The following is a 144,179-nucleotide window of genomic DNA, read 5'->3' as shown; positions in this document are numbered from 1 at the left end:
AATCCAAAACACTGTCTAGTAATCCAAAGCACTGTCTAGTAATCCAAAACACTGTCTAGTAATCCAAAGCACTGTCTAGTAATCCAAAGCACTGTCTAGTAATCCAAAGCACTGTCTAGTAATCCAAAACTCTGCCTGGCAATCCAAAGCACTGTCTAGTAATCCAGAAATCTGCCTGGCAATCCAAAGCACTGTCTAGTAATCCAGAAATCTGCCTGGCAATCCAAAGCACTGTCTAGTAATCCAGAAATCTGCCTGGCAATCCAAAGCACTGTCTAGTAATCCAGAAATCTGCCTGGCAATCCAAAGCACTGTCTAGTAATCCAAAGCACTGTCTAGTAATCCAAAGCACTGTCTAGTAATCCAAAGCACTGTCTAGTAATCCAAAGCACTGTCTAGTAATCCACAGCACTGTCTAGTAATCCAAAGCACTGTCTAGTAATCCACAGCACTGTCTAGTAATCCAAAGCACTGCAGTCTGAGCTGACTCAGCAGTTGTCAGGAGTGTGTGAGGGAAGTGGGGAGCTGGCCAGTAAAAGCACTGAGAGCAGCTAGCATCACATTGCTGTAGGAGGAGATATCTGCTTTCAGCAGTTCCCAGTGGCTGCTGTCAGTCAGTGTAAGTGGTTCTTTATGAACACACTCTATTCAGTGTGATGATCTGAAAAGCTCAGGCTTTAGCTCGGGGTTGTTGCTTTGTTATTCTTAGCCCATGCTTCAGATTCACTCCAATTCAACGTCAACCCTTATTTGCTATAATTATACTTCCTAGGGGTGGGAATCACTAGAGGCCCCACAAAACCATACTTAGGTCAGGATACAATATTGTTGAGATTTAAAAATATTGCGATATATTACCTTTTTTTTACTGTAAATGATGTCCCCAAAGGAAGAAAAAAAAGTCAACATGTTTGATCTAATGAGATCAAGTTTCCACTGTCTGTTCAGACTTTACAGCGGGGAGAATGGACAAGTAGCAGCATGCGTACATGAGAGAGAGCCGCCCAGCCTAACGTAATTACCCTAGTTAAAGTGTAAATCGATTTTACGATTTCATTCGATTACGATTCAAAATCGATTTATCGTGCAGCCCTACTGTCTTTGGTGACAAGCTGGAGAGACAGTTGACGGTCGGAGAGACGGCATCCGGTACGGGATGGGTTTTAGCACCCCAGCCTGGCTCTCTCGTGAGGGAGAAATCCACAAACGCTACGGATCAGCCTCCTGAAAATCTGCGTAAACATCGGCGCGGCCTGTGGTCCTTCAGGCTAGAGCAAGGTGCTCGCCGCAGGTGAATGACGTGCAGCGCACAGGCCTCCTTGAGGCATCCTCCCTGCCCATGGTACGGCATGGTAGGATTGCCTTTTTCCGCGGGAGGTTCTGGTGAGACGAAGGAGGTGCCTGGCCTGGAATCACCCCACAGAGCCTTAGACCTCCATGCACCGAAGGTCTTGCAATACTGCGGTGTAGCACTAACTCTATTGCAGCGGATTGGGCGTGATCAACCCTTCCGCGGGCAACGCTGCCTAGTAATCCAAAGCACTGTCTAGTAATCCAAAGCACTGTCTAGTAATCCACAGCACTGTCTAGTAATCCAAAGCACTGTCTAGTAATCCACAGCACTGTCTAGTAATCCAAAGCACTGCAGTCTGAGCTGACTCAGCAGTTGTCAGGAGTGTGTGAGGGAAGTGGGGAGCTGGCCAGTAAAAGCACTGAGAGCAGCTAGCATCACATTGCTGTAGGAGGAGATATCTGCTTTCAGCAGTTCCCAGTGGCTGCTGTCAGTCAGTGTAAGTGGTTCTTTATGAACACACTCTATTCAGTGTGATGATCTGAAAAGCTCAGGCTTTAGCTCGGGGTTGTTGCTTTGTTATTCTTAGCCCATGCTTCAGATTCACTCCAATTCAACGTCAACCCTTATTTGCTATAATTATACTTCCTAGGGGTGGGAATCACTAGAGGCCCCACAAAACCATACTTAGGTCAGGATACAATATTGTTGAGATTTAAAAATATTGCGATATATTACCTTTTTTTTACTGTAAATGATGTCCCCAAAGGAAGAAAAAAAAGTCAACATGTTTGATCTAATGAGATCAAGTTTCCACTGTCTGTTCAGACTTTACAGCGGGGAGAATGGACAAGTAGCAGCATGCGTACATGAGAGAGAGCCGCCCAGCCTAACGTAATTACCCTAGTTAAAGTGTAAATCGATTTTACGATTTCATTCGATTACGATTCAAAATCGATTTATCGTGCAGCCCTACTGTCTTTGGTGACAAGCTGGAGAGACAGTTGATAAATAAATATGGCATGCACCTGGCAATTTACTTGTGTATCGATATAATATTGCCACACAAAATATTGCGATACTATGCTGTATCGATCCCCCCACCCCACCCCCGAATAATTTAAATTGTCAACTCAGTTTTGTCACTGATGGCTGAACATCTGTCCAAGGAGGCAACATGTGGCTTGGAAATAGAAGGGTCATGTGCTTTACCCGCATTCTTTGTATGTTTTGGTCTGAGTGAAATGTTATGTGGTCTCTCCAGTTTCTAAATATAGCTGAACCGTTGGGTTTGAACAAGTACAACTATTTTTATAAGCATTTAACGAAATGTCTATGGGAAAATAAATGTGTGGTACAGTGCAGAAGCAGGAAGTGACGTTCCACTTTGACTCTCTATTTGTGTCCTCAGAGTTGCGTCTCCTCACAGCTGTGCTGTGGTTCTTCATGAGCTCCTCTGAAGGCGTGTCCACAGGCCTGCTGGTGTTTAGTAGACGGGGAGCACTTTTTCCATGTGGGTGTCAGACAGTCACAGGCTTGCTGTCTGGCTGTCAGCTGTGGGACCAGACCCAAGGCTAGCTGCCCACAACTTTAGCTTGAGCTAATCTGAATTTCACCAGGTACTACTTTGAATCGTGGTGTGAACAGTAACTTAAAGCAGGTCTAAACCCCAGCTTTTAACCAATGGGGGTGGTGTGTGAAGAATTCTGGTCAAAATTTCCACATTTGAGACCAAACTGTTACCATTGTACCATTTGTATAATTTTCAGCAGCATAAGTTCCCTCTATGGGTTGCCGTTGAACACTGCTTTTTTTTGTGCCCTCAAATGAATGGGATATTTGGTACATCGTGACGTCACGGTGAGTTTAGCACGCGCCCCACTCATGTGAAAAATTGTTTTTTTCCCCATTGATTACTGTAGTTCACGCGGAGCGAGCCCTTTAACACATTCAGTGCCAAGGACGTCTGTGCACGTCCTAAAAAAAAGTAACGTTCAGTGCCAAGGACGTCTGTGGACGTCCTAAAATCATAATTCATATTATTCCATAATTCTGCTGTTTAAGGTCGTACCCAGCCAGTGAGCATGAATCCCTTCAAGGGATCACACGGCGCCACCTTAAACATCGTCACAGGAGCTGCTCCACCCACCTCAGATCCTTTACTTTGTACAGGAGACAGCGGAGAAAGCCGTGGAAACCGATGCATGCTTTCTGCCAGAGCCGTATATATTGCTCCGTCTACAGCGAGAGTGGGCTCGGCTGCATCCGCGCTCACAACTGAGCTCTTATGCTTCTATCTATCTCCACACGATTTCCTAGAAAGCCAGCATCCGAAGCCGAACGGGCCAAGCCTTTTTGTTCAGTCGCGTTTGCCAGCGCGCATCATTTCCTTGATGCCCATCAAGGAAATGATGCGCGCAGCAAAGCTGGGATCTGTCCGGGGCAAAAACAGAGTCGAGAAAGCAAACTCTGTGCGTGTGGGAGGAGCCCGCAGCTCAGAGGTGGAGAGGGGAGGGGGGGGGGGGGGGGGGGGGGGAGAGAGGGGTGTGTGGCTGCACAGAAACCACACCACACGCCACCACATCAGAAAACACCAGCCAGAGTCAGTGAATGTGCTCGAAATTAGGGTGCAAAAGGTATTCATAAAAGGGGCTATATCTTGGAAAGAAAAAAAAAACGACAGAAAACCCTTGAAAGTGCACTTTTTTGAGAGGCTGTAATTTCATAATGGAACTGTCTAGAAACAAAATTTCTTCTTTGGAAGAAGCAGGAGTGTTCAATGTTTCATTAAAGTCCAGCCCCGTTAATATAGCCATAATAGAAAAAATTCTATAGCTGTTTTCAACTGAATGGAAGTGAATCTGGCACAGGCTCCAGACAATTTTACTGAAGCGCTGTGGCACTGAATGTGTTAAGACCAATGCATCCCTGGGTAATGCCTACTGTGGCTAATATTAGCCGCTAGTTAGTTATGTTACATGGCAGTAAAATGCCACTGAATGACCAAATTGATATAACTTTTAACCATTTCGAGTAACACTGTTTCCATACGGATCACCAGCGTTAGTTTGTTGTTTATAACGTGGCTATTTTCATAACGTTTTCTATCTCGGATGCGTTATTTCGAATCCCACATAGGTTACGCTGGCGCAAAGCGTGTGGGTTTCAGGACGAAACAGTCTCGAGCCACTAACGTCATCTTTAGAGCACAATATTCCTGGAATGCAAGTTTAACTAAACAGTTACATGTCCTCTACATTCTACATAAAATTAAGATATTACGGGTTGTTTTATTTTGTATGTTACTTATTGGCCAAGATATGTTAGTTTATGGGGGAGGAATTCTGCCAGCTAAAGAGGGGAGTGTAGGCGGCCATCTTGCCTGCAGAGTTTTCAAATCAAGTAGAATACAGTTTTGCAAGAAATCCAAAGGAAACGGCTAATTGTTAGCACATCGTAGCCTCTATCAAACAGCAACCTTGGAGCTTACCCCTTACCTGTGTCAATATTGACAAAAAACTAGCCAGCAGCAGTTGTCCAGTCATCCCAAGACCTGATGTTTGGCTATGTGCTGATACAAAAACTGTTCCAAAACAACACTGTCCTAACTCTGCCTCAGAACAACACTGTCCTAACTCTGCCTCAGAACAACACTGTCCTAACTCTGCCTCAAAACAACACTGTCCTAACTGTCTCAAAACAACACTGTCCTAACTCTGCCTCAGAACAACACTGTCCTAACTCTGCCTCAAAACAACACTGTCCTATAACTCTGCCTCAAAACAACACTGTCCTAACTCTGCCTCAAAACAACACTGTCCTATAACTCTGCCTCAAAACAACACTGTCCTAACTCTGCCTCAAAACAACACTGTCCTAACTCTGCCTCAAAACAACACTGTCTTAACTCTGCCTCAAAACAACACTGTCCTATAACTCTGCCTCAAAACAACACTGTCCTAACTCTGCCTCAAAACAACACTGTCTTAACTCTGCCTCAAAACAACACTGTCCTATAACTCTGCCTCAAAACAACACTGTCTTAACTCTGCCTCAAAACAACACTGTCCTAACTCTGCCTCAAAACAACACTGTCTTAACTCTGCCTCAAAACAACACTGTCTTAACTCTGCCTCAAAACAACACTGTCCTAACTCTGCCTCAAAACAACACTGTCTTAACTCTGCCTCAAAACAACACTGTCCTATAACTCTGCCTCAAAACAACACTGTCCTAACTCTGCCTCAAAACAACACTGTCCTATAACTCTGCCTCAAAACAACACTGTCCTAACTCTGCCTCAAAACAACACTGTCCTAACTCTGCCTCAAAACAACACTGTCCTATAACTCTGCCTCAAAACAACACTGTCCTAACTCTGCCTCAAAACAACACTGTCCTAACTCTGCCTCAAAACAACACTGTCCTAACTCTGCCTCAAAACAACACTGTCCTAACTCTGCCTCAAAACAACACTGTCTTAACTCTGCCTCAAAACAACACTGTCCTATAACTCTGCTTCAAAACAACACTGTCCTAACTCTGCCTCAAAACAACACTGTCTTAACTCTGCCTCAAAACAACACTGTCCTAACTCTGCCTCAAAACAACACTGTCCTAACTCTGCCTCAAAACAACACTGTCCTAACTCTGCCTCAAAACAACACTGTCCTAACTCTGCCTCAAAACAACACTGTCTTAACTCTGCCTCAAAACAACACTGTCCTAACTCTGCCTCAAAACAACACTGTCCTAACTCTGCCTCGTTAAGAGCTGAGATCACTCACCTAATTAACGCCAGGAAAATGCCCTAATCGCTATGAGGGCGGCTTTGTGCCAACGCGGCGAGTGTGTGTGTGTGTGTGTGTGTGTGTGTGTGTGTGTGTGTGTGTGTGGTCCCTGTGTGCCCGTGCTGGGTGGTCCGGGGACAGATGGTGAGCTTGTTGTCCTCTTCCTGTCCTGCTGAGAGGATCAGGACCAGCCCCCATCAGCCTGTCCACACTCATTAGGCAGCCGGGCCACAAACACACCCAAGCCCTGTATTTGCCTCGGTGTGTGTGTGTGTGCTCGCACGTGTATGTATGGGTGTGTGTGTGTGCTCGCACATGTGTGTATGTTTGGGTGGGTGTGTGTGTGTGCTCGCACGTGTGTGTGTGTGTTTGGGTGTGTGTGTGTGCTCGCACGTGTGTGTATGTTTGGGTGTGTGTGTGTGCTCGCACATGTGTGTATGTTTGGGTGTGTGTGTGTGTGTGTGTGTGCTCGCACGTGTGTGTGTGTGTGTTTGGGTGTGTGTGTGTGCTCGCACGTGTGTGTATGTTTGGGTGTGTGTGTGTGTGTGTAGGGCATGCAGGGCATGCATGCCTGTGTTCTCATTTGGTCTAGTTTGAGCATCAGCGCTGAGTCCCCAGCCCCCAGTGTGCTCCCCTGAACCTGGTGTGGTGTTCCCATGAGCCTGGTGGAGCTCTTACCTGAGCCTGGTGGGGATCTTACCTGAGCCTGGTGTGGTGTTCCCATGAGCCTGGTGGAGCTCTTACCTGAGCCTGGTGGAGCTCTTACCTGAGCCTGGTGGGGATCTTACCTGAGCCTGGTGGGGCTCTTACCTGAGCCTGGTGGGGCTCTTACCTGAGCCTGGTGGGGCTCTTACCTGAGCCTGGTGGGGTTCTTACCTGAGCCTGGTGGAGCTCTTACCTGAGCCTGGTGGGGCTCTTACCTGAGCCTGGTGGGGCTCTTACCTGAGCCTGGTGGAGCTCTTACCTGAGCCTGGTGGGGCTCTTACCTGAGCCTGGTGGTGCTCTTACCTGAGCCTGGTGGGGCTCTTACCTGAGCCTGGTGGGGCTCTTACCTGAGCCTGGTGGGGCTCTTACCTGAGCCTGGTGGAGCTCTTACCTGAGCCTGGTGGGGCTCTTACCTGAGCCTGGTGGAGCTCTTACCTGAGCCTGGTGGGGCTCTTACCTGAGCCTGGTGGGGCTCTTACCTGAGCCTGGTGGGGCTCTTACCTGAGCCTGGTGGGGCTTACCTGAGCCTGGTGGGGCTCTTACCTGAGCCTGGTGGGGCTTACCTGAGCCTGGTGGGGCTCTTACCTGAGCCTGGTGGGGCTCTTACCTGAGCCTGGTGGGGCTCTTACCTGAGCCTGGTGGGGCTCTTACCTGAGCCTGGTGGGGCTTACCTGAGCCTGGTGGGGCTCTTACCTGAGCCTGGTGGGGCTTACCTGAGCCTGGTGGGGCTCTTACCTGAGCCTGGTGGGGCTCTTACCTGAGCCTGGTGGGGCTCTTACCTGAGCCTGGTGGGGCTTACCTGAGCCTGGTGGGGCTCTTACCTGAGCCTGGTGGGGCTCTTACCTGAGCCTGGTGGGGCTCTTACCTGAGCCTGGTGGGGCTCTTACCTGAGCCTGGTGGGGCTCTTACCTGAGCCTGGTGGGGCTTACCTGAGCCTGGTGGGGCTCTTACCTGAGCCTGGTGGGGCTCTTACCTGAGCCTGGTGGGGCTCTTACCTGAGCCTGGGGGGGCTCTTACCTGAGCCTGGTGGGGCTCTTACCTGAGCCTGGTGGTGCTCTTACCTGAGCGGCCCACTAGGGGATATAATTGGCACATAATGTTTAATTTAATCCTCCCGGCTCGAAGCTTCCTCATAAACACCCATAAAGCTGAAATAAACGGTTGGGTGTGGCTCTTCTTAGTCATGTAAAAAGCAGCCAGCCTCTGGGGGCGGGGCAGACAGAATGTGCTTAGAAGTCTCCTGTGTGGCTCCTCCCCCAGGCCCTCCTCATTAGCGAGCAGATGGACTCCATCCCTTTGAACTTCCTGGAGCAGTTTTTTTTCTTCAAAAGTCTGAAACTGTGGGCCTCCCCTCCCCCCCCCCCCCCCCCGTTTTATATAAATAATCGTTTTATCATGGCATCGTAGACCTCTGAATCAGAATCAAATTGAACCGTGAGGTGCCTAGAGGTTCCCACCCCTACCGCAAAAATACCATACTGTATATACTGTGATATTTTGGGTAGATACCATAACCGCACCATGCTGTGACATTTCATATTGGTACATCCCTAGTCTGTAATTCCTGTACTTGTGAGGACCTTGTACAGAAGGAAATACATTTCCGCACACTTGGAAATTGCCTGAAGGAGATCCTCCATCACAGGAAACAAGGGGCCTTAATTGGGTTTAGTCAGAGTCTCTGTTCCATCGTTATGTTATTGTGCCGAGTTGAGTGAGTTTCATGTCAATGCACACATTTTGCATGACACACACAAAATTAATTGACAACTATTTTGATAATCGATTAATCGTTTTGAGTAAAAATGTAAGAGAAAAGGTCTAAATTCTCTGATTCCAGCTTCTTAAATGTGAATATTTTCTGGTTTCTTTACTCCTGTGTGACAGTAAACTGATATTATCTTTGAGTTGTTGATGATGAGTTGCCCTCAAGACATTTGAGGGCGCCATCTTGGGCTTTGGGAAACACTGATCGTCATTTGCTACCATTTTCTGACATTTCATAGACCAAACAACTAATCGATTAATCGAGAAAATAATCGACAGATGAATCGATTATGAGAATAATCGTTAGTGGCAGCCCTACTTTCAAGCCAGGTTTGCCACTGTAAAAATGACCCCCCAAAAAAAGTAAATGGTACGTAATGTGCAACTTGAATGGGAGTAACATAAACTAGACACAGTAGTGATTGGACTATAACTCTCAATCATCGGTATTCTCATTTAACCCAAAACCCAAGTACTAACCCTAACCCTCTTTGTGCACACATGCACACACAGGGGCCGGGGGGGGGGGGGGGGTTGGGGGGTCAGATTTTTTTTTTTTTGTGTAACAAAATAATAAAAAGCCAGTCATCATTGATGCTTTTGATCTCACCTCTGCATTTCGTCTCCTCTCTCCTCTCCTCTGCCTCTCTCTCTCCTCTGCCTCTCTCCTCTCTCTCCTCTCTCTCTCTCTCTCCTCTCCTCTCTCTCTCCCCTCTCTTTCTCTCTCTCTCTCTCTCCTCTCTCTCTCTCTCTCTCTCTCTCTCCTTCAGTCACGGCCCTGCTGAGGAAGCTGAAGCAGCAGTCCAGGGAGACTGTGGAGGACAAGAGGCCCAAGCTGCTGAGAGCCCTGAAAGAAGTGTGTCCTCCTCTACTACTGTCTGTCTGCTCTCTGCTGCACTCCTCTACTACTGTCTGTCTGCTCTCTGCTGCACTGCTCTATTGACTATTACTGTCTGTCTGCTCTCTGGCTATGCCACGCGAGGTGGCTGCCACCTCGCTAATAAGGTCATACAGTACGGCTTGAACTGCTCCATGTTTACGTTAGCACACGATGCTAACCTTGAGCTAGCGTTATTATCTTACAAACAGGCATGAGCATCACTCAAACAGTCCAACATAGCACAGCACCAAGTGCTCGATCAAATCCACCACAGTTTACAATGAGTTTACCCATAGCAGTTTACCATGTGCAGGCTATTTAGGTCAGTGCAGCTAGCAGGCTGGAGGCTCCCCGGACCATCCCCGACATAGTCTCACATCGACAATTGTGATGTCATCAGTGATGTCACTCAAGCAGCTGTGATGTCATCAGTGAGAGAGGCTATATAAGTGGTGGGAGTATACAGGACAAGGGTGAGTTAAGGGTAAAGGGTAGTTTCTCCAGGGTCTCTCCACCCTAGGAATCGATCTAGTAACATAAAAGCGGCAAGAACATTCGTTGTGTGTTTTAAAGAGGCCACTGAAAAAATGTCACATATTTCCAGTGCCCTGAGGCCTGGCCAGCTGAGATGTCTGAGATAGATTTTTCTCTGCGTTGTCATCATCATCTCCTCTCAGGGATTAGGATCTATAGATCTGAGAAGCCATGATGCTCTTCCAGCATGACACCATCATCACCACTGAAAGAGGGATTGAGACGACCAGTGATGATGAGATTATAATAATCTCACTATAAATGTGCACATTGACAGAATCATGTGTTGGCGTTGCGGCCATCAGTGTGGATTTGTGGATGGACTAGATGGTTGCAAATGCTGCATCAGGTATCAATGGGTTAATCAGGTCATTTTATGTTCAGGATGGAAATTATGAATGCATCTATGCTTTTTTTTTTCTTTTTCTTTGTGCTGCTTGCCACCAGGCTGTCCATACACTTAGTTTACCCTGATAATAACATATAGACCCATATGCATTGGTACACTATTTTTTTTCTTCTACCATATTGTTTGTAGAATAACCCGTTTCTCTTTCTTTGTTCCACATACAAGTCATTACCAGGTGTCATTCAAATTTTCTCTTTCCCAAAGAGCTTTGAAATATGAGCATGTTATTATAGACCTCTGCATGTCTTCTATTCTTTTCTCCATCTTATTCCCATTTATGAAATATTTACTTGCGATTGACTTTGATTTCTCTTCGTTTGCAGCTCGGAGACTTTTACTTGGAGCTTCACTGGGACTTCCAAAGCTGGGGTGAGTCAGGTTGACCCTTCTGCTGTCCCACAGTCCAGAGGTGGACACACACAAAACACTTCCACACTGCCTATTTCACACCCATGATCCTCACCGGAAAGTAGCCTGAGTGTTACCTCAATAAGAAAGTAGCCTGAGTGTCACCTCGATAAGAAAGTAGCCTGAGTGTCACCTCAATAAGAAAGTAGCCTGAGTGTCACCTCGATACGAAAGTAGCCTGAGTGTTACCTCAATAAGAAAGTAGCCTGAGTGTCACCTCAATAAGAAAGTAGCCTGAGTGTCACCTCGATAAGAAAGTAGCCTGAGTGTTACCTCAATAAGAAAGTAGCCTGAGTGTCACCTCAATAAGAAAGTAGTCTGAGGGTCACCTCGATAAGAAAGTAGCCTGAGTGTTACCTCAATAAGAAAGTAGCCTGAGTGTCACCTCAATAAGAAAGTAGTCTGAGGGTCACCTCGATAAGAAAGTAGCCTGAGTGTCACCTCGATAAGAAAGTAGCCTGAGTGTCACCTCGATAAGAAAGTAGCCTGAGTGTCACCTCGATACGAAAGTAGTCTGAGGGTCACCTCGATAAGAAAGTAGCCTGAGTGTTACCTCAATAAGAAAGTAGCCTGAGTGTCACCTCGATAAGAAAGTAGCCTGAGTGTCACCTCGATACGAAAGTAGCCTGAGTGTCACCTCGATAAGAAAGTAGCCTGAGTGTCACCTCGATAAGAAAGTAGCCTGGTGGCACCTCGATAAGAAAGTAGCCTGAGTGTCACCTCGATAAGAAAGTAGCCTGAGTGTCACCTCGATAAGAAAGTAGCCTGAGTGTCACCTCAATAAGAAAGTAGCCTGAGTGTTACCTCAATAAGAAAGTAGCCTGAGTGTCACCTCGATAAGAAAGTAGCCTGAGTGTTACCTCGATAAGAAAGTAGCCTGAGTGTCACCTCGATAAGAAAGTAGCCTGAGTGTTACCTCAATAAGAAAGTAGCCTGAGTGTCACCTCAATAAGAAAGTAGCCTGAGTGTTACCTCAATAAGAAAGTAGCCTGAGTGTTACCTCGATCAGAAAGTAGCCTGAGTGTCACCTCAATAAGAAAGTAGCCTGAGTGTTACCTCAATAAGAAAGTAGCCTGAGTGTCACCTGGATAAGAAAGTAGCCTGAGTGTCACCTCGATCAGAAAGTAGCCTGAGTGTCACCTCGATAAGAAAGTAGCCTGAGTGTTACCTCAATAAGAAAGTAGCCTGAGTGTTACCTCGATAAGAAAGTAGCCTGAGTGTTACCTCGATCAGAAAGTAGCCTGAGTGTCACCTCGATAAGAAAGTAGCCTGAGTGTCACCTCGATACGAAAGTAGCCTGAGTGCCACCTCGATAAGAAAGTAGCCTGAGTGTTACCTCGATCAGAAAGTAGCCTGAGTGTTACCTCGATCAGAAAGTAGCCTGAGTGTTACCTCGATCAGAAAGTAGCCTGAGTGTCACCTGGATAAGGAGTTTAGTCTGAAAAGCCAGACTGTGTTGAAGAGGAAAATGTGATGGAACATGCTAAAGTCCACGAGTGCTGTTGGTGTCAGAAGGCCGTCTGGTTAGTAAGGGTCCTTGAAACCATGAGTGCATTCTAAATAGCTGCGACCGCATTATGCAAATTGTATATATCTCCCTTGTATAAATAAAGGTTAATGAATTAAATTCATTATTAAGTGGAATTTCTAAATGTGTTTTCAGGCTGCTTCTCACATGTCCCCTTTTCATGTTGCAGTGCCTTTGCTGTCCAGAATCCTGCCTTCAGACGCCTGTAAGATCTACAAGCAGGGCCTCAACATCAGGCAAGTCAACTCCATCTTTCCACTCTTTGCTCCATCTGTTGTACTTTCAGATTGGAGAAATGCACCTTTTTTTATTTACTGACAGGTCATGTTTTAAAGTTTCATTTAATTATCAGAGGCATTGAAATCAAAAGTGGGTAGTGCAAAAAAAAAAAAAATGCAAATTGCTTCCTGGTCACAAACTAATGCACTCCATCTAGTTTAACAATTCATCATTTTGCTGGGGCCCATCTGGAACCACGTCAAGGACCCCTGGTGGCCCCCGGACCCCAGGTTGAGAACCACTGACTTAAATTAACTTACAAATTAACTACATTTGAACATGACAATCCTTAGGTAACTCTTACATTAGACTGATTAGAGCATCCAAACCTGTGTGTGTGTGTGTGTGTGTGTGTGTGTGTGTGTGTGTGTGTGTGTGTGTGTGTGTGTTTCTGCATGCTGACACAAACACCTGTGCCTGTTAGCTTGTCATCATTCTTCAGAAGTGCTCCTGGCTGTCTCATTTGGCATTCAAAATGTCCTCTTCTGGTCCCGGAGCTGCAGGGAGACAGACAGACAGAAACTGTCACCGCTAGTTCATTTCCATCCTAGCGGTACACTGTGTCACCCTGCTCACACTTACCCTGTGTCACCCCGGTCACACTTAGCACTTTGTGTCTGGTGGTCACAGAGCTAAGTTATACTTACCCTGTGTCACCCCGGTCACACTTAGCACTTTGTGTCTGGTGGTCACAGAGCTAAGTTATACTTACCCTGTGTCACCCCGGTCACACTTAGCACTTTGTGTCTGGTGGTCACAGAGCTAAGTTATACTTACCCTGTGTCACCCCGGTCACACTTAGCACTTTGTGTCTGGTGGTCACAGAGCTAAGTTATACTTACCCTGTGTCACCCCGGTCACACTTAGCACTTTGTGTCTGGTGGTCACAGAGCTAAGTTATACTTACCCTGTGTCACCCCGGTCACACTTAGCACTTTGTGTCTGGTGGTCACAGAGCTAAGTTATACTTACCCTGTGTCACCCCGGTCACACTTAGCACTTTGTGTCTGGTGGTCACAGAGCTAAGTTATACTTACCCTGTGTCACCCCGGTCACACTTAGCACTTTGTGTCTGGTGGTCACAGAGCTAAGTTATACTTACCCTGTGTCACCCCGGTCACACTTAGCACTTTGTGTCTGGTGGTCACAGAGCTAAGTTATACTTACCCTGTGTCACCCCGGTCACACTTAACACTTTGTGTCTGGTGGTCGTCACACAGAGCTAAGTTATACTTACCCTGTGTCACCCCGGTCACACTTAGCACTTTGTGTCTGGTGGTCGTCACACAGAGCTAAGTTATACTTACCCTGTGTCACCCCGGTCACACTTAGCACTTTGTGTCTGGTGGTCACAGAGCTAAGTTATACTTACCCTGTGTCACCCCGGTCACACTTAGCACTTTGTGTCTGGTGGTCACAGAGCTAAGTTATACTTACCCTGTGTCACCCCGGTCACACTTAGCACTTTGTGTCTGGTGGTCACAGAGCTAAGTTATACTTACCCTGTGTCACCCCGGTCACACTTAGCACTTTGTGTCTGGTGGTCACAGAGCTAAGTTATACTTACCCTGTGTCACCCCGGTCACACTTAACACTTTGTGTCTGGTGGTCACAGAGCTAAGTTATACTTACCCTGTGTCACCCCGGTCACACTTAGCACTTTGTGTCTGGTGGTCGTCACACAGAGCTAAGTTATACTTACCCTGTGTCACCCCGGTCACACTTAGCACTTTGTGTCTGGTGGTCACAGAGCTAAGTTATACTTACCCTGTGTCACCCCGGTCACACTTAGCACTTTGTGTCTGGTGGTCACAGAGCTAAGTTATACTTACCCTGTGTCACCCCGGTCACACTTAGCACTTTGTGTCTGGTGGTCACAGAGCTAAGTTATACTTACCCTGTGTCACCCCGGTCACACTTAGCACTTTGTGTCTGGTGGTCGTCACACAGAGCTAAGTTATACTTACCCTGTGTCACCCTGGTCACACTTAGCACTTTGTGTCTGGTGGTCGTCACACAGAGCTAAGTTATACTTACCCTGTGTCACCCCGGTCACACTTAGCACTTTGTGTCTGGTGGTCGTCACACAGAGCTAAGTTATTCTCTCGGCTGTCACATCTCCTTCCACAACCACCCACTTTGACAAAGTAAAAAAAGGGTCTCTTGTTGAAAACGGAAATAACTTGGTAGAAAAGCAGGTAATGGGCAACCTTAGAACTGATTTTCCTACTTGTGTGTGTGTGTGTGTGTGTGTGTGTGTGTGTGTGTGTGTGTGCGTGCGTGCGTGTAGACTGGACACCACCCTGATAGACTTCACAGATATGAAGTGTCAGCGCGGTGACCTCAGCTTCATCTTCAGCGGCGACGCCCTCCCAGAGGAGTCATTTGTGGTGCTGGACAATGAACAGAAGGTCTACCAGAGGATACACCATGAGGTACACACACACACACAAAATCAACTCTCAATAACTGTCAAACTATTCATCATTCATCTAGTTTGACAACCCTATTGAGTTAATTTGAGTTAATTTGAGTGAGAATTATTTGAGTTAATGAGTTATTAATTTGAGTTAGTGTGGACCAGTGATGTCACTGGTCCACACTTTAACACTCAATAACTGTCAAATTAAATGACAGACTTCAAAACCGTTTACAGTTTTCTGATATACTACTGATGTTCTAATGATACAAAGCTGGTTGAAAATGGGTGGAGTGTTCCTTTAACGTAACTGCTTGGTGGATTATATGGATCCTGAATTGAAGCACGGCGCCTGGTAATCCATTTTATGGTGTAGCTCCGAGCTGCCTGTAAGACAACTGCACATATCTGCTATGGCTGCACGCTAGGAGGAAAAGCTGCGATGTGCGATAACACTGTTCAATATTGCGATGACGATATGACCTGAGATAAATAAAAAAAAGCTATAAACAAAAATATTAATGGGTAGGGGTGCTCCGATCCGGCTAAGCCACGATCCGATCCGATTCCGATTCCTGCGGTCACGATCCGATTCCAGAATCGATCCTCGATTCCAACGATTCTCGATTCCAGAATCTAGAATCGATTCTCAATTATGTAGTTTTATATTGCAATAACACACAAAGGTAAATCTAAGACAAAAAATGAGAAATGTATTAATGCTGAACTTCAAATTCAACTTCTGAAGTATTACAGTGAGGGCCTAAATTCATTTTGCAATACGAGTGTGTTAATTTAAGCATACGTATCAGTAAGTGGCACGGGATTCTCAAAGCCTGTGTTGAGGGTCATACGAACAAAAATGCACTCTTGAAGCTAAAAAAAATCCAAAACCAACAAGTTAATTATTTACATTTTTACTTCAATGTAGAATACCGTAAATTCCGGACTATAAGCCGCGGCTTTTTTCCAGTTTTTTGGCCTTTTTTGCCCCCTGCGGCTTATATAACGGTGCGTCTTATCTATGGATTTTTTCCAAAAAAAAAAAAAAATCTCTCTTTTTTTAGCACTCTTTCTAACTATAAATCCACTTCTGTTTTAATTTCCTCTCTTGCCCTCTTTTAACAACATAACATAACATAACATAACACAACACAGGTAAGCAGAAAGAAAAAGACGAAGCAATCACGCCATGAATGAGGAAATGACTCACCTGCTGGAGGCTGGAGATACACGCTTGGGCTAAACTTTTACTCCGTGAAACACTATCGATTAAGTCCGACATCGCTCAGAGGTTTTGAGCAGCTTGAAAACAAGTTTGAAAACGTGCAGAAGTCCATCCACTCACTCACTAAAGAAACTAAGGCAACCGTGAACAGAGTTTATAATAGTAAAAGAAATAACATTCGCCTGATCAATGTAAAAGAGGAGCTGAGATCGGTGACATGGACGCTTTCGTGGCAAAATCCTGTGTTACATCCTGGACCTGAAGGAAGGCGAGAAACCACCAGAGGTGGACAGGGCACACCGGGCGCCTCGGCCACGTCCAGACCCCGGCCTGCCACCGAGGGCCATCTTCATCTGCCTACTCCGCTGGCCCGACCGTCAACTCATCCTCCAGGCTGCGGGGAAGAAGCCCCTCACCTGGGAGGGTACGCGCTTTTTCGTCCGGGCAGGACCTCTCCGCGTTGGTGCAACAGAAACGCGCAACATACAACAGCATCATCGAGTCAATGGATATCGCTTTGGCGTACTGTACCCAGCGAGACTCGTCATAACCAGACCGGACTATCTTTAGCACTCTTTCTAACTATAAATCCACTTCTGTTTTAATTTCCTCTCTTGCCCTCTTTTCACCACACCGCGGACACTGTGTGCCCAGCGGCGGAACAAGAGCTCAAAGTGAAACTGCCGAATATCTTTTGAGTTGGACTGGTCAATAGTACTGTGAGTAACTAAAATAAAAAAATAAAAAACGGAATTCTCTCTTCTTTAGCACTCTTTCTAACTATAAATCCACTTCTGTTTTAATTTCCTCTCTTGCCCTCTTTTCACCACACCGCGGACACTGTGTGCACTGTAAAAAAAACAAAAAATACCACAATGTGTGATTTTGTCTGGGGATTAGTGACCTGACTTTTGTTTTGTTGAAATGTTAATAAATGGGAGCTTCCCCAAACAGCGATCTCTTTCCCGACATTCCTCTCTGTGCACGAACCCTTTCATATGGTAATTAAACATCAAAACACCCGCGGCTTATAGACCGGTGCGGCTTATAGAAGAAAAAAATAGTCACCTTTGAAGGTGCGGCTTATAGACCGGTGCGTCTTATAGTCCGGAATTTACGGTAGTCATTTCTTACACATGAGATTACTTTTAGCCTTTTAGTCATAACAATTATTGAAAGATATTCCATATTCCAGACTGAAATGTTATAACAGAAGTGGAGTATTGGCCAGAATGACATGAACATTTGGACACTTACTCAGCCGGTATCTTGCATGTTGCGTTCAGGTGCACTGTAAAAAAAAAAAAAAAATTGCGATAACACGTGACTTTTGTGATGTGTTCATCGCGCATGATGATGACGATGAAAATGCGATTAATCGTGCAGCCCTAATATCTGCCACACGTCTGCCTGCAAGACACATAACTCTTAATATTCACATCATAGCAGTGGATGGAAACGTGCATAATTTCACATTTTCGTTGCCGATTTTCTGAAAATTTGAGAGACATTTGAATGGCGAAACCCAACTACTGACATTTTGAATGTTAGTTATCTTTTCTCCACCACTTTCTGCCACGTTTCTATTTTTGCCCTTAAGGTTCCCTGATGGCTTGTTAGTACTGATAGCATTCCTCATGGAAACCAGGGGGGTGCCGCTAGATTTTTCTTTGCACAACCTAACGAGTGTCCAGGGGAAAAACGTGACCAACTCAAACTGATCAAGTATTATGAAATTGTTGTTTTATATGTTGTGTCGTTGTCAGTTGTGTGGACGCCTCCAGACTTTCCTAACTCCAACCCGACTTTCAGGAGTCCGAGATGGAGACCGAGGAGGAGGTGGACATCCTAATGAGCAGTGATGTTTACTCTGCCACTCTCTCCACCAAGTCCATCACGTTCTCCAGAGCACAGACTGGCTGGCTGTTCAGAGAGGACAAGACGGTTGGTGCCACTAGTTGTTGCTGTTCTATTGTTGTTACTATTACTACCACCACCACTGCTAGTGCTGCTAGTACAAACACTACTCCTGCTCTCACGGATTTCTCTGGGAATTCTCGGAATCGCTAAATTCTCCGGGGAAGTGAAAGAATATCATGGAATTTTGCAAATGACTTTGACTTGATTCATTCATCATTGCTTGCAGTAGAGTATAGTGAAAAAGCAGCAGAATTTTACATCGGTGACATTAGGATAATAAAAACATAGGGCCTAAAGAAGGACACGTGCTCATACATACACATTTACATACATACACATACACATACATACACATTTACATTGACATTTACATTACATCATCAGGAATGTAGACATTCTTTAAATGTAAATGGTACAGCTGCCTACCCCCGTTCAGCCACCAAGAATACACATTCTAACATTATGTACAGTCTATGATTCTAACAGCGCCAGAAACACTCACATGTACATCAACCATAGAAACACTCACATGTACATCAACCATAGAAACACTCACATGTACATCAACCATAGAAACACTCACATGTACATCAACCATAGAAACACTCACATGTACATCAACCATAGAAACACTCACATGTACATCAACCATAGAAACACTCACATGTACATCAACCATAGAAACACTCACATGTACATCAACCATAGAAACACTCACATGTACATCAACCATAGAAACACTCACATGTACATCAACCATAGAAACACTCACATGTACATCAACCATAGAAACACTCACATGTACATCAACCATAGAAACACTCACATGTACATCAACCATAGAAACACTCACATGTACATCAACCATAGAAACACTCACATGTACATCAACCATCAACTTTTGTTTGTCTTATTTTAAGCATTTAAGTGAAATCTCCGTTCTAAAACCCCTGAAGCTCCAACATGTCCACGACTTCTGCCTTCTGACTACAAAAATATATCATCCCTGTCGTGGTGATAAGATCTGACCTACATATGAGTGTTCTCCCACTTCCTGCTTCTTCCATTCTGATGAAGGTCCTCGGATCGAAATGTTAACAAATAAAATGGTGTGTCTTCAGGAGCGCGTGGGGAACTTCCTGGCCGACTTCTACTCGGTGAACGGGCTGGTGCTGGAGTCCAGGAAGAGACGGGAGCACCTGAGCGAGGAGGACATCCTGAGGAACAAAGCCATCATGGAGAGCCTGAGCAAAGGAGGAAACCTCGTCGAGCAGAACTTTGAGGTGAGTCGACCTTAAAGGTTGAACAAAAGGCCCGACGGTACAGATGAGGGAGCTCCAATTTGCTTACAGGTCAGGGCGGGAGTGTTGACGATGCAACGGGGGACTCTATTAAAGAGGATTCTGGCACCCCCTAGAGGGTGCAAAGACTTTAGTGTGACTACGGTAGTTTTGATTGATTTCTCCCCAGCTTTAATTGTATCCAGCCTCACAAAGGTTAAAGAGCACCGACACAACACTGATCCTGGCCTGATTATGTTGACTGAAGGACTTCTTCACCTAAAGGTCGCAATGTGTGACGGTTAATGGCGTTTTGTCAGATCTTCCTTTTCCCCCATGGCGCAGCTGAGGGCATCACAAGCCTCAGTAAGTCAATTAGGTAACGCTTAATGAGGTTAAGTAGGTTGGCTCCTCCCCCTGCCACCCACCAGGCCTGTACAGGATCTGTGCTGGTCCCTCTCGTGTTTGTCTTGTACACCAACACGTGCCAAAGCCAGTATGTGAGGCATCATATCAAGAAGTTCACTGACGATCTGTCGTTGTGTCTCTTCTCTGCAGACATGAGCCTGGTCATGGCATCATGTAGGGGCAGAAGGTCGTGCTTTCTTGGACATCACTGTGTCCAAAACCAAAGAGACGACAATAGATTTGAGAGAGAATTCTCTGGCCGTCTCTCCTGTGTTGCGTTTGTGTGCAGCAGTTAAATATCTTGTCACTGTAATTGATAACGAGCTGACCTCCAAGCGTCATGTGGATGCTGTGTGTGTGTGTGTGTGTGTGTGTGTGTGTGTGTGGAAAAGCCCATCAGTACTTTCCTCCTAAGCTTTAAGAACGTTTGAACAAAACCTCAATGAAAATGTTTTCTTCCTGTTTTATTGAATCAGTCGTCAGAGTCTCCTGTGTCAGCTGGTGCACGTCACTTCCCCTGTACAGGGGAAGCAGCAGGCAAAATGACAGGCTCTGCCTTGACCTTCCTCATCTGGACAAGGTCAGGACTTTGAAGAAGGAACTATTGTTTGCCTGATGGTCACATGGTAACTGCTGGCTGGACAACAAATTGCCCCTCGGATAATAAAGATAACCTTGAACCTTCTGTTGTGCCTTTTATAGTGACAACGTGTCACCTGTGTGACTCACTGGTAGGAAGATATTGAGTCAGATTAGGATGATCTCTGCTCTAGAGTAGGCATGGGTCGATTTCCGGTTTTACCGGTTCGGTTCGGTGTACGAGAACCAAACCGGTTTGATCACGGGTGAACTGAAAAAAACGAGATTATTATTTTTTATAAATAAAAGAAATAGTGCCAAATCCGTTCTGATTGCACTATTGTTCGTATTAGCCTCTTCTCAAGTTGCACTAGTAGGCAAAAGTCTTATTTTGTTTATTATGTTGATGTTTGAAGAAAAGTTAAGCTGAATAGTTATGAGAAATAAAAACAGTGTGTTGTTACAGTTAGATGGTTTATTCAGTGTTAGTGCTGGTTGGCATACCAGCTTAGAGGTGCATTATCGCCACCAACTGCAGTCGCATTACAGTCATTTATGGGATACACTAATATTTTTTGAATACATATATATATATATATATATATATATATATATATATATATATATATATATATATATATATCTACCGTATATATATATTTTTTTTTGTAAAATTCGATACGGTTTGAGACGGTTTTTTGGGGAATATCGAACCGGTTTCAAAATGTTCAAACCAACCCATGCCTACTCTAGAGTGGATCATGTGTCGATGGTGTTCAAAGAGTCATGTTGCTCGGGAGCAGTTTGGAACCTAGTTGATGTCCTGTACAGTTATTGTACTCGCAAAGACTGTAACAGGAAGTAAGCTGTTGGCAATTTAGAATGTTTATGTTGTCGAATTGAAACCGTCTATAGAGACGTGTGTAACATCTGTTGACTTGCACCTGCAGCATAACCGCCCTGTGGCGCTGGGCTGGAGGTAGGTAGGGTCTATCTGTAGTGAGATGAAAGCTGGACTTGATCTCCACCTTCAGCACCAGACTCTTTTAATCAACTTGGCGCGGTTTATTAAAAAATACCTCCGTCTGGTCCGACTCCCTGCTGCTGTTTTTCTTTCAAGTTGTTCTTTGTTTGGGACATAGCTTTGAAATGAAAAGCTGTGGACGCCTCCCATCCACTCTGCATGGACTTTGAGGCACAGCGTCGCCACCTAGTGTTGAAAGTGGCACAGCTGTTCACGCTCCCACACCCAGCAGCCGTTCACAGTGCCGTATGTTCCAGAGTTTGCGTCTGCCTTGTCTAAACATTATGTGCATAAAGCCAGTCACACAAAGCAACGCAGCACAACACTCAATGGAAGTGTGTGAACTGCTTGGTCGTTTTCCTTGTTGTGTGCCAGGCTTTGTCTCATCAATGTGTTCTGTTGTCTGTCTGGCTCTATTTCAATCATTGGCTAATGTTTTACCGGCAGGGTAGAAAACGCTGATTATGCCTTTAGCCCGTGTGTGTGTGTGTTAGGGCTGTCACTTTTTATTCGAAATTCGAAATTAACTTCGAATGTGGGGGAGGGGCATGTTCGAATGTAATTTGCCATGTTCGAATTATTATTATTTTTTTTTAATTAAAAAATAAATAAATAATAATAATTGTCTCCAGGGTCTGAAAAGTTGTCTCGAGTTGGATGCAGCCAAGTTTGTGAGGCAGTGTTGTGACTGTGAGCGTCCAAGCTAACACAGCAGCGGAGAGGAGCTGACTGACTGGACCATGAGGACAGCTGAGGATTTTTTTTAAATATTCTTTTAATATTTTATATTATATTATATATATTTATACGATGTAACCGGCAGGCGCGGACTGCATAATCGGGCACGTCGGGCTGATGCCCGGTGGCCTGGCCTGCAAAAAAAAAACTTTAAATATATTCGAACATTTTGCGGGCAATTCGAAGTTCGTTCGAACTTTATTTTGGGAAAAAGTGACAGCCCTAGTGTGTGTGTGTGTGTGTGTGTGTGTGTGTGGGCTTTAGCGTTGTTGATGCCTTGTTGGTTGTTTCTTCCACCCTCGATGGAACTCGATGGAAAATGATGGAAGCAGTGTTGTAGTCAAGTCACTATATCTCGAGTCCGAGTTGAGTCTTGAGTCCCCAGTGTTTGAGTCTGAGTGCCCGAGTGCCGAGTGACCAAAGAAGAGTCAGAGTCGACTCGTCAGTCCTCCATTACCTGAGTCCAAGCCCGGGTCCGGGGTTACTGAACGTGAGCGTGAATCTGCATGTAGGTGGAACACACGCGTCTGCCCTAGTGCCTTTGCACGAAATTGAATAATGTCTGTGTGTTAATATAGCTGTGATGCTATCAATATCGGCTTATGCCAAATTAGGGCCTATTACAAAAAAAAGGGGGGGGGGCTGTCTTTATCAATTAACAAGTCAGACACCTCCTCTCCAACTTCCGAGTCTGAATGCATGGATGCGAGGGGTGTCCAAATTAATCGTTTTATAAGAGCATCAAATCATTGACAGACGAATTAATCAAATCGTTGACAGAATCGTTGATGTTTAAAATGTACGTCGACAGTCAGATTTGAAAGCACTTTCTAAATAAAAAGAGGAGTTGATATTTATCTGACTACTTGTATTAATTGATGAAAAAGTAGCCATGTGCAGTAATAATATAATAAGTTGAGGATGTGATACTGTGAGATGCATGGAGATGCATGGTGGAGTGGAGAATGGAAACGTTGACAGATGAATGGGAATCAAATGGAATGGTGAGGCCAGTGAAGATCCACAGCTCCAGTCAAGATCATTATTGGAATTTGGAAACCCTCATTAGTGTTTTGCTTGCACCTGTGTTTATTCTTAACCTGACATTTGCCAGATGGGGGCGGTATTTTTTGTTTTCACAAACCAAACCGCACCGCAAATCTCGCGAGGGAATCCATCTTGCTTTGCAAGGTTAGTTTATTCTGCCTTTTCGACACAAAATGGCCCCCGTGAAAAGGGTCTATTGTTGCTCCGGTTGCACAAGTACACTTCTGTGAAACTCTGAGGACGGGAGGCTCCACAGGACATCAAATATAGGCACAAAAAAAGCAACACGTGATAAATATGAAACGTAGCATAAAAGAACCGAAATACACAAGAGCAATAATAATAATAATAAGAACAGTTGCAATGGCAGTGCAAGGTGCTAGTCTGGTCCAAGTCCGAGTCATCATCAGTGCTCAAAGTCCTGAAAATGAGTCCAGGACTTTGGGACTTGAGGCCGAGTCCCGAGTCCGACTTGACTCGACTACAACACAATGGATGGAGGTAGTGGAGAGAGAGAGAGGTAGCAGGGCAGGCTGATGTGTGTGTGAGTGAGTGTTTATGATGGAGGTCTGTGGACACAGGGTGGTGTGGGGCTTTATGATGGAGGTCTGTGGACACAGGGTGGTGTGGGGCTTTATGATGGAGGTCTGTGGACACAGGGTGGTGTGGGGCTTTATGATGGAGGTCTGTGGACACAGGGTGGTGTGGGGCTTTATGATGGAGGTCTGTAGACACAGGGTGGTGTGGGGCTTTATGATGGAGGTCTGTGGACACAGGGTGGTGTGGGGCTTTATGATGGAGGTCTGTGGACACAGGGTGGTGTGGGGCTTTATGATGGAGGTCTGTGGACACAGGGTGGTGTGGGGCTTTATGATGGAGGTCTGTGGACACAGGGTGGTGTGGGGCTTTATGATGGAGGTCTGTGGACACAGGGTGGTGTGGGGCTTTATGATGGAGGTCTGTGGACACAGGGTGGTGTGGGGCTTTATGATGGAGGTCTGTGGACACAGGGTGGTGTGGGGCTTTATGATGGAGGTCTGTGGACACAGGGTGGTGTGGGGCTTTATGGTGGAGGTCTGTGGACACAGGGTGGTGTGGGGCTTTATGATGGAGGTCTGTGGACACAGGGTGGTGTGGGGCTTTATGGTGGAGGTCTGTGGACACAGGGTGGTGTGGGGCTTTATGGTGGAGGTCTGTGGACACAGGGTGGTGTGGGGCTTTATGATGGAGGTCTGTGGACACAGGGTGGTGTGGGGCTTTATGATGGAGGTCTGTGGACACAGGGTGGTGTGGGGCTTTATGATGGAGGTCTGTGGACACAGGGTGGTGTGGGGCTTTATGATGGAGGTCTGTGGACACAGGGTGGTGTGGGGCTTTATGATGGAGGTCTGTGGACACAGGGTGGTGTGGGGCTTTATGATGGAGGTCTGTGGACACAGGGTGGTGTGGGGCTTTATGATGGAGGTCTGTGGACACAGGGTGGTGTGGGGCTTTATGATGGAGGTCTGTGGACACAGGGTGGTGTGGGGCTTTATGGTGGAGGTCTGTGGACACAGGGTGGTGTGGGGCTTTATGATGGAGGTCTGTGGACACAGGGTGGTGTGGGGCTTTATGATGGAGGTCTGTGGACACAGGGTGGTGTGGGGCTTTATGATGGAGGTCTGTGGACACAGGGTGGTGTGGGGCTTTATGATGGAGGTCTGTGGACACAGGGTGGTGTGGGGCTTTATGATGGAGGTCTGTGGACACAGGGTGGTGTGGGGCTTTATGATGGAGGTCTGTGGACACAGGGTGGTGTGGGGCTTTATGATGGAGGTCTGTGGACACAGGGTGGTGTGGGGCTTTATGATGGGGCTTGGAGGCTAAAAGCCCCTGGTGCCCCGGGGTGACATGAGGGGAGGTGGGATCCCAGCAGCATACCAACAGCTCAGACCCCCTCTCCCCTCCCTCCCCTCCTCTCTCCCCTCTCTACTCTCTACTCTCATCACAACAACACCACAGAGCGCCCGGGCAGCGTGGGAGCCAGCGCTCGTGAGGCACAGCACAGCACAGCCAACAACCAAAACAACTCTGTGCTGACTGCAGTCACGTGACGTGCAGTGTAGTTAGGATGGAGGGAAAGCTGATGATGGCAGAGGGCTGTCTGCCTGTTGTCTCATCATACACTACCGACTAGCATAGTTTGGACACATTGGAAATTCATTTTTCTTTATTTTTACTGTCGCTCAACTACGGTACACACTGAAAACCGTCTCCCAGCTTTTGTTGTTAAAACTGGGTAGAAACAGTAAAAAAGTAAAAAAAAAAAAACAGCATTCCAGAAGCAATCCAGGCGCTGACGTGCAGAAGTTGTAAACGGATCAAACGGAATCAAATCATGTAACGTCGCTCTGGACATCACATCCATTCTCAATGTTTTCAACAGTGATTCTCTGTATCTCCAGTTTGTTTCACTGCAGAGGAGAATCCAAGCACACCATTATTTCTGGTCACTTGACAAAGGTGATAAATACAAAGGTGATAAATACAGAGGTGATAAATACAGAGGAGGCTAAACTCAACTATCCAAGGTGAGGACTTTCCCCACCTTGTTTCCCCTCATTCATCAAATACAGTTGATTTGAAAATAGGCGAGTAAACAGTCTGCCTCATTTCAAAGAGGTGGGTAAACTACCTTTAGCTGTGTTTAACTTTAACCCATTGATACCTGATGCAGCATTTGCGTGTATATCCCTCATTTGTGTGTGTATCCCGTCACGTGGTCTTAAAGGGATACACACACAAATGCTGCAGGTATCAATGGGTTAACTTCCACTACGCCCCTGGGCATAGGATTGTTAGCAGCCGTTCTCGCCACTGTTCAAACTCAAACTGCTGTTTTTGACCAGAAGTTCCCAGGCGATTGGGGGGCGGAGAAGCTCCATTTGTCTGGGAGGCGGGACTAACCTGGAGTCCCGCCCTCCTCCCCCACAGTCGCTCACCATTTATACGCAGTGTTGTTTCAGCTGCGTAGTCATTCAGTCCTTGATGTTGCACTTTGTACAGTTCACACAAGAGTTCAGTCACTTTAGTGAAACGCTGGGGCCATCTGGTGGTCGGAGCTGTGCATTGTCTTACTCAGTTGAGATAAGTTGAACATGGGTCGGTTCAGCAGCAAAGATCAACATATAAACACAATAACACAAAAGATACAGCATACATATTTTGCAAATTTACAATCCAGTGCAAGAACACTGGCTCTTTCAAATTGTCCCATGTCTGAGTTTGACGAGTTGTGTTGTGGCTTTTGTCTTTTCCGAGGGAGGGTGAGACATATGGATTACCGTACATTTTCTGTGTGTGTGTGTGTGCGCATGGGTGTATATATATATAATTTGAGTTCTGAGATTAAGTCAGGATTCTGAGAATGAAGTCAGAATTCTGAAAAATAAAAAAAAAGTCAGAATTCTGAGATTAAAGTCCGAATTCTGCTAGACGTATCAATGGACTGTTGCACGGAAATGACAGACACGTAATCCTGATGAGAAAACGTTTGGTGCTTCTATACTCCGTGCAGGTTTCTCCTCGTGGAAGGGACCGTTATTTTTGAAAACTCCACTTTGTCCGCCCGGCCGCGTAGTTAGAACATTTGGGGTGTGTGCACGGCCAGGCGAAAACTGACCGCACGGAGCCTCGCGAAGGGGCGTGTCTGTTGGAGTTACACAACGTACGCTACGTACGTTGGCCCGGGGGTGAGACATATCTGGTCTGGTGTCAGCACTTGTTGTTTTGTCTGTGAGTCTGGTGTGGACCTTACTGTCTGTGAGTGTTTAGTCTGGTGTGGACCTTACTGTCTGTGAGTGTTTAGTCTGGTGTGGACCTTACTGTCTGTGAGTGTTTAGTCTGGTGTGGACCTTACTGTCTGTGAGTGTTTAGTCTGGACCTTGCTGTCTGTGAGTGTTTAGTCTGGACTTTGCTGTCTGTGAGTGTTTAGTCTGGACTTTGCTGTCTGAGTGTTTAGTCTCTGCTCGTGCTGTGAGTGATGTGTGACTCATTGGAGTAGTTGAGTCTGGGCTCTATCCTGACATGCTGTGTGTTCCTCCACTCTTCAGCCGGCGAGGAGGCAATCTCTAACTGCCCCGTCAGCCAACACTATCTCCTGGGAGGAATACATCTCTGCTGACAATGGAAGGTAGGTATCTGCAGTACGTTTTCAACACACGAGAGCTCATCTCCAGGCCACTATACAGCCGTTACAGGGGAGAGATGTTACCTGATGTTCGTAGAGGTGTTGTTATCATGTTATAGTGAGTGAGTTAGCGCATTCATCGTTGATACCAAATTTTGCACTGTGCCACTTCATTGTTGCTGACATGCCCCCCTGCTGCACCTCTCTATTGTGGGATGATGTTCTGACAGGTCTCCTCTCCTCTCCTCTCCTGTCCTCTCCTCTCCTCTCCTCTCTTCTCCTCTCCTCTCTTGTCCTCTCCTCTCTTCTCCTCTCCTCTCCTCTCTTCTCCTCTCCTCTCCTCTCTTCTCCTCTCCTCTCCCCTCCTCTCCTCTCCTGTCCTCTCCTCTCCTCTCCCCTCCTCTCCTCTCCTGTCCTCTCCTCTCCTCTCCTGTCCTCTCCTGTCCTCTCCTCTCCTCTCCTGTCCTCTCCTGTCCTCTCCTCTCCTCTCCTCTCTTCTCCTCTCCTCTCTTGTCCTCTCCTCTCTTCTCCTCTCCTCTCCTCTCTTCTCCTCTCCTCTCCCCTCCTCTCCTCTCCTGTCCTCTCCTCTCCTCTCCCCTCCTCTCCTCTCCTCTCCTCTCCTCTCCTGTCCTCTCCTGTCCTCTCCTCTCCTCTCCTCTCTTCTCCTCTCCTCTCTTGTCCTCTCCTCTCCTCTCCTCTCCTCTCTTCTCCTCTCCTCTCCCCTCCTCTCCTCTCCTCTCCTCTCCTCTCTTCTCCTCTCCCCTCCTCTCCTGTCCTCTCCTCTCCTCTCTTCTCCTCTCCTCTCCTCTCCTCTCCTCTCCCCTCCTCTCCTCTCCTCTCCTCTCCTCTCTTCTCCTCTCCCCTCCTCTCCTGTCCTCTCCTCTCCTCTCTTCTCCTCTCCTCTCCTCTCCTCTCCTCTCTTCTCCTCTCTTCTCCTCTCCTCTCCTCTCTTCTCCTCTCCTCTCCTCTCTTCTCCTCTCTTCTCCTCTCCTCTCCTCTCCTCTCCTCTCCCCTCCTCTCCTCTCCTGTCCTCTCCTCTCCTCTCCTCTCCTCTCCTCTCTTCTCCTCTCCTGTCCTCTCCTCTCTTCTCCTCTCCTCTCCTCTCCTCTCCTCTCTTCTCCTCTCCTCTCCTGTCCTCTTCTCTCTTCTCCTCTCTTCTCCTCTCCCCTCCTCTCCTCTCCTCTCCTCTCCTCTCCTCTCTTCTCCTCTCCTCTCCTCTCCTCTCCTCTCCTCTCTTCTCCTCTCCTCTCCTCTCCTCTCCTCTCCTCTCTTCTCCTCTCCTCTCCTCTCTTCTCCTCTCCTGTCCTCTCTTCTCCTCTCCTCTCCTCTCCTCTCTTCTCCTCTCCTCTCCTCTCTTCTCCTCTCCTGTCCTCTCTTCTCCTCTCCTCTCCTCTCCTCTCTTCTCCTCTCCTCTCCTCTCCTCTCCTCTCTTCTCCTCTCCTCTCCTCTCCTCTCTTCTCCTCTCCTGTCCTCTCTTCTCCTCTCCTCTCCTCTCCTCTCTTCTCCTCTCCTCTCCTCTCCTCTCCTCTCCTCTCCTCTCCTCTCCTCTCCTCTCCTCTCCTCTCTTCTCCTCTCCTCTCCTGTCCTCTTCTCTCTTCTCCTCTCTTCTCCTCTCCTGTCCTGTCCTCTCCTCTCCTGTCCTCTCCTCTCCTCTCCTCTCTGCAGAGCACCTCATCTGGGCAGAGAGCTGGTCTGCAAAGAGAGCAAGAAGAACTTCAAAGCCACAGTAGCCATGAGTCAAGACTTCCCTCTGGGCATTGAATCGTGAGTGTTCCCTCCTCTCGGAGTCGAGGCAGTCAGCAAGATGCTTCCATGTTCGTTCCTTCCTGAGACCCGTGGTGCTCATGAGATCAGTGTTGACACGTAGGATGTTTGGACAGTGCTGCTAGAGCTGCTTTTACTTTGAGCTACATTTGCAAAGTGATCAAACGGTAGAAAAGACAGCGGTAAAAATGACAAAAGAGACGCAAATGACTAATTTGTGTAGATAAACAAATTAAAAAAGTGGGAATGCATGACGCATGTAAATAAAACCACTTTTGTTATTCATTGCGTTTCAGGCAGTCTTTGCGATGTGTTTATTGCGCATGTTCATATTGCGATGACGATGAAAATACGATTAATTGTGCAGCCCTAATGCAAATGACTTGTGTAGATAAACAAGGTAAAAGATACGGATATAAAAAGAACGGAGAGAAATGAAGTCATCATCACATTGGTCGTAAAGGCGTTGAATGTTTTTTTTGACAAATTCAATAAGAGCTGTCATTGATGTCGTTCGGTTTGTAGACTGGTCTGTTGCTGCATAATTGGATAATTTTATGTTGCAATTTTAGTTTCCATGGTTAATAACCACCACGCTAAACCAGCAACATTTGATTTCACTTACTACGGTAACTACTACTGTAGCTTAAAATGGACACACAATTTATAGAATTTGCTAAACATACAACTTAGCCCTCCTAAAATCATCCAAAAGTTAATGATCTTGATTACAGTATCTAGCCAAATCATCTGCATTGAGGGAAAAAGGCTAAACTATATACTGTATATTCTATAATTGACCTGTCAGGGGCTTGTCTTGTCTGTATGTTATAGTTCTTGTCTTGTTACTTTCTAATGTTATATGTAATATCACTGTCACTATGTGACGTCTGTGTTGTGGACCCCAGGAAGAATAGCTGCTGCAATGCTGTGTAGCTAATGGAACAAAGTCAACTTGAAAACTTGAAATTCTAATTTTTTGCCAAAATTGCAGCTCTGAAGGCCGTGAAGGGAAAGTAGTTTTAAATTGCCCTGCACTGCGGTCATGACGCAGCGGGATGTGTGATATTTGAGTCTGTCTGACACCTTGTGTCTCCTCTCAGGTTATTAAACGTTCTGGAGGTGATCGCACCCTTCAAGCACTTTAACAAACTCAGGGAGTTTGTTCAGATGAAGCTCCCCCCCGGCTTTCCTGTCAAACTCGGTAAGTTGATGTTAATCCAAACAAGCATCTCTTGCAGGGTTATTTGAATATGTATGGGCTCAGCGTACTGAAACGATGCGCTCATTAAGGCTGAAAGGGATATTTTAAGGTATGCTTTAGATTCTAGTCATTTTTTTCTGTCTTGCACAGTTGAGTTATTACTTTAAAGCAGTGTTTTCTGCTTCAGTACCCCCTTTCCCTGGTTTCTGAATCCAAGTACCCCCTTTACAACATTTTGCTTAGAGAACTGCAAGAGAAAGCTACAGCATTATGATGCAATGAATGAATGATAACCCACCTTTTGAAGAATATAACTTTACAAAATAATAAAGTGAAAGAGTTGCAATTAGTGCCTCCTGAGCAGATTTATTTTTAACGTTTCATTTATTTTCACGATTTATTCTTACATTTTCCCATTTCCCCCTTTCTCTCAAGTACCGCTGTAGTACCTCAACGTACCCCTAGGGGTACGCGTACCCCACTTTGGGAGCCACTGCTTTAACCCATTGATACCCGGTGCCGCATTTGCGTGTATATCCCTCGTTTGTGTGCGTATCCCTTTTAAGACCGCGAACCGCGTTAACGAGGTTCGCGGTCTTAAAGGGATACACACACAAATGCTGCATCAGGTATCAATGGGCTAAACAAACTATAGAAGCATTTCCATGACAGTTGTCTGACGAAAAATCAACCAATTGGAACCAAGTTGATCAGAATGTTACAGTCTAACTTGTGCTGCTGCTCCCGCCTCCTCCCTGCAGACATCCCAGTGTTTCCCACCATCACAGCCACGGTGACCTTCCAGGAGTTTCGCTACGACGAGTTTGACGAGTCCATCTTCACCGTCCCCAACGAGTACAAAGAGGACCCCAGCCGCTTCCCTGACCTTTAACCTCTCCGGCTGGACGTCCACCAGGAGGCCAACGTAGAACATCGTTACGCTCCCAAACATCTTTGTCTTAATGCAAAAGGAGAAAACAAGTTGAACAGGAAAGGAAAGGAGAATGATGACAGTTGCAACGCGCAGGGCCTCCAGGTAGTGCAGCGGTAGATTCCCTGCCTACCAACACGAGGGTCGCGGGTTCGAGCCCCCGTGTTACCTTCCGGCTTGGTCGGCCATCCAAACAGGCACAATTGGGCCGCGTCTGTGTGTGTTGGAAGCCGGATAAAGGGTTAATGTGTCCTCCTGGTCGCTGCACTAGTGCCTCCTCTGGTCAGTCAGGGCACCTGTTCGTGGGGGAGGGGAACTGGGGGAGAATAGCATGATCCTCCCACACACTACGTCCTGCCATTGAAGCTTCCTCGCTGTCGGGTGAAAAGAAGTGGCTGGTGACTGCACATGTATCGGAGGAAGCATGTGCTAGTCTACAACTCTCCCCAGATCGGCAGAGGGGGCGGAGCAACGACCAGGACAGCAGGGGGGGAATTGGCCAACTACAATTGGGGAGAAAATGGGGGGGGGGGGGGGGGACTTTATAAAAAAGAGTTGCATGGCAGCTTCTGGATCCCCCACAGAGGTCAGGCTCGGCACCCTAGAGCCAGTAGGGATTCAGTGCCTTGCTCAAGGACACCTCAGCAGGGCTGATGCCTCATAATACAGCAGCAAGACAACCAGACCTAAGATACATTTTCTAACAAAGAACTATATAATCAGACTGTGGCAGGAGAGGTTGACATTTTGTTTAGATTGAAAGTTGTTTTGGAGCGTAACGTTGCAGGTTCTAAATCTGCTCTCACCTATGGGATTGGGTTCAGCCCAGCACACGAGGCAGGGAGTGCACGTTGAGGGGAGTGCACGTGAGGGGAGTGCACGTGAGCGCCGTTCACGGGACACCTGAGAGCGCCTCAGCCACCAAAAGGAACGGACATTGAAGCTCCAGCGAGTGACACATTTTCTGCACCCGGGTTTTGAGTAGGAGAGGCAGTACCAGTTCAGTCGATGCTATGTGTGTAAGTATGTACGTACTGTTTTATAAAGGGATTGTGTTTAACTGACATGTAGTGAAGCACTGAAGATACTGTGTGTGGGGATGTTGAGGAGGAAGTTTGAAACCAGAATTGACTTTTTAGGTTTTTACTCTGCAAAAGTTCTGCATTTTCCAGAAAAATGTTTGCCATTTTGAGATTTGTATTTCTAGCTTTAAAGTTGCACCGAAACAACAAATAAATACCAGAAATAGTGTGCACTTTGTGCGCTCATCTCTAGCGTCGCGCATTTCACACGCCCAACTGCTCATGTGCTCAACTGCTCATGTGATTTGCGCATGAGCAGTTGAGCAATTGTGGAGCCTTATAATAATAGTGAGATTTTATTGTATTTTTTTTACGTCAAAATCTCATTATTTTGGAAAATGGTAAACCTTTGTGGTTTCCACCCAATAAACAATCACAGATTTCTTTATTTTGTAATGCCCCCAGTCAACTGCCTTTCTCCAACAGATACACGTGACACTTTTGAATGGTCCCTGCCTGTGTTATACCCCAGAAAACAGAAAATCCATCACATTGGAGGCAAGATGCTCTCAAAATGCAGTTGGAAAATGTAATCCTGTGTGACATCATCAAATTGAGACTTTAATTGAGAAAAGTCAGAAAAATGGTGGTGGATTTGAATAAAACAGCTACTTTTGCAGCTTAACAACCTAAAAGTTAAGAGTTCCACAAGTTATTCAAAACTATGTTTTGCCTATCTTTTTTTTTTTTACAATCCTGAGCGTGGAGAAGCATCATGAACTTTTTGGCACTATTTAGATTCACTACAGCCCTCAGTCCAGGTCGTCATGGTGTGATCCTCAACCCTTTGTACTGTGTTTGAAATCGACTTTACGCTAGAAAATGCTGCAGGTTTGATGGCACCACAAAGACTTCTTCTCTTTCTGTTTGACTGGCAGCAAGTGTGGCATTATAAGTGATGACGTCTAAGCCTTTGTTTGTGCAGAAGTTGTTCTTCCCCCCCGTTTGTCAGCAGGATATCTCAAAAAGTTTTCAACGGATTTGCACGAAACTTGGTAGAAAAGCAGCTCATGGCCCAACTTGCAACTGATTAACCTTCACTGGCCAAAGGGGGTGTGGAAATGGGCGTGTCCAATCACAGAAAAGGCGCCTAACTTTCAAACGGATTCACGTAACACCATGCCCTCTTGTTCTACCTTTGTAAACTATGTAACAAAAAACTACAATCCAGTTCAAAGAATTAAACCAGGGCTTCTACTCTTTTCAGTTATATTGTATTATGTAGACATTAGACAAATGTTAAAAGTACAATGTTCAGCCATTTTTACACTTGACAAAAAAAAACTGGCCTTTCCCCCGCGCAATGTGTAAATCCATGTTTTATGGTTTTGATTGCTTTTGTCTTTTACTTTCTCCTTCCTTATTTTCCTTGTGTTGATGGGGTCCATGTACTCTGCAAGAGGAAGAGTTGTGGATTTTTTTTTTTTTATGTAAAGTGTGAGTTAATTTCAAGAGTTTATTGGTTTGTACCATGGTGGCAGTTGCTATTTTTGTACATACTTTTGTGCTGTTTAAAAAAAAAAGTATCTCTTAATGATCTTATTGTCACTTTTTTGCCACATTTAATAAACTGTATGAATCCCCTTTCACATGTATGGAACCGCCAATCATTTCCACAGGGAGAACATAAAGCACCCAGGTACTGCATCCAGGAGGCATTTGCAAGCTAGGAAGTGTTGACAACACGTTCACTTGAACAGACCTTCTGGTAAGTCTTTACTCAAGGGTGCATTTGTCGACTGACATGACACCTGTCACAACATGGAGGCTTTATGAATGTTATGACTGTTGTCATTAAGTGTCATTTTGGTAAATTATGTCACTGTTAATGCAAAGTTGACGTTGTTTGACATTAACCAAGACAACATAAGCTGTCAATGTCTTTGTTATGACAACTTGACATTAACCAGTGACATCAACGACATCTTAATGAAAAGTTCAAATTGTACCACTGTAGTTGAGGTCAAGGAAAATATTAATGACAGTTATAAACTCAGTGTAATTGCACTTAATGACATTTAATGCCTGCTATGTCATGTTTATGACAGGTCATGTTGTCAAGTTGTCATAATGAAGACATCTCTGGGGCGGCTGTGGCTCAGGAGGTAGAGTGCGTCGTCCACTAACCAGAAGGTCGGTGGTTCGATCCCCGGCTCCTCCAGTCCGCATGTCGAAGTATCCTTGGGCAAGACACTGAACCCCAAATTGCTCCCGATGGCTGTGCCAGCACCCTGCGTGGCAGCTGACCGCCCTTGGTGTGTGAATGGGTATGCACATGTAGGCACATTGTAAAGCGCTTTGGATAAAAGCGCTATATAAATGCAGTCCATTTACCATTTTACCATCTCAAACAATGTCAACATTGCGTTAATGACAATTTACCGAATGACACTTAGGCCATGTTCACATTACAGGCAAATCTGATTTGTTGATAGTCATTAATCATTATCTTGATTGGTTTCCCAAATCTGATTTGGGAGTGTGTCCGCACTGCCACAAATCTGATTCTCAAGTCGGATCTGTGTGTCTAGACCTTTTATTTAGCTCAGTGGTCCAGACCTAAACAGCCTATCTGCATGGGTTGCTATGGTAACGACGTGGGCGTCCGTAAATACATACGTTAGTGATGTGGTTTTCCTGCGCAGAAGCATTTGATGACGAGTTGTGAGTGACGTTCAAATCAGATTTGGTGGATCTGCGCGTCCGCACTGAAGACACATCAGTCAAAAGCACATTTGAAGCAGATTGGAAACTACCTCCATATGTGGTTTGGGACAAGTGACACAAATCAGACTTGGAGCGTCCAGACTCATAAAACCAATCTGGATAAAGTCATTAATAGGTCACTAAAGTTCACAAATCAGATTTGGCCTCCTATCTGAACATGGCCTTAGTGACAACGGTCATGATGCCATGATGGGGCGGCATTGTGAAGCAAAGCCATCCATGTGGCAGCGTCAGGTGACATAATGCCTCCATGTTGATGACGGGTGTCATGTCAGTCGCCGTATGCATCCTCAAGTCGAGCTAATGATCTGGTTTACAAGGTGGTGTTCAGCAGCCAAGCACTCATGGTGGAACATGCGTATAATACGCAGCATATTTATATCCATATTCAATATCAGTGGACTGGAGCCACATGCAGTACCTTGTCACCCCTCCATGACGAGATTCCATTCCTCGCTGCTGGCTGGTGCATCCAATGGAAGTGTGCCTCCTTGCTTCGGTAACGCTACGCTTGACCTGTTATTGCTATGCTCCTTCCTACAGGCTTCAGCTGCTTACATGTTTTATGTACATCCTGACCGTTGTACAGCAAGAATCCTTGTATAAGCCTGCCACTATTTTTTATATAAAATGTACTAAAATAAAAATGCCACATATGGGAATGGAACCTGTGGACTTTCATTTACGTCGTTCAGTCATTCCTCTAGAGTAGTGCTTCCCAAACTGGGGTATGCGGGGTAGGTGGAGCTACTACAGGGGGTACTTGAGAGAAGGGAAAATGTCAGAATAAATCATGAAAATGAATTAAATGTTACAATTTATCTGCTCAGGAGGCACTAATTGCATTTCCCCCCCACTCCATTTCTTATTTTGTAATGTTATATTCTTCATAAAGTGGGTTATCATTCATTCATTGAATGCTAGTTTTCTCTTGCACTTTTCTAAGCAAAATGTCTGGTGGTATAGAGAAAAGTTTGAGAACCACTGCTCTAGTCTGATCACATACCCACACTGCTCTAGTCTGATCACATACCAACACTGATCTAGTCTGATCACATACCAACACTGCTCTAGTCTGATCACATACCAACACTGCTCTAGTCTGATCACATACCAACACTGATCTAGTCTGATCACATACCAACACTGCTCTAGTCTTCAGTGTTGGAGTCGAGTCCACCTAACCCGAGACCCAGACAAGACCGGGGGGGGGGGGGGGGAGACCAAAACCAAGACCAAACAAATGCGAGACCATTTTCAAGACCTTTAACCTTTACACCATTGCTCTGCTAACAACGAAATAAATCTTTAGGAATGATAGTCAAATATAAATGGCTGTAGTCTATACTCAGTGACAGAATGCAATCCTTTGATCTGAAACACTATAATTCCATATCACTGACCTTCAGAAAGGCTCAACACAGTGGACAGAATGAAGTGTAAAAACACCTTACTGCGGCTAAATTATGACTCCTCCCCCTTTGTGGTTTATATAAGCAAATCATATGACTGATGATTTGGACATTTTTCCAGCCACCTTGTTGACCTGTGTTGTCCCCCTTTGTACATGAACGTGAGGGGAGGGGCTACAGCATTAGAAACGTTTTAAACTGCAAGGTTATTGGTTGCGATTGGAGGGATTTTTACACCCAATCACAATAAAAAAAATATATACACAGGCAAGGAATGATGCCACTGTAGTTGTTGTCTCGGCTGGTCTTGAAATAAAATCCCGAGTCCTGCTTGACCGAGACCGATGGAGGGCGAGTCCGAGACGAGACCATCAAAATGTGGTCTCGAGACCGGTCTCGAGTACTCCGACACTATTAGTCTTATCACATACCAACACGCTAGTCAAAATAGTTTGACCCAATTTATTAGCTTCCTTTGTAAAACATTGCAGAGAAGTTATTTCATTGTAGCAACACTCCATTTGATCTACAGTGTACATTTACAGGGGGTTATGAAATATAGTAGGTGGGTGGGACCGCTGCAACAGGATAGACTGAATTACCATTAAAGCAAATTGGTTAGGCCTCCCAGTCCCAACAGAGCGAAAAATCAACTGCACCGCACCAAATGAAACAGGTGCTGGGTGTTATTTGATTAAGAGTCTGAAAGGCCCAGGGGAAATCCTGTCTAGTTAAATATGGAAAATAAACAACATTCCAAGTAAAAAAAAAAAAAAAATCCTAATGGAAACATATGGGTACAAATTAAATAGGGCCTTAAAACAAACAAGTACAGCAATTTGACAATTTAAAACCACGTCTAACGTTATTCATATTTTTTCTTGTTTTTTCCCCCCTCCCATCATTTTCTTTACAAAAAAGGTATTTGTGACCGTTTCCCTACACATGCTCACTAGACGCTCTGTCCAACACGGAGATAAATGTGACTATCCCAAACAACATTTCTCTGTTGAGAGAATCTAAAATGCACAACACCTGTACACCCCAGTACACCATCTCCCTTCTGCAGTTAAGACTACAACTCACATTTTAACTGTAAGTGATCAGGCACAGACGTTTTGTGGCCTATGTTTAAAAAAACAAAACGAAAAAAAAAGGACAGTGGAAAGTTGCGGTTTGTTTCGGCCTCCGGGGACACTCAGTCGCTCATCTCCATGTCCTCCTGACAGTGATCGTCCCCGTTGAGTTTGGACTTCTTGGGCGTGTCTCTCTCAGCTCTCTCTGGGCTCTCTCTCGGGCCTTTGGGGGATGAGACCGAGTCCGAGTCGCTCCTCCTGTCCTCGTCTTCCTCCTCTCCCTCCTCTACTCTCTCCTTGGCGCTGTCGTATTCCTGCTCCTCCTCATCATAATCCCTGGTCACCTGTTGACGCAAAAAACAACAACCAGAGGTTGAGCTTCACACGTCTCCTTTAGAATCCAACATTTAAAAGCACTAAATCCTCTCCACTCCATCAATTTCCACACAACGACTGACAGAACTTCTAGGATCGCTAGCGGCACGGCTTAAACGTTCTTGTCTAACACTGAACATTAAGAAAACCGTGTCAATTTGTTTCTCGTCTAGGAGACGGTCCTCACTAGATCAAGTGAATGAAGTAAATAAGTTAGATCTAAAGGCACTGGTTGAAAAAAAGACGTAATATGCATGTAAATTCAAATAACAGAGTTGCCTGAGCAAAACACATAATTTCCCACATGCCTCATCATTATGAATGTAAACCTGCAACTTATACTGTATTTATTACAGGGTTCATACACACATTACAAAACTCTTTCAAGCACTATTTTTTTCATTTTCAAGGACTTCACGCAAATCAAATGATTGATTTTCAAATATAAATTTGGCACAAAAGGGGCATCAAATTTGCATTATATTACATTTTGTCTCTTGCGCTTCAACCCCTCCACATAGGGAGGTCGGTGCTCTCAGAAGAGGACAAAACACTGGAAAAGGTTCAATGGGCCACTTCAGTAAAGACTGAACCCAAAGAGAGGACTGGAGCACACAAAATCACTAGAAATTATTTAATAGGTACAAAGCACTGACGTTTCGACGCACACAGCGTCTTCTTCTGAGTCAAAACGATCTAGTGACTGAAGAAGACGCTGTGTGCGTTGAAACGTCAGTGCTTTGTACCTATTAAATAATTTCTAGTGATTTCGTGTGCTCCAGTCCTCTCTTTGGGTTCAGTCTTTACTCAAGTGGCCCATTGAACCTTTTCCAAGTTAATTCTACTATCAATCTTGTGAATGGGACGGGAACATATTTGTCTAAAGATTGCTTTGACTTTGAACAGATGCTCATACCTCAGTAAGCAACTTTTGTCTTTTTAATACCAACTTTGGTCAGAATATAAGACGTGACGTCACTGACAGACGGCGTGAAATTCAAGGAGTTTTATGCACCTTGTTTAAAAAAGGGGCTATTTTCAAGGTATTCCAGGACTTAAATTTTTTCTCTCAAAATCCAAGCACCTTGGCCGAACCCTGTAATTACCTCTGTCAACACAGTTGGAGGTTATGTTTTCGCCCCGATTGTCAGCAATATAGCAAATATAGCAAAGGGATATTGTTTTCTCAAGGCAGCGATATTACAATCAACCAGACAAGAACTTAACAGCGGCACAGAGATCTTAGGTTATTCACAGTCATGAAGGGCTTAAGTCTGGCTTAAGGGAGCGCTCAATTATCAGCGTTTTTGACACATTTCTAATTTATGGCCAGTCAGTTGCGTGACTTTCGATGAACTGCCAGTAAATATAATAAACCCCATCTCTCAGACATACAAACCTTGACATCTCCTTTCTCACTATCAGACTTGCGGTCCCGATCTCTCTCCTTGTCTCGGCTCTTCTTCTTCTTACTGGTGGAGCGCTCTCTCTCCTCCCTGCGCTCTCTGTCCCGCTCCTTTTCTTTCTCCTTCTCCCGCTCCTTCTCCTTCTTCTTCTCTTTCTTGTGGCTGTAAAGAACAAAACAGATGATCTTTACAAAACCACCGGATCTCCCACTCTGATATTATCCTCCAACATGAAGCAAAGAGGTGCTACACACCGTCTGGGCGATGGCGACCTGGAAAGCTTCCTCTTCGGAGTTGCGCTGCGGCTTCGCTTGCGTCTTCTGGGTCGAGCAATTAAGAGAAGCAAAAACACAATTGTTTACTCTGGTCATTGTTGTCTTAGTTCAAACAGAGGTGTGCCTGCATTTTCGCCATATATAAAAACACTGCTTTCAGGCCACTCACCGGCTGATGCTTCGAGACCTCCTGGCGCTACTGTAGCTCTTTGGGGGCGTCTTTGAGCGTTTCTTAGGCTTGTCGTCCTTCCTCCTGTCCCTGCATGAGGAAGACGAAGAAAACAATGCAATCAGAAGAGCCCTATTGGAATAGTTCATTAAAAGTTTGGATTACGCGAATGTTTCCATGGTTACCAAGCATAGAGCGTCTGGCATTTACGTGCCACGCTTGCATAACACAACAGGGTGTTTTGCACCACAGTTTGTTTAAATAAAAACATTTTGCTATGTGTTGTCGACCCCACAGATCTAAGCAGGTACGCAGGCGGAGTGTGTGTGTGAGAGAGATAGAACAGATCTAAGCAGGTACGCAGGCGGAGTGTGTGCGTGTGAGAGATAGAACGAACAAACTAACATCACCGACCGAGTGCCGAGTTAATGACATTTGAACTCTAGACCCCAAATATAAGACAATGCCCCTTTTTCAGACAGATTTCTGGGGGTGGGGGGGGCTCTCTTATATTCTGACCAATATGTATTTAGCCAAAGTGTGGAAGCCATCTTGTTCTTAACTCATTCACCGCCAAAGACGTCTTTGACGTGTTATCAGGAATAGCCCTCCCCGCCGATGACATGTTTTTGTTTTTATTAGTGCAGCGCGTAGTTCAAAGACTTCCCCAGCCTGTGACATGTTATCAGGTCCCTAGCCTCAAAGATAAGCCGACCACACGACAACACGTTATCAAACACATACCGCAGCTGTTGTTTTGAAATGGAAGAGGAGGAGAAAACGGAGAAACGCTGCCTGTTGCATAGAGGAGAAACGCCATTGAAACGCCCCTCGGCGCGCTGCGCGGGTCGCCTTACTGCAGGGCGAACCTGGATTGAGTTGTTCGCGGTAGTCAAACCAACATGATCGATCCGGTTCCAGCGCCTGGTCCCAAAGCCAAGCCGACCCCGTTCCTGTGTCGCAGCATTCGTCCCAGCCCGAACGAGAGGAGGAAAACGATGCAGAGGCAGAGGAGGCTAGATGCTGATCTCAGACCAGTTTGGTGTTCCCCTCCTATGCTAATTTTGCGGGGCAATCAATAGTGTTCCCTGGGAAGGAGGTGGGATCCAGCAGCAGCTGTGGACAGAACTCTCTCTCTCTCTGTGTGTGTGTGTGTGTGTGTGTGTGTGTGTCTGTCTGTCTGTGTGTCTGTCTGCACACTCACTCACACTGAGTAAACTGTATTGTTGAATGTAAAAAAAGCACTTCATGTATATATACAGTATATATATATTTTTTTTGTCATTTGTGTCATAACGAATAATATTTACATGTCTGATGTCAATACAGTTCAAAATAAAAGAATTGAGAGCGAGTTCTGCCTGTCCTTTACAAAAATGGCCTTTTCTCCTGTTTGTCTTCTCAGAGAGACCTTTTTGGTGAAAACAGGGTGTATATAAATGGCTATAAGTAGAGTACAGAACATGCTAAAAGCTCACTTTTTTTCCCCTGGTGAACCCAGAGACGTACATCTTCATTTTGAGGTATTGCAAATCACTTTGGTGCTAATAGATAATTTACTGTGGGTCTTGAAAGATGACCAACAATTATGAAAATCTTTGGCCTGTGCTAAATATTGGCAGTCCTAAACTGGCCATGAATGAGTTAAGGACGACAGAGGAGACACTGACTTAGATCTACTGCGGCGATTTCTGAATGCAGAGTTAGACCTCCTCCTCCCCCGCGGGCTCTTGGACGACCTCCTCCTGTTTCTGGAGTGGGACCTCCGTCGAGACCTGCTCTCCGATCGCCTGCAGCAAAGGTGACAACGATTTCACAATATAAGAGAGAGCAAAAACCAGGACGTGTCGCACAGACTCACCTGTGTTTGTTTCATTGCGTTGACAGAGCAGAAACCAGGACTTCTCACACAGACTCACCTGTGTTTGGAGCGAGACCTGGACCTCCTGCGTCGGGAGCGAGAGCGGGAGCGGGAATGTTTACGCTTGTCGTCCTTCTTATCTGCAGAGACGAGGAGAAAACAAAAGCATGAGCTGATGAGAAGATTGACCAGCGAGTGGGATCAGATCGCCCACATGACAAGTGTTCTAGAGCCGACCAGTGTCGGGGGGTAACGAGTTACTGTAATCACATTACATTTGTCAGTAACGAGTGGTGGAAGGCATTATGCCAAACTATAGTCCACGGACCCGATCGCATAGTGGGGGAGACAAAAAGAGACGGGACTCACTTCCTGGTTCGATAGCTGCAGAAATGAGTGACTGGGCTTCTCGAACTCTCTTCATGGCTTCCTCAATCTCCTTATTCTCTGCCTTCATCCCCATGCCCATGCCCATCCCCATCCCCATCCCCGGGTTCAAGTTCAGTCCCACTGCCATGGGGTTCATTCTGCAGAGGAAGCAATGAAATGGATTATTCTCTTCAAAAGACTTAATTGAGGCCTGTTGCACTGAAAACATGGGACGAGGAGGTTATTAGTTTCTTACTTGGGGTCCATGGACTGCATGAGCTTCAGGAAGTCAGCAGAAAGAGCCTGAAGAAGAGAATTGGGATATTATTATCAATTGTGATTATTATTATCAATTGCAGTGATTATGAAGGCAACTCTTCAAAGCCTAACCTGGGGGTTCATGTTGGCTCCAGCCATTCCCATGGCAGCCATCTGCTCCATGCTAGGACCCATGCCTCCAAACGGTGTCCCTCCCATCTGGAACATTTGATACTGACACTTAACACACAGACCAGAGCCCGACCGATACGGGATTTTTGAGGCCGATGCCGATATTGGGGAGTAAAAAAATTCCAATCTCGATATATCGGCCGATATTCTTATATTATATTATACACATTATATTACACCATTTATTTTGCAATGATCCCTCAAATGATCCTCAAACACTTGACAAAGATATGACTTGACATGACTTGAGGTATGTAATGTAGGCAGGATAAACTTTATTGTCCAAACTAACATCAATGCAATGAAACGATAAACATCACTGGGAATTTAATAATGATAAATACCGTAACTAGAAATACAAAAGCACAAATAGAAGATATGACTTGAGTTAAGAAAAAGGATCAAATATTCACAACATGCTGTCTAGAACTTAAAAAAAAATCTAAATTTGGACTTAATTCTGGCTGCATTGAAAATTAAACCCATTTCCTAACATGCCCCTCTCCCTTCTAAGTCCCATGGATTTGATAGAAATTTCAAGTACCGTATTAATTACACCCAACCTTTAATAATATAAATTAAAGTTTGCTTTACAATGCATGCATCACAGACAATTAGATGAAAAATCAACCGAGTGATTTTGGCAATAAAATTGATTTTTCTCAACCCAGGCTTAGATTTAGTAAGAATAACCTTTATATAGGAATAATAGGATGACAAAATTCATACACTTTTTGGACATTTTTCCAAGATACTTCAAGCTATGCCAAAGCCAGACCCAAAATACCTGTCCAGCGTCCGCAGAGATCATAAGCACAAAACATAGGCTTTTCAGACACTCACCTGTGCCAGAGGGTTGGGTGTTGGGAGAAGGCCTCCCCCAGGCAAAACTCCGGCCACCGCATTGGCTGGAGCTAACAGCGACAGAGCTTTAGACTCATCAGGAATAACTCCTGGAGAGAAACAAGAGCGTTTCAGTGCACGCTCCCAGCCAACATCCACTACACTCAGACAGGACTCACAGACAAGCCACCTCAGTCTAACTACTCTTCCCACCAGAGAGATACAGTATGTAGCTAAAAACAACAAAACACATTCCACTTGTTTGTCTCGTCTGTAAATGTTGATCCCTTTGACCTTTTTTTTTTTTATTTCTTTTTTTCTCTCTCAAAAACTTTGTAGGATTAGCAGCTATATGATTTCAAAAGTCACAATACACACTGTGGTCAACACTGCCAAGATGTTATCACCTGTACTTGTTTTTTAAGTCATGAACCAAACGTAAGCAAGCACAGCCGGTTGTCCAGTGGGATGTGCTCTCAACTTTCATTAGATGTTTTATGAACAAGCGACTCGCGCCGGCTGCTTCGCTATAAAGCACACAAAAAACATCGAGATACAGAGAACAAAGTTCATGATTTGGGTGTAGACAATTAGGGCACAATGAATCACTTATGGTGCATAAACTTATCATTACCAATACCAAAACCATTATTACCAATACTACCAAAAACAGAAAAGGTTCAAGTCATATTCCCTTTTCTGGGCTTTTGCTGGTGGCTAATTTGAACGTTGAGGTTAAATTGCACTGAACAGGCTCTATCTAGTAAGGGCTTATTTGCCAGCAAAAGCCCTGATAGGATCATAAACAATGTGCCCAAATGCTGAAGAGAAACAAAACACAGAACAGTCCAATTAAATGGAAAATCTTATGAGATTGGTGATCCATGGGTGTGCAATCTGAAAACAGGCTATTATCAATACCAATTTAAACAAGAGAGAGACAGACAGACACACACGCACACACACACACACACACACACACACGACAGAAAGGACACTTGAGAAACTGCAGAAGACATGGTGGCATTTTCTGCAGGGCCTGGTATATATGCAGGGCCTGGTATATAGGGCTGGCTGAACCAGGAAAAACAACTGTAAAACACAACGACAAAAGAAACACCACCGTTAAAGTTGAGATTCACTCAAACCCTTTCAGAGTCATGTGTGGAGGGAGGGGGGGTCAATAAACATCAAGCAGAGGTTTAAGACTACTTTGACCTCCAGTAGGTTAGTGCAAAATTGGTAAAAATAGATGCACAATGTAGAATAATCATATCAGAATTTGGCACATGAAGCAAGGTAAAAGCCAAAGGCAGTGCTTATAATGAATAAGCCAAATTATTACAACCTTCCAGAGAGCATCTGCTGGAAATGACTCAGTGTTGATAAGGATACAGAACTTCCAAATCCATTGTAGCATGCATGAGTTAATCTACCTCGCATGCTTTGTGTTTTGGTGCATGCCCAACTGATTAAAACAAATTCAATTTAGAAAAATATTTTCAAATCCCTTCATTTTCAGATGTGAGGGATGTTGATTGCCCTGTTTAGAGTTGTGTGGCTTTTTTTTTTTTTTTTTTTTATGAAAAGATGCCTTCAACAACAAAGAAAAGAATACAGTTAATATTTTTACTGGAGAACAAGAGTGAGAAGGGTCTGGCGAGCCTGGTGCCATTAACTGTTCTAAGCTCCTGATGGCAGCAGATGACCACTTTCAGCCAGCAAGGAAGGGGCTCTCTGCAAATGACTTGTCCACTATGAAAACCACAACACAAATAACAGAGAGAGAAGTTTACAAAAAAGGCTCGATTGTAAGACATGGGCACACATGTAACACTTCCCTTTTACAAAACTGCCAAGCAATGAAAAAGCTTAAGCTAACTTTGCTTGGTCACATTTTTGTTTCGTTTTTACAATGGCGCAGATAGTGTTTGCAATTCCATCAAAATACACTTAAGAAAATGGGTGTTGTATATGTTCCTAGATAGTCAGGTGAGTGAGTGTGTTGTATGTTCCTAGATAGTCAGGTGAGTGAGACGAGAAGAAAAGAAGCACCCACCTTCAGCGAATGGGACAACGATCAAGGCTCTGTCCACGAAGACGGTGTTTGTCAGGTGCTGGGACACTCCCACCGACTCAGACTCATGGAACTTTACAAAACAGACACGTGAAGTCACAGGCAAGGGAGAGTCACTGGAAGAAAATACAAATATGTTGTGCAAAGAATACAAACAAGGACACCCAACATGCCTTCTTCAAACAGAGTTCAAACGATGAAAGTTTTCAAGTCGCTGGGGGGATGCATCCTCTACTCAGTCTAACATGGTTTAAGCCTGAAGTAACATTAAACCCCAACCCATCCTTGCTGCATTTGTGTATTGCCGGAGGTGACAAGTGGCAAACGCGACCTACATGCGTTCGAGCTTCAGGGCTTCAAGTTGCAAAAGCATGGAGACCAATAGCATCGGCTATTAGACAGCTAACAACAGTAAAGTTTAATTGTATGGGTTTAACCAACTATTGTTATGCTGATTGGTCTGAAAGCTTACTATTATTGAAAAGAAAGCACAAATTGGGCAAAAATGTGTTTTAAATTCATACAATCGTGGGTGGCCATGTTGAAATGACGTCAAATGACGTGGTGGGAGCAACTAGGGGTTGAGAAATCATACAAGAGTTTGCGACTTAGGAACTCCGAGTTAATGTGGCGTTTTATTTTTGCTAGTAGTAAGTGGCAATTTGCGTCCCCCTCCGAGTTCTAAATGAACGCAGCATCAGCACTCTGACAATAATTTCAGGGTCACGCGAATATTGTCGAGGCACTAAGACTTTGACCTTCATCCTGTTGGCTGCTTGCAATGTGGGTGAACTTGGAATTTAGGAGGCTTAGCTGCTATTCATACTGTTACGTTGATATTGGAGGATATATGAGCCTCAGCTAAAATACCTTCAATCTAAAATGTAAATAGAATTGGAATCGTTCTAGTGGTGTCCTCCCATCTACCTCCCGACAAAATGCAGTCTCCCATTTCCTACCTGCAGAGTAGCCAGTTGTATTTGGACAGGGGGGAAACAAAGCAGAGAACAGTCTTAATTATCCCCTGATGTAACTAACTAATGTCAACAACATTGAAGCACAATTGGAATTAACTGTTGCAGTTTAGCTCAGTAGTGCCCAAGTGGGATCCCCAGGGGGTTGAGGGGGGGGGGGGAGTGACACAATGACGTTGATGAATTCCACCACTTTTTCTATGTAATAAACGTCAGCATCCGTGCAGAAAGATGAATGTGAATGTACTAACGTTAGCTATGGTGCTTTAACAATATATTGAATTATCCGCCCTTGTTATCTCTCGGGCTTCTACAGTGGTTATGGATGTTCGTGTCCTAGATTAGCCCTCGTATTGTCCTCGGGACAATTTGACCCGAAATGACGCGTTCCCATCAGAAATCTGGTTTTCTTCCATCAAATTGTCCCAAAATCACATGGGTGGTTCAATACTATGCCCTTCACAAATACAATTCATTTGAACTCATTTCATTGAATTTTAGGGTGTTTTATTCAAAATAGTTCCTCCTGTTGTCCTCCCGGGTCAAATTGACCCGGTCTGGTTTGACCGTTTATAAGCACCATGAAGTATAATTTTTCACACAATTCTGTGTTGTACCTTGTTAGCAACTCCATTCCAAAGTAAACCATTGCCACCATTTGTATGCTTTCTATTGGAATTCATGGTCAATAGAGCTCACTTACACCAAAGTATACCTTTTTGTGCGATTTCAATAATATACCAATGGAAACATGGAACCGATGCCCCAAACATGGAAATTATGCCATCAAAATGACGTCAGTTTTGTAATAACCAGTCAAATCTTAAAACTGGAAGCTTTGCCTACAAACCCCCCCCCCCCCAAGAGAAAGTAATAAAATGCATGTGTTTTGTAAAAATAAAAAGTAGCTGGAGGTCCAAAAATAGCACTTTTGGGGCCTTTTGGGGTTTGTTTTTTTGTTTAAATTTGACACTGCACAAAAATTCTAAAATCTATCAAAACTCAATATTGGTGCTAATCTTTTACATAGACCACAATGTGAGAATCGCACCCAGAAACAAAAATCACTTTGCATGATGTGATTTTGAGGACAATACGAGGGTTATAGAACATCTAGTTTAGTTAGCTATGGTAGCTAGCTGCTATGTTAGCTTCTGCCATCCATCCCCCAAGGCGCGGGGCGGCCAAACACAAGGCCAGCTCGCCGCTACAGGCCTCAGTACACAACAGCAAGAGAAAGAGAAACCATTCCCCTCATTCAATGTCCAAAATACTCACTCGGGTGGAAACAATTTGAGCTCTTCTATATTTCCGAGGAATCCAAACAGGGCGAACATCTGTTCGGACGTGGTGCTCGGAGAGACGTTTGTCACCTGAACGACGTTCGTGTTGGAATTCATTTTCGCGAGTCGTTAGCAGGCTAGCTCGCGTGTTGCTAGGGACGTTAGCTTGATTTGAGCACAGAAAAGTCAAGCTAGGTTAACGTATACAATACTTAAGTATTTGTAACGTCTTCAAAATACAATTAAACATCAGGCAAATACAAAAACGAACATATTTCGTGTAAATACAAGGCGGCTAACATTAGCAACAAACCATTCTACAGACGACTACCATGCGCTAGCACGGAGCAACAATGCCGTTGTTGTCGACAATGTCGTGAGAAGTGGCGTTGCGTTCAAGTACTCCTCGTAAAGCTCAACTTTCGACGTGGTAAATGCGACTTTGGATTCACGTGCTTTTGGAGTAATAGCAAATTAATTCTGAATCATCGCCCAAACGTAGTTTACGGGAAATAGTGTTATTTAGAAAATTATGCAAGCAGCTCAGCGATCCAAAGCTCAGAGAACCAAGGTGTACAGTGCTAGTGAAATGTTTTGTGGTGCAGGAGTACACCTGAGAAATCTGACCTACAAGTTTATCTGTCATCTTAATGTGTCTCAGAACCAGAACTTGATTATCATGCTGCTGTCTCAACCTGGTCTCAGTGCTATTAAGTACCAGTCCAGCATTTGGGCACATTGGTACAACTCTTAATGTAATGTATTGGGGTATGTACATGTCATGATTTGATGTAGCCTATTGTCTGTTTTTATACTGGACCTTGTGTCTGTTAATAAAGTGATGATGATGATGATGGTGATGATGATGATGATGATGATGATGATGATGATGATGATCCTTTACCCCACAGATGCAGAACGAAGAGGAGAAACTGCGCATCAGGAAGGAAGAAAATACATACACTAAGTACTCGCATGGCATGGAATGTCAATAACAATAAGATATAATAAGATGCTTCTGACATAACTTGTAGACACGTCTCCCATAGTCTCCTGTGTACTGTCCTCCGCCCGCTAAACGTCGTATAGTCGCATACCTGCAAAAATCCCACTTTCGCAGCTATTGATTGGCGTGTGGTTAATTACAACATTTCCGATAGCACTAAAGGCAGCATGACAATCGGAATACGGCTGAACCAAAAGTGGGTGTGGCTAATGTGTCAACATTATTTTCTTATCTTTATACTCAAACTAAATGCATATTCAAACCAAGTAATAGCTGTAAACTATATAACTGTCTAAATTGATGTAAGCAGTTGTAAACAGTCATACGGCCCTCGTAGATTTGGGTTGAACAAACTGGGTGGGCAGGACAGTCAGGACAGGGGGAGGGCAAGTCAGCGACGCACATAAGCGCATTGCTGTTGCTTGTTGTAATTAGCATCGTAGCTAGCCAGCATTTCAACACCCGACAGCGTTGCTATCGTTAACGATATAATATAGCTTTGCAGTGTGGTGGTTTCTTATGCGGGTTAACCTGACTTTGTGCTCGGTAACGACAGCGACCAGCATGCATTGTAAGACATTACTGGCAAAACGTGTTTCTTCAACTCAGGAATGATCCCAAAGCTGCAAGCTGTCAAGATGAAACTGCTGCAGACGGTTTGAAACAGGTGAGTATGTTTTCTGGGCATGATGGCAATAATCACTTAGAATTGACGGATTTGATTAGCAAGCGCATACGTGCACGGGTCGGCTGACGTTACTACATCATTTAGCCAAACACCGTATGAAGGAACTGTGTGTGTATGTTATGTATGGAGTATGTTGTTGTCTGGGCTGTCAGCCAGCCAGCCAGCCGTGGCGCGAAATGACAACCCTGCCTGCCTGCAGCAGTGCTCTGGTAAATACATACAAAACCTAGAGTCATTGTTATTCATTTTGATTCAAGTTAAAGTCCAAATCTACACCTCTTCCATAGGCTTGGACTAAATCTAACTGGCAACAAGGCTCTTTAAATTGCAAAGTCTTCCCTCGTTTTATCTGGATTTAGAGTGCCTTAGTTTGGCTACTTTTTTCTCAGTGGGGGGTTTCAATCGTTGAGCTAGTATAGTATCTCAGTTTTACATGGGATTCCTGCTCCATACATTTAAGGACTATTGTTTCTTCTGTCTGTCCGACCACTCCTCTTCCCTCTAGGCTTGAACTGAAAATGGCTATTCTTTCTCATACAGGAAAAGGTCTGTCCCTGTTGATAAGACTGAGGCTTCCCTTTGGAAAAATGACAGTGAACTAGAAGGACACAAGATGGTGGCTTCATTTCCCTCCCCTGTCCCGTGACAGCCAGAGGACTGCATGATTGCACGGCGGTTGGGCGATATGGGCATCCTGAGAGCGGTAGCCGGCGCCATGGGGAGGATCAGCACATTCAGGTCCTATCAGTTCATCCTGCTCCTGGCCGCAGCGTTGGCCGTCGTAGCTTTCTACTACTTTGGCTCAGAGAATCAGAATTTCTCCAGCACCACCAAGCGCATCAAGCACACGCAGGCCAGCCACAACGCCAACCGAAACGACGCCGACCTGTCTTTGGACACCAGGCTGCCACGCCCGGATGGCTCTGAAGAGGTAGGGAGTAGGGATGTTAATGATTTATCGTCAAAATCGATTAATTGCCGTTAAGAATTTGATTGATCAAACATTATGTTAACCGATTAATCGACATTGTAGGCTACACCGTCATAGATCTACAGAGTCATTTCTCAGATGGACCAATCACCAGTTACCTACTAGCCAACAGCAGTATGCAGCATGTCATTGGGGTTCTCAAGTGGGCACCTTCCTTCACCGATGTTTCGTTAAATTAGGCCCACGACACCTCGAGAAGGCTTAACGGTGTAATCCAGCATCCTGGAAACACCCCCCTCCATGCTACCACCGCACAACTCCATTTGACCTCACCATCTAATGCCTTCAATCAACCTAGCCTTAGCCTTATCCTAGCCTTTCACCTAGAATTAGCCTAGCTATCCCAGGTTGGTTCCGTGTGACATTCTTAACTACACCACCAGTACCACTGTCAATGATTCAGCCCTGTTGATGCTGTCAATCATGACCAGCAGCAATAGAAATCAATCAACTCCACACAAGGCCTCTTACCTTAGCGTGCTCCCCAGCTAGCATGTTTCCTCCTTTAACCACCACAGCCATTCACTTGCTCGTTCTGCTGCCTGAGACATGTTCCTAACTGCAAGTTTCAAGCTCCGTCCCGAATGCCCAACTCCGTTAGTAGAGTGGACTTTGCCACAATACCACGGCAGCCAACTTCTACAGGCCGCACTTAGGTCCTCCATCCTCGCTGCTCTGCCTCTGCTGCCATATCAGCATAGCTAGCTTTGTTGCGCTCATTAGCCTCCTAACATTGTAATTTGAAATGTAACGTTGAAATACAGCACGTCTACAAGCACAATGACAGCTAATGCAGGAAGGTTGGTTGGTTGATGAACTTGTTGAGTAGGCCTAAAGACGGGTGTAAAAACCTGCATTTTGTATATTCTATTTTCTATGACAAAAAGCAGTTTATTTTTAATATACGGCAATGATTAATTGATCGTTAACATGACAAATTAATTGATTAAGGAAACTGATTCAAATTTGCATCCCTAGGTAGGAGGCGAGGAGCGAGACGTAGGAGGAGAGAGCGAAGACAGTAGGTTGAGGAGAGCGGACAGCGAGGCTTTGGGCGACCAGCAGCACTACCACGCACTCATGATGTTCACCAAGGTGGACAAGAGCCGCAGCCTGCAGGAGAAGTTCAGGGTGGCCATGCTGTCCATGGTCAAACATGGCTGCTTCCTGGAGGGAGAGGTGCTCGTTCTTCACTTTGTGAGCGACCAGGCCAGCCAAGAACTGGGAGGGAGGATGCTACTTGAGTTCCTCCTGGACGCAACATTTAAGTATGAGGTAAGTAGGGTATGCTCACTGTACAACATATGTCAGTTAGGGATGGGAATCTTCATCACTGATACACATCTCACTGGCTGCATTGCCAAAGATTCGATACATTAACCCATTGATACCTGATGCAGCATTTGCGTGTATATCCCTCATTTGTGTGCGTATCCCTTTAAGGCCGCGAACCGCGTTAACGGGACTTAAACGGGTCTTAAAGGGATACGCACACAAATGCTGCATCAGGTATCAATGGTTTAAAGATGCATATGAAGCAACTTGCGATATGATACAACTCACCCCTATTGCGATGCAGTGCGGTTCGACATGATTTGATTCAACACAATTCAGTGTTCACGATACAGTGCAATACGATGCGCTCAATGCGATGCAGAATGATGCTGTGCTGCTACAAAAGTTTGTTTTTGATTTCTTAGGCAGCAAATCATGAATTAACTAAAAGTGAGCCATTTTAACTTTACATTTTGTTTCTCTAGTACTGCAACTCAGTAAGCGCCTCATTTATGCTTTTTTTCTTTAAAGGCATATAGGGCCTCTACTCATGAATTTTACCGATGTGAAGATGTTAGAAAAGACGTTTAGAATTTCTGCTTCGATACCGATACCTAGGAAAATATCGATACTCGATACCATTTTCAATACCACGCGGGGGGGTGACAACACATCATGAGGCATAAAAAATAAACAAAGACAGATGCACGCTTCTCCATAATCTAGACCTGATAAAACGCATTAAAAACTTTGACCGTACACAGCAGATTACACCTGCTCTAGTCATCAGCCTATCAGAACACAGCAGATTGCACCTGCTCTAGTCATCTAGCCTAGGTAACTAGTCATCAGCCTATCAGAACACTTTGAGCTTGTTGAAGCAACAGATACCCACCAATGACAGGGAGGGAGAAATCAGTAGTATGTTTGATTTTTCATTTCAAGAGAAATCACTGCTCATGTTGATACTGTTGCAAATTAGTATTGTATCAGTTAATTTTTTTTTAGTATTGATACTTATCGATGCTATCGATACCTGTTACAAATGAGTATTCTATCCGTTTCAAATTTTTAGTATTGCTTTTTTCGATACTTTTGACAACCCTAATTGGGGGGTAAATAGAATTTTCGAGGCAGTACTGGGATGTTTCAGTGACCCCCCTAGCCTACTGGTTTATTGATGTCGTGCTGATGATTTAGGACTCGGAATTAAACACTCCAGACCAGTGGCGGCTGGTGAGCTTGGCAATAGGGGAGGACCTTCGGTCGCCGCCGGAAAAAATGTGGGCGTTTTTTTTTTCTTCTCTTTTGCAGTTTGAAGACAGATTTTAACAACATACCGTACAAACAAAACAAAACAAACAAGCTCAGACACAGCTGGAAAACAAAGCAAAGCATAGTATTGATTGACAATTATAATATGGTGCTACCACCCATATAAGGGTGCTTACATGCTTATAAAAGCATATGGGTTCCCATACAAGGGGCCAAGACAAACCAGCTGAGCAAGTCACCCACTGCCCCTAACCTCATCAAGGTAGGCCAGAAACGGGTCCCAAATATGTCACCCCTATACCCTAATGTAATCTCAATAGCAGCACCAGTCTCCTTCAAGGAAACAAGATCAATAGAAATCATTAGGCTACAGACCGCTTTATAGATCCACACTGTTACAGCAGGCAACATCAAACTTAATTTTAGTTTAATTCAATCACACAAATTACACCACGCACCCCCATATAGATAAGATTTTGTTCCAGGGTCCCCCATCTGATAAGAGTTTTGCTTTTAGATGTTTTATCACAGACATATGAAACCTATGACCAAAATAGTCACACATTCTGTGATTGTGTTACTTATGGATGGAATTATAGTGAACATAGATTAATCCCCCCTTTTTGCTGGGGACCCCACTTTGAAAACCACTAGCTTAGGCTACAACTGTTGCAAGAAGGTGAATTTTCACACATTTTCAATGCAGATTGAGGACAAATAAGATGGATTGTCATCTGGTGCATTTTAACGTTAGGCGCACCCAGGAGAAAGAGAGTTGAAGTGGGAATAATTTCTGGCTGAGCAATGTAATGCACCTCAAAATAAAGTAAGATATTTAGGCTACAGTTAGTCTGTCAGTAAAAGGTTTGATGGATGAACAAATCAATCAAAAACACTTCACTACTTCCAACATAGGCTACAAGTTTCGTTTCATTCCATTGCATGTTTCGTTCCGCGTTTCGTTCCATGTTTCGTTCCGCACTGGCAAATTCAGTAAAAAAATGTGCGAGTTTAAGATTGCCATTTTATTAGGAAATGGCGGGCTATTCAGCATAAAACAATATAATACGAAAAAGTAGCACTGCTTGGTGGACGCCGAATTTAGTAGAAGACCCGGATAACTCGAACTTAATTGACTTACTTGCATATCCATGCTGTCTGTAGCCGGTGCGAGTGCAGCCGATGAGGTTAAATTATCCCAGTGTTTGCTTCTGAGCCTCCGTGAGCCTCCGTGTACCACGCTGCCCTCTCTAAACTCGCGTAATACAATGCAACGACTGTCTGGCTTGTGAGCTAACTTACTGCTTGATAATATAAAACATAGGAAAAGAGAAAGGGGAAAATATAGGTGCTACTGTCTGTAAATCTATCTATTAGCCTGTCGGGTCTTCATTTCCTCCATTTCCAATGGAGCGGATTCAACAAGATTTTCAGACGTATTCAGCATTGGACAATACAATGTCAATCTTAGCAATCTATCCAATCAACAACCAATTAGGTTTCACCTGGTTTCACCAGGCTAAGGGCGTGTTCCGCTCCAGCTCAATTTGATTGGTTGGAAAACACATCACTCTCACGTGTTCTCTGTGAATTGCAAGTGTTTTTCAACCAATTATATTTTTTCATTAGATAAATTACCAAATAAATAAACGCCCACAGGGCAAATGTTTTTTTACCTACCTACCCCAGGCTGGGGCCAGGGCCAGAGTGACTCCTGTCTGCATGGAGCTCTCCTTTCCATCAGTGCCCTACAGGTCACTGTTGTTGAAGCATTTTAAGAATATAATGAATGAAAAAATGAGCGTCTGCACATAAGAAAAAACAAATTTGATTGATATTTTATTATAAAAAAAATAAAAAAATGGAAAAAAAATATATATACCGTATATATATATATATATATATATATATATATATATATATATATATATATTAGGGGTGCACCGATCACGTTTTTTGCCACCGATCACCGATTGCCGATCACCTATGAGAAATATCTGCCCAACCGATCATCGACCGATCACCGATTACCGATTACCGATATATTTATTTATTTTGTAAGCAGCTATAGCAGTCTATTATAGAACAGTTTCCATTTTACATATAAAATGCGGCTTATATAACGGTGCGGCTTATCTATGGATTTTTACAGCTAACGGCCACTAGGGGACCTCCTAAATCTATGGATTTTGGTACGAGAGGCAGAACGAGAGCAAGACAGACATTACGAGAGCGAGACCCTGATTGGATGATGTTGCAAAAAATGTGCCTCGTGACCTGCTTGGAGCACTGTGCCACTACGCTCTATCAGCCACTACTGTAAAACACCCTCCCTCCTCTCACTAGAGCAGGGCTACCCGGCCCGTCGGACTCGGAACCCGAACCCGGCCCGGACAGAATTATTGAAGTCGCGTTCGGGCTCGGGCCGGGCTCGGTCACGTAATCAGTCACTTGTTTTTGCCTTCAAATAAAATCTATCATCAGCTCCTGAGCTAATTTACTACGTTAATGAAAGCACCTGAAGGCATCGAATGAAACACGCCCAGACATGCACTCTGCTGCTCTGCCCGGAGTCAGCTGCGTGTAGGCTCATCAGCGCTGGTGTCGCAGACACCGTGCAGTACTTCTTTCAGCGATGTGGGACTGTGTGGGCAGTGCACGGCACGCACGAATTAGGCTGTTTGGTGCTTTGCTTTGTACATTACGTATTAATCATTGACTGCTTTGAATTACGAGGACTGATTTTGGTTTGGGATTATATAGGGCTGTTTATAGGCTGGACAGACTCATTGAATTATGCGCTCGCTGCGCTCCGAGGGGGAAAAAAAAATCAGGGAGGGGGTTCGGGCCGGGCTCGGACAGATTATCAATTGACACCTGTCGGGCCGGGCCGGGCTCGGCTAATAATGTGACGGGCTCGGTCGGGTTCGGTAAGGAAAATTCAGCCCGAGCCCAGCTCTACCTCTCACCCTCCCTCGCTCCGGGGGAAAAATGAGCCAGAAGCACAGTCTGAATGAAATTGAATGTAACGTTCCCAATTCTATGTATTACATTCTAAAAACTTAACGGCAACATTTTGGAAGGCTAAGCCACACAACTAGCTCGTTGTAATCTAATATCATGCTTCAAAAGATGGAGAACTGGCTGTGTTACGACGATGAGGATGCAAAACATGTAATTTGCATGTTTCGTTCCACCCATGTTTCGTCCGCGCTGCCAAATTCAATGGAATGAAACGAATCTTGTAGCCTATGTTGGACGTAGTGAAGTGTTTTTGATTGATTTGTTCATCGGACTCAAAACGGTCTCCGCTGATAAGACACGGAGATCTCTGTTACAGGCAGGCGCTACGCCTCCTCCTGACCAGTTCTAAACATTAAAACACCTGCGGCTTATAGTCCAGAGCGGCTTATATATGTAACAATCATTCAATTTAGCTGCTGCGGCTTATATTCAGGTGCGCCTTATAGTACGGAAAGTACGGCTGACGAAAGCAAAGCGTGTGCTTTGCAACACAATGATATAAACGTTAGAGCACAATATGAAAGTTAAACGATGGACATTGAAGACATGAAAATGGGCTGCCTCATGTTTCTCACGTGCAGCATGATCGGCTATGCGATCGGCGACAATAAAGAAATATCTGCAGCAGCAGATTTTGAGGTCAAAATCGGCCGATACAGATTGCGTGCCGATCGATCGGTGCACCCCTAATATATATATATATATTTTTATATAAAATCCCCAATCTAATAGAGGAGGACCATCCTCCTATGCCTCACTGGAAAAACCTCCTCTGCTCCAGACTCTAACCTCAGGAACACAAGTTTCCTTTTGGACAAATGCACTGGCTGCAGAGTGCACAAAAGCATAATATGTTTGCCATATGTTTTTTAAACACACGGGGGCAGTGTTGGCCTGCCAAACTACCCTCACTGTTGTTGAAGATATCCTGTTTCGCTCTCTTGTTTGATGCATGCCCTGCCCCTGCCCCCCTCTTCTTTTGTACGCCTCACAGAGCACAAGATAACAAACTTGTTTACAACTCGCTTCCCAAATCCTCCCTCGCCTTCCAACCCTTTCCCCCCAGGAACATCTCATCATCATCTTCATCATCTGGCTGATCCTCTGCCTGCTTTGGATTAACTAGACTAGAGCCTTGCTCAGCTTAGCATCTAGGCACTTTTGAGCCAGAGGGTCAGATTACTCCCTGTTTATATCACCCTCCCCACTTTACAACTAGGCCTGCGATATGGACCAAAAATCTAAAGATTTTAGTGTTGATACACAATATAATATCTCAATATTTTCTATGAAGTGGGCTAAATGTTCAGTTCTAACTTGGTGCTTTCACAAAATATTTACGCTATGAGATTTTTTGTTGATACATAATCATCAGTGGTGTGGATATAATGACCAAGTGGCTAAAGGCAAATAATAGAACAGCTAGAACAGTCTGTTATGTTCAGAGAATGACATCACTTTACTGTAACGCAGCCTTTAAAGACCGGGAAAATACTAGCCCCTTTCGGACTCTTCCGGGTATGATGTCATCGTCACGTGATCGTCTATCCTACAAGAGTCCCTTATCCGTGCATAGACTTGCCTGCGACTCTCGCTCTCAAGCTGTCTAAATCAGCGATACGATAAGTGTCACAGAAACGTTTCAAAGCCACCTACTAGAGCAGAAGGGTTCATTGCTTCTTGACGGAGGGGTCCGAATTCTGTGCTGGTGATATTATTTTTTCCGGGTTAGAGCTCCCAGCGCTCAACAGCGCCACTCCGGTCGAAAACTCAGTAAAAAATAATCTCACCAGCACAGAATCCGGATGAAAAGAGACATTTATGAGCAGCGTCGAGCTTTCTGACCCCGACGTCGAGAAGCTATGAACCATTCTGCTCAAGTATGTGTCTTTGAAATGTTTCTGTGACACTTGTAAATACGTGCGTATCGCTGATTTAGACAACTTAAGAGCGAGAGTCGCAGGGAAGTCTTATGTATGGATAAGGGACTGTTAGACGGCAGATGATGAAATCATAATGTGGACAAACAGTTACGAAAGGAGCTAGGAAATGACTAGACTTATGCCATATCATGAGATTACAATAACCATAAGAGGATATCTAGTCTTGTATCACGATAACTGTAGAAAAGGGCCCATAATGGCCCACCGTCAGGCCTGTTCTAGGGGCACTCGATGCCCACCAGCCGGCGCGCCACGACGTAATGATGATGACATCATCAACGATGACAATGATGTCATAGCATAGAGTTCACCTGTGAGGTCATCGGCGATGTCAGACATAAGACCGATGATGTCATAGCTCCCTCGAACGTTGTGACATCACCAATGACGTGATGTCATACACCAAAACGCGGGCATATAAACAAGGTGTTCTGTGACGCTATGCTTGATCCTTCGAGATTCCTTCGACTTCCATACTTCTTCAGGTATTCTTACCCCTTCATAATGTCAACCATTAGCACAACCAATTCCGGACCCGAACTGAACCCCTGCTGTCTTACAACCAGCCAGGCCCTGGTGACCGACTGCCTTACACCCAGACAGGTCAACAGTGGTAATTCAACCGCGTCCCAGGACCGACATGTCGGTCCCTATCTCCATCTCCGTGATTCTGATCGATCACAGCCCGTGAGCCCTCATCTAAGATCCAGCACACTTCACGAGGCAAGCCCAGAAGCTTTGCCCCCAGCAAGCCAACAAGCTTCCCTACAATAACGATATAATATGGATTATGGATACATTGCCCTGCCCAGCCCTATTTCCAACTCAAAGCCTGCTCAAAAGCTATGGTGTGATTTTATGGGGATCTGTACCAAACCAAGATGTTTTGGATGTGATGTGTAGGTCAGGACATCTCTGCAGCATGACAATATTTCACTTAAAATGGTATTTTGACACACGTTTCACCTTTAACAAATATTGCATATTGCGATTTTGATTCAATTGTGATTGATGACAGTGCAGACTGGCATTGGGGAAACTGTGCTCTGTGCTCTCACACTTTGCTGCCTTATCAAAGTTCCGTGCTGCACACACTGGGACAGCCTGTACTGTAGTTGCAGGATTAGATACCCCCAGTGACTTCCTGTGCCTGCCAGCCCATGTTCTTCTCATCTCCGCCGTGTCGTTCCACACCACTGGTTCCTCTGCTTTGGAGATGATGAAGCATGAAATCATCTGCTGCCACCATTTGAGACCAGCGCAACCACTGTCTCTGCTGTGCTGACATCATGCACGTAACAGACACACACTGACGCACACACACACACACACACTGTGCTGACATCATGCACATAACAGACACACACTGACGCATGCACACACACACACACACACACACACACACACACACACACACAATCCAAATGGGGTGGGAACTCCCCGAGGCGAGGGTTGACTCGGGCAGCATGTTGACATCCTCGTCCGCTCATCTCTGCCCGCGTTCATGTTCATGATTCATCTCCGGGGAGAAGGACCACAAGATGGTGATGATGCAATACTGTGGATCTCCACGCCTTCCCAACAGTGACGGGTTCAATGTGAAGCAAACAGCTTGTAGAGTCACACAGTGCCCAAGGGCCATCATCCATGCTCCTTACTGCTGACCATCACGCACACATCTCCAGTGACACGATGACACACTGGAGCCTTTCTGCATTCAAGCTCTGATTTGATGATGATGATTTCCACATGGTCCCCAAATAGCATTAAGCTTTGCCCACGGCCCCCTTATTGTAAGATGTCCTTAACAATCCATTGACAATAATATTGCAAATGTCAAAAATCAAACTTCTGAATATATTTCCGTACTTGTATTAGTGTAATAGCCTAATAATTACATTTGTATCTCAAATCTTTTCTCATTTCTTCATATTCAATATTTCTGTTTTCCATTATAAACGTGTTCAGAACTTCAGACTGTTAGCCACACCAGGGCATATCTCTGGAGCACAGCGACAGCAACGTTGTGGTGTGAGCTGGTGTTAAAGTCAACAGTGACGATGAATGCGATGACGTTTTGACTGGCAGCCAATTAGAAAGACGGGCATGGCAAATACCATGTTTCTGTGGAAGGATAGGATTCAATTATATTTGTTAATGCTACGGTACATGTAGCCTAATTATAGAATACTATATATATATATAATATATATATATATATACACACACACACACATACTGTCAATTATATATATAATATATACATACCGTCAATTATATATATATATATATATATACTGTATATATATATATATATACTGTATATATACGGTATATACTGTATATATATATATACTGTATATATATATATATTGTATATATATATATATAGTATATTTAAAATACTATATATATACACAATTATACAGTGTGTGTGTGTGTATATATATATATATATATATATATATATATACTGTGTATACGGTATATATATATACTGTATAGGGATGTCAACGGTTAACCGTTAATCGATTAACCGTCGCTAACGTCGTTGTTCGGTTATTGCTGTCAGTCTATCAGTTAATATTATTATTATTATTATTATTTTTTTGTCTATTTACTCAATGAGCTCATGCCCAAACAAGGCGTGTCTATTTAGATGCTGAAATGTTAATGCTTTTTGTGTTAGTTATGCCTTTATTTTTTGTTGGCTTTGCTGAAATGTATAAGTTTATTGCCACATTTTGATCAGGTAATCATTCCAAAATCATTCTGGCTCTTATATGGATGACAATTTGTCAAAAAAAAAAAAAAATATTAAAAAATTATGAATTAACCGATAGGTTAATCGATTATTAGCGTCGGTTAATCGAAAGTGAAATTAACCGAAAATTGACATCCCTAATACTGTATAATATATTTATTATACTGTATTAGCAAACATTGAATCCTTTCCTTCCACATAGAAATGTTATTTGGAAGAGAGGAAAATGTATTTGCTGAGACCCCACTAGTGGCCCCCACCTTGAAAACCACTGATTTAGGCTATTGGGATTTAAGCAGTGTGCTCAGAAATGATTCCTCATTTGAAAAGCTGAACACACTTGGGGAGACTTATTGACAAAGACATATTTTATGATGGTCCTCTTGTGTGAAAGATGGTTAAACAATACTTTCCACCACTGACCAGGATGCGTTGCATATTCAAGTTGTCCTTCCGTGGTTTGATGACGTAGAGGGATGACCGTTCATGACCCGTGTCCCTCTCTCTCTCTCTCACACACACACACACGCACGTGCGCGCACACACACACACACATACATCCCATACATCCCCTATTCAGTAGCTAGATGGTGGCAGAAGAGTTCAAAAGGAAACTTTGCTCCATATGGGCTTCCCTTCAACAAGCAGATCAACAACGCTATAGCAGCTTCTCAGCTCAGCTGTGTGCAGCTCCATAAGGGCCTTCCCTCTTCCCTCTATTAAAAAAGGTTAAATAAAATAAAATCTATTTCATTTCCTAGCTTAGTTTAAGCCAGTGGTTTCCAAACCGGGATACTTGAGAGAAAGGGGAAAATGGAAAAAATGTAAGAACATACCATGAAAATAAATGAAACGTTAAAATGGATCCGCTCAGGGGGGCACTAATTGCAACTTCACCCCATTTCTTATTTTGTAATGTCATATTCTTCAAACGGTGTGTTATCATTCATTCATTGCAACATACTAGGGCTGTGAATCTTCACTGGCCTCACGATTCGGTTCGATTACTATTCAGAGGGCTACGATTCGATTCGATTACGATTATCGATGCATCTTAAATCGATGCATCACTTTTTTCCGCAATACATGATTTATTTTTTCTCACTTTCTTTTTTCTCACTGTGTGGCTACTTTTAAAATAAAAGTGCATTTGGAATTGCATTGTATTATGATCCATAATTAAAATAAACAACTGCATGTACTTCCATTATATTTTATTTGATTATTATTATTATTATTATTTATTTTATTTTTTTATAATCGATTTTTGACATTTGTGACTCGATGCAGAATCGTGCACGTCCGCATCGCGATGCATCTTATAATCGATTATTTTTGACACCCCTACAACATACTGTATGCTATAGTTTGTTCTTGCAGTTCTCTAAATGTTGTAGTCGGGGAAAGGGGGTACTTGGATTCAGAAATGAGGGGAAGGGAGTACTGAAGCCAAACCAGTTTGAGATCCATTGGTTTAGACCAGTGGATCTCAACCTTTTTGAGGCGCGACCCCCCACTCCCACCGCTGCCCAACTGAACGGCACACACTGATTTCACTCACTCACTGAAAGAAATCTCTTTGATACAGTTGATAGTTTATATAGCTTTATAATACAGTAAATCATTGGTATGGGAGATTTAATCATGATGGGAGAAACACTTTTTTTTTGACAATCATCCCGCGACCCCCCAAAATAATCTCGCGACCCCCCCAAGGGGTCCTGACCCCCAGGTTTAGAACCACTGGTTAAGGCTATGTACACAACTCCAGTTAATAATGACTTGGCCAGCTTTATTCCTCCTACTGAGAGAAGGGTTCTTGTCAGAGCACAGTTGTGAATTTGGCTCTTCTTGGTCGGGAATCGCCATGTGCAAACGCCTTTTCTCCGATTGAAAATCCAATGACGGACGCTGATTGGCTAACGCTGTTGTCAGTCATCCACAGAAACAGCTGTGGCCAAAGCTAACGTGTCCTATAATGTGGATTCTGGTGATAGGTTGATGTTGCCGCACGGACCGGTTTATGTGACGGACATGTAACTTCCTGGTCAGACGTAAAGTAAAGAGTAAAGGACGTTACTGATATTCTGCTCTCCGTCTCGTCGTCATGTGATCTTAGAGGCATAAAAATTACACAACAAATCGTAGCTAGCTAATGCTAGCCAGCTTCTCCACGTTAAGCAGCCAACTTTGACCGACTTTGTACTTTTCGTTTTAACGAACGTCTGCAGTGTACGTCGATAAGACTTATGTTTAAACGACAAGTACAAAGCCGGCCGACTTCAGCTGCTTAACGTGGAGAAGCTGGCTAGCATTAGCTAGCTACGTTAGCTTCGCTTGTGCTTGTGACTAGCAAGACTGCGCGGCTGCCCTGCCGATTGGTTAGGGAAGACCGAAGCCCGCCCCCTCATAAAAATGCTCTGAAGTGAGCGCAGTCTCAGACGAAGAGGCAATGAGTTTATGAATTGACAATGCAGTTTGAATATCAGGCTAGTCCATTATAGCACAATGCAGCACAATACCAACAGCAGTCAGCTTTGTGGCTTTGTGAGATGGCCTCTAGTTTCCTGACTGGGCGGAGTTTGGACCTTCAGGCCAATCACGGTGCTTAAACATGGCAACAAGTGTTGAATCACAACACAGCACTTCCCATACACAGCGCAGCCCCCTCCCTCCCCTGTGAGCGGAGACTGTTGGTATTAATATGCAAATTGGCATGTGATGTCAGTTATCCCCCACCCCCAGCTGCCTACTATTTTCACCCAGCTAGACATTGTATGCACTAGCGGAAAACCCTGTAGTTACCACCTGTCCCCTGCAGGTGGTGTTCCATGACGTGGTGGCCCTCACACAGAAGCTGTTCCCCATCGTGGAGGCCATGCAGCAGCACTTCAGCGCCGGCTCTGGGGCGTACTACAGTGACGCCATCTTCTTCCTGTCTGTAGCCATGCACCACATCATGCCTCCAGGTAAGACTTCCTGTCTGTAGCCATGCACCACATCATGCCTCCAGGTGAGACTTCCTGTCTGTAGCCATGCACTACATCATGTCTCCAGGTGAGACTTCCTGTCTGTAGCCATGCACCACATCATGTCTCCAGGTGTGACTTCCTGTCTGTAGCCATGCACCACCACATCATGCCTCCAGGTGAGACTTCCTGTCTGTAGCCATGCACCACATCATGTCTCCAGGTGAGACTTCCTGTCTGTAGCCATGCACCACATCATGCCTCCAGGTGAGACTTCCTGTCTGTAGCCATGCACCACATCATGTCTCCAGGTGAGACTTCCTGTCTGTAGCCATGCACCACATCATGTCTCCAGGTGTGACTTCCTGTCTGTAGCCATGCACCACCACATCATGCCTCCAGGTGAGACTTCCTGTCTGTAGCCATGCACCACATCATGCCTCCAGGTGTGACTTCCTGTCTGTAGCCATGCACCACCACATCATGTCTCCAGGTGAGACTTCCTGTCTGTAGCCACCACATCATGCCTCCAGGTGAGACTTCCTGTCTGTAGCCATGCACCACCACATCATGCCTCCAGGTGAGACTTCCTGTCTGTAGCCATGCACCACATCATGTCTCCAGGTGAGACTTCCTGTCTGTAGCCATGCACCACATCATGTCTCCAGGTGAGACTTCCTGTCTGTAGCCATGCACCACATCATGTCTCCAGGTGTGACTTCTTGTCTGTAGCCATGCACCACATCATGTCTCCAGGTGAGACTTCCTGTCTGTAGCCATGCACCACATCATGTCTCCAGGTGAGACTTCCTGTCTGTAGCCATGCACCACATCATGTCTCCAGGTGAGACTTCCTGTCTGTAGCCATGCACCACATCATGTCTCCAGGTGTGACTTCCTGTCTGTAGCCATGCACCACATCATGTCTCCAGGTGAGACTTCCTGTCTGTAGCCATGCACCACATCATGCCTCCAGGTGAGACTTCCTGTCTGTAGCCATGCACCACCACATCATGTCTCCAGGTGAGACTTCCTGTCTGTAGCCATGCACCACATCATGTCTCCAGGTGAGACTTCCTGTCTGTAGCCATGCACCACATCATGTCTCCAGGTGAGACTTCCTGTCTGTAGCCATGCACCACCACATCATGCCTCCAGGTGTGACTTCCTGTCTGTAGCCATGCACCACCACATCATGTCTCCAGGTGAGACTTCCTGTCTGTAGCCACCACATCATGTCTCCAGGTGAGACTTCCTGTCTGTAGCCACCACATCATGCCTCCAGGTGAGACTTCCTGTCTGTAGCCATGCACCACATCATGTCTCCAGGTGTGACTTCCTGTCTGTAGCCATGCACCACCACATCATGTCTCCAGGTGAGACTTCCTGTCTGTAGCCACCACATCATGTCTCCAGGTGAGACTTCCTGTCTGTAGCCACCACATCATGCCTCCAGGTGAGACTTCCTGTCTGTAGCCATGCACCACATCATGCCTCCAGGTGTGACTTCCTGTCTGTAGCCATGCACCACCACATCATGTCTCCAGGTGAGACTTCCTGTCTGTAGCCACCACATCATGCCTCCAGGTGAGACTTCCTGTCTGTAGCCATGCACCACCACATCATGCCTCCAGGTGAGACTTCCTGTCTGTAGCCATGCACCACATCATGTCTCCAGGTGAGACTTCCTGTCTGTAGCCATGCACCACATCATGTCTCCAGGTGAGACTTCCTGTCTGTAGCCATGCACCACATCATGTCTCCAGGTGTGACTTCCTGTCTGTAGCCATGCACCACATCATGTCTCCAGGTGAGACTTCCTGTATGTAGCCATGCACCACATCATGTCTCCAGGTGAGACTTCCTGTCTGTAGCCATGCACCACATCATGTCTCCAGGTGAGACTTCCTGTCTGTAGCCATGCACCACATCATGTCTCCAGGTGTGACTTCCTGTCTGTAGCCATGCACCACATCATGTCTCCAGGTGAGACTTCCTGTCTGTAGCCATGCACCACATCATGCCTCCAGGTGAGACTTCCTGTCTGTAGCCATGCACCACCACATCATGTCTCCAGGTGAGACTTCCTGTCTGTAGCCATGCACCACATCATGTCTCCAGGTGAGACTTCCTGTCTGTAGCCATGCACCACATCATGTCTCCAGGTGAGACTTCCTGTCTGTAGCCATGCACCACCACATCATGCCTCCAGGTGAGACTTCCTGTCTGTAGCCATGCACCACCACATCATGTCTCCAGGTGAGACTTCCTGTCTGTAGCCACCACATCATGCCTCCAGGTGAGACTTCCTGTCTGTAGCCATGCACCACCACATCATGCCTCCAGGTGAGACTTCCTGTCTGTAGCCATGCACCACATCATGTCTCCAGGTGAGACTTCCTGTCTGTAGCCATGCACCACCACATCATGTCTCCAGGTGAGACTTCCTGTCTGTAGCCATGCACCACATCATGTCTCCAGGTGAGACTTCCTGTCTGTAGCCATGCACCACATCATGTCTCCAGGTGAGACTTCCTGTCTGTAGCCATGCACCACCACATCATGCCTCCAGGTGTGACTTCCTGTCTGTAGCCATGCACCACATCATGCCTCCAGGTGAGACTTCCTGTCTGTAGCCATGCACCACATCATGTCTCCAGGTGAGACTTCCTGTCTGTAGCCATGCACCACATCATGCCTCCAGGTGAGACTTCCTGTCTGTAGCCATGCACCACATCATGTCTCCAGGTGAGACTTCCTGTCTGTAGCCATGCACCACCACATCATGTCTCCAGGTGAGACTTCCTGTCTGTAGCCATGCACCACATCATGTCTCCAGGTGAGACTTCCTGTCTGTAGCCATGCACCACATCATGTCTCCAGGTGAGACTTCCTGTCTGTAGCCATGCACCACCACATCATGCCTCCAGGTGTGACTTCCTGTCTGTAGCCATGCACCACATCATGCCTCCAGGTGAGACTTCCTGTCTGTAGCCATGCACCACATCATGTCTCCAGGTGAGACTTCCTGTCTGTAGCCATGCACCACATCATGCCTCCAGGTGTGACTTCCTGTCTGTAGCCATGCACCACATCATGTCTCCAGGTGAGACTTCCTGTCTGTAGCCATGCACCACATCATGTCTCCAGGTGAGACTTCCTGTCTGTAGCCATGCACCACATCATGCCTCCAGGTGAGACTTCCTGTCTGTAGCCATGCACCACATCATGCCTCCAGGTGTGACTTCCTGTCTGTAGCCACCACATCATGTCTCCAGGTGTGACTTCCTGTCTGTAGCCACCACATCATGTCTCCAGGTGAGACTTCCTGTCTGTAGCCACCACATCATGTCTCCAGGCGAGACTTCCTGTCTGTAGCCATGCACCACATCATGTCTCCAGGTGAGACTTCCTGTCTGTAGCCATGCCCCACTTCATGTCTCCAGGTGAGACTTCCTGTCTGTAGCCATGCACCACATCATGTCTCCAGGTGAGACTTCCTGTCTGTAGCCATGCACCACATCATGTCTCCAGGTGAGACTTCCTGTCTGTAGCCATGCACCACATCATGTCTCCAGGTGAGACTTCCTGTCTGTAGCCATGCACCACCACATCATGTCTCCAGGTGAGACTTCCTGTCTGTAGCCATGCACCACATCATGTCTCCAGGTGAGACTTCCTGTCTGTAGCCATGCACCACCACATCATGTCTCCAGGTAAGACTTCCTGTCTGTAGCCATGCACCACATCATGTCTCCAGGTGAGACTTCCTGTCTGTAGCCATGCACCACATCATGTCTCCAGGTGAGACTTCCTGTCTGTAGCCATGCACCACATCATGTCTCCAGGTGAGACTTCCTGTCTGTAGCCATGCACCACATCATGCCTCCAGGTGTGACTTCCTGTCTGTAGCCATGCACCACATCATGTCTCCAGGTGAGACTTCCTGTCTGTAGCCATGCACCACATCATGTCTCCAGGTGAGACTTCCTGTCTGTAGCCATGCACCACATCATGCCTCCAGGTGAGACTTCCTGTCTGTAGCGAGCACCTCTTCTTCCTAGACATCCTCCACATTATTAAACAGTCACATCATCTCAATGAGAGTTAATGAGACGCTAATGTTTGATAACTTTCTCATAATACATGCCAATGTAAGCCAATCTTCTTCTGCAATACTGCCACCCAAGTTTGTGTCTGCCGAGGTGCCTTGGTAAAACTGTCAGTTTGAACAAACTGCTTCATTTAGTGTTTTTATTACACAGAGCGGGTGTTTTGCAGAGGAGACCTTGACTATAATTCAGCACTCTGTAAAAAAGAACTTGTGAACCATGAACACTGACGGCATGCTAACCTATAAACAAGCTGCTCACTCAAAACAGGCTGAGCTAACATTAGCAGCTAGCAGCACCCTACGCCAAAGTCCTGTAATTATTAACGTGGTCTTCTCTCAAGCTCCCTTTTGTGGCTCAGGAACAAACAAAAAAAGAATATTTAGAGGTCCTGTCTTAATTTTCCATAAGCTGTGGTTGTTGCAGGTCCCTGCACTACACCACTTCACCACTGCACCATAGCTTTGCGCTAGAACCAAAAAAATATATATTTCTGAGTCCATCTTGCTTTCTCAATGTGGAAAATGCAGCTCCAAGAGCCTGGCAGATTTGGCACCACACCCAAATGCCCGTATGTGTGTCTAGACCAGGGGTGGGCAATTATTTTTCATGGGGGGCCACATGAGAAACCCAGATTGTTTTCCGGGGGCCGAACAAATATTGTCATGCCGTAACCCATGGATGGGTAACTTTGATGATAGAGAGGGCCACAAAAAATGTCCTCGCTACCAGGTTTTGCTGAGGGCCGAACGGCGCCAGCGCGAAAAATTTGGTGCATTTGAAGCCAGGTTTAGAGGAATAACTCATTTTAAATTAACAGTTGTGATGTCATTATTCAGTCTTAACCACCAAATTATCCTTTTCTCACTCACTCCTATGTCACCACCTGCTCTCAGGGCTTGAAATTAACTTTTTTGACCACCTGCCAATATGGCTGCTAGATTTTAAAGTTACCAGCCAATTAGAATTTCCACTAGCTGAAATGTTTTTCTTGAAATAAACCAGAATATGAGTGGGTTAATTTAAGCATAAGTATCAGTAAGTGTCCCGGGATGATCAAAGCCTGTGTTGAGGGCCACACAAACAAAAATGCAGTCTTGAAGGTAAATAAATCCAAAACCAATGAGTTATTTGAGTTATTTAAATTTCTACTTCAATGTAGCCTTTTAGTCATAAAGATTATTGAAAGATATTCCATATTCCAGACTGAAATGCTATAACAGAAGTGGAGTATTGGCCAGAATATGACATGAACATTTGGACACTTATTCAGCGGGTATCTTGCATGTTGCGTTAAGGTGCACTGTGTGATTTTTTTTGTTTTTTTTTGTTTTTGCAATTCCATCCGGCCCGCCGGCCGTATTTTGCCCATGTGTGCTCTAGAAGGATTCATCTACTATTGGTTGAGCTTAATTGGAGAATACCGTAGTTTAGTTTGCCCTCTCAGTATAAATATATATTTGAATGAAATGTGCAGCTGTAAATCAAAGTGATAGATGTGGAGGAGAATGTGCATTAGAAATGTCCTGCTATATTAATGAGTGCAGGCAAGAGTGTTCCAGTGGCCTCTGAAGGCTTTTAAAGGTGAGTGCTTTTAGCTTGGGTGACTCTTTGCTCCATCGTTAAGCTGAAAGCTACGTGGGCAGCTTCAGCTTTGCACTTTGGCTGCATCAAATGGCACCAAGGAGTACGTGAAAAATGTCAACTTCAAAACTCAGAAATCATCCAATAGGACACAAGTAAACTACACGCAGCACACATATTCACTAACCTGGCCAGTCTGTGTGATGCTTTATACCAGAGGAAGGGACAAGACACGAGATCTAACATTGGTGAGTAGGGGTGGGATGATGCAATACTATCACGATACTTGGTCCTCGATGACGATGCTATAATGATACAGCGATTCAGCGATCATCGATACATTGCAAGAAATGTCGATACTACATTACGATATCCGTGTAACTGAAGAGGGAAAAAATACCCTTAAAAAGGCCGAAAGCAGGAAGAATGATGTACCCACAGAATTGACCTGAAACCATGTACAGACTGCATAGTGCCTCTTCAACACACTGACTGCAACTTCTCCACGTCGTGTGAAGTTAACATGTTTAAAACGAAGGATAGAAAATAACACCTCACTCAAATCTTATCAATCTGTGCAAATTAAGTTTACAGAGAGAAAAAGAATACATATATATTTTGGCGTTTTGTCCCACCAAATGGGTGAGTCCGGCTTTGTCTGGACAGAGCGCTCAGAACCACGTCAGTTCACCCAAAATGTGAGCTTGCTCAATGAAATGAACAGTGCTCTTTCAGCGTGTTCATGTACAACCAGTGGGCATTTCAGCCTGCCTATTTTTGACGCCTATGCGGAAATTGCATTCTTTCAAATGACCAGTGGGGGTCGCAGCTTGTGTAGCACTCCCGGGAACATCCATTCAACTATATGGGAAACGAGCCAACTTCTCTCTCGGTCTATGTCTTAAATAAACACTTTCCAAATTAGTTTATGGTCTGAAAAAACAATTTCAAGTCTTTTTCGTGCTCTAACGCGCTCCGTTTTCCAAATTATAGCCCCATTTCGAGGAAAATTGATGACAAACATTGGATAATAAGAACAGTAATACTTCCGACCGGTAGAGGCAGCAATGTGCCGCAAGGCATCAGGTAGCAAGTAATAGTTGAGCAAATCATCAGAAAATAGCGTTACTTTATGATATTTTAATAATGTTAGTAGACACACGTAACTATATAGATACCATACATCTAACGTCCATAACATGGCGGACCATTTAATGTTATTTATACCGTTAAATAAAGCCTTAAGCCTTCTCTGTATTCAGACCATTCAGACCATTGGATTCAGCACAGAAACCGGAGTACATTATAACGTTTTAAATAGAGTCACGTTATAAACAACTAACCAACGCTGAGGGTCCGTATGGAAACAGTGTTACTCAAAATGGTTAAAAGTTAAATCAATTTGGTCATTCAGTGCCGTTTTACTGCAATGTAAAGTAAGTAGCGTTAGCCGCTACATTAGCCAAAGTACCCATAATGCATTACGGCAATAAGATAGACAGGGCAAATTCGGAAACTCCCCTGGCAGCCGCTAGGGGCAGCCGCCCCCTCCCCTCGTACTTCTGTGTAGCATAATTCATTCAACCAATCAAACGAAATCAAACAATATCCGGAAGTGAGCTTCATTTTGCTGTGTCAAAGTCAATGAGCTATGTTGGTCCATTATATATAGGTCAATGTGTACAACGCTGGTAAAGAATCATCCAGTTATACTGATCAATCAAAGTGATCACTATAAGAGGAGTCCGCTTACACCGCTATCTGATTCTCAGGTTGACCCTATAACATTTAGACCGGTGCTGCTGACGTCTGTGTGGCAGCAGTGTTTGTGCACAGCTGGTTCAGGCAGCTTGGCCATGTATCTGTGAGACACGTGGCAGACTGCAGAGGCCCTGGGGGCGGGGAGGGGGGGGGGGGGGGGAACTGGGGGGGTGGTGCTGCCATGTTGGGGTCCAGCACTTTGCACACCCCAGTGGATGTGTGCACCATGGGGCTGCACTCTGCAATCAGATCGAATTGAATCGATACTACAGGGCACCTTTCTGTGACTGCCACGCTCATAAAGCCTTGAATTTGTGTACTTTATTATCTCCATGGGGAAATGTACCCTCTGCCTTTGACCCATCCTATGCTAGGAACCTTCCTAGAAACCTAGGAGCAGTGGGCAGCTATAAAACGCTATGAAAAGTCAAATGGGCAAAAAAATGCCAACACTTTAGGTCGGCCTATTTTTGGAGATGATGAGAGAGAGACGGAGGCGTAGGCTGCTGTGTGAGAGGAGGGGAGAGCAAATGCCATCGGAAGTCTTCGGCTGAAGATACAGAAATGACTTTTTCTTTTGAAGGGAGTGAGCTGCACAAACATCATATTGCCTCACCGTAAGCAACAAACACGCCACACAGACCCAAACTAGTCCATGTGCCTGTGAAGCCCAAATATATTCCTAATTCAATTGTTTTCCACTTGTAAGCAATCAGTTTCACCATTGTATTCGGTACACTGCTAAAATATCATTCATATGCATAGAACAGCTTTCATATGCGTGCCAATTTAATTCAATAGCGCGCGCGAGCAGGAGGCTGAATTTCCCCATTTTATGAGTTTTCCACTAAAGGAAGTGCTGCACGTCCACATTCGCAGGCTTGGCACACGCCAAGGTCAAGTTCAGAGTTTCTTTCAAGAGTTCCAGAGAATACCTAATTATTCTATTTGTGTAGGGAGGATAAGTAGGATATCCCTTGGCAAGAAAAAGCCAAATCTCATTAGACAAAAGAAGTGAGGGGGAGTAAGAATGTTTGAGTGCATCATGATTGTGTTGCCACTCAGCTGCCACTTCTGAAAAGTCATTTATGCTTGAAAGATGGTAGTTCAGACTGAGTTATGTCTGCTGCTCCATTTGAAAGTGAAACCTTTCGTCAATGTGACACTGACATTGGGAGAGTTGGTCTACCTTCTTGAAATGACAATCAAAAGTTTGTGCCCAGTGCGTTGAATTTATGTTTCCTTTTGAGCACTCTTCACGTCTCAATTTGATTTCTCACACAACCTGGGAAACGGTTTATTGATCGACCCAGTCAGCATGCCATACGTCTGTTCTGTTGTGTTTATCCATTTATGTTCAAAGAATGATTGCTTGCTTCTGAGTGTGGTTGGGCTATAACTCAGTGGTTTGATGGTATTCCCGTAGCCACCCTCCTGAGGCAGGAAAACCCTGTTATAATGTTCTTTTATTCCCGACCCTCACAAATACCTCTGTGCTTTGTAGGCTCTCAGTGATTATCAATGAGATGGGGGAATTGGTCCATTCTTTATTCTTGATTACAGTTAACACACCGACCTACATAACAGCCTGCTCTCTGCATTAGGGCTGTCACTTTTTCCCCAAATAAAGTTCGAACAAACTTTAATTGCCCGCAAAATGTTCGAATATATTCAAAGTTTTTTGGTTAATTAAAAAGATAAAATAAAAAGTGACAGCCCTACTCTGCATAGAGTCCCTCCCTTCTCTCAACATGAACTGTGAAGTACTGTGTCAGTCAGTGGCTGCCCACTGTCTGCCAGCCCTACTAGCAGGTACGAGAACATTGGATGATCTTTCTTTACACTTGCATGCCAAGAAAGAGTACGTCAAAGCTTGGGATGCCATGTTTTATGTATTTGGAGAACTAGATATGATTTGAAAAGAATGGTTTTGCCCTCGACCAGACGGTTCACTTCTGTTACAGTAATAAACCCTGATTATGGCCTGATATCACACTGAATTGTCAACTCACTACACTTCATTTCCATCTTCTAGTGTGAGATTGCCCTCTGTTTTCCCCTAACCAATCACTAGAGAGACCAACAAATCTGTTTTCCCTGACCAATCACTAGAGACCAACGCATCTGCCTAACCAATCACTAGAGACCAACAAATCTGTTTTCCCTGACCAATCACTAGAGACCAACGCATCTGCCTAACCAATCACTAGAGACCAACAAATCTGTTTTCCCTGACCAATCACTAGAGACCAACGCATCTGCCTAACCAATCACTAGAGACCAACAAATCTGTTTTCCCTAACCAATCACTAGAGACCAACGCATCTGCCTAACCAATCACTAGAGACCAACACATCTGCCTAACCAATCACTAGAGACCAACGCATCTGCCTAACCAATCACTAGAGACCAACGCATCTGCCTAACCAATCACTAGAGACCAACGCATCTGCCTAACCAATCACTAGAGACGAACACATCTGCCTAACCAATCACTAGAGACCAACGCATCTGCCTGACCAATCACTAGAGACCAACGCATCTGCCTGACCAATCACTAGAGATCAATGCATCTGCCTGACCAATCACTAGAGACCAACGCATCTGCCTAACTAATCACTAGAGACCAACGCATCTGCATAACCAATCACTACAGACCAACGCATCTGCCTAACCAATCACTAGAGACCAACACATCTGCCTGACCAATCACTAGAGACCAACGCATCTGCCTGACCAATCACTAGAGACCAACGCATCTGCCTAACCAATCACTACAGACCAACGCATCTGCCTAACCAATCACTAGAGACCAACGCATCTGCATAACCAATCACTACAGACCAACGCATCTGCCTAACCAATCACTAGAGACCAACGCATCTGCCTGACCAATCACTAGAGACCAACGCATCTGCCTAACCAATCACTAGAGACCAACACATCTGCCTAACCAATCACTAGAGACCAACACATCTGCCTCCAGGCAGGAGACCACACAAAAAATCTCCCCTTTGAATAAATGCCTTCAAAGCAGAGTGCTGTTAGATTGCAAAGTAAGTGCTACTTTGAATCGATTTAAAACAGCCTCAATGGTAGCGTCTTATCTCGTCTATGGCGGCTGCCATTTTTGTTATTATTCCTCGGGGCACTTGACAACCACTGTTTATTGGAGCTGATTGGCTAATTATCAGTCCCCCTCAGCGCTGATTGTTATGAAATGGCAGTTGCATATCATTATGATGCCAGATGAGAAGCAGTTGCATATCATTATGATGCCAGATGAGAAGCAGTTGCATATCATTATGATGCCAGATCAGGAGCAGTTGCATATCATTATGATGCCAGATGAGAAGCAGTTGCATATCATTATGATGCCAGATCAGGAGCAGTTGCATATCATTATGATGCCAGATCAGGAGCAGTTGCATATCATTATGATGCCAGATCAGGAGCAGTTGCATATCATTATGATGCCAGATCAGGAGCAGTTGCATATCATTATGATGCCAGATCAGGAGCAGTTGCATATCATTATGATGCCAGATCAGGAGCAGTTGCATATCATTATGATGCCAGATCAGGAGCAGTTGCATATCATTATGATGCCAGATCAGGAGCAGTTGCATATCATTATGATGCCAGATCAGGAGCAGTTGCATATCATTATGATGCCAGATCAGGAGCAGTTGCATATCATTATGATGCCAGATCAGAAGCAGCCAAAACTCAACCCGGTGGAGTGGGCGGAGTCGAAGGTCTGGTTATCCAAGTGTAGCTACTGTATTCGCTGACGCCGTTAATGCATTCAAATGAGCTCCTGGTCCATCTAATTTGACCAGTCTTCTCCAGCAGTCAGGGTCTTTCTCACCCACTAAATGCACCTAGCATGTAGGCTATAAGTGCTCACTAAACACCGTTATCAGGGCTTGATGAGGCTGACCCACTTTCTTGCTGAAAACACTGTGATAATGTTAGGTAACCTAACCTTGTCTCTGCTGTTGCCATTTTGGGGTTTAGACCAACGCAAGACAACTGTGTGATCTGGTCAGTGCCTCGAGCCACACAGACAACTGTGTGATCTGGTCAGTGCCTCGAGCCACCTACAAGCCACCTAACCACATTACTCCTGCAATACATTTCCACTACCCACAAAGCACCTGGCCTGGGGCCAATACAACATGAGAAAAACAAACCGATTTAAAATCCCTGGTATTGCTGCTCGTCCCTTTTCATCCAGTTAGGACTCTTGTCAAATGGTGATGTCAAATTGCAAAATGTTTTGGTTGAGGAAGGAAGTTGAGGTGAAACAACCAAACAGGAACACATGCTTGCCAGGCAAAAGCAAACGACTATTCTTATTTTAACAAATGGTGTACTTAAAATTCTCAAGCTCCCCAAACCTGTCTGGAACAGATTTGATAACAGAGAAGCTTTTTCTCCTGCAGATACAGACTATAGTTAAGGTATCATTGAAACAAAGCAGTGCTTCCAGAGTTTTTCCTGGCTCAGAATGCGCCTTTGGGGGACAGGTTAGAATAAAGTCATGCCTCTCACAGGTTAGAATAAAGTAATGTCCCTCACAGGTTAGAATAAAGTCATGTCCCTCACAGGTTGGAATAAAGTCATGTCCCTCACAGGTTAGAATAAAGTCATGTCCCTCACAGGTTAGAATAAAGTCATGTCCCTCACAGGTTAGAATAAAGTCATGTCCCTCACAGGTTAGAATAAAGTCATGCCTCTCACAGGTTAGAATAAAGTCATGTCCCTCACAGGTTAGAATAAAGTCATGCCTCTCACAGGTTAGAATAAAGTCATGTCACTCACAGGTTAGAATAAAGTCATGTCCCTCACAGGTTAGAATAAAGTCATGTCCCTCACAGGTTAGAATAAAGTCATGCCTCTCACAGGTTAGAATAAAGTCATGTCCCTCACAGGTTAGAATAAAGTCATGCCTCTCACAGGTTAGAATAAAGTCATGTCACTCACAGGTTAGAATAAAGTCATGTCCCTCACAGGTTAGAATAAAGTCATGTCCCTCACAGGTTAGAATAAAGTCATGCCTCTCACAGGTTAGAATAAAGTCATGTCCCTCACAGGTTAGAATAAAGTCATGTCCCTCACAGGTTAGAATAAAGTCATGTCCCTCACAGGTTAGAATAAAGTCATGTCCCTCACAGGTTAGAATAAAGTCATGTCCCTCACAGGTTAGAATAAAGTCATGTCCCTCACAGGTTAGAATAAAGTCATGTCCCTCACAGGTTAGAATAAAGTCATGTCCCTCACAGGTTAGAATAAAGTCATGTCCCTCACAGGTTAGAATAAAGTCATGTCCCTCACAGGTTAGAATAAAGTCATGTCCCTCACAGGTTAGAATAAAGTCATGTCCCTCACAGGTTAGAATAAAGTCATGTCCCTCACAGGTTAGAATAAAGTCATGTCCCTCACAGGTTAGAATAAAGTCATGTCCCTCACAGGTTAGAATAAAGTCATGTCCCTCACAGGTTAGAATAAAGTCATGTCCCTCACAGGTTAGAATAAAGTCATGTCCCTCACAGGTTAGAATAAAGTCATGCCTCTCACAGGTTAGAATAAAGTCATGTCCCTCACAGGTTAGAATAAAGTCATGCCACTCACAGGTTAGAATAAAGTCATGTCCCTCACAGGTTAGAATAAAGTCATGTCCCTCACAGGTTAGAATAAAGTCATGTCCCTCACAGGTTAGAATAAAGTCATGTCCCTCACAGGTTAGAATAAAGTCATGTCCCTCACAGGTTAGAATAAAGTCATGTCCCTCACAGGTTAGAATAAAGTCATGCCTCTCACAGGTTAGAATAAAGTCATGCCACTCACAGGTTAGAATAAAGTCATGTCCCTCACAGGTTAGAATAAAGTCATGTCCCTCACAGGTTAGAATAAAGTCATGTCTCTCACAGGTTAGAATAAAGTCATGTCCCTCACAGGTTAGAATAAAGTCATGTCCCTCACAGGTTAGAATAAAGTCATGTCCCTCACAGGTTAGAATAAAGTCATGTCCCTCACAGGTTAGAATAAAATCATGCCTCTCACAGGTTAGAATAAAGTCATGTCCCTCACAGGTTAGAATAAAATCATGCCTCTCACAGGTTAGAATAAAGTCATGTCCCTCACAGGTTAGAATAAAGTCATGTCACTCACAGGTTAGAATAAAGTCATGTCCCTCACAGGTTAGAATAAAGTCATGTCACTCACAGGTTAGAATAAAGTCATGTCCCTCACAGGTTAGAATAAAGTCATGTCACTCACAGGTTAGAATAAAGTCATGTCTCTCACAGGTTAGAATAAAGTCATGTCCCTCACAGGTTAGAATAAAGTCATGTCACTCACAGGTTAGAATAAAGTCATGTCCCTCACAGGTTAGAATAAAGTCATGTCTCTCACAGGTTAGAATAAAGTCATGTCCCTCACAGGTTAGAATAAAGTCATGTCCCTCACAGGTTAGAATAAAGTCATGTCACTCACAGGTTAGAATAAAGTCATGTCCCTCACAGGTTAGAATAAAGTCATGTCACTCACAGGTTAGAATAAAGTCATGTCACTCACAGGTTAGAATAAAATCATGTCACTCACAGGTTAGAATAAAGTCATGTCACTCACAGGTTAGAATAAAATCATGCCTCTCACAGGTTAGAATAAAGTCATGTCCCTCACAGGTTAGAATAAAATCATGCCTCTCACAGGTTAGAATAAAGTCATGTCACTCACAGGTTAGAATAAAATCATGCCTCTCACAGGTTGGAATAAAGTCATGTCACTCACAGGTTAGAATAAAGTCATGTCCCTCACAGGTTAGAATAAAGTCATGTCACTCACAGGTTAGAATAAAGTCATGTCCCTCACAGGTTAGAATAAAGTCATGTCACTCACAGGTTAGAATAAAGTCATGTCCCTCACAGGTTAGAATAAAGTCATGTCACTCACAGGTTAGAATAAAGTCATGTCTCTCACAGGTTAGAATAAAGTCATGTCCCTCACAGGTTAGAATAAAGTCATGTCACTCACAGGTTAGAATAAAGTCATGTCCCTCACAGGTTAGAATAAAGTCATGTCTCTCACAGGTTAGAATAAAGTCATGTCCCTCACAGGTTAGAATAAAGTCATGTCCCTCACAGGTTAGAATAAAGTCATGTCACTCACAGGTTAGAATAAAGTCATGTCCCTCACAGGTTAGAATAAAGTCATGTCACTCACAGGTTAGAATAAAGTCATGTCACTCACAGGTTAGAATAAAATCATGCCTCTCACAGGTTAGAATAAAGTCATGTCACTCACAGGTTAGAATAAAGTCATGTCTCTCACAGGTTAGAATAAAGTCATGTCACTCACAGGTTAGAATAAAGTAATGTCCCTCACAGGTTAGAATAAAGTCATGTCCCTCACAGGTTAGAATAAAGTCATGTCCCTCACAGGTTAGAATAAAATCATGCCTCTCACAGGTTAGAATAAAGTCATGTCCCTCACAGGTTAGAATAAAGTCATGTCCCTCACAGGTTAGAATAAAATCATGCCTCTCACAGGTTAGAATAAAGTCATGTCACTCACAGGTTAGAATAAAGTCATGTCCCTCACAGGTTAGAATAAAATCATGCCTCTCACAGGTTAGAATAAAGTCATGTCACTCACAGGTTAGAATAAAATCATGCCTCTCACAGGTTGGAATAAAGTCATGTCACTCACAGGTTAGAATAAAGTCATGTCCCTCACAGGTTAGAATAAAGTCATGTCACTCACAGGTTAGAATAAAGTCATGTCACTCACAGGTTAGAATAAAGTCATGTCCCTCACAGGTTAGAATAAAGTCATGTCTCTCACAGGTTAGAATAAAGTCATGTCCCTCACAGGTTAGAATAAAGTCATGTCCCTCACAGGTTAGAATAAAGTCATGTCACTCACAGGTTAGAATAAAGTCATGTCCCTCACAGGTTAGAATAAAGTCATGTCCCTCACAGGTTAGAATAAAATCATGCCTCTCACAGGTTAGAATAAAGTCATGTCCCTCACAGGTTAGAATAAAGTCATGTCCCTCACAGGTTAGAATAAAATCATGCCTCTCACAGGTTAGAATAAAGTCATGTCACTCACAGGTTAGAATAAAGTCATGTCCCTCACAGGTTAGAATAAAATCATGCCTCTCACAGGTTAGAATAAAGTCATGTCACTCACAGGTTAGAATAAAATCATGCCTCTCACAGGTTGGAATAAAGTCATGTCACTCACAGGTTAGAATAAAGTCATGTCCCTCACAGGTTAGAATAAAGTCATGTCACTCACAGGTTAGAATAAAGTCATGTCCCTCACAGGTTAGAATAAAGTCATGTCACTCACAGGTTAGAATAAAGTCATGTCACTCACAGGTTAGAATAAAGTCATGTCTCTCACAGGTTAGAATAAAGTCATGTCCCTCACAGGTTAGAATAAAGTCATGTCCCTCACAGGTTAGAATAAAGTCATGTCCCTCACAGGTTAGAATAAAGTCATGTCCCTCACAGGTTAGAATAAAATCATGCCTCTCACAGGTTAGAATAAAGTAATGTCACTCACAGGTTAGAATAAAGTCATGTCCCTCACAGGTTAGAATAAAATCATGCCTCTCACAGGTTAGAATAAAGTCATGTCCCTCACAGGTTAGAATAAAATCATGTCTCCCACAGGTTAGAATAAAGTCATGTCCCTCACAGGTTAGAATAAAGTCATGTCACTCACAGGTTAGAATAAAGTCATGTCCCTCACAGGTTAGAATAAAGTCATGTCACTCACAGGTTAGAATAAAGTCATGTCCCTCACAGGTTAGAATGAAGTCATGTCACTCACAGGTTAGAATAAAGTCATGTCCCTCACAGGTTAGAATAAAGTCATGTCACTCACAGGTTAGAATAAAGTCATGTCTCTCACAGGTTAGAATAAAGTCATGTCCCTCACAGGTTAGAATAAAGTCATGTCCCTCACAGGTTAGAATAAAGTCATGTCCCTCACAGGTTAGAATAAAGTCATGTCACTCACAGGTTAGAATAAAGTCATGTCCCTCACAGGTTAGAATAAAGTCATGTCACTCACAGGTTAGAATAAAGTAATGTCCCTCACAGGTTAGAATAAAGTCATGTCCCTCACAGGTTAGAATAAAGTCATGTCCCTCACAGGTTAGAATAAAGTCATGTCACTCACAGGTTAGAATAAAGTCATGTCCCTCACAGGTTAGAATAAAGTCATGTCACTCACAGGTTAGAATAAAGTCATGTCCCTCACAGGTTAGAATAAAGTCATGTCACTCACAGGTTAGAATAAAGTCATGTCCCTCACAGGTTAGAATAAAGTCATGTCCCTCACAGGTTAGAATAAAGTCATGTCCCTCACAGGTTAGAATAAAGTCATGTCACTCACAGGTTAGAATAAAGTCATGCCTCTCACAGGTTAGAATAAAGTCATGTCCCTCACAGGTTAGAATAAAGTCATGTCACTCACAGGTTAGAATAAAGTCATGTCCCTCACAGGTTAGAATAAAGTCATGTCACTCACAGATTAGAATAAAGTCATGTCCCTCACAGGTTAGAATAAAGTCATGTCCCTCACAGGTTAGAATAAAGTCATGTCTCTCACAGGTTAGAATAAAGTCATGTCCCTCACAGGTTAGAATAAAGTCATGTCACAGGTTAAAATAAAACCCACACGAAAACAGGGAGAACATGCAAACTCTGCACAGAAAGGGCCGGGGTTCGAACCTAGAACCTTCTTGCTGTGAGGCAACAGTGCTATGATGGTCGTTGTTGAGGGAGGGGAGATTGCTACTCATTCAGTTCCCCTGCCCCTGCTTTCCCAGCCAGTCCAGGGATTCTGACCAGTGAATTTCCAGTCAGAGATACGGGACATCCCGTCACGATAGATGCTTTGGCTTGGATGTGATCTTTCACCTCCATGGGAATTTGTGTTGAGTCATAGATGTAACATCAAAAGCACTACGGCAGTGTTGGAACAGCCAGGGAGCCGCTTCCTGCTATACTGCTGCTGCTAAAGCCGGTTAGTGCAAACAAACAGCGCTGACCACTCGGAGGAGACCTTTCTGTTGGCATAGCACATGAGGCCATTGTGATTGGCTGCTTCCTTGTTTGGAGAGGACAGAAAACAAGCTGATGCTGTCTCGCCGAGTTTTCTTTTTTCCGTCACTTGTTTAAACAGAAACCGGTGCCCTAAAATATCTCTTCACACTAAGCTGCTGGTCCAGCCATCTTCTCCACACTAAGCTGCTGGTCCAGCCATCTTCTCCACACTAAGCTGTTGGTCCAGCCATCTTCTCCACACTAAGCTGCTGCTCCAGCCATCTTCTCCACACTAAGCTGCTGGTCCAGCCATCTTCTCCACACTAAGCTGTTGGTCCAGCCATCTTCTCTACACTAAGCTGCTGGTCCAGCCATCTTCTCCACACTAAGCTGCTGGTCCAGCCATCTTCTCCACACTAAGCTGTTGGTCCAGCCATCTTCTCTACACTAAGCTGCTGCTCCAGCCATCTTCTCCACACTAAGCTGTTGGTCCAGCCATCTTCTCTACACTAAGCTGCTGCTCCAGCCATCTTCTCCACACTAAGTTGTTGGTCCAGCCATCTTCTCCACACTAAGTTGTTGGTCCAGCCATCTTCTCCACACTAAGTTGTTGGTCCAGCCATCTTCTCCACACTAAGTTGTTGGTCCAGCCATCTTCTCCACACTAAGTTGTTGCTCCAGCCATCTTCTCCACACTAAGTTGCTGCTCCAGCCATCTTCTCCACACTAAGCTGCTGCTCCAGCCATCTTCTCCACACTAAGTTGCTGGTCCAGCCATCTTCTCCACACTAAGCTGCTGCTCCAGCCATCTTCTCCACACTAAGTTGCTGGTCCAGCCATCTTCTCCACACTAAGCTGCTGCTCCAGCCATCTTCTCCACACTAAGCTGCTGCTCCAGCCATCTTCTCCACACTAAGCTGTTGGTCCAGCCATCTTCTCTACACTAAGCTGCTGCTCCAGCCATCTTCTCCACACTAAGTTGCTGGTCCAGCCATCTTCTCCACACTAAGTTGTTGCTCCAGCCATCTTCTCCACACTAAGCTGTTGGTCCAGCCATCTTCTCCACACTAAGTTGTTGGTCCAGCCATCTTCTCCACACTAAGCTGTTGGTCCAGCCATCTTCTCCACACTAAGTTGCTGGTCCAGCCATCATCTCTACACTAAGTTGTTGGTCCAGCCATCTTCTCCACACTAAGTTGTTGCTCCAGCCATCTTCTCCACACTAAGTTGCTGGTCCAGCCATCTTCTCTACACTAAGCTGCTGCTCCAGCCATCTTCTCCACACTAAGCTGCTGCTCCAGCCATCTTCTCCACACTAAGTTGCTGGTCCAGCCATCTTCTCCACACTAAGTTGCTGGTCCAGCCATCTTCTCCACACTAAGCTGCTGGTCCAGCCATCTTCTCTACACTAAGTTGCTGGTCCAGCCATCTTCTCCACACTAAGTTGTTGCTCCAGCCATCTTCTTCACACTAAGCTGTTGGTCCAGCCATCTTCTCTACACTAAGCTGCTGCTCCAGCCATCTTCTCCACACTAAGTTGTTGGTCCAGCCATCTTCTCCACACTAAGTTGTTGGTCCAGCCATCTTCTCCACACTAAGTTGTTGGTCCAGCCATCTTCTCCACACTAAGTTGTTGGTCCAGCCATCTTCTCCACACTAAGTTGTTGGTCCAGCCATCTTCTCCACACTAAGTTGTTGCTCCAGCCATCTTCTCCACACTAAGTTGCTGCTCCAGCCATCTTCTCCACACTAAGCTGCTGCTCCAGCCATCTTCTCCACACTAAGCTGCTGCTCCAGCCATCTTCTCCACACTAAGCTGTTGGTCCAGCCATCTTCTCTACACTAAGCTGCTGCTCCAGCCATCTTCTCCACACTAAGTTGCTGGTCCAGCCATCTTCTCCACACTAAGCTGCTGGTCCAGCCATCTTCTCCACACTAAGTTGTTGCTCCAGCCATCTTCTCCACACTAAGCTGTTGGTCCAGCCATCTTCTCCACACTAAGTTGTTGGTCCAGCCATCTTCTCCACACTAAGCTGTTGGTCCAGCCATCTTCTCCACACTAAGTTGCTGGTCCAGCCATCTTCTCTACACTAAGTTGTTGGTCCAGCCATCTTCTCCACACTAAGTTGTTGCTCCAGCCATCTTCTCCACACTAAGTTGCTGGTCCAGCCATCTTCTCTACACTAAGCTGCTGCTCCAGCCATCTTCTCCACACTAAGTTGCTGGTCCAGCCATCTTCTCCACACTAAGCTGCTGGTCCAGCCATCTTCTCTACACTAAGTTGCTGGTCCAGCCATCTTCTCCACACTAAGTTGTTGCTCTAGCCATCTTCTTCACACTAAGCTGCTGGTCCAGCCATCTTCTCTACACTAAGCTGCTGGTCCAGCCATCTTCTCCACACTAAGCTGTTGGTCCAGCCATCCTCTCCACACACCCCAGTCACCCCTTGTTGTTTCATGTTTCAATGAGTTTAGCTTACGCCAAAGTAGTTCTTTTTTCCAAACCCCACTTTGACATCACAAAAATCTAGGGCCCCCTGGCATTCAAATTTCAGTTCAAGATTCAAGATTTTTATTGTCACTACGTAGTACAAGTATCACGTGTGAAATTCTTGTGCTGTAGACTCCGTTACAACATAGTGCAAAAAATAAAAATAAATAAATAAAAACAAGAGGCAACAAGCAATAAAGCAGTAGACACGCCACAGACAGTGGTGTATTCACTGCACATAATGTGCAAATGGCATGAACATACTTTTTTATTACACCTGTAATATCAGTGACAGCATCGATGATGACATCATCGATGATGTCACACTATGCTGATTTTTTCCTCCGAATTCTGACTTCAATGCGAGAATTCTGTTCTGACTTTCTCAGAATTCTGGCATTAAAATCCAAATGCTGACTTCTGTTCCTCAGAACTCTGACGTTAATCTGAAAATTAGAGGTTGGGCGACAGTACAACAGCCTACAGATTAGTGGTAATATTGTCTGTTTGACATGCTGGGTTGCTTTGGAAATGTTGGATGCCCAATGTGAATACAGCTGTCCCTCCCTCAACAGCCTCTCAAGTCTCCTTGAACACATCTTCAACCACTGAACCCTCCACTCATCCAACCCCCTCCAACTGAACCCTTCACTCATCCAACCCCCTCCCACTGAACCCTCCACTCATCCAACCCCCTCCCACTGAACCCTCCACTCATCCAACCCCCTCCACTGAACGCTCCACTGATCCAACCCACTCCCACTGAACCCTCCACTGATCCAACCCCCTCCACTGAACCCTCCACTCATCCAACCCCCTCCACTGAACCCTCCACTCATCCAACCCCCTCCACTGAACCCTCCACTCATCCAACCCCCTCCCACTGAACCCTCCACTCATCCAACCCCCTCCACTGAACCCTCCACTCATCCACTGAACCCTCCACTCATCCAATCCCCTCCCCCAGGGTGCTACAGGCATTCCTTTGCATCTGTGACAGGCCCTGTCAAATTGGCATCGCAAGTGCTTCACCAATGCAGTACTTGTAATGATGTTGTGTCCATGGCACACCGGCCCAGAGCCCTGAGTGTTTCCCAACCTTTCATCGCCATGCCAACCCAGAAAAACACAGGAAGTTGGGAACAATGAACAGATGAGCGTCTGTGTATCCTGGATACTGCTGTTATGATTTTACAGTGCTAATCCTTCACTGTACACAGGCTTGCAGCTGCCAAACATTAACTTGCTGCTATGATCGTCTTTCTACACATTTATGACATGATGGACATTCCTTTTGTGAAGTAGGCTAAACAATATATAACATGGAAGACAAATATACCTATGCATGACCCTCATAATTGTGGCATAGTCCATGATCTATTGCCAGGGTGCATGTTCAGCTGTTCAGGAGTCTGCCAGACTCTAATCTGACTGCCCCTACGCTTTTATATTCCTGAGAACTACGTATGAGAATGATGAATTAAGTAGTCTTTTAATCGCTAGATGATGTAGTTGTCAATGAAATATTTGTCTAAAATAAATTCAACCGCAGTGTTGAGTGAGAAAATAAAGAAATAAATACCTATATTTCCTGGGCTCATAAATTTTGGAAAACAGACCGCTCACATTGGATATATACTGTATTACAACTGTCATCAGTTATCAATTATGTCTGTCTTTCTAGTTTCAGACCATTTGGTTAGTCATTTATATCATCTCACTACTAATAAGCAGGCTTTCCGCAGGTCCTTACAAAGTATTAACTCATTGAATGCCATGGACGTCCTTCGACGTCCAATTAAATAGTGACGTAGAGTGCCACGGACGTCCTTCGACGTCCAATGCGTTTTTTGACGGTGGGACGTCGATCAAAGCCTTCCGCAGCTCCTGTACAACTATAGTAGCTATTGGAGGTCTATAACCTATTTTACAGAACCCTTAGGTGGCGACAGTGCTCTCCAGATTACAGAAATGTCAGGAATACACAGCCTAAAATAGCCTTGATGAAAGAGAACCCGCTCATGCTGCACTCCAGAGCCATGTAGATTGTTCTGGCTGCAACTGACGGGGGCTGCGAACACAGTCAATCCGCGCACACAACTGAGTCCTTCTGCCTCTGTCTGTCTGTCAGCATAGTTTCTCCACATGATTAGCCGCTAGAAAAGCAGCAGCGCGACACTGAAAAGCCAAACCTTTCACTGCAGTCCGCGTGTGGCTTCTCCATGTTGCGCTGCCTGGGAGGCGGCGCTTCCCAGGCTTCCTAGACGCTTGGTGCGAGGCTGTGTGTTACTAGTGTGGGGAGGAGTTTTCAGCTGAGGGGGGGGAGGGGGGGTGGGGCACGCAGGGCAGGACACAACTACACCACATCACTACATCAGAAAATATTACCGTATCTAGAGTCAGTGAATGTGCTTGAAATGCTGCATTTCACAAAAGGCTGAATATCTCAGCTTATAATTTGAAATGCCTGAAAACGCTGAAAACAACCTATCTTCTCCGGCTCATAACTAAAGAACGGAAAATGGTATCAATAAACTTTTTTTTGCTGATGATACAATAGAGTCTCCTTGTTCTTTTTTGCGTGTTCGGTGTTTACATAGTAATATCACACAATATTCTGTGGGCCTCGAGAAATCACTGAAAACGCTCTGAAAACTCTGGCACTGGGAGCGTCCGTTCTCCAAAAGTGGCTGGCACTCAATGAGTTAAAAAGTCTAAAATCTCAATCTGTATTTTAGGCATTAAAATGTCTTAAATTCGACTGCATTTATATAAAATGTCTTTAACTCATTGAATGCCAATGACGACAGCTGTCGTCAATTCAAATACTGACGTAGAGTGCCAATGACGACGGTTGTCGTCAATTGCGTTTTTTGACGGTGGGACGTGGATCAATCCCTGATACATCTCTGGTACAACTATTGTAGCTATTGGAGGTCTATAACCTATTTTACAGAACCCTTAGGTGGCGACAGTGCTCTCCACATAACAGAAAGGCAAGGAAAAAACAAAGAAGAAGTCGTTATGGAAACGGAAATCGCATCGCATCCGTATGCATCGATATGCTGAAGCACGTTACTGCAGCTGTGCCTGCAGCAGCCAATCTGCTCCCACAATTGAGCCGCTCTGTGTCGGTTGCGACAGCACATCCGCACATCCACACCGTGGAGTTATTATTCTCAACTGGAAGCATCGTTGCCGGTGACAAACACACGCGGAACGCTGTAAAAAAGCTGCACCCTTCACTGTGCGCACAGCAAACTCAGCAGAGAGCCACCACAGACAGGAGGAGGAGTGTGCAGTTGAGGCGAGGCGGGGCGGGGCGGGGCGGGGGGGGGGGGGGGGGGGGGCACGCAGAGCAGCACGCAACACCCAGACAGACCCAGGCAGCAGGACAGGATTGACAAACGCAAGCCAGAATATCCGATGCCCACCAGCAGCAAATCAAGACCAGCAAGAAGCTGCAACCAGCAGCGCACGCAGGGGCCAGCGCTGCTGGTTGTAGCTAAAAATATTATTCTGCCAAACAAAATTCCCTGGCCTAAACTGTTTTATTGAAGGAAATTATTTTTGAGGTGTGACTACATTAGAAAAGATTAGCTTCAGAGTCAGTGTGTGCTTGAAATGTTTAATTTCACAAAAGGCCAATTATCTCAGCTTCTAGAAAAAAATTGCTGTTTTTGGATGAATCAAGCTATCTTCTCCGGCTCATAACTAAAGAACGGAAAATGGGATCAATAAACTTTTTTTTGCAGATGATAGAATAGAGTCTCATCGTTCTTTGTGCGTGTTCAGTGTTTACATAGTAATATCACACAATATTCTGTGGGCCTCGAGAAATCACTGAAAACGCTCTGAAACTCTGGCACTGGGAGCGTCCGTTCTCCAAAAGTGGCTGGCACTCAATGAGTTAAGTATGATTTTGACAAGTCTTAAATTGTTTTGGTTATGAAGTTAACTTCCTTTTATGAAGGTTATGAAGTTGTGTTAAAATGATAATGCATAACAAATTTCAAGCCTCTGCACCTTGGGCAAGAAAAGGCTGAAATGAGTTAGAAAAAAACCTGTTGCCAGTATTGACGTGAAATAGGCAGAAATGGCCAGGCTTTACTGTGGGAACCCAGGGTGGGAGGCCCCGGACGTGGTCCAGACCCCAAACCCCTTCCCCCGCCGGCAGGCATAGGGTATTATTGTGCACTGTGTGCGCGCGAAGGGGCGCACACAGCCTCTTTAGTAAGAATTTTGTGAAGTTATAGATGAGGTTGTGGGTTATGACTTTAAGGCAGGGTTGTCAGAGATACGGCCCGCGGGCCGGATCCGGCCCGCGAGATGTTTTGGAATATTATTATTATTATTATTTTTTTTTTTTTATTATTATTATTATTATTAAATTCGCACCCCATTATCATGAACTACGTGTGGCTAATAAGCAAGCTAAGAGTTCATTCATAAGTTAATTAACCTGCACTACAAGGAAGTATGTCAGTAGGTCATCAGGTGTAAACAAAGTCGCCATGATGCCACGCTTGAATTGAATCGCGCATTCAGCTACCTACCAAAAACAAAGGAATCAACAAGATGCTGTCGAAAAAGAGAAAGGTTGACATGGAATGCAGGCAGTTTCAAGCAGGCCCGGTTCTACGGGGGTGCAAAAGCATGCATTGCACCCTTATTTTAATTGTCTGCATGCTCAGTTGAAAAGTGTTTTTTTTTTTTTTTTTTTTTTTTAATAAATGCTACAGCTGCACACTTACTGTTTAAACTTGAATTATAGTTGTTGTTTTTCTTTGTTCTTTGATGTGATTTTATGGCTTTTTGGCACCTATATGTAACCTTTTAAGGTTGAGATCATTGTATTATCATTATATGGTCCAAATATTTCAGTAAAGCATTTGAAACACTTGAAATATTCTTGCTTGGGTGGTATCATTCTACTTGAAATGATGGTCAAATGCATTATTTTTAGTAAAATAACATGTCAAATTTTTCGGGCGGCCGGCCTTTGGCCGGCCACCCGAGTGGGCCCGGCCTTCGGCATCTGCACCCCTTCCTATCTAGGATGCACCCCTAGTCATCTTGTTCTGGAACCGGCCCTGGTTTCAAGAGAAATGGAAAGAGCAGTATTTATTTTGTGAAGTAAATGGGTAAATGAGTTGAATTGATTTTAGTAAAAAAAAAAAAATCCGGCCCCCATGAGGTCTCAGTTGAACAAATCCGGCCCTCGACCTAATATGAGTCCGACACCCCTGCTTTAAGGCTATCCATAGTATTCAGTTACATCACCAAACGGCCATCTTCGTTTGAAAATAACAGGTGATTTAAAATCAACAGTCAATGAGCTGTGTGAATTGTAAAGCACCTTATTGGTAGGAAACGCATGTGAAGACATGGAAAAATTGCTTTTGAGAAATCCCGCCTACAACGGCACATGAGTGTGAAATGTTTTGTCATAAAGACGTTTTTGATGTTTTTTAAACGGAGGGCTTTTCTTTCAGATCTGACGCACATCGTGCAGCTGGACCTGGATTTGAAATACAGGACCAACATCAGGGATCTCTTCCAGGAGTTTGATGGCTTCCCTCCCGGAGCGGTCATCGGCATCAGCAGAGAGATGCAGCCAGTCTACAGGTAGGCTGTTTAGTTCTGTCATAGACATCAGCAGAGAGAGGTAGCCAGTCTACAGGTAGGCTGTTTAGTTCTGTCATAGACATCAGCAGAGAGATGCAGCCAGTCTACAGGTAGGCTGTTTAGTTCTGTCAGACATCAGCAGAGAGAGGCAGCCAGTCTACAGGTAGGCTGTTTAGTTCTGTCATAGACATCAGCAGAGAGATGCAGCCAGTCTACAGGTAGGCTGTTTAGTTCTGTCATAGACATCAGCAGAGAGAGGCAGCCAGTCTACAGGTAGGCTGTTTAGTTCTGTCATAGACATCAGCAGAGAGAGGCAGACAGTCTACAGGTAGGCTGTTTAGTTCTGTCATAGACATCAGCAGAGAGATGCAGCCAGTCTACAGGTAGGCTGTTTAGTTCTGTCATAGACATCAGCAGAGAGATGCAGCCAGTCTACAGGTAGGCTGTTTAGTTCTGTCATAGACATCAGCAGAGAGAGGCAGCCAGTCTACAGGTAGGCTGTTTAGTTCTGTCATAGACATCAGCAGAGAGAGGCAGCCAGTCTACAGGTAGGCTGTTTAGTTCTGTCATAGACATCAGCAGAGAGAGGCAGCCAGTCTACAGGTAGGCTGTTTAGTTCTGTCATAGACATCAGCAGAGAGATGCAGCCAGTCTACAGGTAGGCTGTTTAGTTCTGTCATAGACATCAGCAGAGAGATGCAGCCAGTCTACAGGTAGGCTGTTTAGTTCTGTCATAGACATCAGCAGAGAGAGGCAGCAAGTCTACAGGTAGGCTGTTTAGTTCTGTCATAGACATCAGCAGAGAGAGGCAGCCAGTCTACAGGTAGGCTGTTTAGTTCTGTCATATACTTCAGCAGAGAGATGCAGCCAGTCTACAGGTAGGCTGTTTAGTTCTGTCATATACTTCAGCAGAGAGATGCAGCCAGTCTACAGGTAGGCTGTTTAGTTCTGTCATAGACATCAGCAGAAAGAGGCAGCCAGTCTACAGGTAGGCTGTTTAGTTCTGTCATAGACATCAGCAGAGAGAGGCAGCCAGTCTCCACTCATCACAGTAGGAAACCACTGATGCCACTTTCTCTTATACTCGTTATTACTTACTTACCGTAAATTCCGGACTATAAGGCGCACCGGTATATAAGCCGCAGCACCAAAATTGACTGTTTTTTACATATATAAGCCGCACCGGACTATAAGCCGTGGGTGTTTTGATGTTTAATTACCATATGTAATGGTTCGTGCACAGAGAGGAATGTCGGGAAAGAGATGGCTGTTTGGGGAAGCTCCCATTTATTAACATTTCAACAAAACAAGCATTACGGTAGGCTATAAGAAGCTCCCATTTATTAACATTTCAACAAAATAAATATAAAAAATAAAACAATAATAATAATAATAAAACAATCCTCAAAAGGATAATGTGCTGTAAACAATAAAACAATCCTCAAAAGGATAATGTGCTGTAAACAATAAAACAATTCTCAAAAGGTTAAGGTAAGGTGCAGTAAACAAATTAACTGGAAAACAATAATATAACAATCCTCAAAAGGATAAGGTGCTGTCAACAATGAAACCAGGTACCGTAATCCTTGTCTTCATCTTTTAGGTGAAGGTGCAGCAAACGGCTGTAAACAGAGTCAAAGTCAAGTCACTAATCCTCATCTTCCTCTTCTTCCTCCGTACTGAAACCAGCAAAGTCCTCAACTTCAGTGTCGGAAACGAACAGGTTCAGGGTGGCTTCGTCAACCACTCTCCTCTCTCCTTCGTTGTCACTCTCAAAACCAAGGAACTCCTCTTCGTCACTGTCGGTGTCGGAATCGAACAGCCTCTGAAGGTGCCCAGCTGTGCCGGCGTCATCATCACGCAGCAGTCCAGCCTTTCGGAACCCGTTGGTGATCGTGGATGTTTTCACACTCCTCCACGCTGTCAGGATCCACTGGCAAACTTGAGCGAAAGTTGCTTTTCGCATGCGCCCTGTTTTGGTGAATGATTTATCGCCGCTCGTCATCCACGCCTCCCACTCAACGCGTAGTGCCACTTTGAATGCACGATTGACACTGATGTCAAGTGGCTGCAGATGCTTCGTTGTGCCCCCAGGAATCACAGCTGGAATGGAGTTTGTGGTCTTGATGGCTGCTTTCACGGAATCTGTTATATGAGCCCTCATGCTGTCGAGAACGAGCAAAGCTTTTTTTTGGTGAAAGAATCCTCCAGGGCGCTTGACGTAGCACTCAGCCAGCCACTCCTTCATGACACTTTCCATCATCCACCCTTTCTTGTTGACTCTGAGGCATATCCCACTGGGAATTTTCTCTTTCGGCATCGTAATCCGCTTGAAAATCACCATTGGCGGCAGCTTTACTCCAGATGCTGTGCAGCCGAGAACACAAGTGAAATTCGTTCTCTCGTGCCCAGTGGTTCTCAATGTGATCGACGATTCACCTTTCTTGTTAACAGTCCGAGTGAGTGGCAGGTCGAACGTCAAAGGCACTTCATCCATATTTATGATCTGCTCCGGTTCGATGGAATATTCCTTGATCTTCCTTTGTGTGAATTCGCCGAAGTTTGTGATTTTCTCCTGGTAGTCGGGAGGGAGTTGCTGGCACACAGTCGTCCGCGCCCTGACGGACAGTCCCTTTCGTCTCATGAATCGGAAGCACCAAGATGGCCCACCTCTGAAATGTTCAATTTTCATTTCGGTGGCGACTGTTTTGGCCTTCAGTCGGATCTGCACCGTGGAAACGCCTCGGCCGTCTGCTCTCTGGGTCAACACCCAGTCTTCAAGGGAATCTTCAAGTTCGGGCCATCTGCTTTTATGACCTCTGAAGGACTTTTTGGTCTTCTTGCACTGAGACAGTTCCTCCTGCTGCTTCTTCCAACGCCTCACCATCGACTCATTGATGCTCAGGGTACGCGCTGCTGCTCTGTTTCCCTCTTTTAATGCGAGATTGACTGCTTTCAACTTGAAAGCTGCGTCGTGTGAATTTCTGCGTACCTTCCCCATGGTAAGTGAGAGACTGCTCGTCTTGTTGTGATTCCGGGCGGCTGATGAACTTTGAACCGGTAGGAGTAACCGGTTGATTTCCGCCAATGATGTCAAGTCTTTAATACACAAAGGCAATTCAAGGTGCTTTACAAAAAAATAATCGAAAAAACAAGCAGCAAAGCAATGCACATAAAATGTGCTGATGAAGCTGTGTAACCTGTAAAATCCATCGATTTTGGAGGTCACCGAGTGGCCGTTTGCTTACCGTAATTACCATATGTAAGGGTTCACGCACAGAGGGGATTGTTGGCTGTTTGAGGAAGCTCCCATTTACCGTATTACCGTAACATTTCAACAAAACAACATAACACAACACCACCTTTGTTTATTTTGACAGTGCACACAGTGTCCGCGGTGTGGTGAAAAGAGGGCAAGAGAGGAAATTAAAACAGAAGTGGATTTATAGGTAGAAAGAGTGCTAAAAAAGAGAGATTTTATTTGTATTTTTTTTTCTGAAAAAATCCATAGATAAGCCGCACCGTTATATAAGCCGCAGGGCCAAAAAACGGGGAAAAAGCCGCGGCTTATAGTCCGGAATTTACGGTACTAATTACTCGTTATATACTCATATATTTCGGTTGCTCCCTCTCTCTCTTTCTTTCTTTCTCTCACTCTCTTTGAACACACAACTCCCTCGCTTTCTGATCCACCGTACAAATTTCACACATTCTGTTGACTCCAGATGGATTAAATGAAAGTTTTTTTATCTGTCTCACTTGCGCATACTCGTTCAAGTTCTCTCACAGCTTCTAAGTGAGAAAGTACATGAGAGGTTGGGGGGGCATGCCCACAGCGCCACAGCCACCCAGGTGAAAAACCCAGAACCCAGCACTACAGTGCCACCGTGCCTGGCATACAGACCATTCATGTTTGGACTTTCCAAAGTGAGGATCCTGGTCTGTCTGGGTCTTCAGAAGCATTTAAAAAAGGTTGCGTGCCAGTGGAAGTACTCTGTGTGTGTTTGCATCAGCCCTGAGCTCATTCACATTCCAGCCATCCCCGAGGCATTCATCACCTCACTTTAAACATGCGTCAAGCCTCTGAGATCTACAGTCTACTGGAATGGAAATGGGGCTTAATATAAGTCATCACATAATGTCCCTTCAGTGTTGTACAGTCCAGTAAGTATGTGTGAATGGGAGCAAACCCTGCTGCACACTGAATCTCTTTCTGAGTTGTTGGTGGTGGGTTGACCTAGTGTGGTCCCATATCCAAAAATCGAGGAGGCCTGCATTCATTCATGCTGATAAAAAGTCTATTTTTATTTAACAGGCGTTTTGCCCATCAGGGCTTCATCAGTGTCAGTGTTTTAAATGAATGTGTGCAAACATGAAATACTTTCTTCCAAAACCACAGAACTAAGACTTGAAACCCTAATATGTCGTCATTATAATAAACATTATGTTGTTATAATAATGTCATCAGGCATAAAGAAGACTAAGGTGGTATGAAATTGAGTGGCGTTCCTCTAATAATTAAAAGATCAATCTTGGCATCAAACTATTCAGAACCACCCCAATTACCTGGCAGCAAAACGATGGCGATGTGATGGCCTTGGCAGGCTCTGACTTTCCACGTGAGGAAATGTCACACCTGACTGGAGTTAATAAATAACCTTCTCATAAGCGCTGAGTATCCATCCATCCATCTTTAACCACTTATCCGGGATCAGGTCGTGGACTATAGCATACTGTGTCCAGCAGGGGACCCCAAACTTCCCTTTCCCTGGCCACATTAGCCAGCTCTGACTGGGGGATCCCGAGGCGTTCCTAGGCCAGCGTGGAGATATAAGCTCTCCACCTAGCCCTCGGTCTGACCCATGGTCTCCTCCGAGCTGGACGTGCCCAGGACACCTCCCTAGGGAGGTGACCAGGTGGCATCCTTACCAGATGCCTGAACCATCTCGACTGGCTCCTTTCTACGCAAAGGAGCATCGGCTCTACTTCGAGTCTCTCACAGATGACTGAGCTTCTCTCCTTATCCCTAAGGGAAATGCCAGCAACCCTCCTGAGAAAACCCATTTTGGCCGTTTGTATGCGTGATCTTGTTCTTTCGGTCATGACCCATCCTTCATGACCGTAAGTGAGGGTAGGAACGAAGATCGACCAGTAGATCGAGAGCTTAGCCTTCTGCCTCAGCTCTCTTTTCGTCAAAATGGTGCGGTAAAGCGAACGCAATGTCGCTCCCGCTGCTCTGATTCTCCGGCCCATCTCCCGCTCCAGTGTCCCATCACTCGAGAACTAGTCCAGTAAAAATGTCACTTGACCTCACACTAATTGCAACAAAACCAAACTCACCTGATTTTGTATCCTCAATATGTCCTCAATGAAGGAAAAAAAGTGTTAAGGAAATGTATGAAGGGAAATTTTTGAAAATGACCCATATGATGCTACCAAAAACGTTTTTTTATTTATTTTTTAACATTTTATTTTATTTTTTATTTAATTTTTTTTATTTTCTCCTTGAAGCAAAAAACACATACAGGATATAAGTGATGAGATTTATGGCACATTAAAAAAAAAAAAAAAAAGGCTTCCATAGGCTTCCATAGGCTACCATCATATTTAGGTCATTTTCAAAACTTTCCCTTCATACATTTCCTTAACACTTTTTTTCCTTCATTGAGGACATATTGAGGATACAAAATCAGTTGAGTTTGGTTTTGTTGCAATTAGTGTGAGGTTGACCCACATATTTGCGTAAAATGCCTGGACTAAACAAGACCCCGAGACACTTGAACTCCTTCACCTGGGCTGAGTGTCGCTAAAAAAATTCTGATTCCATAATAGGGGTGCTCCGATCAGGATTTTTGGGGCTGCTCATCGATCGCTGGAATCAGTATCACTATCTCTCGATACCGACATCACCGATCACGGTGTCGAGTGAAGCCTTCTTTTTTATCATGTAGCATTATTTATTTATTTATTTATTTGCCGGTATTTATTTATTTGGCTATTCTTAACAACATTGTATAATAATTATTAAAGTTAAGAGATGAGAACGTATCATGAATTGACAGCTGTTTATTATTGTCAGGCAACATCACACATTTCAATATGAATCTGAATTGAAGTGAAACTACATGAAGAGAAGGATATACTGTCTTTTCCAGACACCGAGGGGATTCCTCCATCTCAGCTGCCAGGTTCTTCTGGCCTACATCTCAGCTGCCAGGTTCTTCTGACCTACATCTCAGCTGCCAGGTTCTTCTGGCCTGGGTTGATTGCAAAGTTCACATCGATTAAGCTTGACCCATTGAGCCCACTTTGCCTCCCAAGTTAAGTCATGGCATCCCCTTGGTGGCACCGCAGAGCTGGAGACTCAACTTTTTCTATTGAAGACTCCTCTGTGTTTTTCTCCAGTTTCCCCTCTCCTCTCCTCTCCCCTTGTCCTCTCCCTCCCTCCCTCCCTCCCTCCCCTCACATCCTCGGCCCTGCAGCAGTGTGCCAGGCCAGCTCAAGAGGAGGAATAGGCAGCTCTCTCAGACCATTGTTCTTCTTATCCTCCTCTATAAACACAGCTCGTGCCACAGCGCTGTGTGTACTGGCACTCGTCTGCAAGAGCCCTAAACACCAGTATCTTGAGTCAGTCAGTGCTCTCACACTGCTTTCTGCCATTTACTACCTTAAAAATCCTTCTGACTTGTTTTCAGGTAGGTAAAGATGTTCTCATGTTTAGCCCGAGTTGAGATCGGTCTCACGTTGAACTCTGTGATCAGCGTAAGCCTCTAATGGCACGCTCAGGCAGTTATTTAGAGTCAGACGTTTTGCGAATGAGTAAGGATCAACTTCCCGTACGTCTCTGCCCGCCTCAGCTCACCTACGAGGCGAGCCAGCGTTTCTCCTCTCCATTAACTCGACACAGATTAAGATCCCTGCAGACCACTTTCATCCATCACATCATGACGTCAGCTGTCACATATGCAGAGTGTGCGTGTGCGTGTGTGTGTGTGCGTGTGCGTGTGTGTGCGTGTGTGTGTGTGTGTGTGTGTGCGTGTGCGCGTGTGTGTGCGTGTGTCTGTGAGTTGCAGTAAATCATGGGCTCTGACTTTCCCGCTCTTTGTTCGTCAGCTGATTTGTCTGTCTGCTCCGAACACAAACACGACGGGCTCGTTTTAGTTGAGACTGCTTTCCCGCTTTGCACTCAGCCACAGCTTCATCAAAACAGGACATCACTGGTCTTTGTCAGGCTCTATTCACCTTATGTAGCCACGCCTATTTGACCCGGTTGTGTGGTCGTGTGACGACTTCCGGCTAAAGAAAAAGAAAATGGCCGGCTGCTCCAATTTCATCTAACTCTGAATTAACTAATAATTTAGCCAATTGTATGCAACATACCAAATAAAAGCAAATGGCAATGTCTAAGAATGCAACGCCATGTAACTGGCTCGTTAAGTCTCGCATTCCAGGGAATTACGTTAACGTCTGCGGGTCTTATAGACGTAAGTGGCTCGAGCTGCGCTCGGAGGAGAGAAAACCATCTGAAGCTTTCTTTGTTGGAGTCCAGGTATGTTTGACAAGAAAGTGCTCGTCATTATCGACGATAACGTTATCTGACCTGGCTAACAGTGGATACTCGCTTGCTTGCTGTGTACCGAGCTCAAAGTATTAGGCTACATTCTTTGTTTTACCCCCTGCACTGTCCGCTACAAAAACAATTCTCTTCCTCGACGTTCTTTTATATTTGGCGCCGTGACCGCCGGAAGTGTTAACACGACCCGGAATAATTTGGCCCACCCCCGCGTCTGAACATAAGGTGAATATTATATACTGTATATACTTATTTTCTTATGAGACTAAAACATCAAATGAGTGAGTTTCACAATAGTCAAAGCAGAAGAATAAAGTGCACAGTATGTTAACATGCTGTCCTCTCTGCAGCTGTTTACAGGCTGTGCAGGAGACAAATAACCAGATTGTCTTTCTATTCATTTAAAAGGGGGCGGGGTTAGTATGCGAACAGCTGTGATGGTGCTTTCATAGTTTGTAAGACAATTTTCCTCATAGTTCACTACCACTACACACACACGCACGCACACACACACACACACACACGAGAGCTCAGAGTGATAGTGCGCGGTAATGAATGTGGTTTTGGCTGAGACAGGTTGTGCTCTGTGCCAAAATGGGCCCTGTTCAACATGCGTCTCTCCATTCCAGTTTGCTCATTTGCAACGGCAAAGACCAGCGTCGCCCCTCTATATACCCTCATACCTCCACTCAGGTGTCTCAGGGAACTTCCACCCTCTGGTGCCAGGGGGCGCTGTCCCCTTCTACAGAGAGGGAACCTCCACCCTCTGGTGTCAGAGAGGGAACTTGCAGCCTTAATTGACAACCTTTTGTTCTAGCGCTTTGAACTGCTCTCTCTGGAGGTTGTTCAGAGGAAAGGAAAATAATGAAACAATGGACTTTAGACAGGAGGACCAGAGAAAGAATCCACTTTAGCTCCAGTTGCATAATCATCAATCTTGTACGTGCTTTGAAAGCACTTTTCGTTTCATGTGCGTCCCCCAGGCACCTCTGGATAAGATGAATGTTCCTCCATCTGCTGTTCAATAGCTTTACTTTGAAAATCACCTCTTGCACAGAAATTTGCATGATTGTAAATTGTGTGGTAAAAGGAGTGTTTTACAAGGCTGAGCGCCTTATTCTCCAGGTGCTACACAGGTCTCAGAAACATCGGAGGACTTCCAAGTTCACTTTTTTTGTAAGGGTTTTTCCGATCGATCGGGCACCAATAATTGAGCCCGACCGATACTGGAGTTTTGAGGCCGATACCGATATTAGGGAGTAAAAAAAATCCGATATCGATCGAATAGTGCTAATTTTTAATTTATTTATCCTGGTTGCTGCTCCACCCTCTGCCGATCTGGGGAGAGCCGAAACTGGCTCCATGCTTCCTCCGAGACATGGGCAGTTAGCCAGCCGCTTCTTTTCACCTGACAGGGGAAGCTTCACCGGTAGGACATAGCACGTGGGAGGATCACGCTATTCCAACCAGTTCTCCTCCCTCCGAACAGGCGCCCCGAACGACCAGTGGAGGCACCACATCAGCAACCAGGATATTGCATGTTTTGGTGAAGGGGTTCCTATATGAAGGAAACCCCCGGGAGGCACGGGGAGAACATGCAAACTCCACACAGAAAGGCCCTTTTTGCGACCCCACCCGGGCGGTGGGCCCTCGAGGACATCCGGACGGGCACGCACTCCTTCAGCGTTCACAGCGTCCCAGGTGGGAATCGAACCCAGGACCTTCTAGCTGTGAGGCGACAGCGCTTACCACTGCACCACCGTATTGGCCGATATTCTTACATTATATATACACATTATATTACATGATTTTTTTGCAATGATCCCTCAAATATCAAACACTTGACAAAGATATGAGTTGACATTAATTGAAATATGTAATGTAGGCAGGATATTTTACAGCTTATTAATAAACTTTATTGTCCAAAATGACATCAATGCAATGAAACTTAACTGGGAATTTAATAATTATAAATAACTAGAAATACAAAAACACTTAAGAAAAAATATCAAATATAGGGCCTACACCGCATGCTGTCTATAACTTAAAAAAAAAAAAAAAAAAAATCTGCAATATCGGCCAAAATATCGGCCGATACGATATATCGGTCGGGCTCTAATAACGATCGGCCGATATTGGTTGTAAATTGTTTGATCGGTGGTTTCTATAAAGGTGGATCAGAAGAGCTGATCGGATGACGTAAAACAGGCGAGACATTCTCTGTGTCGCTAAAATGTCTTCGCCGGTCTGCCACTTCTACCCATAGATTGATTAAACGAACTACCAGGTGTCTGAAAAAGACAACAACTTTGCATAAAGGTGTCTGTGTTGCCGTCTCATCATTGCGTTACTTTGATCTCTCTCTCTCTCTCTCCCTCTCACACTCTCTCTCTCCCTCTCACACTCCCTCTCTCTCTCTCTCCCTCTCACACTCCCTCTCTCTCTCTCCCTCTCACACTCTCTCTCCCTCTTACACTCCCTCTCTCTCTCTCTCCCTCTCACACTCCCTCTCTCGCTCCCTCTCACACTCCCTCTCTCTCTCCCTCTTACACTCCCTCTCTCTCTCCCTCTCACACTCCCTCTCTCGCTCCCTCTCACACTCCCTCTCTCTCTCCCTCTCACACTCCCTCTCTCTCTCTCCCTCTCACACTCTCTCTCTCCCTCTCACACTCTCTCTCTCCCTCTCACACTCCCTCTCTCTCTCTCTCCCTCTCACACTCCCTCTCTCTCTCTCCCTCTCACACTCTCTCTCTCCCTCTCACACTCCCTCTCTCTCTCTCTCCCTCTCACACTCCCTCTCTCGCTCCCTCTCACACTCCCTCTCTCTCTCCCTCTTACACTCCCTCTCTCTCTCCCTCTCACACTCCCTCTCTCGCTCCCTCTCACACTCCCTCTCTCTCTCCCTCTCACACTCCCTCTCTCTCTCTCCCTCTCACACTCTCTCTCTCCCTCTCACACTCTCTCTCCCTCTCTCTCCCTCTCACACTCCCTCTCTCTCCCTCTCACACTTCCTCTCTCTCTCTCTCACACTCCCTCTCTCTCTCCCTCTCACACTCCCTCTGTCTCTCTCCCTCTCACACTCCCCCTCTCTCTCTCTCCCTCTCACACTCCCTCTCTCTCACACTCTCTCTCCCTCTCACACTCTCTCTCTCCCTCTCACACTCCCTCTCTCTCTCTCTCCCTCTCACACTCCCTCTCTCTCTCTCCCTCTCACACTCTCTCTCTCCCTCTCACACTCCCTCTCTCTCTCTCTCCCTCTCACACTCCCTCTCTCGCTCCCTCTCACACTCCCTCTCTCTCTCCCTCTTACACTCCCTCTCTCTCTCCCTCTCACACTCCCTCTCTCGCTCCCTCTCACACTCCCTCTCTCTCTCCCTCACACTCCCTCTCTCTCTCTCCCTCTCACACTCTCTCTCTCCCTCTCACACTCTCTCTCCCTCTCACACTCTCTCTCCCTCTCACACTCCCTCTCTCTCCCTCTCACACTCCCTCTCTCTCCCTCTCTCTCACACTCCCTCTCTCTCTCCCTCTCACACTTCCTCTCTCTCTCTCTCTCTCTCCCTCTCACACTCCCTCTCTCTGTTGATATTGGTACTGCTCGGAAGCAATCGGGGATCGGCCCCAGAAATCCTGATCGGAGCAGTTTTTTTTTGCCCATTGCCCATTGTATCCTGCATGTTGGTCACACATGGGCGCTACCCAGCAGAAGAGTACTGCAACTGCATAATACAGGTATCAGTAGTACTGTAAATAGTCAATTATATGTGGAGCTGTTCGACAGGAATTCATTCAATACCCCTAAAGCAGAGAGATTTTCGTGTGTGTGTGTGTGTGTGTGTGTGTGTGTGTGTGTGTGTGTGTGCGTGCGTGCGTGCGCGTGTGTGTGTGTGTGTGGATGATGTCACCTTTCTGTTGAAGTGCTGTCAGAAATGCAGCCTGTGCTTTCCTGCCAGGCCTCAGAGGAACTGACCAGCTGATTTACGGGATCTCAATCTCAACAACAACACCACAAGTCACAAGCAGTTCCCATTCTGTTAGACGACGTGTGTGTCTGTGTCTGTCTGTCTTAAGGCTTTTGCACACCAAGTCCGTATTTTTCGTCCAAAATTGTTGCACGTTTTGTTGTGCCGCTCATGTTTACACACTGACTCTGAAACTTTCATCCGTCATTAATGTTTTCGGAACAGGTTCGATTTTCTGCGTTTTTTCCGCATCAGTCAAAAAGCCTTTTGCTTTTAGCTGTTTGACCCGTGTGTGTCTGTGTTTGAGAGACAGAGGAGTGGGTGAGTGGGACTCCAGTCTGAGTGGAGAGGCAGCGTCTCGCTCCACCTCACTGGCCCCTCTCTGCTCCCTCTCCCCCGGGAGCTCCACCTCACTGGCCCCTCTCTGCTCCCTCTCCCCGGGGAGCTCCACCTCACTGGCCCCTCTCTGCGCCCTCTCCCCGGAGAGCTCCACCTCACTGGCCCCTCTCTGCTCCCTCTCCCCCAGGGAGCTCCACCTCACTGGCCCCTCTCTGCTCCCTCTCCCCCGGGGAGCTCCACCTCACTGGCCCCTCTCTGCTCCCTCTCCCCCGGGGAGCTCCACCTCACTGGCCCCTCTCTGCTCCCTCTCCCCCGGGGAGCTCCACCTCACTGGCCCTTCTCTGCTCCCTCTCCCCCGGGGAGCTCCACCTCACTGGCCCCTCTCTGCTCCCTCTCCCCCGGGGAGCTCCACCTCACTGGCCCCTCTCTGCTCCCTCTCCCCCGGGGAGCTCCACCTCACTGGCCCCTCTCTGCTCCCTCTCCCCGGGGAGCGGTGCTGCAGGAGAGGACGAATATTTGTCTCGTATTGTGAATAGAACGACTAAAACGAATCAAACGCATCGGACTCAGTGTGCAAGGTTTCTGTGCGTTTTTTCCGGATGACATTAAAGCAGCTACGAGCAACTTTTTCGATTGTTATTAAACAGTATAAATTTAATATCAATGCATCACATCTTACCTCTAATAGTCGACGAGACCAAAGCCGTGTGTATCTGAGATTGCTCCCTTAGGTGATTATTAAGTCTATAGTCTGTCTAAACTCGCGCCAACAGGGGGCTCTCTAGAGCGACCGGACCGGGTAACCCGGAAGTGAAACGCGGAAGTGAAACCAGGAAGTGAAACGCAGCTGCCTTTTTACGCCGTTTGCGCTGCCTAGCAACATAACATAAACAATGTGAACGCCACGCATACTCGCGGGAACATCTCTCGTTATATTCTAACAGGTTTTTTGGAAGTTATTTTGTGGTTATGGCCGAAGTGGCTGCTGCAAACCGTTTCATTTCAATTCCTGATCTGCCCTGGCTACAGACACACTAACACTGGCCGATTCACTCGGGGTTCAAGCGAGACTACTCTGCGTTGGTATCGTCGACTATTAGAGGTAAGATGTGATGCATTGATATTAAATTTATACTGTTTAATAACAATCGAAAAAGTTGCTCGTAGCTGCTTTAAAAAGAATTATATGAAAAAAAACAGACTGTGTGTGTAAACTCCTTTAGTGTGAGTGAGTGTAGACGTTCAGCAGGGGCTCTGATGGTCTATTTGTCTATTCAGCTCAATCAGGCTTTGAAAGCAGAGATTTAAAACACATGGCAGGAACAGCAATTACTTTATTCCCTTTTTTTAAATGAATGAATGAGTTTGCACTTTCTCTCAAGGACATAGTCTCCAAATGTGATTTAGCCTATAATTTATTTACTGTTGTTGAGTAACTGTATCCAAAACCAGATGTTGAATATAGATAGTTCTAAAGTGTTGCCAATACACTGGAAATGTGCTAGATATGATGTCATATCTTTATCCGTTTGAAATGTGCTAGCTATGATGTCATATCTTTATCAGTTTGAAATGTGCTAGCTATGATGTCATATCTTTATCAGTTTGAAACGTGGTGTGTGATGGAACTAGCTAGTGCATCCTCTCCACTGGAGTGTTTTCCTGTGTTGAGTCGAGAGTTCTGTGTTTGGTGTTAATAGACAGAGCATTATGTGGGAGGAGCCACATTCAGCCCACGTCCTGCCAGTGAACACATCATTCTGGTCTCTTCCTCCTGTGAGAGAAGAGCCGCTTACATAAGTGTCAGAGTGATGCAGCCACAAACACTGACAATGGAGAGACAATAGCCAAATGCATGTCGGCGTTTCTTCTTGTGCTTTTGAGCTTCCTTCGTACGCTACATCCCCACTTTAAAGATGGATGCAGATGTGTTAGTGAAGAGAGTCAGATGTTTCGAAGCTGTGACATCATTCTCCATCCTTCTCATTTGATTCTATACTAGGCATCTCGATTCCATCACTGACATCATCAGCGATGTCACAATGCCTCCTTGTGTGTGTGTGCCCCCTTATGACATCACTGCTGACATCATCAGTGTGTGTGCCCCCTTATGACATCACTGATGACATCATCAGTGATGTCACAGTGCCTCCTTGTGTGTGTGTGTGCGTCTGTCAGTGGGACAAAAATGTAAACAGAACAGAGCCCTCATTGCTAAACTTCTATAGATATACTGTAGACAGACAGATTTGTGAAATGTGTTTTGCGAATGGGACCCACAGTGGTCTTGTAAAGATTGTACGATCACATAGCCCCCTTAGGCGCGTTCACACCCAAAGCGCTTTTTTCAGTCAGAACACTATGAAATTCGTGTTGAGAGCACTTCCATTGTGCACAAAACAGAGCGTTTTTTTGCACTCCGTTTGTTTTCCCCTGTAGTCGCGTGCAGTACGGATCAGAACACAATGACCACACGGACGGTAGCCAGCTAGTTTTGTCTGTTTGATGTTGTTCACTGTCCACATGAAAGCCAGATTATTGATAATTCTGGCAGCAGCCGAGGTTGAAAATCCCTCGGGAGGAGAAAAGGGAGGAAGAGTAAAAAAGACGATCAGGGCGCTTTTCCTCTAATGTTCAACTTTTTTCATCTTAAAATTAGAATGCGTGCCATGAACGCACACGCTTCACCACCGTCCACACTCCACCTTGGCTGGAGAGAGTTTCTCTTGAAAGGCTTTTGTTTTTGCGTGAGGCGTTCAGGAAGCGAAGGATTCTGTAGCAAAGGATTCTAAGTACAGTTAGATTTTGAAGCAGGCGCCGGCACCTTCGCGCTTTCTTGCTGAATGGCTTCCCTTTCCTGTCTGTGCAGGAACTCTGATATACCTGCTTCAGTCTGCCAAACAGTCTGGCTGATGAAAAGGAGCAGACGTTTCATTTGTTTACCCCAGAACCAGGCTCCTCCCCCTATCGTCTTTTCTCCCAATAGACCCTTCTCATGGGGGCCATTTTGTGTCGAAAAGGCAGGGTCAACACAGGTGCAAGCAAAACACTAATGAGGGTTTCCAACTTCCATGATTGGAATGTGGAAACCCTCATTAGTGTTTTGCTTGCACCTGTGTTTATTCTGCCTTTTCGACCCAAAATGGCCCCCATGAGAAGGGTCTATTGTTCATGACCAATTTTCCCCTGCCTAATGGTTCTTATCCACTAGAGGCCGCCCTCGCTCCACAGAACTGCCCGCTTGTAGGCGGGCTTCGATATTTGTTCCTTGCTACACCTGATTACACAAACAACAGCGTTTGTCCAATCAGGGCCCAGTGTTTCCGTTATCCGGTAATTGCCGTACTTATACTGTTAAAATTAATCAAAGTCCAACAAATTAAAAATCTCCACGCGCGCTCTGATTGAATGTGTGGCTCACCTAAAAGTAGCTAGCGGCCAGCTAGCAGCCAGCTAGCTAGCGCGAGACTCATCACTCAGACCCCCTTCTCACCGAACGCGAGCCTAAGTGATAAACTCGCATGTACTCGCCCTGCAGCTTGGTTGGCTGCCTTGCTGTATTTCCGTCTTCAATTGGTCTATTTCGGTTTTGGCCCCTCCTCTCGTCTTGTCGCCTGCAATGTCCTGACGCCAGGTATCCCACCATGCTTTGCAAGCTGGTGAGCGACAAGATGGCAGCGAGGGAAGGAGGGGCATTTTGAAATCGACCAATTAAAGACGGAAATACAGCAAGGCAGCCAACCACGTTGTAGCAGCGGGGCAGGGCTGACTGGGCGAGTGCGAGTACAGGCGAGTTTATCGCGGGCGGTGTGTAGGAGCCGTCATTCTTCCTTCAGAGTCTCGGATGCGCAGGTCCTCTAACTACTGGGAGGTCGGCTCCAATGGCTTCACGCGATATACACGTTATCAATACACAGTTTCCAATACCGAGCCATTATTCACATGGAAGTGCCAAAGTTTTTAGTTCAGACACAGCCTTCTTCGGCTGTGTCATTTTGGGTTTCGACTGCTCCACAGCGCCGTCGCCGGAAGTATCGGTTCTAGATATATTTTGTAGACATTGTTACCTCCGGTCTACATTCCACTTCTATTGAATTGAAAATAAATCTAAAATTCAAGATCACAAAGTACATTTATTTGCATTAATTTGATTCCCAATCACGACACACTGGTAAGAATGATTAATATCTAATTAAAAATGCTTTGAAATGCAAAATAATGGCGTTTTAAACATGCGATACAAAGATGCGATTAATCGCGATTAACTATGGTTAATCGCAAGATTAATCGTGATTAATAAAATTAATCGTTTGACAGCCCTACTATTTACAAGAAAAATGTGTGGCCAAACCTCTGCCTGGTAGTGTCTGTATTGCAGTCCTTTATGTGAGCAGGTGGTTATGTAATGTTGGACAAACAATGTCCAGTTCCCTCATTGCTTGATGAATTGGTGCTGAAAAGGGCAGAGAGGTATTTGATATGAGGGAGAGGGTTCTGCTACACTTGTCATTGTAAACACATGCCTTTGTGCATCCAGCCTGCAGCAGGTATTGTAAACGCTTCCCGATGTTTCTTATGTAAGAATTGTATTATCTCGACCAGGCGAATGCCTGGAGGGGATTATGTTTTCGCTCGGGTGTAGGTGTGAGTCTGGGTTCCCGTTCCCTGTTGCTCTGAGTAGGGAGGCGGGGCAAAGCTGGGCAGCTCCACCCCCCAGAGGAGCCAGGAGCCAGTCAGACAGGCCGTTTACAACAACACGACTGATGCAAAAAAAACTAGGGATGCACCGATCGATCGGCACGTGACCGGAAATGGCCGATTTCCACGTGATCGGCCTCGATCGGTGATCTGCGCCGGTCACTCTAAAATGCCGATTCTGTGAGCCGATTTTCAAGTGACGTGCGCGCACCCAAAAGCAGCGAGACCGACGGATGAGTTGCAGCCAAAACGAAAGTTGCCACTACACACATGCCACAGCATGTCTTCGTCAGTGTGGAGCCGCGGACTGGAGGGGCCGGGTAGGTTGTTTGGAGTCCACTCCAGTCCAGTCTGAGCGGCTCGCTTCACCTCACCCCTCTTCCGCGACCAGCTGCACTCCACATCACCGCTGCCTGCTGCTGCTGCTGCTATCTGCCAGTCACGTTGTAACGTGGATACAGGAGAGGACTTTTGTTTCGTATTGCGAATAGAACGACGAACATAATAATAAAACGCATCGGACCAGTGTGCAAGGTTTACTGTGCGAGATTTTTTTTTTTCGAATGGTGGATTAAAAAAAACGGGCTGTGTGTAAACTACGATATTCAAACTGAGTCAACTCAAACTCATTTCCTCATCTAGGCTACTCAATAACAGCCAATCCACAACTGTAGAGTGGGCATGGCTTCGAAGGTATCTGGGCTCCAGAGCTATAGGCTATAAACTCCTTGTCCATCGATAACATTTTGACGTTTATTTATTTTATTTTATTCGTTTATTTGGCAGGGACATATACAAAAAAAACATTAAACCCCATAGGGGAAGATATGCTTTGTAACAGATTCAGCCATAGGCTACTTTCCATCTGAAGCCCCTGTTCTGTTGCACGTTTTTTCTTTTGGAAAAGTAAATGCATGATAGCTGTGGGATATACTGGAATTAATTGTTTTATATTCATTGTATTTACACAAAAAAGAACAGCTCTGTCCAGTAACCTGGAACACTTTTATTTTGAGATGTTTTTGAGTGAGATCGTCCTACCTCATGCAAATGATAAGAATGTGACATGCATGTTAATTTTCTATTAAAGCAAAGTAAAAAAAAAAAAAAAACATCAAAAAATAACCCGTCAATTATTGTTCTTAGAAAGAAAATCGGAATCGGCAAAAATCGGTATCGGCAAGTCAGACTATTCAAAAATCGGAAATCGGAATCGGCCAACAAAATCGCAATCGGTGCATCCCTAAAAAAAACACAACTGTGAATATCCAAAATGGTTGCATATGCGACCGACCATTATTTTAGAGTGTGCGGGTACAAATTGCACACAGCCGCATTGCGAGTGCATGCAGGTTGATTGGCTGATGTGCGAGTCCATACTGCAGAGCTTCCTTCACTTGTGTCGCTATTCAATCTCCTGCGTGTGTGTGTGTGTGTGTGTGTGTGTGTGTGTGTACGCTTCAGTAGAATCTATGTCGACAACACTGGCTGGCTGCTTGAAACACGACGCGCGATCTGTCTAGACACTGAGTGAACAAAGTGAAAGTAAAAAAAGTGCAGGCGGACAAATGCAGTTTGACTGCGTCGCTCGTCGGGTAACGTTATGTACGCTCAGCCTACACTGCCCTCCAAATCAAAACCGCAGTAACTACAATTTTGGTCCAAATTGAGTTATTATTGAAATTGAACTTTTAGATATCTGTTTTATCATGTGACAAATGTTCTAAGTTCAGTCTTGCTCTATATTTGAAAAAAAGTTATAAAAGTATAAAAGTTGCAGTAACTATGAAATCCAACCAAAAACCAGACAAAACTGCAGTAACTACACTTACTGCAGTTTGATTTGCTTTTCACAGAGCTTCAGCTGGACTTAAACGGAGATAAACGCCGTAACTACACTTTGAGGTGTAGTTAGTGTAGGATACAAAATAACGCATCACTGAAATTCTTTCAGTCTGTGCTAATTAGGTTTACAGAAAAAAAACACTAATGAATGCCAACAATACACATTTCAGGATAAATGACAAGAAATATGGTGTCACGATATGGCACTTGTGTATCGATAATGTATCGCAAGAGGATCACGATTGATATTGTGATTTTTTTATTATTTTTTGTCCCACCGCTGTCATGTGAACTAAGCACATTCAACATGCAATAAGTCCTTGTGTTTAAAACAGGTCTTTGTCAACGTTCCCCTTGCTGACCGTGCTGTGCTCAGCCTAAATGTGTCTCAGTGCACCTACTGCACAGCCAACGCATGACTTCAGAGAGACAGATGATCCACAGGGGGGCCACAAGTCCCCAGCCACCAAACCCAGAGACTGTGTGAACAAGCACAGTGGAGCTGCTTTTTATAGGTCAGCCATAAAAGCAGAGCATGATGGAGAGAAATAGAGAATCCACTGATCCCACTATAATAGATGTACAGTAAGAAGCCTGATCACCCTCCTCTGCTGCTTATGTGCACCAAGAGGGCTATAGGCCAGTTCGTTTACATGTGGAACAGGGTTGTGTTTGTGGCTGGCTATAAATTCCTCTTATGAGCTCACTTCAGAGGTGCATGCTCGCAAGAGAGGTTCTTTCCTCCCATTCATCCTCGTGTTCAACAGGAGCGAGGGTGAAGAAATCTCCCTGCATTGGCTTTTAGCTGCAGCCAGTACACAGGATAGAGCATTTCAGAATAACGAGGAGTACCTGCGAGATGCTCAGAAGCCTTTGTCAAAATTGGAGTGGCTTGCAGCAACCAAGTAAAACATGTTTGCCCCCATCAGCACTTTGTGCAGTAGTGTAGCTTGTAGTGATGTGAGAGTAACGTCTCCCTGTGAGGCCTGCTGCTCCTCTGAAGCGCTGTCCTCCATGCCTCCTTTCAAGGACCAGAGAGCGTTGGGAACATCTATAGTCGTGTTTCCATTACCCTTAGAAATGCGCTAAATCTAAATATCGCAATAAAAATCGGGTAATGGAAACACGTACATTTCGAAAAACCTCCCAAATATCGCAAAAAGTTTTTGCGCTCTCATGAGGTGGTTTTTCAGACGTGTCGATATAGCAGTTTATCGCGAAAGTGTAATGGAAACACATTTTCTGCATTTGCGCGTCATGTGACCCATCTTCTCCTTTGGAAAAGGAGCGGAAAATGAAGGAGAAAGGGTTCGATAAGCCGTGGCTAAACCTCCGCAGCAAGTGGAAAACTTTGAAGCAACGCTACCTAGCAGAAAGTAATGTTTAATGGCAGAAATCGGTCCATGGTGACAGGCTGCCTGTGTGTGTGTGCGCATTTGGCACAGCGGCGAGATGAGGGGATGAAAAGCACACACCGGTGCGGTGCTGCTGACTGAAGTGAATACAGTGAGTAATAGCCTACATGTTTCAGGTGCAATGTTATAATACACAACATTCTGATTATTGTACCAAATCAGCCTTTTTTCCCCTCCATCTCTAAATCGGACCAGTTTTATTTCCTTTTTTCCTCTTGTCTGTTGCGCTCACTGCATTCACCGCAGCCAGCAACATGTTGCCACTCGTTTTCTTTTGTATTGATAATCAGGCTCGTTTATATGCGTTGTAACTTCATGTGGTGATTTGCATTGACCATTGGTTGGATTTGAGCATGCAGGGGACGGGATATGGGGCAGATCCCCGTGCGTAATCACTGTGGCAGCTGCTGGTAACGGGGAATTGCGTTCAGGTGTGCGTGCCGTCACCGACTTCAAACTCAACTTCAATGGAAACGCCTGCAAGTCGCAATTGTACTTTGTCGAAGTTGTCGAAATATCGCAATTATTTTGCGAAAAACTGTAATGGAAACACAGCTTATAAGAGAGCGTGTGAAACAGAGGTCATCATGAAGGATGCACTGTGTTTTCACGGGTCTTTCTTCAAGCTTTCTGCAGGATGACGTATGTTTGGCTTTGCTCAGCCAATATCCCAGAACCCAAGTGTCTGTCAGTGTGCATATATCCATGCAAACAGACCAGAGACTCCAGGCTACCTTCTCAAGTGACAACACCTCTGCCCTCAGAGCCCTCCGAGCATGCAAGAACCTGGGAACATCAGTAAACCATCCACTCACTTAGCAAGCTGTCAAGCTCCACAGCCATACTGTAACCGCATTGTACTGAAGATCAGTGGCTACCTAAACTCCCCACTGTAAGCAGTGCTGTATGTTGCTATGTTGTGTGCCCATGTTCCTGTATAGCTCAATAGTTGGCAGCACAGAGATGGAAGTTCAATGCATTCGTGGTACACGCTAAAAGTATATGCATTCAAACATATACTTTAACACTATTGGATCAAATCATCTACCAAATGACACAGAAATGTGTCATAAGTCCGTTAGTATTGATTTCTTCTGTCCCCCTCAATGCCGTCACACCAGCAGTGGACATTACCATGGAATCTGACGCCATTTTTTAATTACTACGGATGAATCTCCATCCATTACACTTTTATTTTTTTATTATGTTTTCTGATTCTCTCCCCCCGGTGTTGTATGGTGCCCTGCGTGCCCCACCCCCCTCAACTGCAAACCCCTCCTCCGTGGGAGTGTCTCTGGTGGCTCTCTGCTCTGAATTTTCCGCTGCACGTTTCAAAGTGCGCTGGCTACACCCAGCCTATTTTCACAGTGTTCCGCCGTTTTTGTCGCCGGCTCCCAGCGCTTCCAGCTGAGAATAATTTATCTTTTCAGAAAGACGCTGGTGTCGGGTGCTCCTTTTCTGGCAACTAATCATGTGGAGGGGCTATCGCAACAGACAGAAAGGCTCAATTGTGGGAGCAGATTGGCTGCTGTTCACAGGCACAGCTAACGTTACAGCATGCATCGGTTTCCGTGTGCCCACGGCTTCTTCTCTGTTTTTTTCCTCACCTTTCTCTAATCTGGAGAGCACTGTCGCCACCTAATAGGTCCGTAAAATAGCTTATACACCTTCAACATCCCCCATATTTTTACAGGAGATGCATCAGGCTTTGATCCACGTCCCACCGTCAAAAAACGCAATTGACGACTTTAGTCGTCATTGGCACTCTACGTTACTATTTGAATTGACGACTTTAGTCGTCATTGGCACTCAATGAGTTAATGACACCCTGCTTGGCAGGTATATGTTTTTTGTTGTTTTTGTATTGTGCATGCTCAGCATGTTTGTTGTATGGTATTGACTTATTGCTATTGACGTGATTCTTCACATTCCATGCGTATCCAGTGCAGAGATGACTGTTGGAGGAAGGTGGAGGTTGTGTGATCCATAGGGAATGGTATGAAGGTCACGGACTGGTCCCTGAGGCTAACCACAGCTGAGCAAACACACAGCCAGACTACCAATTACACACACACACAAACACACACACACACACACACACACACACACACACACACACACACACACACACACATTGAGCTAGACTACCAAGCTTCTTACTGTACCTCCTATGCTGGAGCTGCTGCTGCAGAAAGACAATCAATACTGTAAAGATTAGATAATCATACGGTGGGAGGTTAAAGGCCCCCTGCAGTCAGTAGTTCTACCTGTGTAACGCTTGGTGTTCCATGTCAAACACACATGAGCGCCCCCTGCAGTCAGTTGTTCTACCTGTGTAACGCTTGGTGTTCCATGTCAAACACACATGAGCGCCACCTGCAGTCAGTTGTTCTACCTGTGTAACGCTTGGTGTTCCATGTCAAACACACATGAGCGCCACCTGCAGTCAGTTGTTCTACCTGTGTAACGCTTGGTGTTCCATGTCAAACACACATGAGCGCCCCCTGCAGTCAGTTGTTCTACCTGTGTAACGCTTGGTGTTCCATGTCAAACACACATGAGCGCCCCCTGCAGTCAGTTGTTCTACCTGTGTAACGCTTAGTGTTCCATGTCAAACACACATGAGCGCCCCCTGCAGTCAGTTGTTCTACCTGTGTAACGCTTGGTGTTCCATGTCAAACACACATGAGTGCTCCCTGCAGTCAGTTGTTCTACCTGTGTAACGCTTGGTGTTCCATGTCAAACACACATGAGCGCCACCTGCAGTCAGTTGTTCTACCTGTGTAACGCTTAGTGTTCCATGTCAAACACACATGAGCGCCCCCTGCAGTCAGTTGTTCTACCTGTGTAACGCTTGGTGTTCCATGTCAAACACACATGAGCGCCCCCTGCAGTCAGTTGTTCTACCTGTGTAACGCTTGGTGTTCCATGTCAAACACACATGAGCGCCCCCTGCAGTCAGTTGTTCTACCTGTGTAACGCTTGGTGTTCCATGTCAAACACACATGAGCGCCCCCTGCAGTCAGTTGTTCTACCTGTGTAACGCTTGGTGTTCCATGTCAAACACACATGAGCGCCCCCTGCAGTCAGTTGTTCTACCTGTGTAACGCTTGGTGTTCCATGTCAAACACACATGAGTGCTCCCTGCAGTCAGTTGTTCTACCTGTGTAACGCTTGGTGTTCCATGTCAAACACACATGAGCGCCACCTGCAGTCAGTTGTTCTACCTGTGTAACGCTTGGTGTTCCATGTCAAACACACATGAGCGCCCCCTGCAGTCAGTTGTTCTACCTGTGTAACGCTTGGTGTTCCATGTCAAACACACATGAGCGTGCACTTTATAATCGCTCCTCATCATTTGCACCAAAGAACTTACATTGATAAGAACTGAAGGCTAATAGCTTGTTCCACTGCAGCATAATGACTGCAGTGTTGTTGTAAAAACAGCTTTGTCTCTTGCCTTCATTAAACTCTTTGTCTGCCCCCACACCAGAAATACCGGCAGCAGTATGCCGCCATACTTGTTCCCCCGCATCTCCGTTAAAACGTTAGTTTAGAATCCACAATATTGCTTATTAACGGGGGCTTTATGGAAAGATCGTAACTCGAACTGGTTAACAGTTACACCAAATTGGTCACTCAGTGGCGTTTTACGCCCACATAACTAACGTAGCTAACTAACGCTATTTACTGTATATACTGTATTTACTGTGTCTGACGTCGGACTATTATGTCTGATGTCATCACCTGTTTTTAGCAACAGCTTTTTTTTATTTTTACTTTGACTACCAAATGAGGTCATTTGTCCAAAAGATACTGGTGAAGAGTGTGGCTAATCAACAGACCAGGTCATGACTCACCAATACTCGTTGGGCCCTATTCTCCCACAGGCCTTCGGCGCTAAAACGGGCCTTAACCGCAAAAAAACGTGCCTTGCGCCTGTTTTGGGACGATATCAATATGGCTTTACGCTGCCAAATGCGCTTTAGGCCGAATGGGCGTGGCGCAGTCCCAGAATGGGCCAAAGTGGGCGTGTCGGCCTTAAATCTCGGCGTACTGATATCTTCGCACCTGGCGTAAATTTAGCACTTTGCGCCTTTGAAAACCAGGCCTATTCAGTGCGCCAGTGCTCTTCTGCCTCTCCCCTGTCACCCTTCTCTGTCTCTCTCTGAAACCAGGCCTATTCAGTGCGCCAGTGCTCTTCTGCCTCTTCTCTGTCACCCTTCTCTCTCTCTCTCTGACTCCCTCGCTTAGACAGGCACAACACACTTCCCATAGGAAAAATAAGTTGTAAGTTGTCTGGCCTGTCCCAGCATGCATTGTGCTTCTCCATTTCGCTACTAAATAGCAACCAAATGAGGCGAAATAGATATAAAAGGTCGATCTAAATTAATGTGTAATGGTAACACAACCTGCAATTGTACACATTTCAATATTGGACCAAATGAAACATCGAAATGAATACACCACCCTATGTGAAACATATATGTCCTCCTGGGCCTATATATATCTCTTGTCGAATTAACGTGATTTAGATAAGTGACAGCGGAACGCGCTGCGGAACGCTTTCTACTGTCATGTGCTATACTGTGATGTCCGCTCCAATAACTTGGCCCTACTTCACATTTAGTTTTACAATAAAAACACATTTATGCAATGACTTTACATAATGTAGGGTATATTTATGTGCATCATTCTACCTGCAGCAGGGGAGAGAAAACGATATCGTTCTGGACAAACTTTCACCAATATAAAATTAATCTCATCATATAGGGATAGGCTATATTTTTCTAGCTGATGCCTTTAGAACATTCTTTTCACTTTGATCTTGCTATAGTGTAGCGTATTTACATGCTTGCAGTATTTAAACTGCAGTTAGATTGGTTTGAGAAGCATAATAATATGGAATAATAGCCTATAATGGAGACAGACAGACTGGATGAAGGGAGGGGGGGGGGCAGAGCGCTTGGCTTTCGTCAGGTTTTGCGGGACCACTGGAATTGGAGCTAAAAAGGCAAGCGTGCGATTCGTTTATTGCACTTATCCAATGAGCATGACGGTGCATAATTTTACGCTTAAAAGGCGTGGTTGTAATGCTTTAGGCTGCGTTTAGCGCCAGCACGACGATATCAAGTGCGCTGGTCCACGCCCACTGATTTGCGCTGCGCCAGGCGCTCGGCCTAGAAACAACGCCGATGCAACGATAGGGGCCAATATCTTCAAAATGACAAAATACACTGACTGGACGGAGGCTTTAAGCTTGAAGGACACTCTCCAACGTGATCCCTGCAGTTCTTTGATCATTGCTTTAACTTCCCATCTATTCATGCATGCACCATCTTATTCACCCACCCATTCAATTCCCAGGGGCATAGAAAACAACTGCAGAGACGTGTAATTCAGTCGCTAAAGGAGAGACGTGTAATTCAGTCGCTAAAGGAGAGACTTGTAATTCAGTCACTAAAGGAGAGACGTGTAATTCAGTCGCTAAAGGAGAGACGTATAATTCAGTCGCTAAAGGAGAGACGTATAATTCAGTCGCTAAAGGAGAGACGTGTAATTCAGTCGCTAAAGGAGAGACATAATTCAGTCGCTAAAGGAGAGACGTGTAATTCAGTCGCTAAAGGAGAGACGTATAATTCAGTCGCTAAAGGAGAGACGTGTAATTCAGTCGCTAAAGGAGAGACGTATAATTCAGTCGCTAAAGGAAAGACGTGTAATTCAGTCGCTAAAGGAGAGACGTGTAATTCAGTCGCTAAAGGAGAGACGTATAATTCAGTCGCTAAAGGAGAGACGTATAATTCAGTCGCTAAAGGAGAGACGTATAATTCAGTCGCTACAGGAGAGACGTATAATTCAGTCGCTAAAGGAGAGACGTATAATTCAGTCGCTAAAGGAGAGACGTATAATTCAGTCGCTAAAGGAGAGACGTATAATTCAGTCGCTAAAGGAGAGACGTATAATTCAGTCGCTAAAGGAGAGACGTATAATTCAGTCGCTAAAGGAGAGACGTATAATTCAGTCGCTACAGGAGAGACGTATAATTCAGTCGCTACAGGAGAGACGTATAATTCAGTCGCTAAAGGAGAGACGTATAATTCAGTCGCTAAAGGAGAGACGTATAATTCAGTCGCTAAAGGAGAGACGTATAATTCAGTCGCTAAAGGAGAGACGTATAATTCAGTCGCTAAAGGAGAGACGTATAATTCAGTCGCTAAAGGAGAGACGTATAATTCAGTCGCTAAAGGAGAGACGTGTAATTCAGTCGCTAAAGGAGAGACGTGTAATTCAGTCGCTAAAGGAGAGACGTGTAATTCAGTCGCTAAAGGAGAGACGTGTAATTCAGTCGCTAAAGGAGAGACGTGTAATTCAGTCGCTAAAGGAGAGACGTGTAATTCAGTCGCTAAAGGAGAGACGTGTAATTCAGTCGCTAAAGGAGAGACGTGTAATTCAGTCGCTAAAGGAGAGACGTGTAATTCAGTCGCTAAAGGAGAGACGTATAATTCAGTCGCTAAAGGAGAGACGTGTAATTCAGTCGCTAAAGGAGAGACGTATAATTCAGTCGCTAAAGGAGAGACGTATAATTCAGTCGCTAAAGGAGAGACGTGTAATTCAGTCGCTAAAGGAGAGACGTGTAATTCAGTCGCTAAAGGAGAGACGTGTAATTCAGTCGCTAAAGGAGAGACGTATAATTCAGTCGCTAAAGGAGAGACGTATAATTCAGTCGCTAAAGGAGAGACGTGTAATTCAGTCGCTAAAGGAGAGACGTGTAATTCAGTCGCTAAAGGAGAGACGTGTAATTCAGTCACTAAAGGAGAGACGTGTAATTCAGTCGCTAAAGGAGAGACGTGTAATTCAGTCGCTAAAGGAGAGACATATAATTCAGTCGCTAAAGGAGAGACGTATAATTCAGTCGCTAAAGGAGAGACGTGTAATTCAGTCGCTAAAGGAGAGACATATAATTCAGTCGCTAAAGGAGAGACGTATAATTCAGTCGCTAAAGGAGAGACGTATAATTCAGTCGCTAAAGGAGAGACGTATAATTCAGTCGCTAAAGGAGAGACGTGTAATTCAGTCGCTAAAGGAGAGACGTGTAATTCAGTCGCTAAAGGAGAGACGTATAATTCAGTCGCTAAAGGAGAGACGTATAATTCAGTCGCTAAAGGAGAGACGTATAATTCAGTTGCTAAAGGAGAGACGTATAATTCAGTCGCTAAAGGAGAGACGTGTAATTCAGTCGCTAAAGGAGAGACGTGTAATTCAGTCGCTAAAGGAGAGACGTATAATTCAGTCGCTAAAGGAGAGACGTGTAATTCAGTCGCTAAAGGAGAGACGTGTAATTCAGTCGCTAAAGGAGAGACGTGTAATTCAGTCGCTAAAGGAGAGACGTATAATTCAGTCGCTAAAGGAGAGACGTGTAATTCAGTCAGTTTAGCTGTATGGGACAGCTAAACTGAGCCTAAAGTTACAGTATGGAAAACAGTTTAGCTGTATGGGACAGCTAAACTGAGCCTAAAGTTACAGTATGGAAAACAGTTTAGCTGTATGGGACAGCTAAACTGACCCTAAACTTACAGTACTGTATGTGGTGTGCAGCAGGCTTTAGCCAGCTGAGCCACCAGGACACTTTGCTGCTTCAGTATATCTGCCAGTAATAGAAATGTAGTAGTGATAGAACACACACGCGCGCGCGCACACACACACGCACACACACATACACACACATACACACACACACACACACACACACACACACACACATACACACACACACACACACACACACGCACACACACACACACACATACACACACATACACACACACACACACACACATACACACACACACACACACACACATACACACACACACACACACATACACACACACACACACACAGTGCCGTAGCTACTTGGAAGTTGGTGTGTTGGCAGAATTGGTTGCTGAGTTGGCGTGAGCTTCTGGCATTGCAAGCTGCTCCTGGACGGGATCTCTTCCTGTGTTGGACCGCAGTTCTGTTTGTTCAGCGGGCCTGGACAGACACAGCTGACCTGAGATCAGTCAGTCCTGTTTGTTCAGCGGGCCTGGACAGACACACAGCTGACCTGAGATCAGTCAGTCCTGTTTGTTCAGCGGGCCTAGACAGACACACAGCTGACCTGAGATCAGTCAGTCCTGTTTGTTCAGCGGGCCTGGACAGACACACAGCTGACTTGAGATCAGTCAGTCCTGTTTGTTCAGCGGGCCTGGACAGACACACAGCTGACCTGAGATCAGTCAGTCCTGTTTGTTCAGCAGGCCTGGACAGACACACAGCTGACCTGAGATCAGTCAGTCCTGTTTGTTCAGCGGGCCTAGACAGACACACAGCTGACCTGAGATCAGTCAGTCCTGTTTGTTCAGCGGGCCTGGACAGACACACAGCTGACCTGAGATCAGTCAGTCCTGTTTGTTCAGCGGGCCTGGACAGACACACAGCTGACCTGAGATCAGTCAGTCCTGTTTGTTCAGCGGGCCTGGACAGACACACAGCTGACCTGAGATCAGTCAGTCCTGTTTGTTCAGCGGGCCTGGACAGACACACAGCTGACCTGAGATCAGTCAGTCCTGTTTGTTCAGCGGGCCTGGACAGACACACAGCTGACCTGAGATCAGTCAGTCCTGTTTGTTCAGCGGGCCTAGACAGACACACAGCTGACCTGAGATCAGTCAGTCCTGTTTGTTCAGCGGGCCTGGACAGACACACAGCTGACCTGTGATCATTTATTTATCTGACAATCTTTTACCTGATCCCGACATTTTAACACAAATATCTGTACTTTTTCTAATCCTTACATTTTCAAAACAGGCTAATTACTTTATTAGTACCCTTGTACCCTGCTAACTTTGTTGCGACTAAGCACGCCCTGGTCCATGGTCATGGATCTTGATATTAATAATTATTTTTGATATTCATAATTAATTATTTTTTTATTTTGTATTGATTCTTATCCATTGGTAACTTCATACCTCATATCAACATTTCATGCTTACTCTGAATTTTAACCCCTCAAATGCCAGTTTACTGTACTTACTGTACAATAAAATTTACAGTAGAAAACACAAAATATGATTTTTTTCCCTTCCCATGAATGCCACCTGGATCTTCCATGGTGGGATTATCATAGCTTTGGATTTGTCACATTTTTCGCGGAGGAATTATTTTCTTCCATCTTCCATCTTTTGAGAATTGCAAATTTGCATTTTTTCCTACTAAGCACACACTGGTCCATGGTCATGGATCTTGATGTTAGTACTTATTTTTTATATTCATAATTAACTATTTTCTTATTTTTTATTGATTCTTATCCATTGGTAACGTCATTCCTCATACCTCATATCCGTGGTTTGACATCCGGGTGAAGACACACGCTTGAACGACGCCATTAAGACCATGAGCAAGAGAGCACAGACGCTGGGCTCCACCTATGACGCTCTGACCGCCTCCCCGCCCGAGAGGCTCCTTCACGGGCATCGGACTTACTGTGCCTCGGTGCTTTGCGCATACCTCAAACCGGAAGCAATTGAAAGCCCTTAGAACGCCACGACTATCTTAGAGATCCTGACTCAATTTTCGACGCTGATTCCAGAAATGCCAGCCGCGAGTGTCTACTGTCAATGAACGGTCGCGGAGATACGATGTACTTTCAAATAAGGTACATTTAACAAAAAAAACGTGAAACTGCCCATTTTCAACTGCGAGCTAATTTTCACAAAAAACACAAAATAGCTTCATTCCTCCATGAATCTCGGTCTAAAGGCTTCAAATGAGTAGTTTGCACCGGAAAATCTGGGTTCCCAGGTCATGTGACATGTTACCATGACGATCACTGTACTGTATATTTCATCTCAAACTGCATGCAATTGCTTGCTGTGCCAACACTGAGCAAATAGGGGCGGGGGGCAAACACAATAGAAACTACAAATTTGATGTCTTGACTCGAGCTGAGAGGTGTAAGATCAGAAAAATAATTATTTTTGGGGTAAAGTACCTGGGAGTCGATTTTTTTTTTTTTTTTTTTTGCTAAATTAACATTGAAATCAATGGGAAAACTATGCAATGTATTTTGAAGCCTTGTAACTCCACCAAATGTTCAATCAACCCCAAGGTTAGATATTAAGGTCAAATTTCAAGGTATTTGGTCCAGGATGCCCGCTGAAAAAAATGAAATAAATTAATTTTGTAAGAATTTCCTGGAGGTCTCAAAAAGGCGGTTATAATGAAAGTCAATGACCGTGCAGCCGTACCTTAGGAGTAAGTTGAGGTTAACTTGAGTTTCTCCGTGCCAGGATGATTTTTTTCTAGTCCTGGCAAGGTGAATTACCATAATAAACCAAAAAGGAAACCTGGGCTGAATTTCAGGCGTTTCGTTCCAAGATTTTCCAAATTTGCGATACCCGATTACCGCTTAGATCCGGCCAGCCGGACCAGGAGGGTACAAGGGTAATGCACGGCAGACAACAATTCTGTAAAGTTTCTCCCTCTCTCTCCAGTGTGTTACTGTTGCGCTCGCCCCTTCGGCTCATATTCACCTTATGTTCCAACACGGGGGTCAGCCAATTACTTTGTATTGTGTTGACACTTCCTGTGACAGCACAGTACTTATATTGTGTTCATTGTGTTATCGGCCTCTAGTCTCGAATCATCTGTCACTCAATGTGAAATTGCAGCCAGTGAGTCAGACTAGGTTTGAGCAGGTAAAACAGACAGCGTTTTGAACAGGAAGTCATAACACAACTGGGTCAAGTGGGCGGGGCTACATAAGGTGAATAGGATAGATTAGTGTCCTCTAGAGAGAGAGTGGCGTCAGCGGAGGACCAAAATGCGAGACTCATTAGCCAATGAACAGCCAGGAATGGGTCTCGCGCTACTTTTGCATGCGAAAATAAAGCCGATAATGTACAATTTGATTCATTTCAAGGGATGAAAAACCCTTTCAAAGTACAACACTGTCTATTTTGTTGCAACTCGACAGTGCTGCTTTTTTTACTCAAGAGTTCCACTTTCTACTTCCTGGAAAAAAACTGGTCCATTGGAGTGAATGGAGATGTCGGAACTCTTCTATTATACGGCTCTGGGATAGATGTTTCATGTTGTTATTGGCCGTTTATCAAAGGAGGTGACGTCAGCTCGTATTGAGTAAGTTACTTTATTAGTTTTAATGCACAAAATATATATTTTCTATTTATATATTTATTTTCGTGAATATGTGTCATGATTGGTCGAACTTCGTTCTGGTCTGAAGCGTTCTTTTTTGTTCTTTGGGAGATGACAACTTCCTCTGTCCAAATTAGGGCTAATAAACCAAAAAAGAATTATTGTTACTAACAAAAGATTTCAGCCATTTCAACTTCAAGTTCATGACATCAAAATCAATCGCATTCACCCCTCCATCTTAAATGAAGAAATGTTAGTGCCATAGTTAGTACTTAGTGCCAAATGTTAGTTTTTTCTTCATCCATGCAGGAATATTATCACGACTACCCGAGCCCCTCCCCCTCTCTGTCTCCCCCACAGACACACCTTCTGAACCCCTCCCCCTCTCTGTCTCCCCCACAGACACACCTTCTGAACCCCTCCCCCTCTCTGTCTCCCCCACAGACACACCTTCTGAACCCCTCCCCCTCTCTGACTCCCCCCACAGACACACCTTCTGAACCCCTCCCCCTCTCTGTCTCCCCCGCAGACACACCTTCTGAACCCCTCCCCCTCTCTGTCTCCCCCGCAGACACACCTTCTGAACCCCTCCCCCTCTCTGTCTCCCCCACAGACACACCTTCTGAACCCCTCCCCCTCTCTGTCTCCCCCACAGACACACCTTCTGAACCCCTCCCCCTCTCTGTCTCCCCCGCAGACACACCTTCTGAACCCCTCCCCCTCTCTGTCTCCCCCACAGACAGACACACCTTCTGAACCCCTCCCCCTCTCTGTCTCCCCCACAGACACACCTTCTGAACCCCTCCCCCTCTCTGTCTCCCCCACAGACACACCTTCTGAACCCCTCCCCCTCTCTGTCTCCCCCACAGACACACCTTCTGAACCCCTCCCCCTCTCTGTCTCCCCCACAGACACACCTTCTGAACCCCTCCCCCTCTCTGTCTCCCCCACAGACACACCTTCTGAACCCCTCTCCCTCTCTCTCTCCCCCACAGACACACCTTCTGAACCCCTCCCCCTCTCTGTCTCCCCCACAGACACACCTTCTGAACCCCTCCCCCTCTCTGTCTCCCCCACAGACACACCTTCTGAACCCCTCTCCCTCTCTGTCTCCCCCACAGACAGACACACCTTCTGAACCCCTCCCCCTCTCTGTCTCCCCCACAGACACACCTTCTGAACCCCTCCCCCTCTCTGTCTCCCCCACAGACACACCTTCTGAACCCCTCCCCCTCTCTGTCTCCCCCCACAGACACACCTTCTGAACCCCTCCCCCTCTCTGACTCCCCCCACAGACACACCTTCTGAACCCCTCCCCCTCTCTGTCTCCCCCACAGACACACCTTCTGAACCCCTCCCCCTCTCTGTCTCCCCCACAGACACACCTTCTGAACCCCTCCCCCTCTCTGTCTCCCCCACAGACACACCTTCTGAACCCCTCCCCCTCTCTGTCTCCCCCGCAGACACACCTTCTGAACCCCTCCCCCTCTCTGTCTCCCCCACAGACAGACACACCTTCTGAACCCCTCCCCCTCTCTGTCTCCCCCACAGACACACCTTCTGAACCCCTCCCCCTCTCTGTCTCCCCCACAGACACACCTTCTGGCAGTATCGTAAGGAGAACCCCCAGACCAAAGTCGGGGAACCTCCTCCCGACGGCCTTCCCGGCTTCAACAGTGGCGTGATGTTGTTGGACCTGGGTGCCATGCGGGCCTCAGCCCTCTACAACCAGCTTCTGGAGCCCGGCAATGTGGCCAAGCTGGCTGAGCAGTACCGCTTCAGGGGCCACCTCGGGGACCAGGACTTCTTCACCATGATCGGCATGGAGCACCCAGAGCTGTTCTCTGCCCTGGCCTGTGGCTGGAACCGCCAACTGTGCACCTGGTGGAGGGAGCACGGCTACGGAGACGTCTTCCAGCTGTACTATCGCTGTGACGGACCGGTCTATATCTACCACGGGAACTGTAACTCGCCCATACCAGATGACTGAGGAGTGCACTCGGCTGCTGCTAGCCCCTTTCACGACACAACGTTGTCGTCACTACGTTCCTACACAGTTCCTTCTACGACCATTAGAAAATCTCACAATTACGTCTCAAGAAAATCTCCCACCGTCGGAAAAAAACAATGCTCGTCTCACTGTACAAGTGCCGCAGAGACATTTCAAAGGTACTCACTGTTACACAAGGGGCTTGTGAACTTGGGCACTGGGGTTTGAAAGCTAGGCGCTGCTATTCAATATTTGTAATATTTTTCAACAACAACAAAAATCCTCAACTTTCGCTTTCCTTCCAGCCATCACAGTGCTGCTCGCTATCGGACACTGAGTCGTACGCGGCCTCGTGTTTATTGTTGCAATAGGCCTATAGCTTCCGACCAGCAGGGGTCGATAGCGAGCGTTCACAAGGCTTCTGTGCAACTGTGAGCACTGTACCTATGAAATGTCTCTGCAGCACTTGTAAGATGAGCATTGTTTGGCCAACCGCAGCTTGAGACTCAAGGTCTCTGCACACCGTCTGTTTTTTCATATCATTTTTTTAAATCCGTCATCGGAGAAAAATCTTAACGCACAGAAACCTTGCATACTGAGTCTGATGCCTTTTATTGATTCTATTTGCGATACGAGACAAAATAGTCATCCTGCTGTATCCACACGACAACACGACAGGTGACAGGCAGCAGGGCTGATCTGCAGCAGCGGTGATGTGGACTGGAGAAGGCAGACGATGGCAGCGGGTCGGGGAATGGTAGCCGTATCGCACTGGACAGGAGCTCCGTGCTCATCTTCACCTCGCCAAGCCGGCTGTGGTGCGCCGTGCCCGACTGCCGCAGCACCGTGCCCGACTGCCGCAGCACCGTGCCCGGGGGGGAGGGAGCAGAGAGGGGCCAGTGAGGTGGAGCGAGCACCGCGTCTCTCCGCTCAGAATGGAGTCCCGCTCACCCACTCCTCTGTCTCTCTCCCCAAAACAGAGACACACGGGTCAAACAGCTCGCAAAAGGCTTTTGACTGATGTGACAAAAAATGAAAAGATGGGGACCGCACTCAAGGAATATCGTTTTTAATTTTCTTTTTCTTTAGCAACAAAACGTTTTCGGCCATCCGGCCTTCATCAGTGTGTCATTTTTTTGCACACTGATGAAGGCCGGATGGCCGAAAACGTTTTGTTGCTAAAGAAAAAGAAAATTAAAAACGATATTCCTTGAGTGCGGTCCCCATCTTTTCATTTTTTGTGACATTTCTATATTGGACTACGCACCTGTCTGAGCGCAGTGGTTACCTTCTCTACTTTCAATTTGACTGATGTGACAAATGCAGAAAATCTAACCTGTTCCGAAAACTTTAATGATGGACGAACATTTCAGAGTGTGTAAACATATGAGGTTGTATTCAGGGGCCCTTTACACGAGGACGGTTTCCATTTAACGTTAGTTACAAAAGCACGTCGACAGTGTTTTCTCACTGCCAGTAGCTTAACTACAACAGTAGGGTTTGACAGATAGCTAGTCCGACAGCACAGTCTGACTGTGCTGCGCTGACCGGGAGCCTCCCGGTCCTCGCTGCTCGTTAAAGATTTCCAATAGGCGTTATTCTGATAATATATATATGTATATGTATATATGTATATGTATAATATACATATATGTTACGTTCATACCCGACAAATATTAAAACTTTAGAACAGTTTGGGGTTTTTTTTTTTTGCTTGAAAACAGCTTTTTGGCAAGTCTAAATGACTGCGGTAGGCGTACTCTACTTCCGTGTTTAAAACCGGAAAGACGATTACGAAATGATGTCATGCAGAAGCGTCCTTGTATGGGCAAAGAATAAGATGATCACACTGCCACCTAGCGACCTGGCATGTACATTACGGCGTTTTAAAAATTCAACAGCGCTCATGTAAACAGGGAGAAGGTGTGAAGGAAAAGGTGTGAAGGAAACGCTATTGTGTCGTTTCTTCCAGAAACTGTCCTCGTGTAAAGGGCCCCTTATTTTCAAACGTGCGACAATTCTTCGGACGAAAAATACGGACTTGGTGTGCAAAAGCCTTTTAATTGTGAGATTTTCTAATGGTGGTATAAGGGACTGTGTAGGAACGCAGTGACAACACAGTGGTGAAAGGGACTAGGCTGGTGCTGGACCTAAAGTAGTTCATGGACGCTTCGGTATAGCTGAAGGGAATTCTCAGATCATATTTTGCATTGTTGAGACTGAGAGGAAGAATTATGACTTCCCTGTTTTTGGGGGACATTTGTCCTGTTTGATCACTCCACTGCCTCTGCAGTCTCTGACTCTGCCCCCTGCTGGTCAGGTGGGCTACTGAAGCATTTCACTTTTTTAAGACTCAGAAAACCAGACGGCATTCTTAAACCATTGTACAATGAGAATGTGGTTCTTGTGTTGAGTAAATTAGTTATGTTGTTTTTCTCTTGTTTTTGTTCATTACTCCTTATAAGATTTAATTTACTTTGGTAAAAGATTGTTTTGGGAAGAGTCCAAAAAGAGCACTGAGCCCATGCTGAGCAAACAGTGCAATTATTTCCTAATTTAATTTAGTTGAAATTTATATCGGTCACATCAGTCAAAATATTATGTGTAATGAATAGGAGGTTAATTAATGTTTGGCAGCCACAATAAACAGATGACGCAGATTCTCTCTCAGATTCCTTCCCTCCACTTGCTCTGAGTCGCTCACTTCCTCAAGTGTTCGGTCTATAGAGAGGCAAAGTGAGGCCCTACTTCCTGCTTCAGCACTGTACCAGAGCTTTTTATCTGCCATTTATTTTCAAGATTCAAGATTCAAGATTTTTATTGTCACTCCATGGTACAAGTATCACGTGTGAAATTCTTGTGCTGTGGACTCCGTTTACGACATAGTACAAATAGGCAACAAGCAATGAGCAATAGGCAATAAGAAATAGGCATCAATAAGCAATACTAAGCAGCAATAGGCAATGCGGCAGAATAGCGATAAGACAAGTCAGTGGCATATTCATTGCACATAGGTGCACGTCATGTGCATACGTTAGACGTGTTCGGACATTTTAATTCGACGTATTTGACATACATTACAGTGCAAGTAGCATGTACCTTATTAAACATACAATTAAACATTAGGCATTGTGCATACGTTAGACGTGTTCAGACATTTTAAATTCGACGTAATTGACATACAGGTGCAAATAGCATGTACCTTGTTAGACATACAATTAAACATTAGGCATACATAATGGTAGCAGCTGCAGTACGGTACGGTACGACTACTACACTATTTGTGTATGTTAAGGAGTCTCGTGGCCTGCGGGAAGAAGCTGTTCCTCAAGCGATTTGTGCGTGCTTTTGGAACCCTGTATCTCCTCCCTGAGGGTAGCAGGGAGAACAGGCTGTTGTGGGGATGGTTTGTGTCTTTGATGATCTTCAGGGACCTCCTGAGGCACCGCTGGTTATACAGTTCGTGCAGTTCTGGCAACTCGTCTCCTGTTACGTGCTGGGCCGCGCGCCTCACCCTCCGTAGCGCCCTGCGGTCCATGGTGGTACAGTTCCCGTACCAGGCGGTGAAGCAGCCAGTCAGCAGGCTTTCAATGGTGCCTCTGTAGAAGTCCCTGAGGATTTCTTTCCTTAGCCCAAACTTCTTCAGGCGCCTGAGTCCGTGTATTCGCTGTTGGGCCTTTTTGACAACAGTGGCGGTGTGGCCGGCCCAGGTCAGGTCCTGGTGGATGTTGACTCCCAGGTACTTGAAGCTGTCCACCCTTTCCACCACTGTGCCGTTGATGGTGATTGGGGGGTGTGTGCCCCCCCCTCTCCTGTAGTCCACAATGATCTCCTTGGTCTTGGAGACGTTCAGAGAGAGGTGGTTGTCCTGGCACCATTGTTCCAGGACCCTCACCTCCTCTCTGTAGGCCGTCTCGTCGCCCCCCGAGATCAGATTTTCCCATTGACATTTCGTAAAATGCTTATAAAAATAGTTTTAATTTGTCAAGCCAAACGGTTCAGCTATATTTAGAATCGGGAGAGACCATAGAACGTTTCACTCGGACCAAAACTTAAAAAAACTCCATTGAAAAAATATTTTCTTTAAATCCGCAATTTTTTTAACGTTTTGGTCCGAGTGAAAAGTTATGTGGTCTCTCCTGTTTCTAAATATATCTGAACCGTTTGGTTTGAACAAGTAAAACTATTTTTATAAGCATTTTATGAAATGTCTATGGGAAAATAAATGGCGGATAAAAATCTCTGGTACAGTGCTGAAGCAGGAAGTAGGCGGTCACTTTGCCTCTCTATGGGCCAGGTCCCCCTTGCTTGCATCCTCAAACACCAGGTTTGCATCTGTGGTGGAAGAGGGTCCTTAAACCACGTGAGCTCAAGGCACTGGTCGCCGTTGCATTCAAGCCTGTCTTTCTGTAGGTGGGAGAGGAGAGAAAATAGATGGTACAAACGCACACGCAGACGTTTGAGAGAGATCGACGGGAGGCTAGGAGGGAGGAGCGTGACTTCAGACGCTGACCCACTTCTCGGCTTCCTCGCTGTGCTCACAGATCTGACACTTCCTTTCAAAGACATGGAAACACTCAAAATTCATCAGTCAGCGCTCGGGGGGGAAATTGCCTGAGGAGATGCGACACGCACACACACGCACACACTGAGAATAAAGTACCGCGGTGGCTTTGCACCATCAAAGGAATCTATAGAGGCACTGAAGGCCGTTTGCCATTAACCCATTGATACCTGATGCAACATTTGTGTGTGTATCCCTTTAAGACCGCCAACCGCGGTTTGCGGTCTTAAAGGGATATGCACACAAATGAGGGATATACACGCAAATGCTGCATCAGGTATCAATGGGTTAATGACCATTTCAAATCAGGAAAGTTTCTTGAATTCACTCTGAACCTGACCTTTTTTTTTTAAAGCTCACCCTAAAATCCAAAATACATATTTTCCCTCTCACCTGTAGTGCTATTTATCCATCTATATCCTTTTGGGATAGTTGCCTGAGTTTTGGACATATCGGCCGTAGATATGTCTGCCTTCTCTTGAGTACAATAACTGTATGGTGCTCAAAGCGCCAAAAAAATACCTTTGAAAAACTCAACAGCATTGTCTCTTTCCAGAAATCATGACCCGGTTACTCAAGATAATGCACAAACTTTGTTGTGAACAGTTTCATGTAGGAACTAGCTAGCAGCTAGCGGGTGTAGTTTGGCCAAAAGAAAATTGTTCCTACATGAAACTATCCCGGGTCTAATGTTCAAATGTGCTTATAACAATAGTGCAGAATGAGCAAAGATTACATTTTTAAAATTTTCAACAGATTTATGAAACAACCGTGAATATAACCTTTCACATGAGAGATTAACATCAGCCACTGCCATTTGTGAATGTCATCTAATTTGTCTATCAGACAAAGAGGCGAGTATCGGTTGATACCGATGTACGGCCGACATATCGGTGCATCCCTAGTAGTGCCCTTAATTTGCTAGTTTGCTAGTAGCAAAAATGGCATGCTGGTGTCAATTGATGCGTTAGCCAAGAAGTCCAAGCAGCTTGATCCAGCTCTTGGTGAGCGTTAGGTGTATCTATAGCTCTCTCCTCCAGATTCTGACCAGAGAGGCGATGCCAATTGGCTCCACAGAGTCCATTGATGCTGCGAGTGCTATTCATAAGAGTGACTCACTCTGTGTCAAAGCCTTGCGTGTGTACACGATGCAGTCAAGGCCAAGAGAAACATCACATGAATGAAGATCCTCCTACAGACACACAAACAGAATGGACAGCAGGATAAACATCACATGAATGAAGATCCTCCTACAGACACACAAACAGAATGGACAGCTGCATACGGACACGTGGGTACTAGCCTATATGCTGAAGCACACCTCGGCTCCTACCGTCTCAAGGTGACTACTAACAACCATTCAGCAAACGCACTCTGTTGCTGCACCAAGTCGGACTCAATCAAATCCTCTGTTTGTGAATGATCTCAGTACTTTTCAGTGCTTTGTTCCGGGACCAGAGTTGACCTTGGCCATGAAGCCGTGACACAGTTCTAGACAAAAACAGCTTAGGAAAAAATGAAGACACCTGATTTGAGACTCTACACATGGTTTGGCTCTTTACACAAATTCAATGTGGAAGACAGAAGCCTGTGCACAAACTGACAAAGTGCTACTAGCAAATTCAAAACAGGATTTGAAACAGTTGACATCAGAGGTTTCTTCTTGTTTGGAAACATGGTGTGTGGTTTGTCTCCGTTTTTTTCCAAGTGCATTCAATTAATTCCTTACTATCTTGTTGCTATCGTTTTACTTTCATCTTTGCACAGTAACATTACATTTAGCAAGTTAGCATAGCTAGTTGCCAGCAACAATACAGTAAGAGTATCTTAAAATGGCAACTTCATCATATCACTTGATCAACTCGGAGTACTTTGGAACTGTCTATGCTTGCTGATTATGACACTTGCTCAGCTTCCCAACTAGCCATGTTGCATTTGATGCTAACATTAGCTAGCTGCCATATGGACCGCAGCAATTAAGCCTGTTTGGAAACTGTATTGCATCACTCCCTGTGTTTACCTAGCCTGTTTTTAGCTAGCCTGGCCACACCAATTCACATTGCATTGCATTTGCAAATATGAATGTGTGATCTGCCAGAGCAAATGAAACATGAGTTAGCAGCAGATTGGTCAGGTTTCCAGGCTCGTGTTTAGGACCTGATTGTTGTTATAATGCCATTTTAAACACAGACTTTTGACTGGATGAAGCAAGAGGCCATAATAGCTCATTCCATCCTCGGAGATGGCAGCCAATCTGCCAACCTAACTGGTGCAGTATGGCTCGCACTTAGCTGATCACTTACTTGTCAACTTACCAACTCAAATTTGGTCTAGTGCAAGAGTAGCCTGGGTAAACCCAGCCCCCACGTGACCTGCTCTCAGACCTGGGTCGCAGTCACTACGTAGTGACTGCGAACCAGGTCTGAGAGCAGGTCACGTAGGGGCTGGGTTTACCCAGGCTAGTGCAAGAGGGAGTGGAACAGTAGGCTATGATACAGAAAATCTGCTAGCTGGCAACAGGTAATTAGTATTCATATTAATAACATTAATAGTAATTATTAGGGTTCTAAACTGCAGGTGATTTCTAGCGTGGCTGCCTGGTGACATCAATATATTTTTTATTATTGCGAGGCCACACATTAGTATATCATGGCCACAAGATACCAATGCATGGGAACGAGATATCTCGTTACTAATGCGTTACCTATCTCGTTACCTAATTACTAATTATCTCGTTACTAATGTCGTGGCCAAGACTTACTAATGCGTGGCCACGAGATATGAATTATCTCGTGGCCACGCATTAGCATCTTGTGGCCATGATATACTAATTTGTGGCCACGCAATAATAAAAATATCTTGATGTCACCATGCAGCCACCGTATGATTGACTGGTCGCCTGTCCAATCATCACGCAGCTCGCTGATCACTGGACCAGTACGTCACGTCCTGCTCCAAAGAACCACGATTGTGACGGTGAAAATGCCAACCTCAAGGCTTCAAAATGTGAGTCCAAATACCAATGGGTGACGTCACGGTATATAAGGTCTGTATGTACAGTACATGCGTGCGCACGTTTGTGTGCGTGTCTGTGTGTGTGCGTGGGTGTGTGTGTGTGTGTGTGTGCGTGCGTGTGTGTGTGTGTGTGTGTGCGCGTGTGTGTGCGTGCGTGCGTGCGTGCGTGTACTGCTGGCACAGTGCCCCAGTAGAGAAAATGTAGGCCAGCGGTTTCTCGACCCCAACGTGACTGCTTCACTCTATCAGTTTCTCCCTCTCCTTCCCTCCCTCTCTCTCCCTCCCTCTGTCTCTCTGTCTCCCCCCCCCCTCTCTCTCTCTCTTTCACACACACACACACACACACACACACCAAAATAAAGAAATAAATATCCTATATAGAAGATGCTGACCTCCATCATTTCTTGACAACAATGGCCAGTCTCAAGTGAGCATCAGCACGTGTGTCCAGATCTAGTGGCCTCAGCATGGCCCACTTTAACCTGACCATAGTTATGAATGAATGAATGAATGAATGAATGAATTGTATTCTGGATAATGCTAGACAAACATCCAAGGGAACATGACAAGTGTGAACACTTATTTCCATCATGGTCCCTGGTCTTATAAAACATGACACACATCAACATCGTAATATCAGGTCAAACAATACAGAACAGTCAAAGGATAAAAAGAACAGAATGTTAAAAAAACATATAACACCGGGGGACTCACGTTTTACACTATGTTGCTCAAAAATAATTTCTTCAGGAGGTTTTTCAAACCATTCAGAGAATTAGCAAGCCTAGTTTCTTTCGGGATTTTGTTCCATTCCTCTCCACCCGAATAGAGGAACGTACTTTTTCCTACTTTGGTCTTCAGATTGGGCAAGTTTACGCTACACTGGCTCTTGTGTTCTGGTTATGGATGTCATGGACACACTGGAAGTACCTGTTGAAGTAGTTGGGGCAAAGGTCATGTCATATTTTATAAACCATGGTGAGCTTCAGCTGTTGGACTCTGCTTTCCACTGGGAGCCAATTGAACTGGGCGGCTGTAGCTCAAGAGGTAGAGCGTGTCGTCCACTAATCGCTTTGGATAAAAGAGGTCGGTGGTTTGATTCCCGGCTCCTCCAGTCTGCATGTCAAAGTGTCCTTGGGCAAGATACTGAAGCCCAAATTGCTCCCGATGGTGTGCCAGCACCCTGCATGGTAACCTGCTGCCATCGGTGTGTGAATGGGTGAATGTACCTACTGACTGTAAAGCGCTTTGGATAAAAGCGCTATATAAACGCAGGCCATTTTTACCATTTACCGTTTAACTCTTTAAAGTGGGGTGGGCCAATGTGCGTTCTTGGACTGAGGATGACCCTCGTCAATTTGTTCTGGGCTTTTTGGAGTCTGTCTTTAGATTTCTTTGTGGTGCCACTGGACCAGGATACACAGGTGTAGTCACACAGGTGTAGTCATAGCGACATTGAATTAAGGACGTAGCTAAAGTCCTCATTGTCTTCTTGTCTGGGAACTTAGATATTCTTGTTAAATATTTAGTCTTTGAGCGAGTCTTTCCAGTGACAGAAAGGGCCATGGCTTCACTCGTCATACACTGATCAAGTTGACTTCCCAGATACGTTACACAACACTTATCTTGTAACATGACACCCTTGCATTCTACCCAAAGACTGGGATTGTTTTTTAGTTTGTACTTAGATCCAAAAACAATGCATTCACATTTTCCTAGATGTCGTCACATAGCCAGCTTCTCTGAAGCTCTTCACCCAGAGACTTTCCAACTGCATCTAAGGAGTCTCCACTTACTAGTAGAGCGGAGTCGTCTGCGTACAGGAACAAAGGACACGTAGATGCAGCCTCCATGTCGTTTATGTATAATAAAAATAATAAAGGACCGATTATGCTTCCCTGGGGGACACCACAAGTAAGGTCCCTGGGCTCCGATAGTACGTGTGCCCCCCACTGACACCACTTGGGCCCTACCAGTGAGATATGACCGTAACAACATCTGGGCCTCTTTGCTAAATCGCATTGCCTTTAATTTATACAACAGTATCGTCACAGGGTGATATGTGATTGACATGTCCCCTTTGTTTACTTATAATATGTCAATTTACGTCTTTGGATCAGAGGGTATCAAACGGGAAGTGGGAGTGGCTTATGATAGTATTTGACGTGGCGTTTCGGGTGCGCGAGGCTCTCTCCCAGTGTTAATTTGAGCCAGCCACGTATCGCTCCTGTTCTCCAGTTTTCTATTCATCCCTCCGTTTCCACGTGTTAGTGTGTGTGTGTGAGATATTCTTTTTAACTAGCGTCCCTAATCTACTGGACGGGAAGTGCTGATGGCCAGCTTCCATACTACCGACTGGGCTGTCCATGAAAGCCACTCTAGCTGTCATCGCCCCAAGCTGTCGCAGGTAGGCTGCTCCCATTCCTTTTGTGGCTTCTTGTTTGATGTTTCTGTGCAAAGACGTTCTGTGTTGTTGTGGCAGGTTTGGATTGACTAGACACGAGCTTGATCCTATTTTGAGAGCCAGACTCTGTCACAGTATCCAGTGGTTTACTGTGTCAAATGCTTTTTGCAGATCAAGCATTGCCATTCCACAGTACTTTCCCCGGTCAATTTCCTTTTTTATGTAGTCAGTCAAATAAACCAGACACGTCTCAGTAGAATAAGATTGCCGAAAACCCAAGTTAACTGCTGGTTATCATGGCCTACTTTAACCTGACCATAGTTTAAGTTAACTGCTGGTTATCATGGCCTACTTTAACCTGACCATAGTTTAAGTTAACTGCTGGTTATCATGGCCTACTTTACCCTGACCATAGTTTAAGTTAACTGCTGGTTATCATGGCCTACTTTAACCTGACCATAGTTTAAGTTAACTGCTGGTTATCATGGCCTACTTTACCCTGACCATAGTTTAAGTTAACTGCTGGTTATCATGGCCTACTTTACCCTGACCATAGTTTAAGTTAACTGCTGGTTATCATGGCCTACTTTACCCTGACCATAGTTTAAGTTAACTGCTAGTTATCATGGCCTACTTTACCCTGACCATAGTTTAAGTTAACTGCTGGTTATCATGGCCTACTTTACCCTGACCATAGTTTAAGTTAACTGCTGGTTATCATGGCCTACTTTACCCTGACCATAGTTTAAGTTAACTGCTGGTTATCATGGCCTACTTTACCCTGACCATAGTTTAAGTTAACTGCTGGTTATCATGGCCTACTTTACCCTGACCATAGTTTAAGTTAACTGCTGGTTATCATGGCCTACTTTAACCTGACCATAGTTTAAGTTAGCTGCTGGTTATCATGGCCTACTTTAACCTGACCATAGTTTAAGTTAGCTGCTGGTTATCATGGCCTACTTTAACCTGACCATAGTTTAAGTTAACTGCTAGTTATCATGGCCTACTTTACCCTGACCATAGTTTAAGTTAACTGCTGGTTATCATGGCCTACTTTACCCTGACCATAGTTTAAGTTAACTGCTGGTTATCATGGCCTACTTTAACCTGACCATAGTTTAAGTTAACTGCTGGTTATCATGGCCTACTTTACCCTGACCATAGTTTAAGTTAACTGCTAGTTATCATGGCCTACTTTAACCTGACCATAGTTTAAGTTAACTGCTAGTTATCATGGCCTACTTTACCCTGACCATAGTTTAAGTTAACTGCTGGTTATCATGGCCTACTTTAACCTGACCATAGTTTAAGTTAACTGCTGGTTATCATGGCCTACTTGACCCTGGCCATTGTTTAAGTTAACTGCTAGTTATCATGGCCTACTTTAACCTGACCATAGTTTAAGTTAACTGCTGGTTATCATGGCCTACTTTACCCTGACCATAGTTTAAGTTAACTGCTGGTTATCATGGCCTACTTTAACCTGACCATAGTTTAAGTTAACTGCTGGTTATCATGGCCTACTTTAACCTGACCATAGTTTAAGTTAACTGCTGGTTATCATGGCCTACTTTAACCTGACCATAGTTTAAGTTAACTGCTAGTTATCATGGCCTACTTTACCCTGACCATAGTTAAAGGAGAATTTTTTTTTTTTTTTTTAACCTGGAGCCCTCTCCTCACATTAATTATTATCTAACGACTCACCCAGTGTTCTCCGCAGCGATTTGGAGCGTCCTAGGCGTTGTTTTGAGATCAATAGTGTCCAAGCCAGTCCTAGAATGGAGCTCCGTCGGGGCCACATGGCAGCGTGCTGTTCCTCCATGTAAATAGACAGTTTTATTCCCGTTTTCGACCCATATCGTCATTATATGATCCCTAAAGAAACGGGACTTGACGAGAGTGTAGTGTGTGTGGCACAGTGCCCCAGTAGAGAACACGTAGGCCATCGGTTTCTTCACCCCAATGTGACTGCTTCACTCTATCAGTTCTCTCTCTCTCTCTCTCTCTCTCTCTCTCTCTCTCTCTCTCTCTCTCTTTCCCTCTCTTTGTCACTCCCTTTCTCTCCCCCCCCCCCTCTCTCTCTCTCTCTCTCACCAAACGGGTTTTTGAAATGAATTTCTTCAGCACCACAGACGCTGCTGCCCTCCCCCATCATTTCTTGACATCTCACTGAATAGACGGCCAACAATGGCATCAGCAGCCAGAGCTGCTGTGCTGCTGGGGGCCACGCACGTGTCTCCAAGTCTAGTGGCCTCATCAGCATGGCCTACTTTTAACGTGACCATGGCCCCATGCACTAACAGGGTTTGCCCCCCACCAAGAAAAATCCCCATGGAAGATGATCTATTTATAGATTACTAAGCATCTCACGCGCTACGGACACTCGATTCCTAGACTCGCCCGTCCTGCAGCTCGGCCGCTGTGTGGCCTCACTTGCTCCCTCGCCCGCTGTGCGGGCTCACTTATGGCATCACTGATGACAATTAGGGCAATCACCTATTGCCATTTGAGATCGATAGACTCGACACGCACTGCGACAGAGACATTTGAGATGGACAGATTCGTCATGGAGGGAGCAGAAAGGAAATCCATATATGGTCGCCACCGGTCAGTCAGAGTGGGTTGGAGCCAATGGCAGAGCTTGCAGGGAGTGGAAAGGGATGTTCTTCCGCTGGCGATTGAAATGGTCGCCACCAATAGCAGAGCTTATACCAGCTGCCTGTTTCCACCAATAGCAGAGCTCATACCAGCAGCCAGACTTCTCTCCCGGAAAGGGAGGGAGGTCTGGCAAGCGAGACTATAGAATAAATAGCTGCCATCCCTTCAGGGCCTGTACACCACCAGGCTGAAGCTCACGGAAAATCATGGCTGACACCTCCCACCCCGGATACAAACTTTGAGGCACTCCCCCTCGACGAGAGACTGAGGTCTGTCAGAACCAGTACCTCTCGTCACAAGAACGGCTTCTTCCTTACTGCCATCCGCCTCTTCAACGAGGCTCGAAAGCCCACATGAATAGGGACTTCACCCCCCCAATATCCCCTGAATACAGCCGGTGTGGGTGTAAGATCTGCTCGCCTACAAGATTGGCTCATGGTACAGATGACATCACGGCTTCACACATTGTGATTGGCTGTACATGGGGCACGTAGTAATAATAATAATAATAACTAGGATTTATATGGCGCCTTTCAAGGAACCCAAGGACACTTTACATAGTGAGACACACAATGACAAACAAACCAAACGGAACAGAGAGAACAGAGCAGACTAGAGGCTAAAGGATTTGTTAAACACGTGAGTTTTGAGGATGTTCTTGAAAGTGTCCAAGGGGGAGAGGGAGAGAGAGAGAGAGAGGGGGAGAGAGAGAGGGAGAGAGAGAGGGGGAGAGAGAGAGAGAGAGAGGGGGAGAGTGAGAGAGGGAGAGAGACAGAGAGAGGGATGGAGATAGAGGGAGAGAGAGAAAGGGAGAGAGAGGGGCCAATCTGCGTACTGTTATGACTGTTATGTGACTGTGTGGTTAACTGTATTCTTTTCCTCCCTGTGTGTATGTGACAGTCTTGAGTGTGGTGATGAGCTGCAGGTGTGTGCTGCCTGGGCTGTCAGGAGGGCTGGCTGCTGATTGGCTGCTGCAGCAGATATATTCCACCTGAAGCCTTCTGTCAGCCCTTCTGCTCTTCACAATCTCAGGAGGTAGAGCGGGTCGGCCAATGACGCAAGGGTTGGCGGTTCGATCCCCGCTCCCTCCCAGCTGTTAATCGTTGTGTCCCTGGGCAAGACACTTAACCCTCCTTGCCTCGTATGATTGGTATGAATGTAGACATGAATGGTATGATTGGTATGATTGGTATGAATGTAGACATGAATGATGATGGTGGTTCGGAGGGCCCGTTGAGCGCCAATGTGTGGCTGCCACGCTTCTGAACCACTGGTACGAATGGTGTGAACGAATAATGATTCTGTGTAAGCGATTTGAGCCTTGGAAAGGCGCTATATAAATCCAATCATTATTATTATTATTATTATAAAGACACAGCCGATGACCACCAACAACTGGGACTGTTTCTGTCTCTGTGAATCCTGTGATGGGAAACTTAGTACTTAGTGTTGTTAAATTAATATGGGTAATATTGTAGCCCTCCTGTGAACAGTTGTAAACAAATCTTTACTCATGCTGTAGCAGGAGAAACCCCTTTGCTTTATACTTTAATTCTTGTTTTTGTTGTAGGAGGTAGGTAAGATTATTGTATTTTATTTATCCCCTTTTGTTTGGTTAGAAAAGTGAGGGTCGGGTTTAGTATGGTTTTGTTTATTGTTTTGGGTATTGCTCTACTCTGAAGAAAAAATAAATAAAAACTGCTACACTGAGAACTACAGATCCTGTGCCAGCTGTCTTGTCTTTGGGAATGGGAAGAGTGGGGGCACCGTCATGTCATGTCTTGGCTTCCCTTGTGCCACAGGCATAACAGTACAGATAACACACCATTACACACTGTCAGGTGTGTGTGTGTGTGTGTGTGTGTGTGTGTGTGTGTGTGTGTGTGTGTGTGTGTGTGTGTGTGTGTGTGTGTGTGTGTGTGTGTGTGTGTGTGTGTGTGTGAGAGAGAGACCAGAGTCTGAAGACCTCCGATTCTGGAACGGGTGGAGGAGGTCAGATAGGTACTGGGGAGCAAGTGCATGGAGGGATTTGTAAGTGAGGAGCAGGATTTTGCAAGTGATACAGGACTTGACCGTGAGCCGGTGGGGGGTGATGGGTGCTGCCAGAGCTTGGTGCGGGTCAGAACCCTGGCAGTTGAGTTCGGCACATATTGGAGCCTGTCCAGGGCTTTGCCGGGTATCCCGAACAAGACTCTATTGCAGTAGTCCAGACGGGAGGTGATGAAGGCGTGGATGAGGGTCTCAGCTACAGAGTCTGAGAGTGATGGCCGGCGTCTGGAGATGTTTTTGAGGTGGTAGCAGGTGGATTTGGTGATTTGGTGATGGCTTTTGTGTGAGAGAGTAGAGTCAAGGATGACACCCATGTTGCGGACTTCTGAGGTTTGGATTAACATGCCCAAACATTAACATGCCCAAAATGTCCGACAGTTTAAGATTAGCCGAACTAAGCTACTGATGTTATCAGACATTTGTCAACGTTAATACATTAAAAATATAAATCATACAAACATTCAGTGATCAGGATTCAAGTGTACAGGATAATTTCTCATAAGCATGAACCTTACTTTTTGAAAATACAGTTGTGAGAGCTTAACTTCATCTGTAGTCGCAGGACCCCCCAAGCACATCTGGTAGGGCGTAGATCTTAGTAGATCTTACTTAGCCAGACCGGGTCAGGCCGCCCATTTCCCATCTTTGCCCGGCCAGATAATGTGTGTGTAAAAAAAGGAAAAAAAGACACTTGCACAGAAATCTTTAGAGTGATTTACATCCAACGTCAAAACAAACAAATAAATATACTGTAACTGAATCAAATACATGCCATATAGGCTATTTTATGATTGACATACATTTAGACCTATCACAAATCAGGACGTGCAAGCTTTCAAGCAAGTAGATTGCAGCTTGAATGCAGTAATCAGCCTAGATAACTGACACCTGCTGCTCAGGGAGGTGCCACCGAATTCGTTTGTTTAAACAAAATGGACATCAGAAAGTTTTTAGTAAAAGTCCAGGAGAAAACATCAAGCCAGCAAGGCCAGCGTCGTCAAGAAAGTGCTGCAGTTGCGGACCGTGTAGAACCTACAGACGATGCTACAGCAGCTAGCCGGGGTGAGTACGGTAGACTATTTTCATGTTACTGTATTTATCTTTTCAGAGGTCAGTTAGTGTTATTTGGACAAGCATAGGGCCTATAATGCAGCTGTTGTTCTCTCATGCTGTTTATTTGTATGCCTTGTACAAAACGCAGTGCTGTTGATTGTCTGTGCGCTGTCACTATGTGCCATGTATGTAATGTTGATCATAATGCTGTGTTGTTGATTTGGGCATATTTGCGCACGTGTGCGCCGCTGTGCGCTTTTTCGCAGCATTGCTGTTGATCAGTGTTGATTTGTGCGCATGGTGTGTGTGTTTGCAATGCTGTAATCATGCTCTTGCTTGCTGCAGCTGTTGTGTTTGAGCTTATTTGCATGTGCCTGCAATGCTACTGAGTGAGCTAGTCGAGATGTTCCCCTCTCCACCTTCCTTTCAGCTCTGGCTGATGGACATGGTCTCAGTTAGATGTATGGAGAGAGACTCAGGTTCCTGAGGACCAACTCACTGAAGACATTTTCAACTATCATGGGACCCGTTCCTGGCTTACTTTGACGAGGTTAAAAGCGACAAGTAACTTGCCCAGCTGTTCAGTCGACGATATAGGCAAGACTTGACCAATCAGACTTGACTATGTAAATGATTAGTCGTGGGACACCCCTATTGTTTACATGGGTGTACTTGCACCTGTTTGTGTGTGCGTGTGCGTGCACAGTTGGCACAGTGCCCCATAGAGAGAATGGAGGCCAGCGTCTTCCTCCTGCCTCAACAACCACTGACTGCACCACACACGCACACGCATAGACACACACACGCACGCACACACACACACACGCATGTACGCACACACACACACACACACACACACACACACACACACACATGCACATGCACGTACACACACACATGCACGTACACACACACACACACACACACACACACACACTGCACAACGCAATCTGGCAGTGTGTAATGTTGTGTTATCTGTACACAGATTGGCTCCTTTCTCTCTCCCTTTCTCTCTCTCTATCTCTCTCCATCCCTCTCTCTCCCCTCTTTCTCTCTCCCTCTCTCTCTCCCTCCCTCTCTCTCTCTCTCTCCCTCTCTCCCTCTCTCTCTCTCTCTCCCCCTCTCTCTCCCCCCCCCTCTCTTCCTTTCTCTCTCCCCCCCTCTCTCTCTCTCCCCCATCCCTCTCTCCATCTCTCTCTCCCTCTTTCTCACAGCATAACAACTATATAAATATCCTATATAGAAGCTGCTGACCTCCTCCATCATTTCTTGACATCTCACTGAATAGACGGCCAACAATGGCCAGTCTCAAGTGAGCATCCGCACGTGTCTCCAGATCTACTGGCCTCAGCATGGCCCACTTTAAGGTCGTCTCAACGTCAGACCCATGAGGGTGGCTGTGGCTCAGGAGGTAGAGCGCGTCGTCCACTAACCAGAAGGTCGGTGGTTCGATCCCCGACTCCTCCAGTCCACATGTTGAAGTGTCATTGGGTTAGGGATGGCTGTGCGTGGCAGCTGGCCGCCTTCTGTGTGTGAATGGGTGAATGTAGGCACATTGTAAAGCGCTTTGGATAAAAGCGCTATATAAATGCAGTCCATTTACCATTGAGAGTTCTTACGTGGAAACACTACGTTACTGCATGCAGCGATTCAACGTAATGGGACGAATCAGCGTGACGTCACAACAACAACAAATCCCCCAGAAATGCGGAAGCCCGCAGCAGTTAACTAGTATGAGTTGTGCCAAACAAATGTTAATCTCAAAAACGACATGACATCGCTTATATTTTGACATCCTGAGTGAGAGCAGAAGTAGCTCAAGAGTTGGATGTGTAATAATATGCATGTACACCACACAGGCCGGGCTAGAGTGAGCCCTCAAGGCTCGGAGTCTGAGGAGAGACTAAGTTTAACCTGACAAGTTTAAGTTAACTGCTGGTTATCTTCAGCTGTTAAGGGTCCCACCTGGAAGAGCCTGGTGCAAGCAGCTGCAGCTAAAACACTTTTTTCCCCAATGTGATTCGCTGCCTCTGAAACCTTGTGAACAAACCTTTAAACGAGCCCTTGTATCTCAAATGGAGCAAGAGCAACTGCATGGCCTCTTTCTCACCTCCAAGGTTTTCAAAAACACATTTAGTGGATTTTCTTTTGGGTGAAATAAGAGATTTCCAAACAAGCCGCTGTGTTCTTTCGGTTCAAAAAGTAGAGACAGAGACTATAAGGACAGAGACAGTCAGAGACAGAGACTAAAGACAGAGACAGAGACTAAGGACAGAGACAGACTATAAGGACAGAGACAGTCAGAGACAGAGACTATAAGGACAGAGACAGTGTCACACCTCTGAATAGGTGAGGGGAATGTGCCACCTCAGCACTGGACCAAAAACCCGGTAATGATGGCAGGCAGACACAGCTGGACAAGGTGCAGGGTGATTTTTATTGTCCCAACATCAAAAGTGACAGTTCACAGACAGCATTTTGCCTGCGAACAAGACGACAAAACATAATTATTCACCCAAACAAACAATGAAAACAACCAATTCAAGTGACTGTAAACCTAACGATATAACAATCCATTTCAACCATGGTTAGAAAAAAAACATTGTACGTCACCTTTAAAGGTCAGGATGGTAGTTATGCCTCAGCACCTCAACAGCAGGTCAGCATGGACTGGGGGATTTCTAGCAAATGGTGAAGCCCTTTTATATCCCACATGGCTCCACCCATCACCCCACCCACATGGCACAATCCAAAACTCACATACAGTATATATTTATCAATATTTAGCTGCCTTTGCTCTCTTCTAGTTTTCACTTAAAGGGGGACTAACCCCCCAGATGCGGTATGTAACAAAACGGCATGCTGCTTGATTTGAAAAAACCTATGGGAAAAACCAAGAAATGACATCTCCTCTTGTCTCACTATACTCTTTGGCTGTGCTCAGGTCAGGATTTTTTTTCCGTAAATCGACGCCATGTTTACCCACCGCCTCGAAAATAAATTATATGAGAGCTACAATATCTTTATAAATATCAACAACTAGCCAACGCTGGTGGCCTGTATGGAAACAGCGTTGCTCAAAATGGTTGAAAGTGATATCAATTTGGTCATTCAGTGGCAAACTAGCAATTGACTCCATTGACTCCCATTTATGTGTATGTAGCGTGTCTAAGTATCGTTAAAAGAGCCTGGTGACGCGAGACTCGTTATAGCAGCACAGCACAACAGTCAGGACAAACCCCCCGCTCTCAACACGCTCATGTAATCACAATGGGAGATTTCTCCACGTTATTCCCTTGTCTAACTTGTCATATACACCGCCATGAACTCCCTTTTTAATTTTTGTTTCTCCCTTTTTCGTGATTCTTGTCAAAAGTTGTAGTGCACCTCTGCTTTTTCCTCTCGAGCGCAGGGCAGAGCTGCAGCGCGGCCGCAGAACATTCTCCCCCTCCCTCCTCCTCCTCAGACCCTGGCTGCTCACCCTACAGTACGAAACAGCCTCCTGCCTGGGGGTCTTTGTAGCCCTCAGAAAACAACCAACAAACAAACACAAACAAAAATCGCTGGTGTGCGATTTTTCTGCACAATCAGTGTCTGAAATTGGGTACAGGACGCATCTGTTTGCGCGAACCGCTCCAACAACTGGACAAGCCGCTTGTCACAGACGGCAGAGCATCAGTGCAGCAGCAGCAGCCGAGGAGTAGCCTATAAATCGGAGGTGAGTGTCACTTCACCTGCCTTCTCCTCCCCGTCAAAAGTGAAGCAGGAAAATACATTTTAGGCTGCTGCTTTAGTTTAGTTTCCCTCTTATTTGTTTATGTTTGACATCTGCTAGACACTAGGTGCATGAGTGAAAAAGGGGCACAGAAGAGTCCAGCTCCTCTCTCTCTTCTCTCTGCACAATCAAAGTGGTTGAGTGGTTCTCAATGTGTGGTCCGGTGACCACCAGTGGTCCTTGAGAGGATTCCAGCATTCTCTGTTGTCTTTCAACCTAATACATATGGAATTCTGGACAAAATCATATTTAGGCTACATAAAAAATAAATAAAATAAAAAATAGATTTGCATCTGAGAGACCAAATCTCATCATATGGGGGTCCATTGCCCCAATGTGAACTAAATTAGGGCTCCTTAGTATGAAAAAGTTTGGGAATGATTTACAGCAACACAATGCCATTTCCTTCCTTTTATGATTATAGTGGGGTTTATTGATAGTATTGTGTTACATCACCACATGGCCATCTTGGTAGGAAAATAACAGGTGATTGTAATCAATTAACAGGTGATTAACAGGTCAAGTGACACAAACAGCCAATGAGCTGTGTGTATTGTAGCGCCATATTGGTAGGAAAATGCTTGTGACGTCATGGGAATAGGCTTGGAGTTGTGAGGAGACGGGAAAGGGTACAGGGGGGAGTAGGGGAGTAACTATCTTGAAATCCCATAGTCTTTGGGTACAACGTGACGTCAGGTTGTACCAAATCTCCCATTCATTTGAGGGCAAAAAAAAATCAGTGTTCAACCCATAGAGGGCACTTATGCGGCTGAAAATGATACAAATGGTACAATGGCAACAGTTTGGTCTCAAATGTGGAAATTCTGACCAGAATTCTTCACACACCACCCCCAAAGTCATATATATATTGGTTAAAAGCTGAAAAAAAGTGTTTTGGGGGTAAGTTACACTTTAAGTTAACCATATGTCCCAACAAATGCATACAATAGAATTACAGTATGGAAAAGGTCCTTCGTGACTTATGGGCAGTTAACCAACTTCCCTGTTGGTATAGTCCTCTCTCACCTTCAGGTGGAGTCAGGTGGAGTCACTTGAATAATCAAGTCAATTAGGTCATGGAGCCTGATGAGAAGTGGAGGGAATTTCACTGGCTGGATCTGGTGGTCATGTAAACAAACTGATGGGGAAACTCAGCACTGGCATGGGTGTGCACCCCCAATCAAATAGCACCAAGTCACCTTTTATTCCTTCGGCTTACATCTTCTTGTTGTCCAATGATTGGTGTGTTCGTTGCCTGGATCCAGACCTTCCAATGCGTCCACTACACAGAGTTGAGTTTTGGCTGCTTCTGCCGGTCTGGAACCACCATGATATGCAAATGCATTTTCCTCGGTTGACAGAATGATTAGCCAATGAGCGCAGAGGGGAACTGATGATTAGCCAATCGGCATCAATAAACAGCACAACGGGCAGAACTAATGCCATTATCAGGTGTGCTGCAGAGTAGCAACAATGGAGGCCGCCATAGATGAGATATATCAAGGTTGTTTTAAATAGCTTAAAAGTACCTGCAGCACTCGGCTTTGAAGGCATTTATTCAAAGGAGATTGTTTTTTTTTTGCATTCTACTGAAAATGGAATTCCCCATGGGGGGGATTCCCCTCATAGAAATAACTTATAAACAGAGGGCAATCTCAGACTAGAAGATGGAGGTTGGAGTGTAGCAAGTGGACAATTCAGTCTCATATCAGGCTAGTGTGTTCGTCCAATCAGGTGCCACTTCTGTCCATCCAAAGTTTGAATTAAACAGAGGACATTCGTGAGGCCGCTGTCCGTGGTGCTGATCTCCCAGCTGCTGGCCGTCACTCTCTGTTGGTGCACTGGCTTGGATCTCATGTTGAGACGCAAGGGGCTTTGAAGTGTGGTTCCATAGGAGTGACAACGTAATCTGTACCAGACCACCCCAAAGATGCTCTTCTAGATGCAAGCACTTGAGATTGAATAATGTTGACAGGTTATAGCCAGCAGTTTACTCATGCTCAGAAACCCTGGCATGAACAAAAAATGAAAAAAAAAAATGATAACGATGAAACGCAGCTGTCACACAAACCCACCCAGGTCACAAACTCTTTAGGGCTCCTCCCCCATGGCAGAAGGCTGATGTCTGGCAGTACCGGTATCTCGTCACAGGGACAGTTTCTACCCAACTGCCATCCGTCTCTTCAATGAGACCTGAAAGAACCCACAAATTATCACCGCCCCCCCATGTGGCACAGTGACACAGTGCCCCATAGAGAGAATGTAGGCCAGCTGACTCACTGCATCACACACACAAACACACGCACACACACACACCTACACCTACACACACACACAAACACACACACATGCATGCACACACTGCACAATGCAA

General features: G+C 45.2%; 3 protein-coding genes across 6 annotated transcripts in view; 2 read left to right on the top strand and 1 right to left on the bottom strand.

The window, feature by feature from the left end:
• ankrd13c (ankyrin repeat domain 13C) overlaps nt 1-31,743 on the top strand; it is a 72,964-nt gene extending 41,221 nt beyond the window's left edge. The window contains exons 4-13 of the mRNA XM_083647971.1: nt 9,324-9,409; nt 10,700-10,745; nt 12,482-12,548; nt 14,882-15,026; nt 18,051-18,182; nt 19,280-19,441; nt 27,326-27,405; nt 29,068-29,166; nt 30,270-30,370; nt 31,132-31,743. Coding sequence (XP_083504097.1) covers nt 9,324-9,409; nt 10,700-10,745; nt 12,482-12,548; nt 14,882-15,026; nt 18,051-18,182; nt 19,280-19,441; nt 27,326-27,405; nt 29,068-29,166; nt 30,270-30,370; nt 31,132-31,262 — 1,049 coding nt within the window. The 3' untranslated portion in view covers nt 31,263-31,743. The remainder of the gene's footprint in view (nt 1-9,323; nt 9,410-10,699; nt 10,746-12,481; nt 12,549-14,881; nt 15,027-18,050; nt 18,183-19,279; nt 19,442-27,325; nt 27,406-29,067; nt 29,167-30,269; nt 30,371-31,131) is intronic.
• A 5,242-nt stretch (nt 31,744-36,985) lies between these two features.
• Nucleotides 36,986-48,013, bottom strand: LOC310786575 (uncharacterized protein). 4 transcript variants are annotated; one of them, XM_083647798.1, is made up of 13 exons: nt 47,676-47,812; nt 46,294-46,382; nt 43,754-45,539; nt 43,347-43,456; nt 42,444-42,530; nt 42,310-42,356; nt 42,054-42,211; nt 41,743-41,824; nt 41,494-41,613; nt 39,824-39,913; nt 39,634-39,699; nt 39,373-39,541; nt 36,986-37,942 (listed from the first exon to the last, which is right to left on the bottom strand). In XM_083647798.1, exons 5-13 carry the CDS (start codon nt 42,528-42,530, stop codon nt 37,721-37,723), a joined length of 1,041 nt encoding a protein of 346 aa, XP_083503924.1. In that variant the 5' UTR covers nt 43,347-43,456; nt 43,754-45,539; nt 46,294-46,382; nt 47,676-47,812; the 3' UTR covers nt 36,986-37,720. The 4 variants fall into 4 exon arrangements, with proteins under 4 accessions (XP_083503924.1, XP_083503925.1, XP_083503926.1 ...); XM_083647799.1 differs by having other exon boundaries at nt 43,347-45,101; nt 45,406-45,539; XM_083647800.1 differs by having other exon boundaries at nt 43,347-43,873; nt 45,406-45,539.
• Nucleotides 48,014-49,213: 1,200 nt separating this feature from the next.
• Nucleotides 49,214-122,422, top strand: xxylt1 (xyloside xylosyltransferase 1). The gene is made up of 6 exons (XM_083647702.1): nt 49,214-49,353; nt 49,915-50,305; nt 51,344-51,640; nt 63,468-63,615; nt 89,128-89,260; nt 121,885-122,422. Exons 2-6 carry the CDS (start codon nt 50,036-50,038, stop codon nt 122,279-122,281), a joined length of 1,245 nt encoding a protein of 414 aa, XP_083503828.1. The 5' UTR covers nt 49,214-49,353; nt 49,915-50,035; the 3' UTR covers nt 122,282-122,422.
• Nucleotides 122,423-144,179: the final 21,757 nt, after the last annotated feature.

This window comes from Poromitra crassiceps, assembly GCF_964638095.1.
Source record: "Poromitra crassiceps genome assembly, chromosome: 12".
In the NCBI taxonomy this organism is placed as follows: domain Eukaryota; kingdom Metazoa; phylum Chordata; class Actinopteri; order Beryciformes; family Melamphaidae; genus Poromitra; species Poromitra crassiceps.
This window is presented reverse-complemented; position numbering and strand designations above follow the sequence as displayed.

Bases quoted from the DNA above. Each gene is read 5' to 3' on its own strand.
- LOC310786575 (XM_083647797.1), bottom strand. From the start codon at position 47,797: ATGAATTCCAACACGAACGTCGTTCAGGTGACAAACGTCTCTCCGAGC. The intron at 45,540-47,675 runs GTGAGTATTTTG...ATTTTCTTCCAG, and splicing joins CTCAAATTGTTTCCACCCGA to TGACTCTCCCTTGCCTGTGA. The intron at 39,700-39,823 runs GTGAGTGGCCTG...TGCTCGACCCAG, and splicing joins AGGTCTCGAAGCATCAGCCG to AAGACGCAAGCGAAGCCGCA.
- xxylt1 (XM_083647702.1), top strand. From the start codon at position 50,036: ATGATTGCACGGCGGTTGGGCGATATGGGCATCCTGAGAGCGGTAGCC. The intron at 51,641-63,467 runs GTAAGTAGGGTA...TGTCCCCTGCAG, and splicing joins ACGCAACATTTAAGTATGAG to GTGGTGTTCCATGACGTGGT. The intron at 89,261-121,884 runs GTAGGCTGTTTA...TCTCCCCCACAG, and splicing joins GAGATGCAGCCAGTCTACAG to ACACACCTTCTGGCAGTATC.